Source organism: Phalacrocorax aristotelis, chromosome Z (assembly GCF_949628215.1).
Source record: "Phalacrocorax aristotelis chromosome Z, bGulAri2.1, whole genome shotgun sequence".
NCBI classification, from domain to species: Eukaryota; Metazoa; Chordata; class Aves; order Suliformes; family Phalacrocoracidae; genus Phalacrocorax; species Phalacrocorax aristotelis.
This window is the reverse complement of record NC_134311.1, coordinates 52,358,780-52,502,958: the sequence shown is the minus strand read 5'-3', so window position 1 is coordinate 52,502,958 and position 144,179 is coordinate 52,358,780. Positions and strand designations below refer to the sequence as shown.

Below are 144,179 nucleotides of genomic sequence, written 5' to 3'. Positions count from 1 at the left end.
AAAGATGTAGCAAAGCAGCAAAAGATCAAACAATTAGGCAGTGCATGTAGTTTATGCAGTGTCCTGATAATAATTAGAGTAACTTCTGGCTGTAATACTGTCATAGAAGTAGTGGGGTAAAGGCCTGAATAAAGCAAAATGAAAGTCATTGCCAAAAGTGTATCTTTATTTACAGCTTTGTCTTCTAGACTACTTCCTTTCTTGAGAATTTATCTCATACCCTGTGTTTAAGTCATAGTCTTCTTAGACACAGATTTCTGTTGGAATCTTTTGTTTTGTCAATCAGGTGCACAAAACAGTATTTAGTTTTAGGTTTGAGTTGCTTTTTTTTTCCTTAAATTTAGGGGAAATGTCAGTCCTATGCATTGTAATACAGCTGGATTTTTTAACCTGTTTTTAACTGATCATAAGCTCAGAGGGCACGACTACGTCACTTGCACTGAGTTCTTGCTTGATGCACACCATACAGTTCTGCCCAGCTACTCTGTGGAGTCTTGCAATTTGTGTTTAATGAAAGTATTGCCTTCAGGGGAAAAAAATCCATTCTTGATCACAAAAAAGCAAGAAATAAAGAATCCACCATTTCTTAATGGTTTATTCTGGTAGTTAACTTTTGCATTAATTACAGCAACTTTACTTTTACCGTCACAAAACAAGCAAAAAGGAATCCCATGTCAATAAGCTTGCAAGCAACACCATTCCAGGGTAAATGTGTATGATCTGAAAGTGTTAGGCTGGATTAATTTTTGGAGTACAGCTCTGCTGAACCCCGTGGAGCAATACTGGTAATATAATAGCCTCACAGGCACACACTGCCTCACCTCTTGTCAGAACAATGTATACCCAAGACTTTCATTCACACTAACCCAGTTTAAGTCTGGCACAGCTGTGCCATTTACTCTGTTTCTGCAGCATAACCTTCTTGATTAAAACCCAGGTTTGTGTTAGCACATAACCAATGTAAACTTCTAGTGATTTTGCCTTTAGAAAATTGATCTGCTGATATATCTGTACCTGCTGAAAATTAGGTCTTTCCCTTCTGATGCATGGAGGCAGGGAGAGAAGAATGGGTAACAGCACTAACATCCCTTAGGAAAGTAATTAATGTACACAAAAACAATTGTGGAGAAATAAAGTTAAACAAAACATAGCATTATGACAGGCCTTATGTCTTGTGCATTGCAGATAAATGTTATACCTTTCGCACTAATCAAACAATAGGGAACAATTATTCTGTGCTAACAGCCTGTTCCATTAACATTCTCCCCTGATTATGTCCTCAGGTACTCGTAACAACATGCCAAATAGAGAAAAGACATACAATGTTTTTACTTCGTTTCAGCTGTCCAGTGTTAGACTCACTTTTCAGATTAAGGCAGGTAGATCACTACTGCTCTCATTAAGCTTAGCGACAATTTAAACATTGATTTCAAAGGAAGCAGCACTGGACTTTCATGGAACACGAAATCTAAGATAAAAAATGGTGACGAAGTAAGGTTCTTGTTCTGTCCTGCCAGTCTGTGCAGTGCATGTATGAATAGAAGGTAAGCTATAATATGGTTGTCACTATGGAGAGAAAATTATGCACACCCACTTCCTGGTTTGATTTCACACACATCCTTTATAACATTGTTCGATAATGCATGAAAAGATCCTGGACCACATCCTCTGCTTATGTAATAGGTGTAAAACCAATGATTTCCAAAGAACTGTTCTAGCACAGTATTCTTCACATAAGGATGCAGGCTGTGAGGTATGTTGCACTACAGGTGGGTAAGTATTGTTGCCCATACAAGTAATGAGCCATGAGGCTTTTTTATATAGAATTAATTTTGCTGAAAGTAATACAGCTTTTCACAGAGTCACAGAATGGTTGAGGCTGGAAGGGACCTCTGGAGGTCGTCTGGTCCAACCTCTCTGCTCAAGCAGGGCCACCTGGAGCTGCCTGCTCGGGACCACGTTCAGACAGCTTTGCTCCCTTCAGATATTCATACACAATGATAAGATGATCCCTTTAGGTGCATGTGCTTCACTGAACAGTTTGGTGTGCAGATGATGTGTGGTGCTTTTGTGGTTTTGTATTTCCTGGCAAGCCAGTCCAAACACCTACTGATATGGACCTAATAATTAAATTAGGAAACCATTAAATAAGTGGTGGGTTGCAACTTCGAACATCTCACGTGCAGATGTTTCAACACTGCCATCTGAGTAAAAAGAATGATTTACAGGATATCTTCCACAGACAAATTCTGAAGTGCTTTTGTGAAGAATTCATTCTCGATATTGGCCATCTTATTGTAATCCCAAAATAAGCAAACTGATCCATTCCTTGCTTTTCTTGCAGCAACTCTGTTTAAGAAGCTAAACGCTCATATAAGAGCCAAGCCCTGATTTATGTGCTAACTGCTGTTAAGACAGAAAGAGATGCACTATTTGTAGGTCCTGTCCTACCTTCCAACACATGAATGAAATTTGTGGTTGAAGTCAAGATACTGTGTTTTGGATGCCGCTCTATGAGCAGGCTGAGAGACACCGCCCTTTCCAAGAGTTTCTGCAGAAGGAAAGATGTTGAAAATGACACAGGGACTTTACAGTAGTTTTTCTAAATGCCTAAAGTTGGTCCCCGTAGCTCCATCCTACCCCTCAGGCAGCACCACAAACAGATGCCTTGTACTTGGGTTCTGACAGCAGAGCGAATCAAGGTCAAGTGGTGTAAAGTGTTCCCAGGATTTCTTTCCTGGCCTCTGTCTCTTCTGTCAGTCCCATTAGGCTAAATTGCCTGGAAATGTTAAAGTGATGCGAGCTTGGCAAACCTACACACACACACACCTTGCCAAACAACCTCTCTGGTTGCTGTTAGAGCTCTCAGAGGTCCCCTTTCCAGGCATGACTATTCAGTTAATTAATTGGAGATTAAATACACAGTCTGACTGCATGAAAGGTGAAAGCCCACAGGAGAACCCAGGGGTGGGTACAGCTTGCAAGTGGAGCCTAGGTAATTCAGTTCTTTAGGACAACTGGTGCTGTGGTTTAACCTCTTGCTAGTATGGATGGACTGAGAACTGTTCGGAAAGCTTTAAAGTGCAAACAGCTCATGTAAAGCAAGGCTAAAAATGGCAGATAAATCCTTCTTTCTTAAGCTGAGCAGCTACTCTACTGCTGCTGCACTCGGTCCAGCCTCCTCTCACACTTTCTTCTCCTAGTGGTCTGTCGTTCGCCCACCCTGGAGCCCCCGAGGGCTTTGTGACTCTCAGTCCCAAAGAGGGCACCAGAGAACATCAGATTTGAGTAGCTCCTGGGCCTGCTCATCCTAGCCAACCACGTAACTGGCATTTTAGTGGAAAAGGTAACTGTTATGGGCAGAGGAGTGTTCGAAGTGCAGGCACAGATGCTCGAAAAGAAGAAGAAAACTAAACCCTGAGGTGCTAAATCCTGCAGGTAGCATGCCTTTCTTAAATACCAGACAGCAAGCATGGTAAGGAGCCTTTGAGGGCCAGAGTTTATCCCAAGAAACATGTAATTACCATAAGAAGAAATTAAGCAGGGGTTTTTCCTGAAGAAATAGTGGAACAGGGGTCACATAGGCACATAAGTATGTGTCACCTTTTAGATGACAGTGAAAGCCAGATCCTCGAATCACCACTTCTAACTCATTTTCAGCACTTAACAGTGTTAAGGGCAGTTTTTTGTCCTGTCCCTGGCAGGATCCCATCTGACATTCTCCTTCGGTTATTGTCCAGAAATACGATACATTTCTGCCAACTGCTCTCATGTTTCGTTTCCTGAGGTGGTGATATTTTCTTGTGGGTTGTGATATAAAAATCTATTCTTTACCACAACTCACTCAACACGGTACTATTTTGGTGGCTAACCAGGGCCAGTGAATGATGCAATGTCCTTGGCATAGTAACACTTTTTGCTACCACAGCTGAAAGCTGCTGGAAGTTCTTATTATATTAAAAATTCTGTGGAGTCTACAATAAGCATAGTGTATATTAAAATACAATAGTTTTTCTTCATAAATTACTAGATACAGAGAGATTGAACATAGGAAGTTGATGAGCACCTTAGCTAATGAGTCAATATTGTTTCAATAACTGCTGTTTTGTAAATTATTTTCTATGCCTTTTTATTTATCTATTTCCATTTGTAGTATAAGTTGTATTTGGCTCTAAGCTCTTTACTGATATGGTTGTGATATGCAAGAAAGAAATTACAGCAACCTGTAAAGAATGTTTAAAATGCTGAGGGCCAGCTATTGAAAGCAAAATCTAATTATTTTGGATATGACAACAATTCTTTTACCGCTTTTGTTATTTCTTCAGAATAATTTGCATCAAAGGCTAGAAGAAATCCTATGTGTAGCTATAAAAATCTTGGAATGCCTATGTGGAAAAATGTCCCTTTTTCTTATGAAATATAATCTAAATTCCACTTGTACCATATTCTTGTGCTACTGCTAACTCGCAAGTTTCTCTGCACTTCACTTTAAATCAAATGAAAAATAAATGGTGTGGTCTCTATTGCACACCAAAGATGGAATCAGAGTTGCTTCAGTTAATATTTGATTCAATATAAGAATGGAGCCAATTTCAAGAATGTGTTTATCCTGGGCCTGGTGCTTACACCCAGGGAAGATTTCTCTTTGCTGTCACAGGTACCTGCAAACCTATTCAAAACAAAACCAAATCAGACTAATTTCCCTTGCACTTGTTAGCAAGGTTACTTTGTTACATTATGAAAACAGAGACTAGCGCAACAGGAAGGTGTAGGAGGGTGTTGCCACTTGCTGTCTCTGGTGCAAGGATACTGATGGGACTGTCTGGGACCTGGTGATGTGACTGTAAAAAAAATTGCCTCCGTTAGGTCTCAATATCTCTACAGAAAACCCTCTATCGCCTTCCTCTAGCAGTATGTTTCTTATTGATGCTGAAGAACCGACCCCTGCAAGGCTGAGCGATTGTGATGATTCATGTGTGACTGCAGACTCACAGCCAGCGAGGCAGGGATGCCCTCCCTGTGCGCCTGCTGCTTTCCAGCTGGTGCAGCTCGTCTGCCAGGAGTGCAGGACTGCCCTTTGCCTTCTTTGTGCCAGCAGAAGCAAGTGAAAACCCAGGCCTGACACACCTCTTGCCTCACATACCAGGCCGAATAGTGTTAATTATATTACTCAAAGAAACCTCTTGGAGCAAAAGATGGTGTTTTGACATTGTGGGGATGATGAAGCTACTTAACATTCAGGCTTCCATCCCACAGTCCTTCCCTACCCACAGAAATCCTTGAGTGTGAGCTTCAGTTTGAACACATACTATGTTGCATGGACTTAAATGTTCTGCTGTACAGACAATTAAGTTTATGTTTAAACAGGATGGGTATGTTTGATCTCCCTGCTTACTCACACTAGCCTCTGAAGTTGAAGACCTGCTTATGCAAGCAACCTGCAAGGAGTGGGGGGAGGCTGAGATGCAGGTAGCTCTTATAGCCCATTCAGTTTGTTGGTAATAGGGTAGTTTTTGTACCTCCTCAGATGCACTCTCCTGAAGTCTGATATTGTGATGGCAGGGGTTTCCTGGTGAAAGCTACAGGATGAGAAAGCTTGATCTAGCTGTCTCTGCATCTAGACATAACTGACCTAATTATTCCAGACATCTGTGCATCTTGAAACTCTGCTGGTCGCAAGTGGTTAGTAATGTAGTGTGCAAATGAAACAGTCTCCCTATTCCCTTATTTTTTTTCAGGCAGCTCTTACCATGGCATCTCCGCTCTCTCACCCTCTTCCCCAGCATGCATCTTAGTTGGTGGCTACCACACTCCCTCTCATTATATATTTTGGTGCCTTCTTATTGTATGGGTACTTTTTAAATGCTTAGAAACAGAGTAACTTCCCCACCGTTTTAGTTTCACAGCCTTCTCACTGTCTGCAGCTGTAACTGTTAAAATAACTGTATTGTGAAAGTCATTCTCCTGAGCTATGGGATTTGAGGAAACGGTTTCTTCGCTGAATAATGTACTTCTGCAAATCTCAGTACTGTTTGCATAAAGGGGTCAGACATAGGATGGCGGGCAACAGGCATGTCATCAATGAAACTACTTCTCTTATCAAGGGCTGCACTTGCCTAGGGCGTGTGAGACCGAGGTTCAGCGTCTTGCTCTGATCCAGAGATTGCTACACAAATTCTGTGATAAAATCACTAAGATATTGGTGGAGCTGGGACATGAACCTTCGTGTTCTATGTCTGTGGCTAGTATCCTAACCACTTGCATGCTGCTCTTTGATAAGTAACTAAAGGTGCCACACAAAGAGGAGGACTCCCAGTGGAGGAGAACAGCCTCACTACCCCTGCAAGAGCCCTGCCTCAAAACCAGAAAAGTATGCAAAGCTGCAAGGAGGCAGGGTCAAGGAACAAGCAAGGTACAAGGAGGAAGGAACAAGGTCAGGTGCAAGGAACACGGGTCCCTTGTCCTCAGTGGTTAGAAAGAAGGGAGACCTTGCTTCTCTGCTCTTCTGCTCACCCTTGAGCTTAGTCCTGTTTCCTCTGCTTTTGTTACACAGGCTGCAAAATCAAATGCTTTGGTTTGGCTGGAATGAAGTCTTTTTGGTACAAAAGGGAATTTTTCAGGTTTCCACTTAACTGGTAAGAATAAATGGTCTAGTGAAGAATGAAATGTTGGGGCTGGCTACCAAGTTAAAGATGAGCAATTGCAGTGCTCATTCAGCAGTCTGACTCCTTACACTCCCTCCTCCCCTGATCTCTGCTGAGGAGCTGTTCTCCAGCCTGTGGTGGCCACCTCTCCCCACTCTTCTTCCCTGTTGTTGAGGCCCATGGAAATGTGCTAGCATCAGCTGCCATTTTACAACATCCCTCCTTCCCTCTCCCTGTGCTGGTTCTCTATCTCGGTTTGTCGCGCTATTACCTTCAACTCACTTTCAGATCTCATTTTTCTTCCTAGAAAGGTGCATTGCTGGACCCCTTGCAGGGGAGCTCAGGGAGCAACATGGGAGATACAGGGCAAATCACCCACCCAGTTCACTCTTTCCTATCTCTGTAAGAGACAAGTGTGAAGCAGCTGCGGACCAACACTAGGAATTACTTTTTTCCTTTGTGATTTCTTTTTTTGTGATTGCTTTGTGATCAGTACTCGCTTTGTGATTGGAGTTTTTCCTTTGTTCTTGTTTCCTAATACCAACAGTTGCTTTACCTTTTCTGTGTCTGGCATGTTAAATGTTCTTCTGGAAAAAAACTGGGAGCATCCACAGAAACATTTACCCACCTGCTTCACGGCTTTCACCATTTTCCCCCCCATTTTTTAAAACTGTTTTTATTTTATCATCTAGCTCCTTTGTTTCCCAATAGGCACCACTTATGACCACCTTCCCATGCACCACAGTTGTGAGCTCATCACCACACTATGCCTTCAAGCTTTTGGGTTCTGAAAGTAGCCATACCCAGAGTTGAGCAATCACAGGAGAATTTCAGTGGTTGGTTTGTTTATTTATGCAACTATTAAGTTTTGGGCATACATGCTGAAAGGAAAGCACTGAAGTCCTCACCTGAGCTGAGGTTCAAAACAAAAAAACCCCAACCCTTAAGTTTCAAATAACAGAAAATAGACATCTGTATTTTTTAAAAATCTAGTGAAAAATGTGTTTAGGACCTGACCTGGGTCTAGCAGTATTATATAAAAAAAGCAGGTCCTTTTTTTCTTCCGCAGTTACCATATCACCCCTTTCTTTGTTTAGACATTTTGAACTGAAACTAACAAAAATAATCTGAAGATCTTGAGAAGAAGAAGAATGTAAGCCTCCTAGGATATCATTAGCAAATGTCATGGAGTCACAATACATATCTGAAAAGTTTCTGGATTCATTCTCTCCTTCCTCTTTTCCTCTCTTTTCTTTCCTTCTGTCCCAGAGGCAGATAACTGCAAATCCAGATTTTCAAAGCTGTGCAGAGGATTGATTTAATGGCAGATGCATGGCTAATCCCATGCAATGCTTTCATATCTCAAACCCCACTTCTTAGTAACTGGCTGGGAAAGGCTGCAGTTAATCTGGGAGCTAATGCACATGTCTGCTAAGCATTTCTTTTCAGCACAGATGTCTGGGTATACTTGTGGCCCAGGAGGGCTGGAGTTCTATTAGACACGGGGCTCCTGTGGATCTGGCAGCAGCATCACTGCACTCCTCTGCGAAGCCCTTTGGCTAGGGCTGGGGAAAGCCCCTGGCTCCCGGCTCCCAGGCTTTGGGGCTGGGATGGTATGCACCCTGAGACTTTGTGCATGCATCAGTGCAGTCACACTCCCTGGACAAAACCAGAGTTGCTGTTAGAGGGTCTGTGATGGGCCCCATCAGGGTCCCAAAGCACCTACAGCAATCTGAGTCTCCAAAGAACTCCTTTTTTTTTTTTTTCCCACCATAGAGCTCTGCACAGGGCTGCTTGTTCACCACATGCTGCAGCAAGCCTCCTCAAGCAGCCCGTATTCCCCTTCAGATTGTGGTCCCTCTGCTGCCACAATTTTGGCAGCGGTGCCTTTAATTGGCACATGCAGGTCTCACCATAACCTGTCCATCTCCCAGCCACTGTGTCTGTCAGAGCTCAGAAGCACCCTGTGTTCCAATCCTCTAAAAATAAGCTTTTGCTGCATTTTCCTTGGAGGATGTCTGTGGGCCGCTGGGGAGTGCTGGCTTCAAGAAGAGGGCTCCAAGTCCTTGCTTAGCTGGACACCCTGGCACAGTGATTTAAAGCTGCAAGGGAAAGTCGCTGTTAGTGGCAAAGCAGCAGGAGGGCAGTCTTGTGATGAAATATGAGTTTATGTTGCCTGTTTTCAAGTATGATATTTAATTGTCACTAATAATGCCATGAATCATTATTATGTCTATTGTAGAAAGGTTTGTCTCTGATAAAGGAAAGCAACAAATAGTATTAGCCGTGGGGATATTACAGTGCACATAAATCTTGCCTTTGCAGTCTGGCTGGTGTACAGGTGACAAGGGGTGCAAGGGGAGACTGTGGCTCCAGGGAGGGCACCTGAGCCCTGAGGGAAGAGGCCAGGAGAGACCCGACAGAGGGAAATGGCAGGGGACGCCCTCCCTGATGCTGTTGGGATGATCACCCTGCCTGCTTGCCCCTCCAGTGGTTGCGCCCCTCTCCACTCCCAGGGCAGCCCTTGGAGCAGGGTGCCGTGGGGGCTGCTGAGATGGGACTGCAGGCAGCGTGTGGGCATGCAAACCTCTTCATGGGTTAGCTTTCCCAGGGAGCTCATAGGCTGCAAGGAGAAGTAGGTAGAGGTGAAATGAAATGCTCTTAAGGGCCACTGCCACAGCGGTTAAATCCATGTCCCCAGGGTCTTCTCCTTGCCTCTTGCAGGGCAGAAGACCCTAGACTTGAACTTGTGGGCCTTCCTGTGGGCCAGAGGGGACAACTGCAGGGTCCTCAGGAACAAGTTGGGGTCACCACCTGGTGACCTGCTGGGATGCACAGGGCCATTAGGCAGAGTGCAGGTGGCAAGGGAAGGGGGAGAAATCTGGTGTCTGTTTCCTACCCAGCCCTCAGTGCTCAGCATGCTTGTAAAAGCATCAGTGTCCTTGAGGGTCCTATCTCTTCATTCAGATGTGTTTGAATTCTGTCAGAAGGCTTAAAGTTACTGCAGGAAAGGGATTATTCACAGGCAGAAACAGCTGGATCCCCCTTATGACTTATTTCCTTAGGAACCAGGCTTAAAATACACAATTTTCAGCATCTGCAACTTTTTACAGATTAAAGGAAGTAGTTATAAAGCTGTGATGGGTAAAGCACAGCTGACTGCCTCAGCAACCTGCCTCCCTGTGAAATAACATGACCTTAAAGCAGGTGTGGAGGCTTGCCCATGTCTTTTTGCACATTTTTTTACCGCTAAGGGGCCACAAGTGATGCATGTTGTGGTGCAAGGACAAGCTCAGCCGCTACCACAGCTTTATCGTTTTAGGGGTTTTAGGTTTTGGTGGTTTTCTTTTGTTGTGTTTTTTTTGGGTTTTTTTTTCATGTGTATGGATGTATGAGAGACATTTCCTTCACATGCCCAGATGATGGGAGTTTTTGCATAGAGGGAGCACAAGATACATAAGGTTCTACAGCCAGAATTGCACAGACTGATCATACCAGAAACAGATAATTTGCAAATGGCCTTTACTCCCTTAAAATATGTCTAAGAACAGGGAAATGACTGTGTGAGTGATTCCTACACTGCACAACAAAAGCCTCAGTATAATCTTGGAATGTTTTTTCCTGATAGTTGTCAGATGCTAATTAGGGAGACAAACAAGCATTCACCAAAGATGCCTGTATTTATTTCAGACTTAATTATGCTAACCTAGAAACAGGAATAGACAATCATCCAGTGGCTACTCTTAGGCTTGTTGTTCAGCTGGCAGCAGAAAACCATGCTGCAGTGCATTATTTAGGATATAGGGATTCAGAATAATCAACTCAGGCTTTCTCTTTGGTATTTTTCTTTTCTTCTTTATGGAGAGATTCTATCTAAGAGTTTGGAGGAGGCATGTAAGCACTCACTGCAAGACAAGAAGTTATTTTATAAGAACAAATGCTGGTTGCCATGGTTTCCAAGAGGCAGAAACTCCAAGGTCATGCCCTGAAAATTCTTCACAACTGGAACCAGCAGGAAGGATACTCCCTCACCTCAACAAGTAAACCTCCCTTGCCTACAAATATGGTCCTCCCATCTCCACTAGTATGCAGCTTCCTCTTTAAGCCCTGGTAACATCAATAAGAACATGATGTGAAAAACCTGTAAGGATCTAAAAACAAACAAAGTCAAACCTGGATTTACAAGCCTGTGGGTCTTCCTGGTTGGCTGTTCTCTGGCTCCTCTGTGCATCTGCTGGAAAACCTGACCCACCTGCCATGTTTGCTGACTGGGAGGTTGCAGGGGCCACTGCGAAACTTTCACCTGAAGGAAATACCAGAGTAGCCCTGTACAGAAGGGCTGACACAGGGACAAGCAAATGGAAAAAAAGCACCAAAGATGGGACCATGCATTTGGACTTATGTTGGAAAAAATATCAAAAGCTACATTTCTTGGGTTTCTCCTCTTGGTCTGAAGTACAATGAAAAATATGTTTCTTCCTGTGGCTGAGGTGTATGGTGTCATTACTGCTCCTGAATGCCTCAGTATTGACCTATGTGCTAGTGATGATAAAAAAGACATCCTCAAACACAAGTTCAAAATCCAGCTCTGTGACCCTTCAGCATCCACCAAAAATGCCAGCAACTTTTACACTGCTGCTATACCTGCCAACACAGTGATTAGGTGAAGTCTGCCCTTACATGGAACTGCAAGGGCAAATTAATTAACAGATAATACTATTCAGCCGTTTGTTTAAAACCATGAATCTTCATTCTGGCATGAATTCACAGGGGAAGGCACATGAGCCTTTTGATTACATTTTTACAAATGAACAAAACTGTGTGCATGTTATGGCATAACAAACTATGGTTTACTAAACTTAGCTCATGGGTAAAGAAAATGTATCCCTCTGTGTCCAAAACCCTATTAGTGTAGCAAGCATATTTCTTTGCATGATTGGGCGTGTATATGGAGCCTCAGTCACCAGTGCCATACAATCAATGACCCTTGAGTATTATCTGTTTTCCATTTCTGTCAATTTAAAACCAGAAAAAAAAATATATCAAAGATTAGAAGTGACCTGGGAAACGGTTACATTTAAGTGATAGAAATAAGATTGTGCCATGGATCACTGGATGCACAGTGTGCACAACTACAGCTCCCAACCTGCCAAGCCACCATCTCCTCGACAGAACATCTTGTGCAGAGCAAAAAATTTTTGTTATTAGGGCACTAGAGAGTGTATAGGCTGCCAACGCAAGAAACTCCCTTCTGACGAGATTCGTGGAGCCAGATAGGAAAGAAGTCTGTGAGTGGGACTAGACCTTCTGCTGCTAGCTTGCTATTCAAATGAGAAGAGATTGATGCACAAGTTTATTACAGAGAAAGAGAAGCACAGATGGAGATTCAAGGGCTGAATTTTTACAAAGGATTTAAGGACCCAAGCTCTGTTTAAGTCCTGCTTTCAGCATCTAAATCCTCAACTACCTTCCTAACACTCCAGCACAACTGCCAGCTCCTCTGGAAGCCTGTTACCTTCATGGCACAGCAGTTTTGCCATAAAGCTGCCTAAATGCACAGAGCTCTGTATTTGCATTTGTGCACTCTAGCCTCAGTGTAAACAGCATTTTAATTCACTAACACTTAACTCTGCTTGGGTATTGAGATGCCTGAGCCTGGCTCTGGGTCTTTGGAGGCTTTTATCAGAAGTGCAAATAGAAATTCCACAGTGGTAAATAATTAGAAATTATCATAATCACGCACTGGCAAGGGAGTTCGTGCACCCGATAGCTGCGGCCCTGGCCTGGAAATCTGAAAAACACCACTCTGTGTTGGTCCACCTCTGACTCATTATCTGTCCTTGAAGGAATCATGTTGACCTCTCTGTGTCCTGATTTTCCCAGCTTTGAAATAACAATGATATGTTCCCACACTGAAGCTATGTGGTTGGAAAGTGCTAACAATTCTTTCTCTGTGACCCCTTTGTGAAAGCCAGAGGGACCTAATCTATGGGAGTTCAGATGCTGACCCCTCTTAACTGCCTCACAAAAGTGTCTTTTGATCTGTCTTGTCTTCATTTTCAGGCTCAGGTCAAAATTGTTAAGTTAGTCAGATACATGCGGCTTTACCTGTCATATATCCCAAAATGATTTTTGGTGGGGAAGTCCGCTTTATATAGGTATAGGTACTTTAACTGAATGCATGTGTTCATAACATCTCTACAGGACTTGCAATTAAAGAAAGAAAGGTGAAACAATAAACATGTTCAAAAGATGTTACTGAGATATTTCTGGTTTTAATTATGTTAATTCTGTCTGCAGATGTGAAATACTTTAAAACCTGCGCCTCTGTCTAAAACCAAACAAATCAATATTGAAGACTAGATTATATTGTTCAGCAGTACCATAAGCATTCACATAATTTATAAATCCTAAGAAACAAAGAAGAACAGAGTCTCAGGCTGTCCATGTAACAAACCAACAGATTATTGTAATCTAAGTATACAGAAATTACTATTTCAACATAAACTTTCCTTTCCAAATTTTGAAACAAACAAGTTTGATTCCTTAAGGAGCCTGCAAGGAGTCTGTGTTAGGCATTGTAATTGTACCCACTATGCCAGCAGAGTGGGTAATTTCCCTTCCAATACACGTCCAAGGAGAAGTACCTACAGCTTTCCCTTGCTACATTTAAGATTCATATCAGTTTTCTACTCACTAAATCATAATTTTTCATATGTAAGGCTGCCCTACAGTCTGACACAAGCTGAGGTGAGAAGGGGAGGGGCACATATAGAGGCCACCATCACAATGTAATGTTGCCACTTAATGTTTAAAATACCATTTAGGTTGTATCTGTCTTTCCCTTCCACTTTGTTCCTGTCCAGGTTTTCATTTTCAAAGTCTTTATTTTCCCTTCTGCCATCATGTTTGCCTTCTTTCTTTTTTTTGTTCTTTTATGAAGCTCTCTATTTCACAACTTAATCTTTCCCTTTGGTTCAGCCTTTCTGGTGGCATCTTCTCATGGTAGTAGTCCCCCTTCCCCATATGTGCATGTACACAACTCATGGCACTCCCTGTGCCTTTCTCTCTGCTTATTTTCTCACAGTATCTCCAACTTTTCCCTCCCCTTACCCTCAAGGCGGCTCCACTCTCCCCTGCCTGCCCAGCAGCACCTCTCCTCTCTCCTCAAAACCCCCAACCTCTCTGCTGAGTCTCACCTGCTCACAGGAAGAGGGCTCACGGGAAGATGATGTCGAAGAAAAAAGATGTGCCTACAAGGCTTTCTTGCCTTCTGTGACTCTGGTATAACCCAGCCAGCTTTCTCCCATGTCTGGCCTGAGCTGTAGCACAACAAACTCTTGGACAGTTTTTCATCACCAGTTACTTTTGGTGTAGTCTGAACTGATAAATAGATAATTTTGGTTCATTTAAAATTAAGCATGTAAGTGATTAACTTTATCTAACAACAAACTGATGATACGCCAAGTGCAATACTCATCTGGTATCCTGTTTGAGTATGTAAAAGATTTTTCTCTGTGGAGGATGGGAAGAGAGAAGTGATACAAAGAAGCAAAAAACCAACCAAACAAAATCTTTCCAAAGTGAAAAATAACTCAGTCCAGGTAAGGGTTTGTGTGTGTATATAATACCAAAAATATATGCATGTATACATACAAGTAAGTAAAATTTACAGTGATATATTTGTATATACATAGTTTTAATATTTTCCGTCCTACCTGTGCCCAATCATAATTTGCTTACCATCTATACACACCAATTTTCTTGTACAGATCACAGCTGTTTGCTAAAATTACTCTGCTATCCAGTAAACAACCATTACTATGGCAGTTACATGATTAAAAAGAATGTGTGTCCCACAGTAAAAATTTCACAAAATAACAGACTACATCTCCCAGCACAGGTTATGGGCAGGAAAGAGGACTGCCTCTCTCTAGCCACCCTCTCAGAGTCCACTAGAGAAAAAAAAATGCTTTTTTCTCCATCCCATTAATTTACTCTTGTCCTCTGAGAAGAAATAGAGGAGAATTCTCCAGATGCAAATATCTTGAGCCTAACTTCAGGAGGGTTTTATAATGCTGTCATTTGCATCCTTTAGGCTATGACATTTTAGTAATTTAGATGCTGGTGTAATTTATGCCTTCTCTGACCCTAATTTCCTCCCCTGGTAGTGCCTTTGCAGAAATGTTTGCACGAGCATGTACACAACATGCATGCAGGGAAGATGGTTTTGTGAATTTATCTGGGTTGCATCTGAGAGTAAAATCAAAGGGCGTGAGAGACCAGCTGGGTCCACCAATCGTTTGCCTCTTCTTGTCAAGGAAGGCTGGCAAAATGCCATGAAACAGCCTTGTACTAATAAATATCTTCTGATATTTAATAAATAAGAGAATGTGTTTTCAGTTCCTGCTTCCTACATCAGAAAGACACATCATGTGGACCAAATCAAATTATATATAAATATATATATATAAAAACAAAGGAAGAGGAAAAAGCCAAGTCTATCTGCTTTATGTCTCTTTTCATAACAAAGGAGAAATTCCCCCATTTCTGATCAATAAAAGTTAATTCAGATGAGTATATCATACTAATAAAATAATAAATCCACGTAATTATTAGTTTGATCTTTTAATCTTTGTTTCCCAGCTACAGTTTTGTTCAACCCAACTTCAGCTGGTTTTAGACCCAAAAGACAAAACACTTTTCTGCTTCACACAGAAGCATTTTGGGAGTATCAGTAAGGAAGTTGGTTGTTATCTTGATGTAAAGCTAGAGCAAAAGGGGAAACCATCTGTAGCCATCTCCTGTCACATCTCATGTGAAGCTTAGCCTAGTAAAGAAGGGCTGCTTCTCTGATCCAGGCCCCGAGCATTCCTGTAGAGAGGTATAGAAACATCTTCTCTTGATTTGCCTTGATGACCTCATGTAAGACCCCAAAAGCCTACTTACCATTTAATCCCAGATGGTGAATTTCTGGGATGTTGTCAAGAATCACTCCCTCATTGGTGTTTTAGCCAGGCCCTGTTGCTTCTTCGAGCAGCTGGGCTTTTAAAAATTATCCCTCCTGCCCTGATGGTCGTGAATACATGTGATGCTGGGACCAGGATCCAGGAAGACAGAGGTCATGGGGGAAGGAGCAAATCTAAATCTCTGTTGTACTATTCCAGCTGCCGAGGCAGGTCCAAGGGGATGTGAACCTCTCAATGGGAATTTGGCCATGCCTGCCAGTGTCAAATTAATTACTGCCTGTGAGGTGTAAAGAGCAGCTGTAAAAGGCTGGAGGGTGCAGATGCTGTTGGAGAGTGCTGGCAGGAGCAACAGGAGGAGGCTATAGAGTGATTAGGAGCCTCTGGAAGATGAGCAAGGACAAGGAAAAGACAGTGTTTAAGACCTGGAGGCCTAGCGATATGTGAGACCCTCTGCTGGTTATGCAGGTCTGCAGAGCCCAGGCAGTTCTCATGTTTTCCCAAGTAGGAGGGTGGGACCCCATTGTGGATGGTGGATGCCCTGCCATCAGCAGCGGGAGAAAGGAAGGGGTAGGAGGCAGCATAGGAGATTTTTGGGAGAGATTCAGGTGATGCTAGGGTTTGGATCACAGGCTGATCAGGGCTTTAGTGGTTTACAGTTAGAAGAGGTAGAGGTAGTAACCAGCACTAGTCATGTCCCCAATGTGGGCATTGTGAGCTGTGGTGCAGTCCCTGAGGGTGTCCGGGCTACGAGCTGCTTCTGTGAGCTAGGCAGCTGTGGGCAGCAGGGTGCCTGGAGAAACCAGGTGAAGAGGTCTGCTGTTTGGTTCCCTTTTTTCCAGACATGTCCTTTATACTGAACACGCAAAGAAAGACTGCTAAGAGCAGTGCTACCCTCTGGGTGCCTCCTGGGAATCCCACCCCACTACCACATTTCACTGCCCTGTGGCCTACTGCCTAGGGGTACAAAGCAGAGCTCATGGCCCAGACAATCTCTTCTTGTCTTGCCCTTCTACAGGCAGCTGTTCTCATCTTGGCTTGCAGAGCATTTAAGCTGGCATTTATCCTCCGTAACAAAACAAGAAATGTGTCCACCTTGGCCTCTGTCCAGCATTTTGTCCAGTAGCAGTGAAGGGATCATTGGTGGGTACGGATGGAGGTCAAGCAGTGATGATGGGGAGAAAGGGCATTTTTCAAACATAAATGATACTGTATGCAGCTCCCTCAGTGCCTCTGTCTTTCATGCCTGTATTTCTGAAAGGCCATAACCATCTTATTGTTTCCATCTCTACAGCGATTCAATTCTTTCTCTTGCTCTTTCTTTAGCACTTAACTGATCCACAAGCTAGAAGCTATTTGGCCTGTAGTGCTCCCTTGGAAGTGTTATTTGGTTAATGCTTCATCAGAATTAGAGATACTGTACTCTAATTAGAGATAGAGATTTTATACAGTTTGGGTTTTTTCTCCATCTGACCTGCTTTCTTCCAGAACAAAGCCTCAGCCTGAAATGCCAGAACTGGAAGGACACAAAGACCTGATGCAAACGGAGATAGTATGAGGCTAATGAAGCTGAAACAAAATGAAACTCTGATCATGGTTGTCCTGGTGGCCACCCCTTCTTTCTTGCAAATAACAAATTTGCCTCCTGTAACTTTCCTGCTTCTCCGCTGTCTTTACTCTTGCCAGTTCAAAAGATAGTTGCTTGTCATTGGGGGGAATAATGTTTTGACATAAATGCTGGGTATGCACACCTTGCTGCCACTATATCAAATTTCTTGTCTCAGACAGAAATCAGAGAGTAGGTGTGTATCTGTCTCACATCTTTCTTTTTGCTGTATATACCTCTTCTGATTTCTGTCTGCAGCCTGCCATGCCTGGACAAGGAAATTTAGAGTTCTCCACTAGGCTGGTTTATGCTGAGCTGACTAAATGACTGTTCATTACCTATCTCCCCTCAGACCACTAAGCTTTGAAACTAAAAGAGGTTTCATTAAGATGATGTAGGATTCTGCAAGGCACTCTATCTTAGCTTGAAACCAATAGCAAAGGGAGTTGAATAATTAATGTTGGCCAGTAGAACCATGTGAGGCTAGAGACACAGAGGCTAGACGGTATGGAAAATCACATCATTCTGTATAAACATTTACAGCTTTGTCATATCTGTTGGAACAACTTCACTGAGGTCATGGATTAACCCATAAGGTTTTCCTATTCCGTCATGATTTTTTATTTAACAAGACTATGTGTACACATGTGTGTTTCCAGGCCAAAAAATATGTAATCTCCAGGTTAAGAAATTGGAACTCAGGAAATGAGAGCCTTTGTTCTTGGAGCTTTCTTACGGCATCAAACAGATGATTCTTTCTACTCTAACTTGCCAGAACTACTCGTGCAATCCTGACTCATCTACAGTGCAGCGCTTTGCCTATAAATCTTTGTCTCATGGCTGTCTAGAAAATGAGTCCAATTTTCAGGAAAATTTTCTATAGTATCATGAACATCCTTAGGCAAATGATCCAGAAACTGAGGTTTCCTGGGCAGAGTGACGCTCAGATGCTAAGTTCATCATTGACAAAAGCACATCACTCAATGATTTTAGGGTACTGCTGGTTTGGTGAGTAGTTTGACATGTTTCCAGTTCCAAATGGAGAAGCCCCAACCTCCCTGGCTACTGGTGGAAGCTGAGTTGATACTAGTGAGTGCACATAGCTTTTGTATGAGTCTTGCTAGACCCATGCCTTAGAACAGTTTTATCTGCTTTATGAGTAGAGGAGGAGGGGAAAACACAGCCTGCCAATTTGATGCAGCTATATTGTGTAGGACTCTGATTGGCCTTTGTGCAGATGAATTATACATCCAAGGAGTTTCCAGCTCTTGGCACAGGCTGCTAAAGCATGGATAAGCTCAGCATTTCTTTGCTCCCAGCAAGGATCAAAGGACAACCATCCCATCTTCGGAAGCTGAAAAAATCCGATGTGGAGGGGAGGCCAAAGCCTGCCCATGAGGCTAACTCACAGATTGGAACTGATTCTCCCTGAAAAAGGAGATAAATCCTTTTAACACCAAGCAATTAGCTCTCCCTCAAGAATGGTGCCCATTGCAGTTGACTAGTTTTTAGTCTTTATGCCTTGGGCAGGAGACGTGAAGTCTGCTTCACACTGATTTTCTAGTTCACCTGTGACTTGAACTAACACAAATCCTTTTAAGCACATTCAGTAAACTTGTGTTTTGCTACATATTTGAGAGCAATGGTTAGCTCAGTGAAGAAGCTTAATCAAAATCTATCTGTCAAAGCCTACGTATTTTGGCTGAAGTCAGTGTTTCCCTGAGAATATACTGGCTGTGTGTCCAATAAGCAGTTCAGCCTGCATGTTCAGCGGGTTGTACACTAGAGGGAAAAGGCAGCTCGGCCTTGTTTGTCAGGATGTTCTGCTTAGCCTGTGCCATACTTTGGACAAAGTAAATAAAGCACTATCACCTAAAACCTTAAAGGCTGTTGAAAAAATACCTGTGGACAAATCAAGAATAATTCTGCCAGTCCTGGAATCCTCAATTTGATCTATTATATCTGCTTCATAGGTTTGAGCACTGTACATGACGTTGAAGTATGTGGCAGCTGTGCTAATCCCTAGATTGCCAAAAAAAAAAAATTAAAAATTAATTGCAGTACACTCACAGAGAACAAAACTTCCCTGGTTCATTGATGTCAACAGCAACTTGAATGTTTCTTGTTCTATCTGCAGGGATTGTTTTTAGCTTTTTTCCTCTGTTGGGGGGCTCCATGTTGAATAGCATCTCTGGCTGATGATGCAGATAAAGAAAAGCATCTTGTATCTTAACAGAGCCTGAATTCCCAGGAAGCTATTTAGATCTTGCATGACTAAGATATTTTGTTGAAAATGTCACAGTAACACACTAATGCATGCTAACAATCTAATGAGTTCGTAAAGTTTGAAAAAGCACTAACAAAGGACAGATGATGCAAGGAAGGGAAAAAAAGGAATTGTTTGTGTTTGGTTTTTTTCAATATAATTGATAGATGCTTGGAAATTAGACATGAAATACTTGCTGGAAGTCAAAATCTTCTCTTGCCCTGCTGATCTCTCCTTCTGTCTTCTTTCTCTTCCTTATTATAAATGAAATGTTGGAGAAATTGGTATACTTAATAACTTATTGTGCTGTTACTGTTCTACTGAAGTCTTACAAGAGTTTCAAATTCCCCTTTTTTGCCTGATTAGGATCAGGCCGTGGCATTCATGTGGAATAGGGGACACAAAGGGGGACAGAAAAACATGCACTCACCAACATCACTCAATATGCACAGAGGGGATGTCCAAGACATTCTTTTTCACCCAAGCCTATTGAAGCCTTCACAGGAGCATCTTTACAGAAGGGAAGAAGCTGGACACCAGGGAGGGATTGGTTCTGCACTACATTGTTTTAGTATGTGCCAGGATGAGAATGAATTTAGCCATAGTGCTTGGGACAACTGATTGTCTTATAGATGCCTCCTCCCTCCCACTCTATTTCTCAAAGCTGCAACTGTTTCCCTTTTGGAGGCTAAGTTGGTAGAAAGTCAACGGGTAGAGCTTGCTGAGCAAATTCCCTCCTCTAAGAGAAGGGTTAATTGTGGGAAATTGTGGGTTTGTTTCTTTTTTTTTTCCCTGAGAAATAGGGAAGTGTTCAAATTAAACCAATTCAGCTTGAGAATTTAGTTACCTAGATGGAAGTAATGACTGAGTCAGAAATATTACTCTAAAGCAACTCAGTTATTTTTATTAAAAAAATTTACCTGCTGGCTTCATTATGAAATGGAGAGAATTATCTCCTTGCACCTGAAGAGATGAAACACACATATGCTTAGACTAGTTTAGGGCCTCAGCCAGTTCTGACAGCGTTTCAGAAAAAACAGCATAATTTAAAACTCCTGAGCAACACAAATGTCCTAAGCAGTGTGTCTATGTTGTGTTTTTAAATATTGCTCCATAACTCTATACTGGTAAATAGAAGTTTGCCCTGTTCCGGCCAAAGTCTTTATACTTGATACCTTAGTGCAAAACATCCTAACCAGGCTGTACACTTCAGAGGCAGGACCCACAGGAGTTCATGGCTGCCTGATCTCAGGGCAGCATCATAGGAGGCAGCACTCTGCAGGCAACCTTCCATGGTGTAATCTCTGTAACTACATGCTGGTCTACATTCCCTTCTCTTAGGTAGCTGGCTTACTGGGACCAAACCTCTGTTTATTCCTTGTATTTTTCTCTTCTTCCTGATGATTAAAAACCATACACAGGACACTGAGCAGTGCAGAGTTAAACTAGGCACCCAGCTGAGCTACAGTCTAATCCCATCTGCCCTGCAGGAGACTTCCAGTGCACCTGGGTGAGATCAGGGAAGGGTCTAACAGTCTTGCATCCCAGTCCCACGGCTTCACAATGAAGTCCATTTCTTCTGTCTATACCTCCTTGTTTACCTACTTGGATCTAAGAGCTTGGGATTAAACATGCTAGTTGTTTAGCAAGGGAACACTTGGGAATTGTGTTCTAATGGCTGTCAACTAAACCTTGGCAGCAGACTTTCTCTATGACATAGTATACAAACTAATGAATCACAGTCTTTGAATCCCTTATCCTACCTATAACTCCTCCCCTATGTCCCCTCTTCTCTTTTCCCCCTCTGTAGGATTAACTCCTTGTCATAATTCAGATGGCTATTTGCTGGTGGGTTATAAATCCCCACTGAGTATCCTTGTTTATGCTACATTTTTTTTTTTTTGAACTTCATGAATCTCTTCTCGCTGGAAATACAATGCAATACATTCAGGGCAACAAAAATTGTGGCTCCTGTGCAGACCAAAACCTGGTAAAATCAATTTTTTAGGAACTGCTTTTCTTCTGAAGCTATATTATTCTGCTGATTTATTCATCTACTCACCTCAGGACAGGACTAGATTATTTATTTTAATGATGAACATTAACATGGAAGAAAATTTTGCCTTCTCACAGGAGGAACTCACTGATCAGAGACAGGTTTTTCACTGTTCCTCGCAATTACCAAAAATAATGATAAAATAAGACAGTACTCTGTCTATGATTCTAGTAATTGAGTGATGAAGGACATACACTGTGTATATGACTTACATGGATGCTCGGATCACAGTGTTGTATGGGGAGGGTTAGAGGATATGGCGGAAATGTTTACTGAAGTTACTGAAATTACAGCAGAGTGGCTAAACTTGATCTCTACAGCTGGAAAAAATGGCAATAAGGGAATGGCTCTGCTTTTATCAGAGAGTAACATGCAATGTAAATATCATGCATGCTACCAAGTCAAATATTTAGGGTTCATAAACGAAGAGGACGAGCATATAATATTCTCTTCCTCTGGCAGAAACCATTCAGTCCACACTAAACAACATCTGTGCCAGTGAAATAAGCACTAGCATTTTCATGTAAAGCTATGTCTAAGATCCCACTCTTCTCCATTTAAGTAGGGAGATGGTATTAAAGAGAACAGAGAAGCACAGTTAAAAGCTCAGTACACTGCAGAAGCTGCTCTAGGGTCTGAGACTGTCAAGGTCTGTGCAAACAGCCACAGTGCCTTTGGAGGGGGATCTATCATAAGAAACATCTCTCAAGCTCTTTGGGTGACCCTTCTGGTTTCTGTGGCTTTGCTTCTCAATATCACTTAGAGGAAATATGTTTTAACAGCATATAAAACCACTGTTCTGCTGCTTCTTGGACACGGCGTAGAAATATGTTTTCTACTACCATTAGCTAATATCAAATACCTGAAGTCATATAATCCTCATTTAATTAATCAGGTGTAAGATGTCTATAATTAACAACAGTTTCTGTGCACGTTGTCACCTTTGGCTGATTCCATGGTTTACCACACTGAGCATTTATTCAGATAGTCTGAATGTCTCCTGAAGATACCTATTTTTCAGTAATAAGGCCAAGATCTATGGCAATGTTTATAGGTTATAAATTCTCCCTGGAGAGCTAAAGAAATCTTGAAAATGGGACTCAGACCCATACTAATAGACATGTGTGACTGGTGGTGCTAACCATAAAAACAGTTTTTTAAAGGTAGACTTGCTGCTTGCTTCTGTCTAAGAATTTCACTAGAACATGTTTCTCCCATGCTAGTCTAGTGCTTTGTTCTCAGGATGTTTTTGCAGAGCAGGAAAACTATATACATTTTATTGTGAAGATGAATGCAACTTTAACCAAAATGTCAAGGCTGGACCTTTCTGTGGGACAAAACTGGAAAGATCAAAAGTGTAATTATGGATTAGGATTAAATTAAACTGGGTTTAAGTATCTTTGAAATAATAACTAACTCTGCAAGTTAATATCATATTTCGAAGTAGTTAGAGAGCCCTAGAAAGAAGTCCAGCCTCTGATTTCTACACAAAAAAAACCTGAAAGGAGGTTGCTGGGGTAGTTAATCCTCTTATTACATTGCTAAAATTATTTCATGGATTGTTCTGTGGAAAAATTTGACCTGGATTTACCCATTTGAAAGGTCTTCCATTGCTGTTCAGCTCTATCCAACTGCAGATAGCGAGATACCGAAGATGGAGAAAGTAATATAGCCTTGCATTAATTTGCTACTAAACTGCAATCAGCCACTTATTTTGCAAGCTATTGATAACATAGACTGAACATGTAGTAACTTTGTCACTACCTCCAGAAAGGTTAATGTACAATAAACTCTGTAGGACCATGAGCATTTAATAGGAAAGGAAAATATTCTGGGTTGTGTTAAACAATGAATCATAATCAACCCGGACCTGAAAACTGTTAGAGAAGTTGCAGCACATAGGCTTTGCCAACACACAGACATCTCTAAGACATCTGGGAAACTTTTCTACACTTAGCCATAGCAACCACAAAATATCTATCGAATAAAGAAAAGTGTGTTGTCACTTAAAGTAAGGCTACGGTGAATAGAACATTGGAGACTGTCTCCTACCTTGACTGAATTATCTTTCAAGGGGACACACTACTGCTAAGCAACAAGAATTTGGTCTTAACAACTCTCTGGATAAAGGGTAATTTAGAAATAGTATGTAGCTTGCTCTCCACACTTTATTAATGTATGTTAGTTGCTCTAAAGAAAACCTCCATCTTTTGCTACCCTTGATGATTTTTCTTGTAAAATGAAAGCTGTTCTCTGTATTAAAACGAGTGAATCAAGGCACTATAATCTGATGTACTCTACATTACCTTTGTTTACCTTAGTACTGGTCTGAAAGGCATTCCCCTCCATTTCTTCATATGTTATACAATTACCACAGGTTGCTTCTTTCTCTGTAGTCTCAACCTTTCATTTTTAAAGATTGCCTGAACTTATTTTGAAGAACTTACCTTTTTCTGCACAGGTGGGTCTTTTTTCCCTCTCCCCAGTGCTTCTGCACTTCTGTAGAGTACTGAGCTGCAAACAACCTCCAGTGGTTTACTTTAATCCTTATTTGTCATCTTTTGTTCAATGCAATTCCTGTTACAGTGGTTTACTCAGGTTCTTTGTGAACAGCCTATTAAATTCTTTGTCTATGTCTTCATGATCACAACGTTCCCCATGTTTTGTGGCAGAACATGCTTAAACGCATCTCCAACACACTACAGCCGTGTGCTAGTTCTGCTCAAGGGGACAATTTCAGAGCACAAGGCCAGAGCAGGCAGCCTTTTCATACTCCATGCAATAGAAAACCTAAACAATAAGCACTGCCTGTTCTGAGAAGCAATAACTAACAAACAGAAAATCTCCATCCACAGATGTCGTGTTCTGACACTTTTCCTCTAGGAGCTAGTACATAGAAATATGTCTGGAGGTAGCTCAGTCCAACCTTCTTGTTGAAGCACCCATCAGGTCAGCTGTGGATTTGTCTGGCTGGGTCCTGAAAACATACAAAGGTGGAGGAGGGCAAAGGGATCACTTGTGGAAACTTGGCACAGCCTATTGCACTGGCATCCAAGAGTGATGAGAGAAGTGGCAACTGTCATTGCAAAGGCACTTGCTACCATCTTTAATAAGTTTCTGAGCTCTAAGGTGCTGTTTCTCAAATGGCAAGGTTTAAAGTTGAGCTCGACAGCTTGAAGTGAGCTTGCTAACAAGTCTGACACAAAAATGCAAAATATATTAGATGTGAGATAAGAGTATAGTAAAGCATATTTTAAGGTAATCATCCTGATGGCTTCGTCTGTGATGGTTTTATCAGGTGAACTTTGAGAAAGCTGACCCAGCACACACAGCTGTTGGGGTATGACAGGGGACATCATCTATTAGTAGTAATTGAAAAGGATGGTTTTCCAGCTGCACCAGTACAGATGGTGATAGTCCAGGCTAGGAAACATATCAGCAACCCTCCTGCCTTGATTCTGCCTCTCACAACACAGCTGCCCAGTCTTAGGGTGAGTGGATGTAGCTCAAGAAGTTGAAGGCTCCCACGGGGCAGCTTAAAACTGCCTTCTAAAGTGAAAGCATGAGACTGTGTTCACTCTCACTTTAACATATGTGGGCTGGGGAAAAGGATCATGTGCAAAAGCCAAAAGGAAGGAAGAATATAACCATGAAATATAAAGAGAAACAAACAAGATGTTTCAGACTTTACTAAGTGTTCTGGTTAGTTTAATATTACAGGCATCAGGCATACTAGATACGTAGGCAATATGTCAACATGCTAATACAATGGCCAACAAATGTAACTGTGTGTTGTGATCACTTTTGTGCTAAAGGATGCAGTACTGAGCTTTATGCAACTGGTGGGTATATTACAATATCAGTATGAATAAGCAAGTTGCTTTTTTTAGTAGTGCTGATGTAGTGCTTTTAATAATTACACACTTAGCAAAGCAATCTGAAAATTGAGATGAATGTGTCTAATGGGAGAATTTAAATCCACACCAGAACTCCATCAGTGCAAATGTTGGATTGCCCCATCCTCTCTTCAAGGGGTCACAGCAGAGCAACCTGCTGATAATTTGGCTTTATGTTTGCAGGGTTCAGAATCAATTTCAAGAATAAGAATGTTAAAGTTGATTTCCCAGACAGGTCTCTTTGTTTGGAATTATATTCTCTTTTGTAATTTAAAATGGTTGGCAGGAGATGTGAAGTCCCACCACTTCTGTGGGTCTGTGGTTCTTCAGAATAGAATGACACACAGACACCACCATTTCATTTCATTGTTTAACCCACAGATACATTTCATAATGATAAAGTGTAACTGCTCTGTTACGTCTAATAGTTCAGTTACACCTAAAATAAAACAGTATTTTTATTCTGAAGTTCTTTGAGCCCAGGAGAAAAAGTAGGAAAGGTCAGCACGTCCCAGCTTGGTGTGGACATCCAACCTGAAACATTACAAGGGCTGCTCTACCTGAACTATCTGGAACACAGATAAAGAAGACTAAATCGGACTTTAAACTGTTGAAAATAAGTTGGAGGAATAACGATTGACAAGACAAAGTCTGGATAAGCTTTGTTAAAATCTGGGTAAGTTGTTACAATGTCCTGGAAGCATGAAGCTATACAGTATGTGCTTGTGATCAGACAACTAATGTTACAGAACTATCCTAAGTCTTACCTTGAAAATATTCAATCTGTTTTTTATTACTACATCTGAAAACACTAGTACCAAAAGGATTAAACGATCTCATGCTTCATTGGGAGCACAAATACAAATGTCAAAAAATGCAAGCAGAATTGCTTGCATAAAGAACACCTCAGTACTAGGACTACATACACTATGCCCACAGTTTTTGGTTTTTGTATCTTCTATTGATGGAACCTTTGATGGAAGAAGCCCAAAACATAACTTTGGTCTATCTGTCTCTCTCTCTCTTCTTACAGATGGGATAACTGCGCAGTTCTTCCCTGAAAACCTGACACATTGGAGGTTATAATTAAAGACTACCCAGCAGAAATGCTCCGTCTAAATTGGCTTGCAAAACCCACCCAGGTGACCTTGGCAGAAAGTGCAGTGTTCCTCTGCACTCAGAGAAGATAACACAAGAAGTGCAATGTGGCCAGTCAGTTTGGTCAGAAATTTCTAATCCACAAAGCATCTTCATTTGACTAGATTTCATACAAACCTCTGTAATTTATAGAAGTGCTTTTGTCCAGACAAAGATCATCTGCTTAAGCTGATGTAACTCCAGGTGAAAACCCCTGGCTTTGTAAAAATGGACTGAGCAGTCTCAAACACCTCACACACTATCTGCATTTGAAGTTCAAGCTAACTTTCCATTCCATTTCGGTGTAATCATCTAGTTTGAAATAAATCTGGACAATGCAAAGGCAACTTTCAAATTCTTGTGTGCTGGCTTCCAGCTCCACTCCCTCCAAGAGAAAATTCCATGTTCTAAGGAAACTCTTTTCCAAAGGCTTGCATCAGAAGTCCTCTAGAAAGAAGTATAGAGCTGTTTAAAGTATGGAACAAGGAAAGCAGCTCTGCAAAACCATCTTCACACTGTTTTTCATTTCCTGAATGCAGTCACTCCAGAATGAAATTTTCTTCCCTCAGTTTGAATTTAGAATCATAGGATATCTCAAATTGGAAGGAGCTTATAAGGATCACCAAGTCCAATTTGAGTCCAACCCCATTGAGCCTAACTCCACTTTCCACGAACTAGCATAATCTGGCACCAAATGGACTTTATCTGTTAGGTCTCTATCAGTTCTTAAGGAGTTCTGCCTGCTGTTTAAATTGGATGCTGTGCAAATAAGTACTAAAACCTCTCCAATACTTCTGTTTGATTTTGATAGAGAAATAAGATGCTTCTCCAGGTGCACAATTTTGTACCAAAACTGTATTATGACTCCTTGTTTTTAAAAACTGTCAGCTATTAAACTTCCCTTCTCTCCATAAATATCTTCTGGAAACTGACACACCTGTCTTTATTCATGGAAGGGCTAGTTCTGCACTCCTTGTGTTAGAAATTGCCTGATACCTGTTTTTACTGATGTAAAGATGTTCTCATCTACTTGCTCAACCATGCTCACTCCTTTCCCCAACCTTTAAACTCTTCTTGCAGAAATTAATACAGTACTAAGGTCATATTAATTGTCAATAAACAGGGCTACTTGCACTGAAGTATTTAAGTTATCCATCTCCCAGAGAAAGAGATAAAATGTATTTTATTGAAAACACTGCCAGTCTCCATGACAGTGAGTATCATTGTTATGGAGGAGGTACCAGTTAGGAGAGCTGGAGGACAGAGCTCCTGTCATAGTATGGGGAAATATTTAGGGTAGTGACTGCAGCTACCTGGCTGTTTTCAGCTGCATTCTTGGCTAGAGAATTTAGCATGTCAAAGGAGAAGGCTGAGTCTGGATGGATCTTCAAGGTCTTGAGTATGTGTTAAGAACAGCATGTATGAAATGCACCTTTTCCTCAGCTCTGACACAGCTCATAAACCTGTGGCTCTGGAAACCAAGTCATTAGGGACTTTACTAGCTTTGTCATGGCATAACTCTGTCCTGGAGAGAAAGACAACACAGATTTGATCCTTTCCACAGCCAGCACCAAGCAATATCCATTTCTTGAGTGTATATATTGTAACCGATAGCTAGTTTTAATTTCCAGAACTCCAGAAAAAAGGTTCTATACTTTAATTTCTATGCATTTCCCATCCCTATATAAATTCTGTAATGCATACCATGAGCTGGTTGAAAGCACAATAAATAGGAAGAGAATGGATGTACTTCAGCATGGTGGTGGTTGAATTATACTTCTGTGAGCTCTTATGTGTACAACCAACTTCTGAATCATTTCTTACAGCTGACAGCTTCAGCCTCAACACTGCAGCAGGCAGCTAGTTAGCACAGATAAACAAGCCACTCTTTACTATCCCAGATTTTTCCAGGAACAATGTCATTTTGTTTTATTGGTATTGATACCAGCCTTGAATAGTAAAGACTTAATGCAGAGGTCACCCTTACCTTCCATCCCTACTTTTTGCACTGCCTTCCACTTACTTTCCTCTGCATGAGAACACTACCTCTATTTAAATAAACAAGTGAAGATACTAATTCTAGATTTTTAATTTATTAACCAAACAATTTATTAATGAAATAAAATTTTTTGCTAAAATATCTTAAGTTTTCAAGCTATTACAAAAGTCGAATGGGTGTACCAGTACATACACTTTGCTCCAAGTTTGAATACAATGGACTTAAATGGAGCTGAGAACATGGAAATTGTGACTAGCTTTTGTATGCTAAAGAACTTACTTGCTTGGAAAAAGGTTTAGATTTTGGACTTTTCCATTGCACATGTGTAATAACATAGAAGCACTTCACATTATACAGTTCTTTAAACTTAGCGAGTGTCACCTTCTGTGTCAGAACAGGCACAAAATTGATTGTACTTTATAGCAGAGGCTCACAACATGCCAAAGGAGCAAGAAGACTGGGAAATCTGGTGAAAATGGAGAACAATATACTTCCTGAAGTCTTGCTGGGCAGCAAAAGCTGCATTATCCTCTGCAAACTTCATGATTCAGGGCATTTCAGCCAACAGGATGAAAGATTTTTTTGTAAGAAGACCATACTAGCAAGCACTGTTTCCCAAGCAGCTGTTCCTAGTGTGACACAGCTGGATCTATTTTACAGCATTAAAACCACCCTCTAAGGGTACAGCAAGAGCACTGTAAGTGTTAATTTCCTGATGGCTTGTGGGATGTACTAGAGCATTCCTGTCTTCCCTTTTCTGCATTCATGTTCTTTTTTCCTTTTCTTCCTCCAGCCAGGGCCCTGGAAGAGGTTTAGGGAACCTTTCAGTAAGTCAGGAGAACAGAGCTAATGATGATAAAAGGGCAATGCCCATTCCCACACGGTGGTTCTGCACTCTGAATACTCACTGAAATAGAAGACCTCATCCCCTATCCCAGATAAACTTGCTTATGAAATACAGATTGGCAGATGAAAGTTTCTTAGAATCCCTCTATTTTGGTTTATATAAAAACCAGTTACGTCATCCCCCCAGCCTCTCCCAAAAAGCCTCAAACAAAAACCAAGTAAATGTCTTTGACTGTTAATGTAAGTTAAAAATTAAGTAGGGAGGGGAGCAAGAATTAGTTCCGTTTCAGAGATCATCACAGTATAACATCTTTCATGGATGCATTGTAAGTCTTCCTTACAGCAGACTTACTAGCACAAAAAGCAAATAAACCTAGTGCAACAGCAAATTAAATGTAGTAAAAATATAAGTTTAAGGTCCATGTCATTGGGTACAGTTTCACAAATCTGTGCAGTAAACGTCTTTCAGAAATGCAAAGCTGCATTTACATTTTTCTGTAATTCACTGTCCAGCAGAATACATGTCCTGTTCCTAAAATAGGCAAGCTGCTGACAAACTGAACTGTCATTCCACAGCTTGATGGAGTGGAAGAACTGACATCTGTGCCAATTTCATTTGAGGAATAAGTCACTGTAATCCTCAGCCCTGTATCCAAGCCTATATACTCCTGATTTGTGCAGTAAGCAAAAACTACAGATGTGTGTTTCAGGTTGAGGCCAGGATTGACAAAGTTAGTAAAAACCTACATCTATGAAGCTACAAGCTATTATCTACGAAAGGAAGTGTTCTTTACTTACTTTTTTTTTCAGCAATAGACCTGATACTCAAGACATTTCCAATGCAAGAGTAAACAACAACTTCCTGACACAGGTGATTGAGGAGCCAAGAAAAAAGGTGCTCGGTTGGACCAGACACTTACAAACCAGGAGAAACTAGCTGGAAATATGAGGATCAGTGGCAGAATTGACTGCACTGACCGTGAGATGGTAGAGGTCAGGGTTGTGGGAGGGAGTAGCAGAGCAAATAGCAGGAACACAACCCTGGACTTCCAGAAAGCAGACTGCAACCCCTTCAGAGATCTGCTTGGAAAAATCCCATGGGAGACAGCCCTGGAGAGAAGAGGAGTCCTGGAGAGCTGGTTGATTTTCAAGCACCACCTCCTCCAAGCTCAAGAATGGTCCATGCTTACCAGCAGAAATCAAGCAAAGGGGGCAGGAGGAGTATAGAGATGCTGTCTGACCATGGAAGGATGGGTTCAGGAAAGCCAAAGCTCATCTGGAGTTGAATATGGCAAGAGATCTGAACAGCAACAAGGTAGGTTTCTACAGGAACACCAGCAGAAAAAAAAAAAATAAGGCAGGGCCCTTGGTGAAAAATAATGAGGAGAAGGCTGAGGTACTCAATGCTCTCCTCCCCTTTTCTTTACCAGTACAACACCCTCAGGTATTCCAGGCTAGTAAGACCAGTGGTAAAGTCCAGAGTGATGTAGGCTCACCCTCAGTGGAGGACAATCAGGTTAGGAAACATTTTTAAAAAGTGGACCTACGGTTTGCCCGAGATGTGATGGAGCAAGTAATCCTAGAAACTCTTCACAGACAAAAAGGTGACTGGGAGTACCTAGCATGGAATTATTGAGGGGTAATCATGCCTGACCAACTTAATGGCTTTCTACAGTGAGGTGGTTTGTTTGATGGGCATGGGAAGAGCAGTGGAGAGTGTTATTATGGACTTTGGCAGGATTGCTGCTGCTGTATCCCATAACATCCTCATAGACAACCTGTTGATGTGTGGGTTAGATAAGTGAATGGTGAAGGAGATTGAAAACTGAATGGGCAGACCTAAGGGGTTGTGATCAGTGGCAAAAAGCCCATTTTAGAGTCCAGTCACAAGGGTTGCCCTCCAAGGCAATAATGGGTCCAATCCTGTTTACTGTCTTCATTAATGCCAAGGAAGATGGGGCAGAGTGCATCCTCAGCATGTCTGCAGATGATACAAAAATGTGAGGACTAGGTGATGCGCCAGGTGGATGTGCTGCCAGTCAGAGGGTCCTGGATAGGCTATAGAAATGGGCTGACAGGAACCTCATGAGGTTCAACAAAGAAAAATGGCAAACTGTGCACCTGGCAAAGAATAACCCCATCAACAACTACATGCTGGGGCCAACAGGCCAGAAAGGAGCTCTGCAGAGAGGGACCTGGGCGTTCTGGTGGACGCAATGTACCCTTGTGGCAAACAATGCCAATGGAATTCTCGGTTGTGTTAGAGCATTGCCAACATGTGGAGGGAGGTCCTAGGTGCTCTTTCCTCTCTACTTAGCCCTGTTGCGGCACATGTGGGTTCTGTATGCTAAGTCCTGGTCTCCCCAGTGAAGGAGAGACATGGATATACTGAAGTGAGTGCAGTGAAGGCCACAAAGATGATGAAGGGACTAAAGCATCTGTCATATGAGGAGAGGCTGCAAGTTCTGTGTGTGTTCTGCCTGGAGAGGAAAAGGCTTAGGGGGATCTTAACTATGTGTGTAAATACCTGAGGGAGTGGGGGGCACAGTTGGTGGGGGGACATGGGTATTGGGTAAAGAGGATGGAGCCAGACTCTCCTTGGTAGTATCCAATGAAGGAACAAGAGGCAACAGGCACAAACTGAAATACATGAAACTCCCCTGAAATGTGAGAAAACACTTTTTTTCCTGTGTGTGGTCAAACACTAGAACAGATTGCCCAGAGAGGTTGTGGAGTCTCCATCCTTAGAGATATTCAAACCTTACTTGGCACAACTCTGAGCAACTTGCTGTGGCTGACCTGCTCCGAGCAGTGGCTTGGACTAGGTGATCTCCAGAGATACCTCCCAAAGTCAACAGTTCTGTCTTTCTGTAATCAGGATAACATGTTTATAAACCCGTGATAAGATCTAAACTCAGTGAAGTTTATTCTTTCAGACCTTGCTCCAAGCAATAAAATATATGTGATATCTACTTCCTTGGAAGCTTACTCTTTGTCTCAGAGAAAGATGTCAATAGCAAAATTTTAAGACGCCTAGTGGAGGACAGTGGGTTGGGACAGATGTCCCAAACTCAGAGATTTCTAATTTTCCAGCTCCCAGCAACTTGCACTAAAATTTTCCAAAGACTCATTTGAGCACTTAATGAAAAGCCATGTAAGCAGCTGCTGCTAATCACAGTGGAAAAAGTAAAAATTTGTGTCTTGCAGAGTCAGGGCTATGCAATATTACTTGGGTCTGTGATACAGCTACTTGTCTGCTTGCAAGCTGGAAATGATTTCTGATCTGGCAAAGATAACCTGTACCCCATGGATGAAAGACCCCACAGTGTGCAAAACAATGCTGTGCTCTGGCATGTTTCCTTATTTTTTTTTTCAAAAGTATGAATATAATGTAAACAAAATTTCATACAGGGGTCACTTTCTCTTTTATCCATATGAAAGGTCTTCCATCCTCCTCAGTTATACTATTTCACCTTATTTTTTCTAGCCCTTAGATTAAAAAGGCCTATCTGATATCCCTTTGCAGTCTGTGGCCTAGAGCACAAAGCATTTTTTATCAAGGCACAAAGAATCTTCACTTAATTTTGGCTATCAGCCTGCTGCGTGGCTTTGGGCAAGTTATTTCATTGCCTGAGTTGCTGTTGTAAAATGGGGACAGTGACACTAACATCCTTTTGAGAGGGTTTTCAGATGTACTCCATGTAGGACTCAGTGAGTAAGAACTGAACACGCTGTGCTTTAGGGCCAAAGATGCAGCTTCTCTGTGCCTGGGGAGATCAAAAACTCTCTGACACATGAATCAATTCCAGTAGAGATAAGAACATGTTAATGTCATTATACAAGGCATTGGCAACATTACCCCAGCATGCTGTGCAAGTTTCTTGTCGCCCGTGCTCAGGAAAGGTTAACTAAAACTGAAAAAGGTATAGGACAGGATTGGCAAAATGATTAGGAAGAGGGGACATAAACAATTTCGACTTGCCTAATATAGTAAAACCATTGTTCTCTTAGAGGTTATGACCTTTCTAGGTAAATACACAGGAAAGAATGAGGAGATCTGAACAAAAAAAGAGGGAGAAGAAATCAATTAACCGATGTTGGCATGGGAACAAATGGGCAGTGCCTGCAGAACTAAACCAGAAATGAAAGGTTCCCTTCCAGACAAGTGAGGTTGTGTGTGGTCAGGCTAATAGCATAAGGAGATCACAGGGAAGCGCCTGGTCACTTTATAAACAGCATTGCATGATATGGTTACTGGTGATACCTGGGACAGGTCCCAGTGAAAGAAGAAAGTGTGTTATGGAGCTGTAATTTCTGTTCCCTAGTTCTCCTGCTTGTTGTTCCTTCCCACTCCCCACATCCATGCCAAGCTCCTACCAGTGGCAGTAGTAACACTGACCTGAGCAAAGGTAAAATGGGTGTATCCAGACCCATGCTGTATTAAAGACCACTGTGTGGTAATGTTTTTAATAGCCTGTTCTAAAAATTACTTGGGCAAGGGAGGCACAGAACTACTTGAATGAAGCTTGTAAGAACCATAATGACTTGGAATACATGGTGAAAGATTTTAACTGTAATTAAATCAACTGGAAATGTAATTTTTAAATGTCTCATCCAGAAAGAAAAACATTTATGTGTATGTTTTGTCAGTGCTGGGTTATTTCCACTAATCCTTATAAAACAGTCTTGTGTGATGACTAGGATTTTACTTTCCCAGTTGAAAAAATAAAAAGCAGATGGAATAAATGTAGCTGCCACAGATGTGGCTGCTATTTCTTCATAATCTGCCTGCCTTTGAGCAAACTGTAACATAGATGGTGAGATGCTGGATTCTGTCCAATAATGAAAAACTCTCCTCAAACCTTCAGTATGCTTTCAAGCTGCAAACGTAGTCTGGTCTCTGAAAAACCTGCTTTCACAATCTTGTTTAACTCTGTCATTGCTGGCTTTACAGTACTCAGGTCTGTGATTCATATGGAAAGAAAAATGCATTTCCCCCTGCCTTCACCCCAAACAGCCAGGGCATTTGCTGTCACAGCAGTTATGTGAGTCAGCATCTGAGAAGTCTGCTCATGTAGCCCATGTGCTGTGGGAGACCCAGAAGCTCACAATTCCATCCCTGCCCAAACAGACAAGAAAGTAATCGGAAGATGAGAGTCTGGAGAGTAAGGGGATAGAGCAACAGAAGCATGTTGGCCATATTTGTATAAATTCAACCATAAATTGGGAGGGACAGTGAATGGAAGGGAAGGACATTTTCTTTTCCAACTTCTACAAAAATTAGAAAACCTAGGAAATCTTCTTAAACACTTTCAAATTTGAAAGAAGCTCAACTTATATATTTTTTTCAGATGACACTTAAGGGCTTCCCTATACAATAGTGAGTCTTTAAACTTGGATTAAAATTAACAAAGGTATTTGATATTTCCTGCACTGTATAAATTAGCAGATTAGCATCTCAGCATCCTTTCCCTTCCTATTGGTTCCTATTGGGTGCCAGCACCCAATTGTGGGGTGCTTCAAAGGAAAGTCCAGAAGTCCCAGTAACTGGTAATTAGGGAGCAAGCTGTCCAGTGGGGAAGCTTCTTCTTCACTCCTGTCATTTATTAGTTGGGTTGCACTCCTAAGCACAGGTGGTTATATAAAAAGAGCTTAACATATCTCTGCTTCCACGGGCTATGCCAGAAATTCAGAGAATTTGTTTTCTTAACCTTGCTGAATGCTCTTCATTATCATCTTCTTTACCTGGGAAAGAAGACTCCCAGATGACTCCCTGGCTGCAGTCATGATGGAAATGGTATGGAAGAAACCTAGCTCAGCAGCCCTGCCTGAGAGAAATATGCTCCCTCCAGTTAAGCCAGCTCTGACAGAGCGCTGAGCAGCTGGAGCACTGTTTACTCTGTCTTTACAGGATCACACAATGGTTAAAGATGGAAGGGACCTTATCTAGAGGACATCTAGTCCATCCTCCCTGCTCAAAGCAGGTTCAGCTAAAGGTGGCTGTTGAGACCTCTGTCCAGAAGGATTTTGCATTCCTCCATTGGTGAAGACTCCACAGCCAGCTACATGAGACACCTTCCTCAGCACTCAGTGTGTGCCCTCAGATCCCATGGATTTGTGTAAGTCCAGTTTGTTTAATGCTTCCTAACCTGATCATCTTCCAGCAAGGGCAAGTCTACATCACCCTGTACTTTCCCCTTGGTCTCAGGGACCTGGAAGGCTGAGGCAAAAAGACCCAGATTAATTTGACCTTTTCTGTATTCTTTGCCATCAAATCCCTGCTCCACATAGTCACAGGCCCACATTTTGTCTGGGATGCCCTTTACTCCTGATGATCCACTGGAAATCTTTATTTTTTACCTTCATAGCCCTTGCTAGATTAAACTCCAAGTGAGCTTTGGCTTTCCTGAAGGGTCAGACAGCATCTCTATATTGCTCCTGGGCCACCTGCCCCTGTTTCCACCTCCTGTACACCCCCTTTATATGTCTGACTCAAATCAGGAGCTCCATGCAGGCTTCCTGTCCCCTTTGCTTGATTTCTGTTTGTAAGCATAGACCATTCTTGAGTTTGAAGGAGGTGGTGCTTGAAAATCAACCAGCTCTCCAGGACTCCTCTTCTCTCCAGGGCTGTCTCCCATGGGATTTTTCCAAGCAGATCTCTGAAGGGGTTGCAGTCTGCTTTCTGGAAGTCCAGGGTTGTGTTCCTGCTATTTGCTCTGCTACTGCCTCCCACAATCCTGACCTCTACCATCTCATGGTCATGGTGGCCAAGGCTGCTCCAATCTTCACATCTCCGACCAGTTCCTCCTCGTTTGTAAACATAAGGCACAGTAATGCATCTTTCCTGCTTGGCTCCTCAATCATCTGCGTCAGGAAGTTATTGTCAAGACACTTCAGAAACTTTTTGGACTGCTTGTGCCCTGCTGTGTTGCCCCTGCAGCAGTTATCAGGGTTGTTCAATGTCTCAGGATCTCTGAATGTAAGGCTTCTTCCAGTTGTTTGAAGATGTCCCTTGCCTATTTCTTCGTCCTGAGCAGGTGGTCTCTGTAGCAGATACCCACTGCAATATCACCCACATTGGTCTGCCTTCTAATCCTTAAGCTCTCAGGTGGCTTTTTGCCTGTGCCCAGGCAGAGCTCCACGCATACCCACTGTTCACACAAATAGGCAGAATGCAATACCGTGTAAGGGCTGAAAAACTCAGTTTTAATACAACAATGTTGCTTTCAAACTCTCAGATAAGGACTGTAGGCTATGAAGTGTATGGAGTTTTGATTATGGGTTCTCTTTATTTGGCTAGATGACATCTGTGTTTTGATCTTTCTGGAGGGCAAACATTTCACTCTTCAATACCTAAATCTTAAATGAAATCCTGCTGCCGACATAAATTAAAGCTCATGTCTATGGTTCTATACAAAGAAAATGTGCAGTTATTCTGGATTTTTTTACCACTGCTGGATAGACTTAAAAACGAAACATGAAGTCTAAACAAGGAAAAGAAAAAATAATTCTGACATTATCTGAATATTTTAAAATTGGTTTATGAGGTTAGAGCAGCCATGTAATCCTGGAAGGGGTCTTCCATTTTAATGTCTCCCAGAGAATAGGTGATAAGAAGTAGCAAGATGGCAATTTAGGATTATTTTATGAACTACACAATGAGGGCTTTCAAGTGACTGTGAAACTAAACTGGCTCTTAAACATGCTTCTACACAGCATGAGGCACCAAATGAATGAGTTCTGGCTGCGGAGTACTATCAGGGCCCCTATTACTGTACCCTGCAGGCAAATGAAGCAAAACTCCATTACCTTCGCTCACAGTATTTAGACCGCTGCTTCTTGCCATTGCTTTGCAATGTGACCTTCTCGCCTGCAAATAGCTGCCCCAGAGTTATAACATGTGCACTGAAGGCACCTGCCTCACGTGTGATTCCTCACATCCCTTTGTTGAAGGGAAGGGGACAAACAGTCTTTGCAAGAGTCTTCATGCTCTGGTCCTTGACTATTTTGCTAAACTAGTATGTTTGTTCTCTGAAAGGCTCAGCCCTGTAATAAGAGAATCTGTCTGGCTTCTTGTCAGAAGCTGTGTCATCACATGGCTTTGCAGCTGGTCAGGTGAGATAGGAGAAGATGTATGGCTACAAAAACCATATAATTCATCCCACTGCACTGATTTGTTTCTCCATCCATCTGTAATGTGGATTAACAGCAATAGCAATCAAAATGCTTTGGGAAAATCTCCTGCATAGCAGAAGACTTTAAAAAGTCACTTGAATTTTTGTGCTTTTGGAGGATGAGGGACCATGAAGGAGTTCTTCCTATTACGTCAGCTGCCAACACTGTCCATCCTAATTTCACTGACTTTCAGCAAGTTTTCTTGTCCTCCTTCATATTTGTCTTTGGAGTTAGTGCATATTGGCAGTTAACATGCTGGGTGTAAAAGGGAATTGCTGTTTCCAGTCTCAGCTACGTTTCTGGGTGTCACTATCTACATGTCACTGACTTTGTATGCTTCGTTTGGACTACATCTTGTCAGCCCTGGGCTTTTCCCTTCTCACAGTCAGGATGCACTGATGCTGTGGTACTACTCAGCAGCTAGGAGCTGGTTTAATCCTGACTGCCGCTTTGCACCACCACCAGTGATAAGCTTTCTGGATGGTAGTATTTCAGGTTGTTCTAGAGAAGCGTGTTTGTGTGGCACCAGCACTTATTCACTTCACTGTAGTTCAACAGCAGAGATAACCTGAAGAGAGACTTTTTTATCTCTGGTTTTTTAAAGCTTGATCCCAAAATTCTTTTTCTCCTCTGGAAGTCTCAAAGGCCCTGTAGGTCTACCCAGAAACTAGTTCAGGATAAAAATGGTGGAGCCAAATTCATGAAAACTTTTTTTTCCCCACAGACAGTTGGTACTATTGAGTCAACATTAAAGTCAGAGGCACAGTCACCTTTGCACTCATGCCCAAATGAGGCTACAGAGGTAATCAAAGCACAACAAAACCTTGTAGGACAGATGGATTTCAAGGTCAGATACTGGTGAAAAGAAACTTTTCTGGATAATGGTTGCCACTCAACGCTATCCAGTGGCTTTCGAAAACTAAAATATTGTGGATTCAAAGATTTTAAGAGTCTGCTGTAGGCATAATAATCTCTTTACTAACACTCAGATCTTTAGGAATAAAAGGAAGGAATGACACTTTTGACAGCTTTTTCTTGATAAGGTAGTTACAGCAAAAGGTTGGTGTTTAAAAATACGCTTTTTCAGCAGCCCACCAGCAGAAGCCAGAATACCAGGATGTTTGATTCCCCTGTGTCTTGTAGTCACTGCTCAGTGCAATGTATTTCTGGTCACACATAGGAATCAGTGCTTTTGATTTTCAGGCAGCCTCAGGGGTAATAAATGGGTTCTGCAACAGCCATGTGTGGTTGGCACCGGCCTGCCTTCTCTTGAAACGTCAGAGGCCCACCCCAAGCCCCATCAATGTTTGGAGGAAGTTGTTCCAATGAAAGCAGCCAGAACCACTAACCTGAACCTTTTTTGAATTAAAGTATTTCTCAGTCTGCTGGGGAAGTTAGTACAAGGGACAGCAAGAGCCAGAACTCAAATTAATCACAGACAAGGTTGGTTTAACACGCCAGAGAAGTGATGGAAGCAAGGAGTTTTCTCTCCCTCTCTCACCATGATCCCACAGAGCCATGCAATGCACACTAACACACCATCTGCTGGATTTCTGCTCAGAAACAAAGACAGGGAGATGTTTGTGTTTGTGTAATGGTAAAGCACTTTGTGTACTGAAATAACTGAGATCTTTCTGCTGGCCTAGGGATGGGGAGTGTGGCAGATGTGTTAAATTTCATCTGGTTTTGCTCAGAGCTACTCACAGCACTCCAAGGCAGACCGGGTGAGAAAAGGAGTGTGAGATGGCTTATTACTGCTCATCTCTGTTTGGAGACAGTTTTTCATTAGCATATATTAACATGGCTACACCCTTAAAGCCACATAGAGAAGATATGTAAGGCCAAAATAAAACACTGCTTCTCCTGGACACTTGGGATATATGTAACCTTCTTAATGAAATCATGTATTTTCAAAGTATTTCTACTATAAAAAAGCTGGTTACTTCCCACAAGTTTATGAACCATATCCTTCCATTCATTAAAGAGTTATATCCTCTTCCAGGTTTATGAAAGAAGGATGCTTCTTCACAGTTTTCTGTGTACTTTGAACCTGTTTTGCCTGCTGCATCCTCCTTTACAGCAGACCCAGCTCTGCAGGTACCAAAGTCATTATCAGTTTCTCTGCTGGCTTAACTGGGAACAGTATTAAGCTCTGTGTCCTGGAAAAGCTTCCACAGAGCCACGGGCCCACCTGAGCTGGGAAGATGTATGGGGTTGTAGCCAAGTACAGAGGGCCTCATTAACTTTTCTAAAAAGCAGGGGTGGGCTGCCCTGCTCCATGGTTGTGTGGTTCCCACAGTGTTACCAGTGTGTGTGTAGCATGAGGCTGCCTGAACTTCCCCAGAAGCAGGTGACATCCAGGGGCAACTGAGTGGGACATCTCACCACAGCCACCCATGGGAAGCTGAACACAGAGAAAAACAAAGCCATGGGGAACAACATGTCGGTGGCAAACCCGAAGAGACTAAGGACATATGCCAAAAGCCAGACTGAAGCACATGGCAAACTGCTTCAGATATTTGCAGAATGGAGCCCCAGTAGGGGGGATGCTCTTCACTAGGGTGGTGGTGACCAAGGTGCCCCTTACACCTGGGGCTGCAGGGTGGTGGTGAGCAGAGGGAGGGGGTCCAGCTGCAGCAGGAGCCTGGCTTTCAGCCTGCAATGCATGGGAAGGCTGTGAGCACCAGGGCTTGATATCAGTGAAGCCTGCCAGAAATTATTAGAAAAGAATTTTTGTAGAGGTCTCAGGAGTGGTGTTTCCCTAACCCCTCCCCCAGCTCCTTTATGAAAGAGTAACCACAGCATTCAGATGTGAGCCTTATTGCAGGAGACATTTATTTGCCATAAGCAGCTCCCAGGAACATGCTGACCTCCTCTGGCACAGTGGTGCTTTCTAAGCCTTCACAGTTTAAGAGCGAAATGCAATTGTCCTTTTACTGAACTACCAGGCCATCCCATCCTGAACAAAATTTTGTTCAGGGAAGAATAAATTCAGCATCATGAACAGTGTATGTACAAAGATGTAAATAGCTCACAGAACAGAAAGCAGAGAGCATTCTGAATGTTTGGGAATTACACAGACAATAGATTTTTTAATGAAGATTAAAATATTTTTCTCTAGCCTTTCAGATTTTCCTTTTAAGAATTTTACAACAAGAAGTAAAGCAGATGGACAGCCCTAAAGACGAAAGTAAGAACGTCTGTTGTAAGTATTTCATCTGGACAACCAGCAGTACTTTGTAATTTCTGGTGTTAGCAGTGTTTTTGAGGAGTTTATTTAACAGACTGAAAAAGGTATATATGAACATATCATACATAATGCATTATTATATGAAGATATAATGCATAATACAGACATAATGCATCAACAGAACATAAAGGCATTCAGCTATGCTAGATAATTTAAAATGAGGGAAGCATCTCAGTGTCTGCTTTCTAACAAAAGAAGGGAAACTGTGTACAATTCCTGCCTATGGTTAAAGGAATATGTCTCACTTTTTCCTTCATTCTCCAGTGATATGTTCAGAGGAACCTGCAACAGCTATGAGAAAACTGTAAAAAAGGAAGATAAAAATGAAACCTTCCCTTGCTTGAATGTTTTTAGTATCTTTTCTGCCCACATTTGATACTACAAATTACTACATAACTAATATGTAATGCCTAATACCTGATTTCAGACCTGGGGGTTTGCTTGGCTTGAGGGTAAGTGATGCCCCTCTTTGCCTCTCACTCCCAACAGAAGAATGGTAAGCATTCATAAAAAAATCTAGAAGTCACTGCCTGCAGTTTGAGTTGCAGCATCCTACGTCACTGTGTGCTCTAAATGGAAAGGTGGTGTTAAAGAATGTGGCTAAAATTGCATCAAGTACATAGCTGCCCCACAGCATCATAAAGGGGGAGCCAGGTCTCCATGTATGCCAGGAGAAATATCCTGCTGGGGACATCCTGCTACTGCTTGGAGAAGCAGTAGCACTAACTCATTCTTTTATCAAGCTTGTATGATCTACAGTTTTTTTAAGTATAGTGCCTTGTCTTGAAGACTACTGAAAATTTTACACACTTCTATGCACTAAATATTTATGTATAGCTAACACTTACATACATTTTGTAGTTGTGTAGATGAGCCATCCTGGACACACACTTGAGGACAGACTTAATACCTTCAGCTGTGCCCTGTTTACTGGCTTGTCATGCTACCACGGGGATCACACAGAATCACATCCTTCACAGTGGATGATGTTTTAAAGCTGAAAGTGTGCGTGTGCTGCAATAAATCCACTTTGTTTTCCAGTTTCTCTGGGTGGTGTACTATGAGGACTGACCTTCCAGAACACCTTCTTTCTGACCATAAACAATTTCAGACTATAAGTATCAACAATCAGAATTTCCGCGAGAGGCTGTGGCCACCTGCTTACTATCCATGGGGAGTGATAGCTCTTTCCCTAGACTTCAGAAATGTCTATAAACCTGGGTACAGTAAGTGTCTCTTCTGTGTTGCCTTAACAATGCCAGAATGATCAATGGCAGTGCAGTATAAAAAAAAAACTCTTCTAGCAATGTTTACAATGTGTTGATTTTGGTCTGCTCATTTGTAGTACCACTGATTTCATGGCAGGTAGTAACAAATTCATCTTCAAACTCCTCCCTAAAGTCAGGAGATTATTCCTGTTTTACAGTAGGAAATTGTGGCTGGAGATTGAACAATTTCTTAGAAGTCAGTCAGAAAAGCAATGAAAAAGAAAGAGGCCAGACCTCTAAAATCCTAACCCAGATCATGAATCACAGACTTATCTTTCATTTCCTCTCACAACAAACAATTGGTGTGATCCTCTGGATTATCATTGCATGGCTTTATTGTTTAGAGAAAGCAAATCTCTTAAGAAAGAGGTGGATACAGCAGGGTCCTGACTTTTAAAAAAACTTAGATGCCAACTCTTGTGTCATCTGAAAGTATTTTAAGGACTCAGTAAAGTGACTATTAACAAATTAGGCACCTAGTCTAGCTTCATACTTCCCCTACTGCCACTGGGCACTGCACTTAAAAGCAGCTGATATGCATTTTCTCTATCAGACATAAATTCTCTGCAACTTGTAGGTGTTAAAAGTGACACATTTTCCCATATGCTGCCAATAGCAGGAGTTATACCAGGCAGCCACTCCACTAGACAAAGCTATGCTAGCCATATGTTTAACAGGATACGGAGACAGCTCAATCTACAATGGCTACACTGCGTGTTGTGATCTGCTGGATAAACAGACCACTCAGCACAGCTGACAGTACAAAAGCAGCCTGTCCACAACCACGCAAACTGCAGCTGCACCTTTAACTATAGCATGCATGGGTTTCACTGCTAATTGACTGAAGAGTGCAAATCAAGGTTTGCTGTATCAGCAATCCCTTCCAGCTAGCAAACTTGTTCACTAGAATGATTTATCAAAAAGGTAAACAAAAAGAAAGAAAATACTGTTGACAACCATCCATTTAAAAATGTGAATAAATGTTGCAGAACATTTTGCTGCTGTGTTTACCCTGTGCTGAGCAGAACCGTCAAATTAATGTGAAGATTAAACATTCTGGAAAGCTTTGCCAATCAGGCATAATCCTCGATATAGCTGCAGGGAATAGACCAGTTTCAGTGTTCTCCTGCTCTTCTGAGAAATGCATACTTATGTTTCATGGTCTGTCTAAGCAAATTCTGACAGCAAAACAGCAGCTTCAAGGCTCTGATTCAAAAACTATTGAAAACTAACAGGAATATCTCCATTGACCTCAATGGGTTTTGGATCACAGCCTGAATCGTTTCAATGCAACGCAATCCAGACTGAAGCAGCCAAAGCTGTATGCTTTTCCAGAGATTTCTGTTATTCTAGGAGGATAAAATATAACACTGAAGATCCCAAGATATTTCTTCCTCTAGACTGGTCAGGTTCTCCCTGAAATATTGCTGTAGAGACTGGCACATCATCTAAGCAATTGTTTGATTTCCATCTTTATAAGAACTCTTAGAACTTCCAATTGCCTTCCAGTCACCAGTCAGGTTGAACACATCTCAAAAATAGATCACTGAGGTATATTCCCTAAAGAAGCTGATAAACGGATAATGCAAGGATTTATTTTTTCAAGAGACCTAATTTATGATTATGGTGAGGCGGGCTTTAAACTGAGGGACTTGGGTGGTGAGGGCTGAAGTGGCAACGCTAATGCCTTCACATCTAATGGGGGAATAAGCTAGGCCAACCAGAGCAGTGACAAAGGTGCCTTAGCTGCCTCACGAGATGACAGTCAGGAAACCAACCACCTCAAGGGCATGCATGGCTACCCGCTATAGTGGATCCTCGTGCACCCCTCCAAGGAAACCTGCATACTCAAGTACCGTTCTGAAATGCCTGTACACCAAGGCACACAGTATTCAAGGACCACTTCCTCTGAGCTCAAGATCGGTGCATCGCTAGGAGGAAGAAGTCAGGTAAAGGAGCAAGGAGACCTGCATGAATAACCAAAGAGTTTCAAGAAAAACTCAAATGGAAGAAGAAGGTTCACAGTATATGGAAAAAGGGACTGGCCACTTGGGAGGAAAATAGGAACGTTGTCAGGGTATGCAGAGATGCAGCAAGGAAGGCCAAGGCCCAGTTGGAATTAAATCTGGCAAGGGATGTCAAGGACAACAGGAAGGGCTTCTTCAAATACATCAGAAGTAAAAGGAAGACTGGGAAAACGGTGGGCCTGCTGCTGAACAAGGTGGGTGCCCTGGTGACGCAGGATGCAGAGAAGGCAGTTACTGAATGCCTTCTTTACTTCAGTCTTTACTGCTAAGGCTGTCCCTCAGGTACCCCAGCCCCCAGAGGTGAGAGAGAAAATTCAGAGAAAGGAGGACTTCCTCTTGGTTGAGAAGGATTGGATTAGAGATCATTTAGGCAAACTATACCCTCACAAATCCATGGGCCCCGATGGGGTGCACCCACGAGTGCTGAGGGAGCTGGCGGATGTTCTGGCCGAGCCAGTCTCCATCATCTTTGAAAGGTCATTAAGGACAGAAGAGGTGCCCGAGGACAGGAGGAAAGTAAATGTCACACCAGTCTTCAAAAAGGGCATGAAGGAGGAGCTGGGAAACTATAGGCCAGTCAGCCTCACCTCCATCCCTGGAAAGGTGGTCATCTCCAGGCATATAGAGGACAAGAAGGTTATCAGAAGAGGTCAACATGGATTCACCAAGGGGAGATCATACCTGGCCAACCTGATAGCCTTCTATGATGGCATGACTGGCTGGGTAGATGAAGGGAGAGCAGTGGATGTTGTTTACGTTGACTTCAGTAAGGCATTCGACACTCTCTCCCATAATATCCTCAAGAAGAGTCTAAGGAAGTGTGGGTTAGATGAGAGGACAGTGAGATATATTGAGAATGGGCTGTACAACAGAGCTCAGAAGGCCATGATCAACAGGGCAGTGTCTGGTTGGAGGGCCGTAACTAGCGGTGTTCCCCAGGGGTCTGTGCTGGGTCCAGTCATGTTCAACGTATTCATCAATGACCTAGATGAAGGGACAGAGTGTAACCTCAGCAGGTTCACTGATGTTACCAAGCTGGGAGGAGTGGCTGATACACCAGAAGGCTGTGCTGCCATCCAACAAGACCTGGACAGGCTGGAGAGCTGGGCCGAGGGGAACCTCATGAAATTCAACATGAGCAAGTGTAGGGCCCTGCACCTGGGGAGGAACAACCCCATGCACCAGTACAGGCTGGGGGCTGAACTACTGGAAAGTGGCTCTGCTGCGAAGGACCTGGGAGTGCTGGTGGGCAGCAAGCTGACCCTGAGCCAGCACTGTGCCCTTGTGGCCAAGAAGGCCAACAATATCCTGGGCTCCATTAAAAGGACTGTGGCCAGCAGATCAAGAGAGGTTATCCTCCCCCTCTACTCTGCCCTAGTGAGACCACATTTGGAGTGCTGTGTTCAGTTCTGGGCTCCCCAATTTAAGAAGGATGTGGAACTGCTTGAGCAAGTCCAGCAGAGAGCTACCAAGATGATCAGGGCACTGGAGCATCTCCCTTATGAGGAAAGGCTGAGAGACTTGGGTTTGTTCAGCCTGGAGAAAAGAAGACTGAGGGGGGATTTCATCAATGCCTATAAATATCTGAAGGGTGGGTGTCAGGAGGATGGGGTCAGGCTCTTTTCAGTGGTGCCCAATGACAGGACCAGGGCAATGGGCACAAGTTGGAACACAGGAAGTTCCACTGAAACATGAGAAAAAAACTTCTTTACTGTGCAGGTGACAGAGCAGCGGCACAGGCTGCCCAGGGAGGCTGTGGAGTCTCCTTCCCTGGAGACATTCAAAACCTGCCTGGATGCATTCCTGTGCCCCCTGCTCCGGGTGTCCCTGCTCAAGCAGGGGGGTTGGACAAGATGATCTGCAGAGGTCCCTTCCAACCCCTTCCATTCTGTGATTCTGTGATCCTGTGAGTACTGCTTGCTTTGTCCTCAACCATTGTTAAGGATTTGCTGTCTTGTCAACATTAAGAATCATGATGGCAAATAAACTCACCTATACATCTAAACTTCAAACTCATATGTGTACCCCTCTCTTTCCAAAGATTTCTAGGAAACTTTGTAATTATACTTTTCTCCTCTATAAATTTGACTTTATTTCCCCTTTTCCTAATTGCTTTATTGTAGAATGCTTATGACTGTAAAAAAAGTTAGTCAAAATACCTTTGAAAAAAGATATATAGCTATAAATACCTGAAAACTGCTAGACATTTGACTAGAAAGCAATTACCCTTATCTTAATGTCTCTGAAAGATATTCTCTGAAAGACAGGATTCAGTGCCTCCACAGCACGAATTTCCCTTTATCTCACTACTTCAGTTTTGTTTTCTACTGTGGGAAGATCCATTCACTCTACATGGCTGTAACTAAGCTACCACTTTCTATTCACCTCAGAGCACGTCAAATGCTGTTTGAGGAAGTTATGTTTATTTCAGAACCAAAGTAAATGCTATGTTGTATTACACAGCAAGAGCAAGGAAACAGGCAGATCCAGGAGAACTCAATTGTAAATACCAGATCATGTCCTTTCACTGGATCACCCTGGCTCATCACCCAATTCGCATTCTTTATGCCACCACTTCGTAAAGCAGAAAGTATTAATGCTGTGGTCTGTCTTAAACTCTTAGCAGCTGGGTGTAGTTTTAGAGTAGTTACAATTATTTAAAAAAATATCAAGGGCCTTTAGAATATAAGCTATTGGCACATGACAATGCTTGAAATAAAATTTAATCACGTGGTCTAAACGGTTTCCTCGGAGTCTAAATAGAAATGGCAAACAAATACATAAATGAGAGCACTGGTTGGACTGCGGATCTTTGGATCATACATCCAAAGCAATAGAAAGATCAGGGAGAAGGCAAAAGGGAGAACTCCATGTTGACTGAGGAAAAGCCAAGTGAAGTTTTGAACTCAATGCTGGCTGAAAGCTGTTTATGGCTGGAAGCAAGAAAATGGTCCTCTGCAATTTCATGACTTGTGCTCCAAAATTGTGAATGCCATCCACTTTTCATTTAGGTAAACATCGTATCAGATCAACCTGACCACCGCTCAGCATTGAATCCTCCTCTCCCTCTAGGAAAAGACATGGGGAGTTCTGAACTTTGAACTCACCAAATCAAAAATGGTGTGGAGAAGAAGAAACTTGTGTCGTCCTGGAGTTCTACAAAAATAGACCCCTTGTCTTCCCATTTTCCAGACCTGTGTTTAGCACTGGTGTACTTCAGAGACTGGAAGTCTCATTCAAACAATATATGGACCATCTTCAAACTGATTTCAATAGTTCATAAAGCTCGGTGGGCTTTGTTTTATAGTATTTAATACACCCACAAGAATACTTTCTGTGTACTATTTTGTAAATCCTCAGAAGTACATACATATTAAGACAAGTGAGATTCTAGTGTGCTCTATTTTTAAAAAGATCAACATTTTAGCTGCATGGTGGAGCTATTTTTCAAGTAAGAAACAAGGAAAATGAAGTCATTAAATATTCAAGGCTAGGAAAAAAAGGTAACATACATTTTGACAGCATCCTTTTAAGTAATTTTTATGGTTTTCCTTGAAGTAGTTCATCAGTTATTTATAAGCCATATCACAAAAATCATAAACCATATGAAGGAGCAATTTACAAGTAATGAAACCTGTATTAACATCTGAAAAAGTGTGTTTTCTAAAATATCAAGACAAAAAAATGTGCAGTGCATTCTTTTCAGATTTCCTCCCTCCCCACTGCCCTCCTTGAAATAAGGGAAGAAATACTCACAGAAAATCTTCACTGCAAGCCCTGTTCTTCAAAGTGTTGATTTTCAGATTGACTTTCTATATGATGTCACTTACTACACAAAACAGCAGATGTCCCTATGCATAGGGATTTAGGAAATGGTTTCCTGTGCTTTTGCCAATGTGTACTTCTCAGCTTTAAGGGACAAAGTCCTTGGGACTTCAGTGCCCGCAATCTCTTGCACCTGCTGGAGTCAATGCAGCCCCACAGCACGACATGATTCCGTCTGCAGGATCATATAGAAATCCATCTGCATTTAAAGAGACATGTGACAACAGCTATGAATCCTCCACCAGATTGATCAGTGATAGCATGAAGTGATTGCCTTTTGAGCTTGGAGAATGCTTTGTGGTCCATAACTACTCATTTACTAGTATCCTTGTTGTTACCGGCAGAAGAGATAATACTGGGTTTCAACCTGCATGGCCACCTCACTCAAACAACGATGCTAATTATTGCTGCATTTTTCTTATATCAATGAACCAAAGTATTCACTGTTAATTTCTATAGTCCTTCAACCTTAATACGGAAGTCTTCTGAGAAATATTTTACTGAGACGACACTGGTCATAGAGCAGAGTAGTTCTATACTAAAGTGAAATTTGCTAACTTTGTCTTTCTTTTCTATTGTTAGGAAAAAAAAAAAAAAAAGGAGAGGAAGACACTAGTTATTTGGCTTTCAGTAAGACTGGCACCTCCAAAACCCCCTATCTTGTTTGTGCCACTTGGACAGAATTATATGCCAGAAGACTGGTATATAGCTCTGTTGTAAGCCTGTAAATCTTAGGGTCAAGCACAAAGCTGACAACAAGAGTCAGAGGATAAAACCTACTGCATGGTTGGCTGAAGAAAACATTTGAAGCAGAGCAGTGCTTGGCAGGCAGTAAGACACGTAGCAACTACTGTTCCCTGCCACACAGCTAGCAGAGTAAAAAAAGCTGTAGGGAAAAGTTCTCTGGTTTAGAAATACAAATTATTCCACATTGTGCTCTCTGCTGAGCTGCTGCTAATACCAAGCTTGCAGACAATATTGGTTTATGCATGAAGAAATTCACTGAGGGGGTCCCCCACCCTCATATTTTAAGAGAACAAAATACTTATACGAATTCCCACATGCAGAGAGCATTGATTGTATTGCAGGATTTGGCTATCTAGTTTGAAGACATGAAATAGAAATGGCCTTCACCCTTCTGGATTGCAGTGAGTAATATTTTTCCATTAGACGCTGAAGGATTGCTGTCACCTGCATAATTATCTAAGGCATAATTCAACCTGACAAAATGAAGAATTATTTTTCTGGACCTTTTCTCCTTAATTGTGACAGGGTTGTTGTGTGATGAGGAACAGCTTCTATGCTGAGAGTCATTACTCCAACTCTGACCACCAGTACCAACACTGTGGCACAGAGGAGAAGGAAAGCACCCTGTCTACCTCACCCTCCAAGAATACTGGTATTTATTTAAGGGTGCAAGTAAACCTTTAAAATACTATATTATATCACAGTGAATTGCTTTGGTTCTGTGCATCAGATTAGAATGATTGTTTTGGTTTATTAATATTTCACTAAACAATACACAGAATTCACTTGCATCCCTTAAAATAGGAAAGACAATGCTAAAACAAGGGAAAACTGGTGTGAAATTAATACTAGGCTCTTAGGAAAGTCAAAAGGCAAAGTTAGATCAACACTGGAAGAACATTTTTCCTGTGTCCATTAACTTTACATTGGTTGATCTGTGAGATGTGCCATGTTGAACAATCCATAGAGTATATAAAATATATTGCAATTAAGTGTCTTCCTGACTGGTGCGGAAACAACATCTGACATCATAATCTAAAGCATCAGCCTTGAGGCTATGATGTTACAAAACTTGATATTTGCAACCAGTAAAATTATTTCACTAGCTTGTTATATTCTGAACAGTCAGATGTATTTAAAGACGAATTTTCCACTTGGCTGAATATGGCAATATTCTCTCAAAACTCTTTCACTACATCTCAAATCTAATGTGTATGGAAGCACAGCTGTAATGCTGCAATTCTTCCTGTGGAACTATTCACGGACTTCTTGAATTCATGTAGATTTAATATGATGGCTTACTTGCCATTAGGCAAAAAATTGGGATAGGAGAGGAGTGGCAGCTTCATCCTTCACAGACACCTTGGGGGTGAGCAGTTGAGCACTATAGAAGCATTTCCAGTTCAAAGATCTGACAGACTAGTTCTTGACAGCTTAAAATGTTTGGGGGAATATCTGTTCTCCAGGATTAGAATTGGTCTGACCTCATTTTACTCTGTCACTCTAATGAATGCTGGGAAAGGGAGGATGATCCTACAAAAATTTGTGCCTAATTTGGTCTAACCCACACCTGATGTGAAGTCCTGTAACACAAGGCCAGAACAGTAGTATTTGCAAGGCACACATGTTATGTCCACACTAACAAGAGCAAGTTCTTCTACCAGGCCACAGCTATACCTTGCCCTTTTCATACTACTTTCACTTTTCTGTTTGTCTCAGATTCAGAAATTGTGCTTCAAAGTATGTCAGGAGTACATACCAGCTTCCATAAGCACCTTCCTCTTCCCATGGCACTGTAGGTTAGAACCACTTCTCTCCTTTCCTCTTGCACAGCAACTCTCAGGAACAAGTCAGGTGTGTTAGCTGCAAGTTTAACAGTAAGCTTCAGTGCATGTTTGGGGTACTGAAACTAAACTTAACTGATGTGAGTATCACAGAAAAATAAAAACCACTGATATTTCAAGCAGTTGTTTAACAAGAAAGAGGGAAAAGCTTATGAACTCATCTTTGAACTTGCCTTCAAACGAACTTGTTTTCCTACATTGTTTGGTCTCATGTACAAGACAGTGTTGTAAGGGAACAAGCCACTTGGGAATGATGTAGCAAACCCATCCATGATTACTACAGTTCAGGAGGGAGTCAGCCGGACAGTTTCTATTAGCAGCCATTAGATAGCTTAAAGGAAAAGCAATAGTCCTCCCCCCCTGCCCCGAATCCTCCAGAGAACCCAGGCTCATTTAGGGGCTGCAAGCATATAGGAAGAAAGTATGTGAAGCCAATATTTTAAATCACCAATGTTCTGTGAAATATCTTCTTCTCTAGTAGCAACAGATCTTCCTGTCAAAATACACTGTCCGATTGTAAAATTGAACATTGGTCCTCCATGCAGGACTCACCAGGAGTACTAGCAGGTTGCTGCTGGCCTATGTCAACAGAAAGTGGTGCCATTTTTGTATCATCTTGGTCAGACTGGTAACTCTCTGATAGCGGAGATTATAAAACCAGTACTCCAAATGTCAGAGTTGATGCATAGGCAGAAATTCTCCTGTGATTAGTGGAGAAACCAAAGTGCCTCAACTGGCTGTAAAATAAGCATTTGGTTGTAGGCTTTTACTTAGGATGATTTAACACCAAACCCCATCTTTCATTCATGGACTTCAAGGAATTTAACTGAAGGAAGGGGAACAACCATTCACCACCATCTGTTCATTCCAAGTGTCAGTTAGGATCTACCAACCAGCAAGACCAAAAGCCCTTCCAGCATGCCATACCCCAGAGAAGAAAAAGAAAAGCCTCCTGAAGTCATGCTGTTATAAGGTACTGTGCCGTACTTCCATTTAGGCTGATAGCAGGACTTCCACTCTGTTGTGAAAAGGTTTAGATACCACCTGGGAAACTTCCCTGACTAGTGGGAGTCACCAGTGGGTGCCTGAGCAGCTCCTTTTCCCTCTGCACTGCACACCATTTCATAAACTGAGAGTTGATAAGAATTCAGTGGTTTACACAGTTTCCAAATATAGAGCTGATTTAAGATCTGGCTTGTACATCTGCCAAAAGATCAATTCACTAATTCAAATACCATGCTCCCTTTCAGAGTACTAGCAGTGTCAGGTAGTGGTGTAGTAAAAATCACTGGGAAAAACAGAAGGCTTATGCCAAATGCATGACTCTTGTGTGACTCATGGCATCTTTGGATGCTCAGCCAAGAGCATCCAGAAGGAGAATTTCTGTACCAAAGCCACCTCACATGGATTCCTAACTTCTGTCACAGGTTGTACTTTAACACAATCTCAAATCAGGAGTGCTGGCACATGGCTTTTCTGTAGGCACTATTGTATGATACCAGACATTGGTCCATCTTGCATCTTTGTCCACGGTTGTCTGGTCCCAGCAAAATATGTATAGACAGACATCGATATTGACGGACAGGGGACTTTATCTCCAAGCACTCAAGTCAGATTTATATGCCAGAGTCTTTCAGCCTAATTTCACTTTTCAGTGTGAAGTCTGTTTCTCTTTAAGGTTTAAATATAAGGAAGTTCTAGAGTACCTTTCCTCTCTTTAATAGGCATTAGTGAGAAGCATGGCATGTTACGGGGAGTCTGTCCATATGATACAACCAATTTGCCTCGTTCTGTCATGAGCATGCTGACCTTTACACAAAAAAGTCCTTGGCTCACTGTGCAACAGTACGCATGCCATAAAGGAGGTTTTACTGAGACAGTGTATTGATGGTGTATCCAGTCCTGTGGCTCTGTAATTCAGGGATTCAATCCAGAAACCTTATTGCTAGGCGTAAGTTTCACTATCATAACAGACGTTCCCAGGCAGTTCAAAGTTTCAGCTCTTATCCGCTAGTTCCTAGTACGAGTTCACTCCATCTCAGTAACAAACCTGTTATTCTTCATATATAATCTAGGAGAAAAGTGTTCGAACTTCCTAGCTTTTAGCACCTTCTTTTGAAAGAGCATGCTCAGCTATTTAAACACTGTTAGTAAATGTAGTTTGATTGTTAGAAAACCACTTATTGCATTAAAATGCTAAACAACGTCCACAGGCTGCTTTTATTGTCTAATTGGCAATTTCTATTATTTAATGTCTGTGTTAGCACACCCGCCAGCCACTGATCTTATCCACTGTCAAAAACAGAGAGATGCTTAGCTTGTTCTTGGATGAGTGATTCTCCAGGAGAACAAAAAAATACAGGACTTCGTACGACAGCAATCTCTCAGGAGATGGCATTGTATTATGAAAGGCTATTCTATTATTAAATGTAGTAAAGCTATGGCTACTGAATCACTTGACATGAGAAAATATGAAAGGGTTCAGTTTATGAACAAGATACCACATGGATAATTAAATACGTGCTTAGAAAATGCACAACCACCTATATGAGCAAGAACTGATTAAGGCCCATAGAATGAAAACTGATATGGTCTTAATAGGTGGAGATCTAATATTTAAGGAAGAAATACTCAAGGTTTGAGCAATGCAATAATATTCTTTCCCAGGAGGTTAGCGGCACATGCACAGAAGGCGGAAACATTCTGCTGACTGGAGTTTCTTCTGCCTCATTATCACCCTCTTATTTCAGGTTGCCTGAACTATGGTTTACCTGAGCCAATCTTCATCAGAGACTGAGACATTCAAGAGAAAACCTCTTAACCAGGTCAGAAACTTAACAGCAAAAACCCTGCTGCTTCTCTTGTGCTGTTTTCAGGTGTCACAACCTTAGAACCAATCATTACTTGCTCTAGCTGGCTCTAACGCCCAGCCATTGGTGTATGCCACAGTAAAATGAAGGTCAGATGGGGAGGAAATGTAGATTCATTTATGTCAGTGGTTTATATTTTGTATATTAGAAAGGATTAGTCTTTTAATATGGGAATTCACACCTTATGGGGAATAATACAAGTCCTGGTAATCAAGTTTTTATAAGGAAGAGTCACATTGTTTAGGTATGATCAGGATTATTATTAACATTTCTGAACATATTTAAAGTTCAAAGTTCCTCATTAAATTAAGTCCTAATATCTCCTGCTTTCTTCACTGATTCAGGCCTTCTTACCTCTTTCCCTTCAAACAGCTCTCTTCAAAGCAGTTGCTTATCTAGGTATGAATCGTGCTTTTTATTGCATTTGCAGGGTGTATCCTTCTGGGCTTAATACCCTAAGAAAATTATTTCTGTGTAATGCTAGGTTTTCTTCTGTAAGCATATGACAAGAAGCTGTATGCAGGAGTCAGGCCACCATTTCTTTTGCTACAGCACGGTCCTTAGCAAGCAGGCTAATGCAAAAGTGGAGGGAGTAACAAGTAGGTCCTGCTTTCTGTGTCCAAGGCAGGGACACAGTAGTCTGTCAAAACTCACAATCAGACAGTGCTAAAGCACACTCAAGTGGTCCCAGCCTAGTAAATAGCCACAAAACTCCTTCTTCCCATGAAAGGAAGAGTCACTAGGAAAACACCTTCCTTTGGATCAGGGCGTGTACAAGCGCAGTCTTCTTGGAAACATGATCTGTGCATTTACAGGCTGTGTGCTTCAAAGGCAATCCAACTAAAACAAGAAAATTAGAACGGCAATTTGCCCACCTGACTTGAAATACCTATTTTGTTCACTGCTTTCATTTAAACTCTTACAGCCTTCTTGTCAGTAACCACCTCCACAGCTATTATTTAGACAGCAGTGAACGTGACATTGCTCATCTGCCCAGTGCTTTTGCAGAGAAGGTCATTCTGCAACTCAGAGCACTGTGCAAGGACAGGCTAACAGTACGCTCATCCTCCTCCCTCCCTCTCTGTATGAAAGTTTATCACAGCTGGAGACATAGACCAGTCATCTAAGATAAGTTGTTTGCAGTATGGCAGACAAAACAAAAGCAGTCTTTCTGATTCAGTCTTAACTTGATCTGATTCCCAATTGCAAATAACTGCATGAGAATGACATTTCAAAACTGTTGATTAAATCAAAGGCAGACTCTTGCCACATCCCCTACTTTGTTAATTCAAGACTTCGCAGTATGCCTGCTCCTCAGCCTGGCACCCTGAAAGTCATCTCTGCTCTGGGTATAAAAGGTACAGCATGCTAAACCTTGACACCAGCAATCATCTGCAAGTTTAGAGTTACATGAGCTATGAAGCAGCACAAATGAGTTTAGTTCCTGGAGGACTTAGCCCTGATACAATTATTTTTGTGGCAGTAGAATGGTGGGTTAAGTATTTAAGGAGAAAGAAATAAGCCACTGAAATTTTCAGCATGTCCCTCCTCAGAGGAACTCTAAGGCTATGGGCTGCTGACATATATAATGGGTAGAAACACATACAACACAAGATTAACTGTGTTGTTCACAACTGGCTGCACAACAGTGCTCAGAAGGTCGTGATCAACAGGGCAGTGTCTGGTTGGAGGGCCGTAACTAGCAGTGTTCCCCAGGGGTCTGTGCTGGGTCCAGTCATGTTCAACGTATTCATCAATGACCTAGATGAAGGGACAGAGTGTAACCTCAGCAGGTTCACTGATGTTACCAAGCTGGGAGGAGTGGCTGATACACCAGAAGGCTGTGCTGCCATCCAACAAGACCTGGACAGGCTGGAGAGCTGTGCCGAGGGGAACCTCATGAAATTCAACATGAGCAAGTGTAGGGCCCTGCACCTGGGGAGGAACAACCCCATGCACCAGTACAGGCTGGGGGCTGAACTACTGGAAAGTGGCTCTGCTGCGAAGGACCTGGGAGTGCTGGTGGGCAGCAAGCTGACCCTGAGCCAGCACTGTGCCCTTGTGGCCAAGAAGGCCAACAATATCCTGGGCTCCATTAAAAGGACTGTGGCCAGCAGATCAAGAGAGGTTATCCTCCCCCTCTACTCTGCCCTAGTGAGACCACATTTGGAGTGCTGTGTTCAGTTCTGGGCTCCCCAATTTAAGAAGGATGTGGAACTGCTTGAGCAAGTCCAGCAGAGAGCTACCAAGATGATCAGGGCACTGGAGCATCTCCCTTATGAGGAAAGGCTGAGAGACTTGGGTTTGTTCAGCCTGGAGAAAAGAAGACTGAGGGGGGATTTCATCAATGCCTATAAATATCTGAAGGGTGGGTGTCAGGAGGATGGGGTCAGGCTCTTTTCAGTGGTGCCCAATGACAGGACCAGGGGCAGGGGGCACAAGTTTGAACACAGGAAGTTCCACCTGAATATGAGAAAAAAACTTCTTTACTGTGCAGGTGACAGAGCAGCGGCACAGGCTGCCCAGGGAGGCTGTGGAGTCTCCTTCCCTGGAGACATTCAAAACCCACCTGGATGCATTCCTGTGCCCCCTGCTCCGGGTGTCCCTGCTCAAGCAGGGGGGGTTGGACAAGATGATCTGCAGAGGTCCCTTCCAACCCCTTCCATTCTGTGATTCTGTGATCCTGTGATTCTGTTATGAACTCAGATATTTGTATAAACACTAAGGTCTGCTCTGCTGGCAGATAACATGTACACCTGCCATGATTCTGAACATGTTCAGAAAACCACATTTTTCTAGACCATGATAGTTCCCTGTAAAAGACCCTGAGCAGCTAGATATGGGTATACTAGATATCACTGGACATTTTTCTTCATTTCAGAGGAATACAACTGGTTTTTTTGGCTGACTCTACTTCCTTAAAAGATTAGCAATTTTTGCAGAGTTTTTGGACATGTCACCTTCTAGTTTTCCCTCCCCGTTACCTTTCTCCTTCCAGGACTTTACACTATTGTATGTATTGTTATACAGCTGACAAAATATCTGTCAAGGAGAATGCAGGACCTTATAAGATCTCTATGACTGCAGCAGAGTTGGGGAGGGAAGGTTTTAAGCTTACCACCTTTCACTACATTTATGTTGAGTCCAATCCAAAAGAAGAGAGCCTTTATAACTTCTGCAGACTTTTGCTTGTATTTCACTTTTTGCTGTCAAACTCATGACTGTGAACTGTCCTTTGACTCTTGTCCTAGGAGGCTGGCTAGAGGACAGCTCTGTAAGAGCAATCCTTGGTTTTGCCTACAGTAGAGGGTTTCAGAGTTTAGACCTGAGATGCTATTTTAAAAGCAAGGGAAGTGCTGCAAGACAAACAAGGCATTTGTATATGGCATTGTATCTCCCTTTTATCTTAAAAAAAACTATAAAACTCTTGCATGCTTTGCAGCAAAGCATGCAAGCTTCTCTCTTACTGTGGTCATGTATAATCCTGCAGACATATCTGAAAAACTTTGCCTAAACTGATTTAATATGACAAGCTATAATAAGAAGAGGGGGGAAGGCCCATAGCAACCAATTCCAGTGAATTTTAGTGTGGATTCTAAGTCAGGGGAATACACTAACAATACTGGCTGTTTCTGAAAGACAGTGTTTGATACCTCTACAAATAAAGCCTGTTTGGACTACAGGGCTTTATTTTGGGTACCAGAAGAAACTACTAAAGACTATCTTCTACAAAAACCCAAGAATTACCTCACCTACAACAACCTATAAAGCAGTGTGTGCACAATGACATCCTAGAAATTACCCCTGAGCACAGCATTGTCCTGATGGTTATAAAGACAGGTGAGAGAGGGCATCTGCTTTTCTCCTGGCAGCAGTCTTTCCAGGCCAGGACCATATTTGCACCACAGTTTTTCATAACAAGGTTAGACAAATTGCACCTTGACAGAAGTGCACACTGTGGACAGGAGGGTAAGGACACATATCCTTCCAATACCACCAGTTTTCATCTCTGCACAGAGGCTTTCAAAGGGCCAGATTAAGCAGAAAAGCCTTGTGCACTGTGCATAGTTTCAATGGAGGCAGAGGCAACACCTGTTTTCAGAAGCAGAAGACATCACCAAAAGATTAAATAACCAAAGGGAAGAGGGTGTATCAAGGACAGGATCTAATGATAAATCAGTATTCTAAGTGAAAGGCCTAGATCATGGTCTCCCTTTACAGACTGATTTCTGAACCAGGAAGGCCAGTCCACATTTGGCTTTTCAATTGGGGTGCCTGCATTTGGATCAGGCAACCATGCAGGACAGACCTTACAGCAGCTCAGGCAGTATTTCCTGCAGTTGCAAAGTGATCTGAAGACCTCCCTCCCACTCCAAAAAGGAAATATATAAATTGGTGATGGAGAACAAAATCAGCCACGGGCTTTCAAAGCTGGAGCTGAAGCTACATTCTTTCAAACAGGATCATGTCTGAACATGGGAAAAGCATGTGGGTACCTGCTTTTCCACAGACTTTCTGTTTTCCTGCATAAATGACACAGGTCAGTGAACCTACAGGTCAGCTTAGCATGATCATACAACTCCTTGCCCACCCAAGGACCTTTGTCAGAGCTGAAATAACAAGGCTGAACATAAAAAGATGCAATAAAAATGCAAAGTATGTGTGTGGGGTGTGGGTGGTAAAGATGAGAACAAAAGACACTTACCTATTAATCCTTTTACAGACAAGATGCTGTTTCTTGGAATGACTATTTTCTACTATAGTTTACTGTCATGGTTTTAGCTGGGATAGAGTTAATTTTCTTCACTGCAGCTGGCCTAGTGCTGTGCTTTGGACTTAGTATGAAAATAATGTTGATAACACACCGATGTTTTAGTTGCTGCTGGGTAGAGCTTGTACTAGTCAAGGACTTTTCTAGCTTCCCATGTTCTGCTGGGTGCACAAGAGGCCGGGAGGGGAGAGGGCTGTGCTTTGGACTTCGTATGAAAATAATGTTGATAACACACAGATATTTTAGTTGTTGCTGGGTAGTGCTTATACTAGTCAAGGACTTTTCCAGCTTCCCATGTTCTGCTGGGTGCACAAGAAGCCGGGAGGGGAGGGCGCACAGCTAAGAGAGACGATTCAAACTGGCCAAAGGGATATTCCATATCATGTAACGTCATGCCCAGTATGTTAACTGGGAGGAGCTGGGTGGGGGAGGCAGGCAGCAATCGCGGCTCGGGGACTGGCAGCTTCGGTCTGCGGGTGGTGAGCAGTTGTATCGTTTGTTTATTATTATTTTCTTTTTCCGTATTCCTTTTTATTATATTATCATTATTATTACTATTACCATAATCATTATCATTATCATTTTATTTTAATTATTAAACTGTTCTTATCTCAACCCACAAGTGTTTTTTTTAGCTTTTGCTCTTCCAACTCTCTCCCCCATCCTACAGGGGTGGGGGGAGTGAGCAAGCGGCTGTGTGGTGTTCAGTTGCCAGCCGGGGCTGAACCACAACAGTCCTTTTTGGCACCAAACGACGGACACGAAGGGTTTGAGATAATAACAGTGCTGGTCACAGCACAGACTCTGTTCTCAATATTAGTTTATCCGATCTGCACTGTAATGTCATCAAACTATACAGAGGCAGAACCCACCAGCATTGCTGGAGCGACAGGGGGATCCCAAGAGCTAACTGTATTGGAGGCTGAAGTGAGCCTAACTGGGAATGAGTGGCAAAAGCACCCCATTGCGACTGGCCCAGAGGCTCCGTGCATCCTTGGCATAGACTACCTCAGGAGAGGGTATTTCAAGGACCCAAAAGGGTACAAGTGGTCTTTTGGTGTAGCTGAGGAGATTAAACAGCTGTCTACCTTGCCTGGCCTCTCGAAGGACCCTTCTGTTATAGGGTTGCTGAGGGTCAAGGAACAACAGGTGCCAATTGCCACCACAACAGTGCACCGGCAGCAATATTCCATCAACCGAGGCTCCCTGATTCCCATCCATGAGCTCATTCGCCAACTGGAGAGCCAAGGAGTGATCAGTAAGACCCACTCACCCTTTAACAGTCCCATATGGCCAGTGTGGAAGTCTAATGGAGAGTGGAGGCTAACAGTAGACTATCGTGGCCTGAATGAAGTCACTCCACCATTGAGCGCTGCCATGCCGGACATGCTAGAACTTCAATACGAACTGGACTCAAAGGCAGCCAAGTGGTATGCCACAATTGATATTGCTCATGCATTCTTCTCAATCCCTCTGGCAGCAGAGTGCAGGCCACAGTTTGCTTTCACATGGAGGGGTGTCCAGTACACCTGGAATCGACTGCCCATGGGGTGGAAACACAGTCCTACCATTTGCCATGGACTGATTCAGACTGTACTGGAACAGGGAGAAGCTCCAGAACACCTACAATATATTGATGACATCATTGTGTGGGGCAACACAGCAGAAGAAGTTTTTGAGAAAGGGAAGAAAATAGTCCAAATCCTTCTGAAAGCTGGTTTTGCCATAAACCAAAGTAAAGTTAAGGGACCCGCACAAGAGATCCAGTTCTTAGGAATCAAATGGCAAGATGGCCATTGTCAGATTCCAATGGATGTGATCAACAAAATAACAACCATGTCTCCACCAACTAGCAAAAAGGAAACACAAGCTTTTTTGGGCGTTTTGGGTTTTTGGAGAATGCATATTCCAGATTATAATCTGATCGTAAACCCTCTCTATCAAGTGACCCAGAAGAATAATGATTTCAAATGGGGCCCTGAGCAACAACAGGCCTTTGAACAAATTAAACAGGAAATAGTTCATGTACTAGTTCTTGGGCCAGTCCAGGCAAGACAAGATGTAAAGAATGTGCTCTACACTGCAGCCGGGGAGAATGGCCCGACCTGGAGCCTCTGGCAGAGAGCACCAGGGGAGACCCGAGGTCAACCTCTAGGGTTTTGGAGTCGGGGATACAGAGGGTCCGAAGCCCGCTATACTCCAACTGAAAAAGAGATATTGGCAGCATATGAAGGGGTTCGAGCTGCTTCAGAAGTGGTAGGTACTGAGGCACAGTTGCTCCTGGCACCCCGACTGCCAGTGCTGGGCTGGATGTTCAAAGGAAACATCCCCTCTACACACCATGCAACTGATGCTACGTGGAGTAAGTGGGTTGCACTGATCACCCAGCGGGCTCGAGTAGGAAACCCCAGTCGCCCAGGAATCTTGGAAGTGATTATGGATTGGCCAGAAGGCAAAGACTTTGGAATATCACCAGAGGAGGGGGTGACACGTGCTGAAGAAGCCCCACTCTATAACAAACTACCAGAAAATGAGAAGCAGTATGCCCTGTTCACAGATGAGTCCTGCTGTCTTGTGGGAACACACTGGAGATGGAAGGCTGCTGTATGGAGTCCTACACGACAAGTAGCAGAAACTGCTGAAGGAGAAGGTCAATCAAACCAGTTTGCAGAGGTAAAGGCTGTCCAGCTGGCCTTAGACATCGCTGAACGGGAAAAGTGGCCAGTGCTCTATCTCTATACTGACTCACGGATGGTGGCAAATGCCCTGTGGGGGTGGTTACAGCAGTGGAAGCAGAGCAACTGGCAGCGCAGAGGCAAACCCATCTGGGCTGCTACACTGTGGCAAGATATTGCTGCCCGGGTAGAGAACCTGGTTGTGAAAGTACGTCATGTGGATGCTCACGTCCCCGAGAGTCGGGCCACTGATGAACATCGGAACAACCAGCAGGCAGATCAGGCTGCTAAGACTGAAGCGGCTCGGGTGGGTCTGGACTGGCAGCATAAGAGTGAATTATTTCTAGCTCGGTGGGCCCATGACACCTCAGGCCATCAAGGGAGAGATGCAACATACAGGTGGGCTTGTGATCGAGGGGTGGACTTGACAATGGATGCTATTGCACAGGCTATCCATGAATGTGAAACGTGTGCTGCAATCAAGGAATCCAAGTGGTTAAAGCCTCTGTGGTATGGGGGACGATGGCTGAAACATAAATATGGGCAGGTCTGGCAAATTGACTATATCACACTCCCACAAACCCGCCAAGGCAAGTGCCATGTGCTTACAATGGTAGAAGCAACCACTGGCTGGCTGGAAACATATCCTGTCCCCCACACCACTGCCCGGAACACTATCCTGGGTCTTGAGAAACAAGTCCTGTGGCGACACGGCACCCCAGACAGAATTGAGTCAGACAATGGGACTCATTTCCAAAACAACCTCATAGACACCTGGGCCAAAGAGCACGGCATTGAGTGGGTGTATCACTTCCCCTGTCACGCACCAGCCTCTGGGAAAATTGAAAAATACAATGGACTGTTAAAGACTACGCTGAGAGCAATGGGGGGTGGGACATTTAAACACTGGGATATGCGTCTAGCAAAAGCCACCTGGTTAGTCAACACTCAGGGATCTGCCAATCGAGCTGGCCCTGCCCAGTCAGAACCCTTATGTACTGTGGAAGGGGATAAAAGCCCTGTAGTGCATGTAAACAACTTGCTGGGCAAAACAGTCTGGGTTCTTCCTGCCTCAGGCAAAGGCAAATCCATTCGTGGGATTGCTTTTGCTCGAGCACCTGGGTGCACTTGGTGGGTGATGCAGGAGGATGGAGGGGTCCAGTGTGTGCCTCAAGGGGATTTGATTTTGGGTGAAAAAAGCCAATGACCTGAATGGTATGCTGTTAATTGCTATATAATGTTGTATGTCATCACTACTATGGTTGCTACATGCTGTATCGATGGTATCATGGTAGGAATCTCCCAAATTAATAACAAAATGAACTTTCATTGAACCAAGCAAAGTGCAGCGGTGATAAAACAAGGACTAACAGTGCAGCAGTGATGGAACAAGGACTGACTTCAGCATGCAACGATCCAACACCACACACCATCTCTCCAGCCCTGAAAGACTCATACAATAGATGGAGCCCAAAGCCATGGACTAAATGAGCTAAATAGACATTTCACAGACATTTTACAGGGGTGGTCCATAGACTAGGGGAATGATAAATGAAATCTGTAAATCTATTAAAGGATGAGAGGGCAGGTAGGGGTTATTGAAGTTGTATTGGTTAGTACGGGAGCTGAGCATGACGTAAATGGTATAGAATAAGAGGTAGATACTGTAATGGTTTTAGCTGGGATAGAGTTAATTTTCTTCACTGCAGCTGGCCTAGTGCTGTGCTTTGGACTTCGTATGAAAATAATGTTGATAACACACAGATATTTTAGTTGTTGCTGGGTAGTGCTTATACTAGTCAAGGACTTTTCCAGCTTCCCATGTTCTGCTGGGTGCACAAGAAGCCGGGAGGGGAGGGCGCACAGCTAAGAGAGACGATTCAAACTGGCCAAAGGGATATTCCATATCATGTAACGTCATGCCCAGTATGTTACCTGGGAGGAGGTGGCTGGGGGAGGGAGGCAGCAATTGTGGCTCGGGGACTGGCAGCTTCGGTCTGCGGGTGGTGAGCAGTTGTATCGTCTGTGGTTTTTTTTAATTTTCTTTTTCCCTATGCCTTTTTATTATATTATCATTATTATCATAATCATAATCATAATCATAATCATTATTATTTTAATTATTAAACTGATCTTATCTCAACCCACAAGTGTTTTTTTTTTAGCTTTTGCTCTTCCGATTCTCTCCCCCATCCCACAGGGGTGGGGGGAGTGAGCGAGTGGCTGCCTGGTGTTTAGTTGCCAACTGGTGCTGAACCATGACATTCACCTAGAACAGCAGATTCCGAAGAACAACCCTGGAGTAATGTCTGTAGACATAATGTTCTATACACTATTATTATTACCTTGGCAAAGGTTATTACAGAAAAGATTGCTCCTGGCCCAACTGCAGAGAAATGTTATTCTTTCCCCTGCAAAGAGTGCATTGTTTGCTTTGTCTGTAGGACAAGGCAACAAGAGCACTTTCACCCCCTAGAAGCACAGTTCTGGCTTTGGAGAGCTGACCAGTTCTTACAACATAGTATTTCCCCCCACAAAATTAAAAGAAGCCGTCCTGAAAAAGCATCTGCCTTGAAACTAGGGAGCAAAATATCCTGATAAGAAGTTGTTTTGTCTTTAAAGTACTACCCAAGGAGATGAAGAGAGGAATTAATTCCAGCCCTTTAGACAATGAAACTTTTCAAATTAATAGTCAATTGCTTTGGAATAAACATGCCAGACCAGACAAGGTGCTTTTCTAGCAAAGATCACCCCCCAGATTTGCCTCCAAGAATTCCAGGGATGACAGGATTTCAAATGCTTCACACTCAGAAACAACATGTGGCTTTCTAGGATTTCTGGAGAACATAAGGACCCAACTTTTGCAGTAATTTAACTGGTCCATAGCCAGGGAGACTGGTTTTCACTGCTGACCTCTGGCAAAACCAGATTCTTTGCAAGGTTACATGCAGACATACACACTGAACAGGCAAAATCAAGGACTTGCATGCTAGAAATGGTGTTGCAATACTTCAGCAGCCAAGAGGCAAATCTCAATGTGAAATCTTAAAGTGGGGTAAGGGTGAGGGGTTTTTTTTAAATAAAACTGAAGCAAAAGTGATTTTACTTTATTATATCCAGTTACTTATGATCAGCAAGACAATTGTAGTAGAGGGGCCTGCCCAGAAGTCAGGCAATGAAGTGCTTGTATCCCAGTGTCTGCCAAGAACTCCTTAAAATTACATGGAAGATGAGGGATGCTAGCTACTGAGTCCTCATCCTGTGCCCTGGATTCCTCTGAGTTTGGAAACCATGTGCTAGCCCTTGGTCTGTTCTTTTGTACTCATTGCAAGCTGATAGTCTGTCTCTCCAACCTGTTCCACCTCTGTGGATCATTAGCATTTGCTCACCATCCTTCATATTTATCTGGTTGTCTTATGGTGCCTACTCTGTTTTCAGCCTTTTGCCATGATCTTTGGATGGCTTGAGTCTTTATTCCAGCCTAGAAGTAGGGTCTTCCTTCTTTTAGACTGTCCTTGCAAATGCTCTGTGCCCTGAGAAGCTGCACATACTGGTGCTGGGGTCCCAATGACATGTTAATCTAGAAACGACCAGCCAATATATGCCATTGGTACAGCCCTTCTCCTGCTGTTTGTTCCTGCTGCTGCTTCCACAACTGCACATGCCCATTCATGTCAGTCTTAACATTTCTATCACAATACTCACACAGATTTGTTTCAGTAGTGCTACCAACCTTAAAGTGGTTGTATGGGTGTCTAGGAAGGAAAAAAACATTTTTTACTTGCTTAATGACTTTGAGAGCCTGGTTTTGGCACTCTCCCAGATTTTTTAAGCCTGACGGAAATCTGTGCCTTAACTCCTTGCTGTGTAAATAAAGATGATGATCAATTTATCTTCTATCTTTATTCACTGTAAATGCTTGGGAACACAGATTGTCTTGGTAGTGTGTGATAGGGTGCTGGGCATGAGGTGGCACCAAATTTAGCAGGTATGTCAGTGTTACAGACATACTGAGCTCTTGCAGGTAGGCAGGGACACTTTTGGGGATACAAAAACCATACAGACCCAACAATTCTCTTTCAATGGACTATTTCTACCATAAATGTTCAGGTATGTAAATATTGGCAAACCGTGACTATGTTTCCTATGCAAACACAGCTGCTATCCTAGTATTTTTTCTTAAGGACAGAAGCAGCAATTACCAGCTTATGTGGTTCCTGTCTTTTTTATGCTATTTCTCACTGTATGTGGAAGCTAGGATATTTGAAGGGGGGTGGTGGGGTGATGGGGTGGTGGGATCCCTCCTCTTTTAATGGAATGTAGTGTCTGAAAGGAGTCTTCTATATTCTCGTCACTGCACATTTCATTCCTGACCTAAATGAGCAGCCTTCAAAGCATTGATGCAGTGCTTGTGCTCTCCACTCTCAAGCCCTGAAGTCTGCTTTGTGGCTTAATCATTATGGTGGTTGTTTTACTCACAAGCCATTTAGTCACAAGGAATAGGCTAACAGTACTTGATTATTTCTCTCTGGCTACTGAAAAGCCATCATCACTGTCCATAGAGGCTGGAGATGAACAACTGGATGTTGACATTATGCCAGGTTCAAACCCTTTAGTCACTAGGTCCTATTAAAAACAAGTTAGAGGCACCAGAACTCTTCTCACCAGAGATGGATGACCATCTGCACCTTGCTGGTTTTCACCCATAGTTCAAGTGCAGAGGGAAGGGAGGAAGCAAAGAAAGGTGCAGCAAACAAAAGTAGCCAAGTACTGAAAAAGCTGGGGTTTTTTTGTAGGATGCATAAGATATTAAAACTTCCAATACTTCTTTGTATTTCTTAATTTTTACTACATTTGAGCAGTTTTTCAGGATTATTGCCCATTCCCTCTGCAATGCTCAGCTTTAATTTTAAATTCTAGGTATATGAAGTGACATAATTTTAACTATGTGTAGAGACAGTAGGTGTGAACCATTCCAACACATTAGTGCAAGGGCCTGCAAAAGCCATTCTGAGTGCCTAACCTGCAACATTGACTCAGATAATTACTCCTGGTTAAGTATCTAATGTGCTCAGCCAAAGCACCCAGAGAAGCTCTCAATACACAAAGTCGATATTGTAAAATTATATTGGTTTATGCTGTCAAAATATCACCATAGAAAAATTTAGAAGTGTCAGAATTATAGTGCTTAAGGTGCAGAGGACAACTAGGCACTTGAATGGGGAATTGATACTCGCTGACTCATCATGTTGTTGAATGTGAACCTTAATTTGCATTATATTTATAGCTCCTTGTTAGGCATTTACTACAATGCACAAACACAAGAACATTGCTTTTATGCAGGCATGAGTAGATGCTGAGAATCTTACTCTTGTTTTGTTCTACTTAGAATTGTTCACAAAAGCTCAGACTTCGATTAGCATTTGCATGCAGGAGACTCTCTGTAGCTGTATTGAAGTTCTGCAGCTCAGCACACTCTTACTATATCTTCCAGGAAGGGAGTCTAGCTTGTATCTGCATTAGCAAATAGATACAAAAAACAAATGCTAAGAAACAGTGATGAATATTGCACAAAAGCATTGACACAGATTGCTCATACTTTTTTCAATATCTGGAAGCATATCCAACTTGAAGCTATGACAATTAATTATTGGAAGATCTGAAAGGAAGTTATCTGAGTGCCCTTATGCATATATAGCATATTCAAAGTGTCAGTATAAGGTATGGAGATTCTGTGTAGCTTATTTATAGTTATTTTAAATTACAGAATTTTCTTCACAGACTTGTAAAGGTGCATGCATCCTTCTTAACATGAGAATTAGATTTGTTTGCAAAGTTATCATGCAAAGGTAGTTTCACATGCAAATCTGACTTCACATATAACCTCATGTACAGAGGTATCCAAAATCCTCTTTAATTGTAAGCATTATGTTGATGTGTTGACAATATTTGCATAAACGAATGTGCAAAAATCACAGTTTATGAAGAAAACTCAGTCATGCTGTCGTATATTCAGAGCAGTTTCCACACTGTTATTGCCATAATACTTTGTTTAATTTTGTCTGTATTTCATTAAATCCACATTATCTTAGGGAAAATTCAGCTGGTTCAGTTAAGATTTTCTCATTTTAACTTGCAAGAACTATTCCTTTTTTCAGCTTAAACTGTTGTGTAGAGCCATCATTGGTCTGTTTATTTAAGATGTATAAAAGCAATATGTAATATAATTGTTTTTAAGAAAAACAACTTTGTGTTTTCTCAGGTATTGCAGGATCGATTGCCTGTGAATACTAAGGTGCCCTTACAGTGCTTGGAACAATTCAAGAATCCCACAAAGACACTGGGAATTAGGTCTAGGTATATTTTGGTTTTCAAGCCTTACCTGTACAGAATTATGGGTTGCCAGTTTAGTATATTTGAGTGTTTCTTTCTCTGATGAAGTGATCCAGCAATGCAGCTGAAACAGAGCAGGTTCTTCCGTGAATTTGCTAACATTGACAAGCCTATTGAAAAGAAAACAAATAATAACTTGCTTTTGAGTGATATTTTTCATCAGTATCTGCTCTCCAGTGTCTTTGGATACCTATGACCAGGGAGAACTAGATTCATCCTGTTTTGCAGCAATCATCTACAGAATCTGCAGGGCACCTGCACAGTGGGAGCTGCTGGTGATGCATTCTTCAGTACTTGTTCCATTCGATGGAATTAATCTCAACCTTTCTTTACAGGAATCAATGCAGTATTTGACTTAATTGATCTTTCTCAATAAATACGCGTACAAGGAGTACAGTGCGCTTTTGGTAGCACCAGTTCAACTTTCTAAATTGTGTCAGAAATGCATCTATCTCCTGTAACACCATTTTTACAGAGCAGAGCACAGAAATTGACTGATAAACACCTGAATCAGCCACCCTTTTCTGCCAAGTTGCTCACAGGTAACATGGCTTTAATAGCAAAAAGTCTCCCAGCATGGTTTCAAATTACAAAAATCACATCCTATGCTGTTCAGCACTAGGCTATCTCAACATCCACTACCTACACATTCAAGTTCAGTAATTTCACTGTGTTTTGATGAGGCCCTGTACTTACACCTGCCCTCAGGTGTAAACAGGAAAGCAACATCACACAATGAAAGCACAACACATGAATTGTTCCTATTCCATTTTTAGCTCAAGTTTTTACCCTGGGCCATTTTCAGGGTCTTGTTTTTCTCTCTCCAGTGCTTTTGTTACTGTTAATGTGGCCAGCTTTTTTAAAAGGAGCGTTATAGAAAGAGCTGTCTCGATATATTTTATAGTCAAGAATTTGCTTATCAGATACAGTCTTCTGTTTCATGGGAAATCTCCTTTGGAATGCCTTAGAGCATCTTTAAGCAGAGACAGTAAAGGGCTCCTGATATAAAATCTAATGCCATCTTATTATCCAATATTTTTGGCACTGATTTGTATAATGTACTTTATAGCTATTTTAGAGTAAGTATAAAAAAGAAACTGAGTCTCCTCATTACACTTTGGCTTCCTGAAGATGATTTAACAAGCCTACCCTTTCTATTAATTTACAGGAACATATGTAGCATTAAAGGATGAGAGACTTGGGTTTGTCCAGCCTAGAGAAAAGAAGACTGAGGGGAGAATCTTATCAATACCTATAAATATCTGAAGGGTGGGTGTCAGGAGGATGGGGTCAGGCTCTTTTCAGTGGTGCCCAATGACAGGACAAGGGACAAGGGGTACAAGTTGGAACACAGGAAGTTCCACTGAAACATGAGAAAAAAACTTCTTTACCGTGCGGGTGACAGAGCAGCGGCACAGGCTGCCCAGGGAGGCTGTGGAGTCTCCTTCCCTGGAGACATTCAAAACCCACCTGGATGCATTCCTGTGACCCCTGCTCTAGGTGTGCCTGCTCAAGCAGGGGGGTTGGACAAGATGATCTCCAGAGTTCCCTTCCAACCCCTTCCATTCTGCGATTCCGTGATCCTGTGATCCTGTGATTCATTGGCTCAATACTTAACCTGTATCAATGTAAAATTTGGTGGTTGTATTAATTCCCTGAGAAGTGAAGCATCCCTGTCTTGCTACAGAAATTTTCTTATTAGTAAGCAGGTATCTCCAGTTAAATCTGTATCAATGTATATATGAGAAACTGTGTGCAATAGAGTTGTAGGTGTGCTAGCTGCCATTAGAACAAGAAAAGAAATAATCCCACTAAACCTATAGTTTCAAATTTCTTTTGGTTGGTATTCCTTTACTTCCAAAGCCAACAAATCATGCTTGAGATCACTGTCCTACTCAAACACCAGCTCATAAATGCACCAGTGTAACCAATAGAACTTAAACATTTATTTGTACTTCAGAAGAGTTTGCTGACTCTCAATCACTGGTTATAATTTTCTCTTCTGTAGGAAGCAACAGTTTACTTTTGCAGGTCTCCCCAGAATGCAGATGTAGACATTTCCGAGATGCCAAAGTCTGATATATAAAATCAGCAAATGGTCTATTCACTCCTTTGATATGGATTTCAATGCCTTAACAGTTTCTGCAGAGTCAGCCTGCAATGTCAGGTGTGAAAGTGTTAGTCTACAGAAACACCTAGTGCCATTAAAATCAACTATCTGCCACCCTGCATGTTGCCTGACTTCTAGGACAGACTTCCATCTGCCATGACGGATCTCATTTAGAGAGATTCTTATTGTGTCAGAAATTACAAAGTGCTCTACACAGACAAAGGTTTGGAAGTGTGTACTGTCAAATGGGTTGCAAATAGAAAAAACAAATGCATACCCAAGATAATTACCTGTGTAAGTGGATTTGTCTCATGAGGACCTATAGAGACATATGTAGCAGGACGCATGTGAGACCCAGCACCTAGAGTAACATTTGCCTTATAGGCTGGAAAAGAACTGAAAGGACATGCACAACTGATACTAGTATTCATCACATCTATCAATTAGGTGAGAGGGAAGGAAATAGAGAATGACAAAAGACAAGACAGAAGCTAAAGCAGAAAGTACAATGAGATCTTGTCTGAAAAAATACATGTTAAGGAACACATGTTGAATAGGAATTAGCTCAAAATCTTTCAGAGTAACTCCCTGAGGTTGACCATGGTGGCTTAGGCATGGGTTTGCTGCCAGAGAGAATGGAAAAAAGATACTGTGCAACTTGGAGACTCATTGCTTCCTACCACATTTACATAGGGCTAAACGCACAGCTCTTCTCAATACCAGTTCACAGCCACATCTTCCAGCTGCCATCAAAGACCACCAGCAGGTTTGGTCTAATGTGAGTGAGGGAGAAGATACCCTCACCATTTCATGTTGTAACTAACTGTGTCAGTATGTTATGAGAAAAGGTTATGATATTGGGAAAAGATCCTAGGAAAAATGCATTGGTCCCTCATTTGCTGTGCAGGCTGTTAGGCCATTGTGTAAAGCTGGGTCCAACAGAGAAGGACAGGATTTCAAATACACACACCCCCTCACAACATGTCCTATTTGCTGTCTCTGTGCAGCTCCAAGCCAAGTATGCACCACTACTCATCAACATCCCATGCAGGGAGAGGGAGCACAGGCACCTTGCTCCTTGTCCCAGACTGTAGCACCTCAGACCAGTTCCAAGGTCCCTGTGACCCCAGTAGAGGAGTTTTGATCTGTTTGCCTCAGTGACACAAATATTCAAAGGGGGAGTGAAATTTAGAGAGCAACAAAACGTGTTCAGAGCCTAGCTGACCTCCACTATGGGGTTGAGATGAAAAACCTCTGGTTTTGTCTCCTTTAAGTATAAGCCAGAAAAAAAACCTAACAATAAAAAGACATCAGAGGAAACAATCTTGCATAATGCTGGCTAATTTAACGGAAAGTGGTATCCATTTTTAATCTGTTAGGTAGCATGTCATTCCAGACCTTTTCTATCTGAGCAGGATTCCTCCACAGCAGGAGACATGGTCCTTTGGAACTGACTGAAAAGTAAGATTTTTTTTTTGTTTGGAAAAGCCCACTTAGATTCCTCTAAGCCTTCCTTGAGCACCTCAAGAGCCCTCAAGATCACTCCGACTGGTGAAACGAAAGGAACATTCAAGGTTTACAATAATCCTTTTCCTCAAGAGCTGAGGAAAGCTTCAGATGTGGCTGCAGTTTTCAATCCATTATTAATATAAACCACTTGGCAGCATTCGTTTCTGTGAGATAAATTTGATCTGTAAAAACAAAAGAAAAAGAAGGAAGACATCTGGTCAGACTGGTCACAGGAATACCTGCTGTGCTCAATCAAAAGCCAATATTTTTCCACAGGGACCCATGAAATGTGGACATAAAACAAAGCAAAGTGTAAAGTGTAGTAAATACTTGAAGAAAATTTATTCAGTTACCAATCTCAAAGAACAATTGTAATGCAAACTACAGCAGCAGTTCAGCAACAATGCAGACTAATTGAAGATATTAAACCCTGTAAACAAACCTCTTATCAAACAAAGCAGGCACTAAAGGAGATCCTGAGGCATTTACTGTGCCACTGGATTTTCTGCAGGGGTTTTCAATCTGTGAATGCCTAAATGCTTCCCAGGGAAGATGGACACCTTGCACAGCAAGACTGATCCTCCTGCCAGCAGGCTCTCTTTACTTAGCTACCTTATGTGGATGATGTGAATGGAAGATCTAGACTTACAGGACTGGGCTACACAGACACACACACAAAAAAAAAGGATAGAAAACCTCTGGTTTGGTGGCTCACAACACCAAAATAGAGAATAATCACTTGTGCAAAAAGGGTGCAGTTGAAGACCTGCAATCTGCACACTGCTTGCTGTACCTCCAGTAATCTGCTGGGGGCTGGGCTCAAGTGAATGGGGAATCTGTGACATGACATGTAACAGCAGCAAGGCAGAAGAGTAAAATGAAGCAGATCAGAAGGTCACACAAAGCCCTCGGATTTAAATGCATGTTTTCATGTCAAAAAGGGTCCCTGTGCTAGCTCAGGACTGACTTACTCCTGCAAAATGATTTGATGTGGGGACAGGGACTAAAGGTGAAAACTCAGAGGCAACCTAGTGCCTGGAGCAGGCATCCACATTAAGCAGGTGACACAGGGGTTCTTGTTTACGTTTTAAAAATGCATCACTACCAAAAGTAATAATCAAAAAACTCGACCAGAGCTCTTTGTGGCATTTAGTGTGGGTTTGCCACACAAGGACTGTAGAAGTACATCAGTTTAGAGTATAAATTAAGATCATTAAGCCTTCAACTTTCGTGAGGACTCCCATTCACTCCTCTACGGTTATTCTTTGACCACTGTAAATTACCTTTCCCCTGAGTAGGAGAAAGCTGCTGCAGTCTAACAATGTTACACCTGAATGGGAGCTTCCACAGCAGTATAACATGATCTATTTCAACACTTCTTCACACCATGGTTGATTTGCCTTAGCTTTCTTGAAAATAAATTATTTTAGGGAGGGAATTGGTCAGTGCAGTAGCCTGCTTTACCAGATAAAATAGGTGATGCCTCTATCTGTGGAGGGAAGAAAGATGGTGGCTAGGAAAATAAGTGGATCACAGAGCCTGGAAGTAGGCGTGCTGCTTTCCTCTAGCCTCATGGAGAGGCCCCATGAAAAGATATGAATGACTCAGGCTCTGCTATCTCATGGCAGCACACCCTGTCCATCCCCATGCAGGCCAAGGAGCAGCACTGCTGATGCAGTGATAGGGGATTCTGTTTGGCTCACTAGGTCAGGGCGAACTGCACGAGGGCAGCCAGAGTATCTTCAAAGCCTGAGGAGATCTGTGGCACTTTGCAGTGTGCTTTTTCAAAAAGCAGCTCCATGACTTCACAGGGAAGCAGAGGGGTAGAAATTACCCTAAAATTCAGTACACTAGGTCTCAGTCTGTATTTTCCTTTCCCTTACAGAAAGGGGTAAATCCAGGTCAGTCTACTCTATGCTGAGCATCTTTTTTGGTAGCTGTAACTAAACTTACATCACTTAGCTTATAACCTTGGTCAGTCATTCAACTGTTCTTCGAGAGTAGTAATTTATTTTATGCATCTGACATCCTCCTTTGCTTTCCCCCTTCCCTCACCCCAGATTTCTGTGAGAAATACTCCCAGAAATACTACCCTACTGATACTACTTCTGTAAGCAGCATTTACATAATCACCAAATGACCTATTCATCCCTGATAGACCTAAGTCTTTCTTTAATCAAGTCTATAGTTCCTCCATCATGTCTTCCTTGTTAAGCAGGCCAGACTTATCTCAGAGTGTCAAGAGCCACTCTGACTAATTAATTATTCTACCTTAACAGTCTTTTAAGAATTACTTAAAAAAAATCACTGAAGGTTCCATTTTGAAACCAGACTGCCAAACAAGAAAGAAGAAAATTAGCACGTAAAAGAATTGAAATAAGAAAACTTCTTATTCAGTGCAGAAAGTTCACTCAGCCCAAAAGTGGTGCCCAGTATTATATCATCAGCTTCACATACTTTACACGGTTTTTCTCCCAAATCATCTTGCTTTTTTATTTGTGGTTTGCCAGGTCCTACCATGCCAAGCATAAATACACACTTACATAAACAGTCTGAAGAGACAACAACCATATCAATAACAACTGGCAGAGCTTCTTCCTCCCTGAAAACAGTCATCCTTTTCTACATCTTTCCAAATCCTTGCCAGACCCATATGCTTTTTTTCCCAGCTCCCCCTTTTTTGTTTGGGAAGCACGCCATGTGCTTTGATCATCAGTCCAAAATACTTTTTATAATCTTAGTGTTATTAAAAGCAATCAGACTCTGAATGGATAAAAATAACCAATGTATTTGTACACTTCTTTCTCTTCAAACTGTAGTAATACACTAACATATTAGCTACTTGCAAAAGCTGTGTTTGCTCAGCCATACTAAACAGAGACAACCCATTCCTTGAGTTGTAATGCTGAAAATGCCCATTTATGCCTGCCTCTGTCTCAAGGATTATGCAAATGCAAAGACTGTCATCAATTAGGGTTTTACCTATGCTTACTAATGTTTATCAAAGACTTCCAAGCAGGGAGTATCTTACAAAAGAATCAGTCGAAGAAAACAAACTGTTCCTTAACTGATTTCCACAGGAGTCCAGCCAGACCATGTTGTGGTTGACACATATCTCCTACTGAACATACTCAGAGCCATTCGAGATGCTTAAAATAAATGCCACAGCCTTTAACAGATGTTAGAGTATTTGCATTAACTTTTCTGACTGTAACATCAAAGCAAAAACAGTTTGTGTAATTTCATCCTCTTCTCCTCCCATCACTTTTAAGGTGAGGATTGACCCTTGTTATTTTCCCATATTTGTGAAATGTAAAGCCTGTTTTTGGAACCTGAGAGATTTTCTTGCTGGAAGATCACACTGCACACTTAGGATGTTTCTGCTGCTTGCTATAGGAAGCATCTGTGTGCAGAACAAAACAATGCCCCTTTTCCAAGAATACTGGAACTGCACAAATCAATACATTGTGTTAAAATTGTCAGACTTGTTTCTTATCTCTAATTCACTGTTTGCAGCTAGAAGAAGATGAAAAAATGCCATGCTCTCCGCAAGTATATACAGTGCTTCTTCAAAAGACACTGATTGGTTTGTTAAATGTTTTTGAATGGATTTGATATATTTAATTGAAAAGGCATTCTCCTCACTATACTGGTTTGCTGCATAAGATCATGAGATTTTTTTTGTGCAGGCTGACCAAGGAAAGCAGCTACCAGGGATCTGAAAGATGAACAGTGATTGACAAGCACTTGTGAAAGAAGATGGTTTAGAGGAGTTGGGAGAGAGTTTGCACACCCTTGGCAGCATGGAAAATTATCTTACAGCCTGTAATACTGGATTTACTAGTGATTTTCCACAAGTTGTGTCAGGGTAGGACTGGAGTTGTTCAGCCCCTGGAGCAGCCACAACAAGAGTAAGTCAGGCATTAATAGCTTTAGTTCTCCTCCTTTCCTCGGGGGAACATCAATTTGCTGCTGGCTGTGACTTATCTTCTCAGCTCTGTGCAGATGACCAACAGCTTGCCTGGGAACATAACCCAGATTTTGAGCAGTGCAACTGTCATATAGACAGATACTGTCCTTGTGTGCAAAGACCAAAATACTGGTCCCAGAGGGACCACAGCCAGGATTGCTTCAGGCCTTTCAATAATGGAGCTCAACAGGACCCATGACTACTGCCAGCAAACCCTAAAAGTCTGTTCACCACCAATGATGTCCCTCAGGGCATCAGCATGCCTCTGAGGCAGATCTCAAGAGAAGCCAGTATGGCTGAGTTAGCGCTGATTAGGGAGTAGAAATCCTTTGAAGAACTATGGAATGACTAGCCTTATCCTCCATACAGCATCTCTCAAAGTGCATCAAGTTAAGCCCTTGGGATAATTATACTTAGCCTGGAAGAAGGCCTTTTATCACCTCCAGCTGAGCAGGAGTCATCCCTTCTCCCCAGATAAACAATGGTCACAATGACCCAGGCATGATCACTTCTGAGCTGGATTACTCTAATTCACTCTATCGAAGGCTGGATGCAGGCTGTGCCAAACTTCTCTGTTTCTCAGGCTGTGATGAGTCAATGAAGGCCCTGCTCAGTTTTATCCACTGAACCCCAGTCATTTTCAGTAGATAGTTTACAGCTTTGCTCCTTGCACTCCACACAGCTAATGTGTGGACCAAACAATTCGTAAACAGCCAATATGCTTAAGAAAACAGTTTTTAGCCCACTGCCTGCCTAGAGACTTCCTTAGGGCAGTGCAGGTCCATGCAGGCACATGACACTCAAAACCAAGAGATGTTCAAATGAGAGTACCCAGGTCCAGCACAAGACACTATAAAAATACAGTTAATGCAGGGTCTCACAGTTTCAAGGAAATTTTTAGAAATTTAAAAAAAGCTTCTCTGCTCTGGTGGTTCTGGGAGTATTTTGTATAAACGAACAGCACCTTATCCTCACAGATTTCATAGCCTTTTCCAAAGCTTGTATAGATTTGCCCACACAATGGCAGACACCAGTATTACTTTGCACCAGTGAAACATGAAGGATTTTTTAAAGAAAGGAAACCTTGCTTTTTGAAACTCAGGGCAGGTTTTCACAGGTTAGAAGCAGTCTGAAGTGGTGCCACAGCTCTTCTCCCACATAACTCAGTGCCAGTCAATGGGTGCTATGATCTGCAAGGCAAGGGCACTCAGCATCTGACAGGACCTGCCTATGACTAGCCCTGAGCTGTTAGTCCCATGCAATAGATTTGCTGGTTTCTCTGGAACGAGCTCTAGGATCTCCACCAGCTGTGCAGTTTATAATGGAGTCAGAGGTTTATCCATAAAAATCATCTCCCTTGGCTACTGTGCCTGGAGGACATCTTGTTTGCAAGTATCAAACTTTGCATTACAAGGATGTGAGGCACAGTAATACATGAGCTGAGAACCTTGTCTTTAAAGGTGCTGTGGATGGTTTCCAAGCAGATAACAAGTCTATCTCCAAGTTCAGGTTTGGTTTTAAACCTCACCTTTTGTCTGAGATGAAATTAAGAAGTTGCAAAAGCATCTATTACTGTGTTAAGCTCTCATTCTTGCAAAAGGTATCACTTACATAGCAAGAATTTGGGGTAGCACTTCCAACAGTACAGTGCTTGCTACCTGAATATATTACCTTCCATTAATTTTTTTTTTTTAATTTACCTGAGTACTTCCGCCTGTTGCCTTTAAAATTCACATTTATGTAAGTAACCTATACCCTTTTCAGGTCTTCCTCTTCTTCCTCTCTCCCCATTTCAACTGTTTTAGACATCTGTCCTGTGAATGTTCTTTGCACATTTCAGAAGCATGGTAAAAACCATGCAGCAAGTAAACCACAGGTACCACTAAAGGGAGGTACTTGTTCCACACCATAACAATATGTCACAAGTAGGCAGCAAAGCTTTTTTCCTGTACCTGGGCTCATATTTGGTCTATGTGGGGGACCTCAGTGGAGGGGCTTGAACTAAGGCGTGCAATGTCCTGTGATTGTGAGGACTGGAGTTGTGCTGATTTTGGGGAAAGCGAGGGATCAGAGAAGATTGTGGTTATGAGATGTTTAAGTCAGAGGGTATTATAAGAAGGTAATTGTGGTGTTGTGCTGAAGAAGAAAGCAAAATGTGAAATGCACTGAAGATACTACTTCCTCCACCACATGCTCTGGAGTTTAGTATCCATAATTAATACAAATAATTTTAATCCTTCAGTTTAATTAAAGAGGAAGTGGACTTTCAGGTACATCTCTTCCTGTACAGTCACAAATACCGACAATCAGTAGCTAATTTTGACAAATTGTCTGCCTAACAAATGAATTTAGCTAAACTAGAAGCAAAGCAGATCCTGCTAGATATAGCTGAGTTGTAGTCCCTCCATAAGGACATTCAAACCTCTGATATGTTGTTATCCTATTCCCAAAGGAAATTAAGAACATTTACAACTAACCAGTGCTATTACTTACGCAGTTAGCAAGCAACCTAAGGGGCTATAGCTTGAAGAGAATGAACAGCCCAGTGCCCTAAACAGCTTATGTTCAAGGTAGTGGCATGCACAAGAGTGCGTGCCACTGGGTGGGCCTTGCTTTTTTAATCTATGCTGTCTCAAATGGTCTGGCACAGATAAAACAGCACAACACTCTAACAGCACCTTCATTCAGCTGCAGGGAGACACTCTTCAGTAAGTGGTAAGCACCACATCTCTTCCTTTCCGGAAGTAAAAACCATAATAATAACAAAGGCCATTCCTAAATTTCTGCTGATTTTGACACTATCTCTGTCTATATTACTTTCTGTTACTGAAATCAGAAAGGATCTTTCCTATGGAGAATCAAAACTCTCTACACAGGCTACAATTTTTCTTAACAAAGTAGTTGTTACTACTATTGTCACTACTGTTAAGAAAAGTTTGTGGGTAAGAATCAGGCCAACAAGGCAGAATCATAGTGGAAGTCAGGTACAGACCACCCTACCAGGATAAAGAGGCATAGGAAATATTCTACAAGCAGCTGGGAGAAGTGTCACAATCATTAGTCCTTGTTCTCATGGGGGACTTCAACTTACCAGACATCTGCTGGAAATACAATACAGCAGAGAGGAAACAGCCTAGGAGGTTCCTGGAGTGTGTGGAAGATAATCTCCTGACGCAGCTGGTGAGTAGAGACAACTAGGGAGACTGCCCTGCTGGACCTGTTGTTCACGAACAGAGAAGGACTTTTGGGGGATGTGATGGTTGGAGACCATTTTGGGCACAGGAATTGTGAAAGACAGAGTTTTTGATTCTCAGAAAAGTAAGGAAGGGCGTCAGCAGAACAGCCACCTTGGACTTCCAGAGGGCAGACTTTGGCCTGTTTAGGAGGCTGATGGACAGAGTCCCCTGGGTGGCAGCCCCAAAGGGCAAAGGAGTCCAGGAAAGCTGGACATTCTTCAAGCAGGAAGCCTTAAAGGCACAAGACCAGGCTGGCCCCATGTGCCAAAAGACAAGCCAGCGGAGAAGAAGGCTGGCCTGGCTGAACAGAGTGCTTTGGCTGGAGCTCAGGGAAAGAAAGAGAGTTTATGAACTTTGGAAGAAAGGGCAGGCAACTCAGGAGGACTACAAGAATGTCATGAGGTTAAGCAGGGAGAAAATTAGAATGGCCAAAGCCCAACTAGAGCTTAATCTGTCTACTGCTGTAAAAGACAATAAAAAAATGTTTCTATAAATACATTAGTAACAAAAGTAGGGCTAAGGAGAATCTCCATTCTTTATTGGATGCAGAGAGAAACAAAATCATGAGGGATGAAGAAAAGGCTGAGGTACTTAATGCCTTCTTTGCCTCAGTCGTTAACAGTAAGACCAATTGTCCTCTGGGTACCCAGCCCCCTGAGCTGGAAGACAGAGACAGGGAGCAGAATGGAGCCCCAGTATTCCAAGGGGAAATGGTTAGTGACCTGCCACACCAATTAGACACACAGAAGTCTATGGGGCCAGGTGAGATCCACCCAAGGGTAGTGAGGGAGCTGGCAGAAGTGGTCATCAATCCACTTTCAATCCTTTATCAGCAGTCCTGGCTAACTGAGGAGGTCCCAGTTGACTGGCAGTTATGTGTGTGACACACATCTATAAGAAGGGCTGGAAGAAGGCCCTGGGGAACTACAGGCCTGTCAGCCTGACCTCGTTGCCGGTCAAGGAAGCAGATCATCATGAGTGCCATCATGCCACACGTACAGGGCAACCAGGTGATCAGCCCAGTCAGCATGGGTTTAGGAAAGGCAGGTCCTGCTTGACTAACCTGATCTCCTTCTGTGACAAGGTCACCCACTTAGTGGATGAGGAAGAGGCTGTGGACATGTTTACCTGGATTTTAGTAAAGCCTTTGACACCATTTCCTATAGCATTCTCCTGGAAAAAACTGGCTGCTCATGGCTTAGACAGGTATACTCTTCGCTGGGTAAAAAACTGGCTGGATGGCTGGGCCCAAAGAGTTGTGGTGAACAGAGTTAAATCCAGTCGGCAGCCGGTCACAAGCCAGGTTCCCCAGGGCTCAGTGTTGGGGCCAGTTCTGTTTGATATCTTTACCAATGATCTGGATGAGGGGATCAAGTATACCCTCATTAAGTTTGCAGATGACACCAAGTTGGGCAGAAATGTTGATCTGCTTGAGGCTAGGAAGGCTGTGCAGAGGGATCTGGACAGGATGGATCAACGAGCCGAGGCCAATTGTATGAGGTTCTACAAGGCTCAGTGTCACATCCTGCACTTGGGTCACAACAACAACACACAATGCTACAGGCTTAAGGAAGAGTGGCTGGAGAGCTGCCTAGCAGAAAAGGACCTGGCCGTATTGGTAGATAGCCAGCTGAACATGAGCCAGCAGTGTGCCCAGGTGGCCAAGAAGGCCAACAGCATCCTGGCTTGTATCAGGAACCGTGTGGCCAGCAGGAGTAGGGAAGTGATCGTGCCCCTGTACTCAGCATTGGTGGGGCCGCACCTTGAATATTGTGTTCAGTTTTGGGCCTGTCACTACAAGAAAGACACTGAGGTGCTGGAGCATGTCCAGAGAAGGGCAATGAGGCTGGTCTAGAGCACAAGACTTAGGAGGATCAGCTGAGGGAACTGGGGTTGTTTAGCGTGGAGAAAAGCAGGCTGAGAACCTTACCATTCTCTACCACAACGTGAAAGGAGGTTGTAGTGAAGTGGGTGCTGGTCTCCACTCCAAACTAACAAGTGGTAGAACAAGAGGAAATGGCCTCAGCTTGTGCCAGGGGAGGTTTAGATTGGATATTAGGAAATATGTCTTCACTGAAACAATTGTCAATGTTTGGAACAGGCTGCCCAAGGAAGGGTTGCATGACCATCCCTGGAGTTATTTAAAGGACATGCATATGTGGTGCTTAAGGACATGGTTTAGTGGTGGACTTGGCAGTGCAAGGTTAACAGTTGGACTTGATGATCTTAAGGGTCTTTTCCAAACTAAACAATTCTATGATTCTATGCCTCACTAGTCAGCTGCACTTTAAATCTTTGGGCTGAAGAGGTCTCAAGTGGCTGGTGGCCTCACAGTATAAACTAGCGGGGAGAGGATCATGGCTGCTTAAAGTGCTATAAATACAACTTCCCATTGTAGCATTAGGGGAAATAAAATCAAATCTAAAGATAAAAATATTAATTGAGTAGCATCTCCTATCAGTATGGGCCTCAAAGCCTCTCTAAGTCAGATCCACCAGAACTGCTGTCTCCAAAATTCCTTCAATTCCTCAGGTCTGTAGGTAAAGAATTGAACAGAAAGTCCCTAAAAATACAAGGAGCCAGTAATCAATCATTCTCAACAGCATTCTCAGCTGCTTTTTGGGTATCCACTGAAGATACCTAACAGGAAAAGCTGTATAGTGTAGGCACTGAGCCATGCTCTGGTTGATTAGAAGTGCCAGTATATGAGACAAATGCAGATACTATGACTTGATCAGCACTAATTTGGACCATATATTTTGGGAATACCCATAGGTCCATTTGTTTTGGACAGGTACTTAATTACTGAATTAATTTTTCCTATCAGTTAGAATTATTTTACAAGCTATCTATGTAACCTAAACCTTACAAAATGGAAACTGAATGACTAAATTTTGGCTCACACTAGCACTAATTATTGTCTGCGACTGCTTTAACAGGCTGGCCGTCAAAAAATAGATTGTATATCACAGTGAAAAAAAGCCCAAGATAAAGACTTGAAGATACAGGGTGTCTTTTCAAAGTATTTGAATAAACTTATTTGCTGTCTGATTCTCCTCTCAAGTACACTAATATGTTGCTCTGTAGCTCAGGTGTTGGTACTCTTAAACAGAAAAAACCCAGATGCAGATGTGGTTTCCTTGGTGTACTGAGGATAGCAGAGAAGCAGGATAAATTCCATCTTCTGTTTTACTACTTCTCCATCCAGACTGCTGGTGGAGTTGTCCTTAGCTCTTGGCAAAGGCAAGAGAAGTCCTAAGGCTTTTTGAGTTTCAGTGGCATCATCTGCCAGCTCTGTACCATCCCGGTACACTCTTGTTCAAGGGTCTTCTGTCCAGATAATGCTATTTATTTTGAAATAGCTGGATCACAAAAGAAAGCACAAAAAAGAAGCCAGTTTGGAGAAATTGACCCAAAAAGGTCTGTTTGATAAACAGTGGGGTAAAAGACACCTAAGAAAAAAAACTCTGCACAGGTCTCATGGCCTCTGGCAAGTGGCCTGTTTAAGCTTTGTCTCAGCATTGCCCTTTTCCACCGTATATTTTAAATAATTTTTTCAGAAGTTAATTATTTATAGCTCCTAATGCGGAAGGCTTGTAGTGCCTCATCTGAGAAGATGAAAATTTTATAGCCAACTGAGGAGGACAAAGGTATTTTCATAATCGGTTCCTGGTCAATTCCCTACAACCATGGCTAATACTAGAACTGAGGAATCTGTGGTGGGTTTCATTAATTTAGTATAGTGCAATAGAGAGACTCCATAATCTATATTTCAAAAATCTGGTGACAGTTTTAATAAAGCCTAAATTGTTAGTTTTACACTGGTTTTAGACTCTGTTGTTAGCCCTCTGCTGTTCGACGGCTATTTGCATAGAGGGTCCTCAGAGCTCATCAGCGGCTGTTAAGTATGAAAGCAATGATTGCTCTCCTGACTATGGAGTCTTCTCTCACCTCAGGTCAAGGAAGTCCCGGATCTGGTCTGAGAAGCTAGGGGTGAACAGTCTAGAGTTGCATGATGACACTGTTATTTTATAGCTTACCACACTCAGAAACACACAGGCTATATTTTGTATCACCTAATGCATAAGTCACATTTTCCTGTAGTTCTAAAAGTGATGTGTGCCATTAACATAGGTGCCTTATAGGCCTACATTTGACTACTGCTTGGCAGAGGGTCCCCGGTGCCAGTCCAGCTACCTCTCCCATAAAACACAGAGGTAGCCTTTGATTTTTGCTCTGCTACCGTTGGCATCCCTAGTAAATGGTCCTCAAAAAAACAATCTCTGACAAAGCAATTTAAGATAAATGAAGTCTGCAGCACACTGCACATAATATCTGTCTCAAAATCCTCAAGAAAATAGCTACAAATAGCACATGTACATGATGGATTTTTGTTTACAAGTGATGATGATGATGGTGGCAGTAATGAAAATAACAACAACAGTTGCTGTGAGCCAAGGCAAAGAGACTTTCCCAAAGTTCTGCCCTGGAAAGAAAGGTTGTGCAGTCGACTCATCTCCTATTTTAGCTGAGATGGGCAATATTAGATACAGTATTAGACATTTATTGTAATAATGGATGTCTTGAGACTATGGGTTAAAAAGCATTTTTTAAATCTTGGCTTCTGCTTCCCTTTGAAATGTTAGGGGCTATTAAAGTACATTACAATCACTTGCCAAATCTTCTATTCTGTCATGAACAGGTTTCTGGAATTGCATGAGACAATACCCACAGCAGTGGATGGATGGAGAGTGTGCTCACTGGTGTCCTCTGTTTTGGACAAGAGCTCTTCCACAAAAAACCTGCAGAAAACTCCTTCAAGAAGTATGCACATAGTTGGCTAATAGTCCAGTCTGGTGGCTCCAAGATGTCTTCTTCTCTATGGGTTGTCTATAAGGGAAATCAGGATTTGAACTATCTGAGATCAGAACCTGACCCCCAGGATCCTAACGAAAAAGAAGAATGGAGGCAGCTTGTAATTTGGGCTGCTTCACTGCAAACAATATAATTTTTAAACATCTAATAGTATATTTGGCAATTTTAGCCAAAAGTCACCTTTTTAATCTCAACAAAAGAATGGGACTGTAGTTATAAAGTTTGTCAAAACACCTTGCAGGGAAGGGGATTCAGACCCCGCAATCACTCAGACTATTGTCCCACGAAGGACCCGCATGAAAGGTGTCCTCACCCAGGTTTGTTCCCAGGCAGCAAAAGACTCCTTTCCTCAGCAGAGCAGTTAGAATTCCATGCCTCACCCCTGCCTCCAGGATCTCCAGTTCACTCGCCCCAAAAAGGAACATCCTTGTGGCATCACTTGATTCAGTCTTTGTGCCTAAGGACCCATCTTTTCCTGCTCCGTTGCTCCCTGAAGCTGTTCCTTAGCTCCTAAGCTGGCTCCAGACTTCCTTGCTGAGCTGAAATTCTAACTCCAATACAGACTTTTAATGTGCATGGAGGGAGTGGCATGTCTTGCCATGAGACATCTGGGGACAGGAATACCCCCTTGCAGAAAGGGGCAATAGATCATCTTGAATCAGTAGTTTGAGCCAAAGGATGACAGAATCACTCACCATCTGAGACGACGAGCTCTGCAGCAGCACACGTAAAAAACTACCACGTGTACACAAATTAGCATTCTGCATGTAGTGAACCATTTGGTGTGCACCGGTGGGAGGGGTCTTTGATATCTCAGTCCATGGGTATTTGATACAGAACATACCCCACTTGGCATGCCCAGGGCATTTGTTTCTGTAAAAAATAATTATTACAGGCATTTCACAATTCCTTCAAAACAGGACAGTGGGCATGCCTTTGAGCTTATATAAAACAGAACAAACAGGTTTATTTTGAGAGACATCAGGTTTTCTAGCTCTTAATCTTTTCTATATAAGAAAGAGGAGCATAATAAAACTAAAAATTACCCCAATATTAAATAAATATTCCAAGGTACCTAGAAATAATATCCAGAAGCTTATTACTACAATTACAGCGAAGGATATAATCTCTCTTCCTACTTTTTACTACCACCATGCAGTCTAGTCACCCATCTGCAAAACCCAATGTCAAAGATTTTGAAGTTCAGTATTTCACAGTACCAGAAACTCTTTACCGGGACATGATGACTGATAAAAGCAAATGGTGGAGTTCCTTCATCCTTGAAAGGGCTGCTGTGCAATCCTATTTTATGGAGTAGGATCAGCTAGAAATGGAAACTATAGACAGAGTAGGAATTTAAGGAGCTCAATATTAAGAAAAAGAAGGAAGAAATAGCCATTAAACAGAGAATAAACACAGAGAAGATGGGATGCTTGAGAAGTGCTAGCAGGAAACACACATATCACTGGCAATTCAATCAAGTGAGAAAGTGTTGGAAATGGAGAAGGAGGAGAGAGCAACAGCATGCCCTGATAACCTAGGCAATTCATGTACCTTTCTGACTGATTTCCTTTAGTCCTCTTTTCCTATGCAGAACAGAATAAGTATGGACTTAACTGTACTCATAAACACTTCTTTTTCTTACCCTCCCAATTAATTGTGGGTTGTAAAAGCCAAAGCAATGTGAAATGCTCACTAAGGTTGCAGAACATTTATCCCACAAAAAAAAAAAAAAGCTTCGTTTTCACAACACAGCCTTGTAGCTGCTAATGCCAACACAAAAGAGGCAGCAGGAATGTATGGTCTGGGAGTTAAGGCTATTGTGAACTTGCACACTGCTTATGGACAGGACCATTGTACTGTCACTCCAGGAATACTGTTTAAACAGATAAATGCATGACTGGCTTTTGAGAAGCCATGATTTATCGTTTGCCAAACGCTTCTTTGTTCTAATGTAACCTTCCTCCTTGCTCCCCCAAGAACACATGAAAGTGGCGTAAATCATAAGAAAAGGAGATGGGGTTCATTTCTGTATAAATCATTTTTGGTTACATAAATCTCTTCACTGGTAGGACAGGACTTGCAGGGAATTCTTATTACAGCTTTTAAGCATTTTGCAAGTAAGATGCCCTGCTCTGTTCTTTTCATCTGATTGAGTAAGAGAAGTACAAGTGTTTGAACAACACTTATGTCAGAAGTACAAAAGCTACCTATAAAAACATTTTATTTAGTGGATAATCTATCAAAAAGCTGATTTTTATGCTCCTGCTAGGTCAGTGTTAGAGGTTATTAAATGCATCTTATTGTCAGTACGGAGGCATGCACAAAACTAAGTTTATGACCTTTTAAATGCTGTGGCAAAGGTGATGAATTTTGCTCAATATAAAAATAGACTATTTCAGGTGCTGTTTATCCTATTTTTACTAGGAGGTTCCAAAAGTATCAGAAACCTTTGACAAACAAGTTTTAGGATGGAGAAGTTATGAGCCTCACCTATTTCAGCATTTTGGTTAACTGCAGATTTTCTTATGTGGAAATCATAAGCAAAGGCTGCAATGGAAGTTGTCTTACAAGTTAGTTAAAATACAGAGATGTATATATATATTTATTTTTATATGTGTGTATAGGTACACTTACACTTATACACACATATGTGCCTGTACACATGTACATATATAGAGAAAATTTAATCCAGTGCTCAAATCTGTGGCGATTACTGTAAAGATATTCTCTTAGGCAAAGACCAGAAATGAGACAGGAAGACTAAGGATTTGAGTTAGGTCGTGTTGCTAAAATATCTTTGATGAAGATGACAGCTGCTGCTGAAGGCATCATGTGCCACCTGGCCGTACCATATAACATAGCTGAGGTATAAGATCGTACATTTCCCTAAGTTTTGTCACCTCTATGTGACAAAATGTCCTTGGATCACCATAGCTGAAGCAACACCATAACTAAATAACTTTAGAGATCTGTCTCAGCATTCCTAATGGAGGATAAGCAGAAAATAAGCACAGTTTCTTGGGCAGCTCTGCTGTCTGAAAGTCATGTAGGAAGGCACATCCATTCACGAGCTGTACTTATGCAACTGCCTAACCCTAGACATAGTCATGAATAGCTCCATTTGTGGATGAGCTCTTAAATTGGAGGCCTTTGCTTTGGAGGTCTGGCTTAGGGTGCAGGCTGTGTGCCACACCTAAATATTCGAAAAACCGGTCTCCTTGACTCTTAACATACCAAGGCAGTGAGATAGTTACACCTGGATTTGGAGATGGTTACAGGCTGTGGCAGAAAGCATCTGTTAGGCCATGCTTTTAGTCAGAGCTTTCTGTCCTTTTGCATTTACAGCCTCAGGGGTAAAAACTGCTAGCAACTGTTCTCAGTACTGTGTGAACTTCCAGTGCAAATAAAAATTGGGGAAAAAGAAAAGAAAGCTTTTGAAACTGCATCTCAGACTTCAGTTTTCCATTAAAAAAAAAAACTCCACACCAATATAAACTCAGAAATATTTTAACCAGATCCAGAACCTAATCGCTTTTTCTCAGTCTTTGTCAGGAAATGTCTCACTGACTAAAAACCTCTTGATCTGACTTCATAAAAAGTATCTTTGGTAGTTTTAATTTGGATTATTATTTTGGATATTTTTTAAAGTCATTTAAAGCTGTTGTGTTGTTTGCACAGTAGTTACTAAATCATTGTGAAAGATAGCTCACAAGAAGAAGAAAGCCTTGCTAGACAGAAACAAACCAGCTGTTTCCTTCTTCTCTTCTCTGTTAAGGCTTTTTTAGAATTATTTTTGGCAACAGAAGTAATCCTATCACTGAAAGAAAAATTACTTTTGTAATAAAAACAACTCCTCACTCATTCCACCTACAAAATTTTTCATTCGTACAACGAATTCTTCTCAGGGAGCTAATTAGAAATACAAAGTTCTTTAATTGATGAACATCTGACCATTAGGGCATTTTCAATTTCTCACAGCATCCCAGATGACAATGTTACAGAAAGGCATAACTGAAAAGAAAGAGAGACTAATTGGAACAATTAATTGAAACAACATACAGTTAATTTCAATTATAGGAATCCTGACTGCTCCCTCATCCCTTGTTGTGTGGCCTACTGCACTGCAGTGATGTTTCTACACACTCCTCAGCAAAGCTGCGTGAAGATCCCATCTGCTGCTGATTATTCCTGTATTTACTATTTGTATTATCATAACACACATTAGCTCTACTACTGCACACAGTTCCCAGGATAAGGTGCTGTATAAAAGCAGAATAGGAATATTTGTGACTGTAGACACAAGCATGGCTTTGCATGCTTGAATTACCCATTCAGGGAGAAAAAAAAAAAAGTTAAGTCACTTGCTTGAATGCATTGGTTTTCAAATGTCCCTAACAGAAATTACCTCAAGAAATGTCAAAGAACACTTCTAAGCAAGAAGTCTGTTTCCAGCTGAATATCCAGCTCATACACCTACCAGACTCTGGGAAAAAGCTCCAAAATATCCTTTTTACAGGCAAAGTTTTCATGCTCCAATTTGGAGACTCGCAAACACTGAGCTACAAAATTTTACCACCTGTTCATTGTAAAGCAGGAGGTTGCTTGCTGTCATTTTTACAAGAAGCAACTGCACATCACTGTTTGTGGCATCCTGCAAAAGTTCATTGGGTGTTTACTTACACCCGGCAGGTTGATCTCAAAGTCATTGCACTCCTTTGCTCCACGAGCTTCTGCTAGCCATAGTGATTAATAAACATGATCCTATCAATCTCATGGAAAGGCTTCCACTCATTTCTGTGAGGCTAGGATTTCATGCTGCATCTTTTGGTCAATGCAGTAGCTTTTGTACTGGGTATACTGATGCCATATTCACCTGCAGAAATTATCTGAGTTCTAGCTTGAAATATGTATGACTCTTGCACATGCAAACAGCTGATTTTGGCATCAAGATTTTAGCCATGCTACAGCTTCTTATGGGAGAAACTCTTTGATTTTTTTATACTAGATTCATTTTCTATGCGATGACGCCTAAGTCTGCTACAGGGATCTTATATAAACAGCCTATTCAGCAAGTCTGTACTGAGTTTGGGACATGACTAATTGTAATTTCATATGGTTGAGTGAACCAGGACTGTACTGTTTAAGAAAGGGCTTTCTGGAGAGTTGCATTTATTCATAACATCCACCAATATTTTACCCTGCTTTCTCATGCATTTTCTCCCTGCAACAAATGAGAGAAACTGTTCTTGCTCACCTCAAATTAATTTTCCCCCTTGTACGGTTCCCCATACCATTCTCATGTGGCCTTTCACAGTTCCCTACTTCTAATCCTTTGCAGGAAATACAATCTGAAGCTGAGTTTCATATTGACATAATCTCATCTGCTGGTAGCGGAGTGAGCAACCCTCCTGATTATTGACTGTGCTAATAGCTCCTGGGCCTTCAGTCATGGTGAAGACATGATCTGTGGAAGAGAAAAATGGAGAGCCTGCATAATGTCAAATGTATAAATAAATGTATGTCAAATCTTTAATCTTTTATTTTGCAAACCATAGATCACCATCAATTGAAAAAGCATCATTTCTTTGTAAATGCGTTCTATGCAGATGGGCTTCACATTGACATAATCCTAGTCCTGTACTGATATCTGAGTGAACAAAAGCTACCCTAATGCCCGAGTATGTACACAATGAGCATGATCTGAACTTTGTAGAACTAACTGTGCCAAATATGCTTACTGAGATTTGTCAGGTTGGTCCCATCTTAAAATACAGTCCTATGTAACACAATTGCAATGGGTTGACCTTGGCTGGCTGCCAGACGCCCACCCAAATGCTCTTGCACTACACCTCCTTAACAGAGAGGGAAAAAGTAAGATGGAAAAGCTCCTGAGTTGACATAAAGGCAGTTTAATAAGAAAAGCAAAAGCTGCACATGCAAGCAAAGCAAGAAAAGGAATTTACTCACTACTTCTCATTAGCAGGCAGATGTCCAGCCACTTCCTGGAAAGCAGGGCCTCAGCACCTGCAATGATTGCTTGGGAAGACAAATGCCATAACAAGGAATGTCCCTGCATCCTCTTCTTTTCCCTCAGCTTTTATTGCTAAGCATGATGCCATACAGTACGGAAAGTCACTTTGGTCTGTTTGGGTCAGCTCTCCTGACTGGGTCCCCTGCCAACCTCTTGCCCACCCCCAACCTACTGGCCTTGGGGCTGGAGAGGTGGTTTGGAGAGAAAGCCTTGACACTGTGCAAGCACTGCTCAGCAATAGCCAAAACGCTGGTGTATTATCAACCCTGCCCAGCCACAAAAGCAAAGCACAGCACTATATGGGAAGCCAGGAGCTCCATCCTGGCCAGACCTGGTACAAAAGTACACCAAGTTATCAGCTACTGAAGTGACAATACACATGGATAATGTTGCTAGATCAATATAAATTACATGACTGCCATAAGAATATATCCTAGATCCTACAGTACAACAGAGAAGTCCCTCCCTTAATGACAAATGGGATCCTGGGAAGCTTCTTTGTGACTTTTGATGGCAACCTGAACCTGGAGGGTAAACTTTTCCCTCTTCTGAAACACATCGGGGTTTTGGAGATTGTAATCATTTTGCATCTAGCAGAGGAGTCATACCAGTCCTGGACTCTGTGAGAGCAGGCAGAAGGTTCTTTACTGACACAGTGCACAGCGAGAGAACCACAAACTCTGTGGGCAAAGGGACAACCTACTTTGCAGGAAACTGCAAAATTCTGCCTGTCAGAACTTAGCAAAATTAAAAATCACAGAGAATTGAAATACAAGATACAGGAGATGGAAGCATTTCTTTTCCACATTTTTTTCCTAGTCTACTACATTTCTGTGGTTAGAAAAACCAGCTGGAATGTCCTGTACAACTGGCCCATAGGTGAACTTTGCTAAAACACCCACAGATTCTGAGCCATTAAAAATCACTAGGAAATTGACTTCAGCAAAGGAAACATATAAGAACTGTGAACACAAAAATCAAAATGAGAAAATATTTTATATTCTTACATTCATGACTGCTTATAAGGGTTGGGGAGAGGGTCAGTGCTCTGTTAATCTCTTGGCTCCTCTGTTCAATACAGCCTAATGCTCAGGAGCTGGGTGGGAGATATCACATATCGATGAAAAGTCTTCCAGTAGCATTAGATATAAGCAAAATAGGTGCCACACATTTGTCAGGAAGTGTTTCTATTCATATCTAGATATTAAATGACAGCAGTTAAGACAGGTTCATTTACATTTAACTTCTTTTTCTCCTACCAATGTGTTTCAGTCAGCATGTCTCTGTTATTCAGAAGAGATAAAAGAAAACTGAAAACTTCAAATTGTTCACACAAGAAGCAAGATAAGGATAATAAAATCTTATTTATTGGCATAAATGGATCAACCACTCATGGAAGGAATTTGCTCTGTAATGTATCCCTGTTGCACAACTGGTTAGATTTTTAAAACTAAAATATTGATTATAACTGCTAATGATAACTGGAATCAATAATCTGATATGGAATGCCGAGCCATATGGTATGATATTTCTAAGGCAACGCTACCTTTTAACACCGCTCACACCTTTATGTTGACAATATTATATCCTAGGTACTAACTCAGAAATAATTATTTTTCTGTGAGGCCTTTCGGTAATCTAAAATTTTAGGTATGTATTACTTTAATTACAAATAGCCTTTTCTACCAAGCTACCACAGCAGTCACACCTGTATGTGATCACTGGAATTGTGTAAATTTAAAAAATTCTATAGAAACTAGAATATTTTCAGACATCATAATAAGCTTTCATGACTTCCAATAGTCTTAACCAAAATGAACATTTATTGATCCAGATGTAATGCTAAAAAGTCACCTAAGTGAGCAGCAATACTAGACTCTCTGCAGAACTGGGCTTTGAGTTTTGCCTTATAAAAGATGCCTCTTCCAGAGCGTAGCACATGGAAAATCCTGGAAGCCTGGCTCGCTGTTGGATAGACATTGCCTGGATTTGATGTGTTAGCCTAACATCTGGCTGTTTGTTTATTCAATATCTTAGTTTCCATGTTCAGCTGCTAACCCTGTTCCTCCTCCACTGATGCAGGTGTAGGCGAGGCCTCCATCTCTCCATAGCCCTTCTACAATGCACTAGCAACAAAAAGGACCTTAATAATGTAAAAGCTGTAAATGTAATTTGACAGGATTTTAATATATTTTTTGCCACCTTTACTATGCTGCAATGATATAAGGTAACCTTGTCAGTGAGGGTTGGTTACTACGCAACTTCTATGCTTGTGGGTAAGACATAAATAATAAGAGCTGAAAAAAGTTGCCCACAGAGACAAGCCAATATCCAGAACACAAGGCTAATCATGCCTTTTTGTTGAAATGTATTACAAATACGAACAATATTAGATCAAGAGTCACTGCAGGAACTCAAATCTATGTGGAAAAAGAACAGTACAAAACCTGATGGAGAATCTGGGGCATTGTGCTGGCACTGCCATGCATAAAATTTCATTATTTTATGAGTTTCTATGCAGACCTATGACCCACTTCTGTTCCCACTGAAATCCATGGCAGATTTAGTAGGTGCTCCATTTTTTCATTTTAATAGGCACTCTATTTATAGAAAAATGTGTAACTTAAAACTATGCAAATTCTAGTTGTGCTTCACCTTCTACTCCTCAAGGGATACCTCTTACTGAAGAACTAAATGCTATTCCACAGTAATAACTGTGAAAGTAACCACACATTGTGCCTAAAATGCCTGTCAAAGCATGTTTTGCAAGCAGATTATCCTACATTGAAGGACAGACTTTTTTTTCCTAGCTACTAAGATACTATAATAGCAGTTTGTCATTAAGGCTGTGCCGGGTTTTGACAGACCATCCCTCAAAACAATATCAAATTATTTTACACTTCCTCATCTTTGACTTCCACCAATCAGTATTTGTCAAAGTTTAAGGCTATCAGAAAAGGCACAGGTGATGTATGAAAGCTGGAAAATGTGGAGCTGCTTCCTATTAGTCAGTCTCCCATCCTTTCCTGCAATGTTGATTGTTAAAAGTCGATTCTTTGATACACTCCACTTTTTCACTTTTTTTAATGTGATCTGAGAAAAAAACTTTCCTGCTAACACATCTGGGAAACATCAAGATCATTTCCATTCAGAAGATTTCACTCTCTGAATCCACATAACTCAATGTCCAGTTTCTATGATGGGCCTAATACAGCTTTCAGGACTTCAGCACAGGAAAAGAAACATGAGGCCAAAAAATTACGCGTGGTTCATAAAATTAAGTATATATATTTTAAAAAAAGTAACACACAGATATTGTCAAGATAAATTGTGGTGGTACTTAAGCTTAGATTTCAATCACTCCTATTCATTGCAAATCAATGCCTGGATCCAGTGTGAGCCGAGCCAGACTGGAACTCAGAATCAGCGCCCACACCACCTGAGCAATGATGTGCCTCAGTAGGGGCTTAGTAATTTGATATTGTGCCATACAGGCATACTCGAAGGGTGGTAGGCAGTGTGCGGGGATGGTTGTAGAAGAAGCACAGTGAAAATCAGTGCTGCACTGAAAGGAGCGGTCTCACTCCCTTCCCCCTGCCCACAGCCACTTTCCTTATCGAGCCAGGGCCGTCACTCATGTGGCTACGCTGTGGGCTGGATCCCAGAAGCTGCTCAGCTGAAAGCTAGCAACAGTGAAATGGCTGGGTTTTAGCCAGGTTGGTCCACCAGCCGAGTTCTCCTGTGGCTGTACAAAACTCATACTTGCAATGGGAAGCCACAGGGATGAACGGCCAAGCACAGTGGCAGGCACAGTGCCATCCGTTTTGGAGCAGTCTGGACTGCAGCTGCCTAAGCAGTCAGAGAGATGCAAGTGGGTAAAACTGTCCGGCAGTTCAGGCATGCCTGCAGGCCCTACAATGCACAAGGCTGGCATAGCAGTACCTTAAGTATGTGTAGCCTGCTTTTAAGTAAAAGCCTTAAACCTTCCTTTTCATGGTCTTTAAAACTACTTGAATGACCCAGTCCACAAGTAATTTATAAACTTGCTTAATTAAAGGAATTTTGTTTAAAAGAACTCCAGAGCATGCTCTTCCCTTTTCTGAACCTTAGTCTTACAATGGATGCTTATCCAGTCCTGGAGCCTGGTAAGCTCTTAAGGGATGCACATAAACGAGCACAACAAGCAGATACAAGCTCCCTTTGCCTTCACACCAATCTAATGGGCCTCCAGCCAGATCCAAACTGAAAACCCTTGTGACCTTGTAAGGGTGACACTGTGCCTGAGCTAATACACTGCACTCAGAGGCAGAGTGATCTGGGCTGGGCTTCACAAACATGCTTTTGAACTGGGGCTGGCTTATGTCCAGGCAGCTGAATGCACATGCAGAGCAAATTTGTGCATGAGCGCAACCAACCATGTAGATTGAAGGCTACAGCTTCTCTCCAGTAGATCTGAATATCTTCAAAGTCTCTATTCTACATTTCAACGTATATACACTGTATTTCACTTAATCTTCCCTTCTGCTGCAATGGTTGCAAGCTACCTGGGTACCTTGAACATTGTGTTCAGTTTCGGGGCCCTCACTACAAGAGGGACATTGATATGCTGGAGCGTGTCGAGAGAAGGGCAATGAAGCTGGTGAAGGGTCTGGAGAGCAGGTCTTATGAGGAGAGGTTGAGGGAACGGGGGTTGTTTAGCCTGGAGGAAAGGAGGCTGAGGGGAGGCGTTATCGCTCTCTACAACTACCTGAAAGGAGGTTGTAGTGAGGTGGGTGTTGGTCTCTTCTCCCAGGTCACTAGTGATAGAATGAGAGGAAATGGCCTCAAGCTGCATCAGGGGAGGTTTAGGTTGGATATTAGGAAAAACCTCTTTATTGAAAGACTGGTCAGGCATTGGAACAGGCTGCCCACAGAGGTGATGGAGTCACCATCCCTGGAGGTGTTAAAAAAATGTGCAGACACCACACTTCAGGACATGGTTTAGGAGACATGGTGGTGTTGGGTTGATGGTTGGACTTGATGATCCTAGAGGTCTTTTCCAACCTTAATGATTCTATGATTCTATATTCTGGCATTATTTATTCCTAATAAACTCTATGATCAATTTGGCCGTCCCTTGTTGCAGAAGCCACCCATTTCCATATGGTTTGAGGAATATTCCTGTAATTACTTTGGTTTTGCAAGGCATATGAGACACCATTATGTGTCTTCCAGTTTTGTAACTGCCATGTCTCACAAAGCTAAGTTTGGCCATGGTTCTTGTTCAAGAAATGTATGCACTGTAGAACTCCTGTTCAGTTAAGTTTGTCTTTTTAAGATATCAATAAACCTTTAAATATTTTGACCACGTAACATAGTTAACAGTGGTTTAGTTCACATTACCTCAATCACAGTTCAGGACAAGTAAAGGCTAATATATTTTCTAACTTGGCCATTATTCGTTTTACCCAGTTCTTACTGGGTATTTCAGCTGGTCTCTTGCAATTATTTACCACACCACCACTGACACAAAGGCAAGTATTTTTATTACTTGCATTGTTTTATGTATACAATTGGAACTTAACTCTGCTCTTTCTCTCCCCCTCTTATTCTCTCCCCTCTGAGACTATTGACAAAACTGGATGCCCTAAATGCTCCATATATCTGAAAACTCGTAAGGTTATGCAAACAGAAAACAAAATAAGTGTAGAAAAACAAATCTAAAATCCAGACCATGCTCTGTCTCTACAGGAGAATAATAGACTATACAAAGTGCAGAGCAGAAAATGACAACTGTTATTAGATGTTAGAGAGCACTTAGAGCAGGAAAGAGAAATCTAAAAATCAGCACAGGAGGGGAAAAGGGAATTAGGCCCACTGTTGTGTAATTCAGGCAGAAATCAAAATACGGTATTTCAAGTGGGGTATAGGCACACCATGTATGTTAGGCAGGTATTCTGACAACTTAGGTGTGCCTGGCAAATATCTGCATGCTAGAGATGAATGTTGATTTTTCCTTTCAGAAGTGAACATGTACAACTAACATATGTAATACATTAAAAAGAAATTCAAAGACTTTTCTCAGTTATTAAATAATTCTGTGCCTTTACTGTGTAAAATCTACGCAATGTTAAGAGAGTCCATCTTTAATATACGATGCTAGGACCTATATAATTTCATATATACTTGGTCATGAGCAGTGGCTTCTATCTTTTTGAAATTTCCTATATTATTTGTCATTACAAGTCTTGCAGTCTTCTCAGTATTCATAATAGCTTGTTTAAATCTGTATTAGGAAGTGTAATTCATAAGCTGGACACTGTGAAAGCAAAACTCTATTAAAAGGTACCAGTATTGATGTGTCTTTAAAAAGCTGGAAAAACTCTACTGGTACAAAAAATGCATTTAAGCATATCAACTGGCACAATGAAATTAGAAAATTTCAAATTAATTAAGCAACTGAAGTTAATGGCTGAATGCAGTTTGCCTGCAGAAAATTAAACAGCTCAGTTACCCAAAATCAAATGGCAAAAAGAAACAATCAATATTTTTCCCCTCTGGGAATGGAAGCAAGTACCAGGTGCCACGCTGTATATATAACTGAGACCTGTCTCAAGGACCAGTATTCAGATTTTAATTAGAATGAGCAAGGAGTGTTTTTAAACTGCCTATGTGACTCAGGAACAAAAGTGCTTGTAGTGAGAGTTAAACATGCAACCTAAACTTCATCCTTTAAACAACCCCTGTATAACTTTACCCTAACTCACTTAAATATGTCAACAGGAGATGTCTTCAACAGGAAGAGTGAAATCTGATAACAATGAAGAGCCCACTATATAAATGGAGGGATTCCCACCATCTCCAAGGAGGGAAAGAGCTGGGCCTAAATGTACACATATGACACCTTTATTGTTCTTGCAAGAGTTGCAGTTTTGCTGCATTTGATGGTAAGAAATTCATGCTAATGTAACTTTGGTTGTGCCAGTGTGGCATACCGCATTAGCAAAAAATAGCTTGTGGCCATGTTTTTAATATGCAGTACAGCTAACCTGGTCCATATGGGAATGCGCAGCAGCTCTTTTTAAAGGGTTCTAGCTGTATCACTTGGAGACAAAGGATCTTAACTGCTGCTACCCAAACTCTTTGCTTTGTCACAGAGGTCCTGCCATGACATTGGGAAGGTTGTTTAATCTCTTGTGCTTTGAGATCCCTCAGCCTGTCAAGCGGAGGTAACAGAACATCCCACCTCCCAGCGCTGTCCTGATGGGAGATACGTTAGAGACTGTGAGCTGCTCAGTTGGTGATGTAGGCCGTGACTGATCACTGCAGTTACACCATTATCCTTAATCTAGACCATTATGAGTAAATTAAGGCTTTTCTGTGTCTTCAGCATTTCAAGAAACAAGAGTGGGGCACTATTCCTTAATTAACAAGCTAATTTCAACATCGTATGCCATTCAAACTTTTCAACATTTAAATTACAACCAAAAAAAAAAAATCAAAAAGAAACACAAAGATTGCCTAAGCAGTACTGGTGAGAAACATTAATTCAACTGAAATGGTGTACTGGTTAGAAATAGCAATCCAAATAATACTGAAACACGAATTCCTTTAAAAACTGTCACAGATTGCTGTTTCTCTACTATAAAAATGCATTCAGCTATCCTACTGCTCGAGATGTTAGTATGTAGGTCTTTTTTTAAACTCAAATTAGATTACAATGTTAGTAGGTCATAATGGAGCTATTGTTCTCCTACTGTGTACCGTCCTGTGCAATTCTGCTGCTGATAACAATTCAAATCAGGGAATTTGGGTGGAAGGAGAATGCTATGCTTTTATGTCAAGCCATCTAACCAATGTGAGTATACAGAAACGATCCATTTAAAACAGCAAGCGCTCAGATAAGTATTTCCTTCTTGCATTAACACTGAAGACAACAATCTCAGGCATCTTTCTGGAGAGGCAAACTATATGAAAACCTGCCCAGCCTGGCCTTGCAAATCGGAGGTGTGAGGCTCACCACTGGAAAAGAGAACGGGACACTTTTATGCAGAAGTGGATTCAGCTGTGAATGCAGTATTACCACATTGCCTCTGCACACACAATTTGGGATGCTCACATTTCAGTGAGAGAAATCTTGCTGTTCTTCCACATGCACTTGCTGGAGCCACTACATGGAAAAGGTGAGACTGAGAAGGAAGAGAGGTGTTTGTATACTGTGCCAGTTCTCTGCCCTGTGATCCGATGCAGTGGGGAATTGCAGTACAGGACTGTACTATACCATACTGTGCCCACACAGGGCACAGGCAGGAGCCTGGAAAGGGTCCAGCTCATTCCCCTGCAGCAGGGTTGGAGACTAGAGTGGGGCAAGCATGGAGATGGGCCTCGCTGCCTGAGCACACAGGAAAGGGAGTGAGCTGCTGGCTGCCATCCTGCTCTCTGCCTTCTGCCCTCTGGTTAGCAGAAGGTAGATTTCATCACTTCCATGAACTATGACTTTTACATGCAAGGACCCCAGTCTGCAGTGTGAACACTGGGCATTTTATTCACAGGACTCAGATCCTTTGACTTCTGGTGTGATGCTTTTTTGGATCAATTCATAAGGTGGATTTGCACACAGTCCTAGGACTATTTCTGCCTCACAGAACAGCTGTAACTGAAGTTTCCACCTCTGCTAAGTGTCCTTGAAAATTTCTTCACACATTAGATATGCATGCCATAATCATCTGGCTTGTTTAACCAAGAATAAAACTATGCCATTTGAATTTGCGAAGATCCACCCACAGCCTCTTGTTCTTGTCCAGATCATAAGATAAATGTAGCATCCTTAGCATACTGTTAACTTCCTCCCAATAAAGCTGAATGCATCTTAAATATCAGGAGGAAAACTGTAGATAACAAACTGAAGGGTCAACAATGTCTTGCTGTTGCAGAAAAAGGCCTGGAGTCTCCATTGTTGGAACGTTTTTAAAAACACATTAGACAAACATTGTCAAGAGTGACATAGGAATATCTGAGCCTTTCCTAGAGGCAGGAGCTGTGTGAGTCAACTCTGGAGAGGCCCTTCTAGACCAACTTTTCCAGAGGTCTGCCTTAGACTACTTACCTCCAGCTGCACTTAGCCAGATGCCAACTTACAATGGCAAATGCTAATGTCAGTCTTTGCTAACCCCCAAGTCTGAGAAGAGTTTCACTGGAAACCCTAAAAAAATTAGATGAATACTTCATGATTTTATTTACTACTATCATCAGTATGAATGATTAATAATAATTAATAATGATGAAAACAGCTTAAAATAATAACAAATAATAAGAGTTAACTCTGCCATAGTGGTAAGACAATACTCTGCCCATTTACTTCATTATACTTTAGTTTTCTAAGGAACAGCTACACTGTACCTTTACAAATATTTCTTTTTTGAAGCTTTCTTTTCACTTGGGATGATCTGTCTCCAGATTATACAACACACACGAGAGTGTTATATACTTCCCATACACAGGCAGATAGTTACTTACTAATATACATTCACAACGCCAACAGAATGTTTCAATTCATAGATATTATAAATGAATTTTGTTAAAGTAATGGACTGAAATATTAGAGAAGTCTTCAAAAATAATAGTGAAACTAATTAGCAAAGTGACCGTGTAAGTACTTCCCCAGCTGCTAACACAAAGCTAAAAATACAATATCCTTGGACAAAACTGAAGCCTCGGAAGAAAGTTTGTTGCTTCATTTATATCTGTACTAAAAGCAGAACCACATCAGCTAGCTATACCCAGGCAGCTGCCAGGCATGCCCTTGGCAAGATACTACTTAAAAATTGTTACTGCTCACAGTTACATAGGGTGGAAAGTAAAAACCAGACACATTTACTGAACCAGAGGCCTGCAGTTAGACACATAAAACTCCTTAACTTTCAGAGTGAGCAACAAGATGCTTCTATTTAAGGTCCAAATACAGAATCTGGACCCTGATGTTAAGCACAGATGTACAAAAATATTGACTTTGTTGAAGAATTTGGATTCAGATTGAAGAATTTGGGTTCACATTGAACTAATGGGAAAAAGCACACCAGAAACCATATCCAAAATACTCGTATCGACATTTCCTTGAGAAGAATAAAACTCAGATCCAGGCAAAGCTTTGATAGGAGCTGAGTTAGAAAGTGTCATTCCAACTGGCACAGGAAAATTCACCACTCTTCCCTCCATTGCCCAGGGCAGGGGGTTGGTTCCTGAAACACAGATTTATAGAAACCCAGAATCACAGAATCATTAAGGTTGGAAAAGATCTCTAGGATCATCAAGTCCAACCATCAACCCAACACCACCATGTCTCCTAAACCATGTCCCGAAGTGTGGTGTCTGCACATTTTTTTAACACCTCCAGGGATGGTGACTCCATCACCTCTGTGGGCAGCCTGTTCCAATGCCTGACCAGTCTTTCAATAAAGAGGTTTTTCCTAATATCCAACCTAAACCTCCCCTGATGCAGCTTGAGGCCATTTCCTCTCGTTCTATCACTAGTGACCTGGGAGAAGAGACCAACACCCACCTCACTACAACCTCCTTTCAGGTAGTTGTAGAGAGCGATAACGTCTCCCCTCAGCCTCCTCTCCTCCGGGCTAACAACCCCAGCTCCCTCAGTTGCTCTTACAAGCCTCAGGTTGTCTGGAAAGATTTGGGTGCTTAAGCTAAAGCCTATTTCTTTTTTAGCCCCAAGGCTTTCTCCCTCAGATGCACAGCTCCTGGGGATCATTCGTCCAGAACCACCTTCTGAGACAATAACCGCTTTCAGAAGTGGAAACAAATAAAACAGCACTAGGGACTCCAGGGCGCAGTGAGGCAGCAAGAAGTGGGTAAACAACCTGGACAGCTTAACATGGCAATTGCCTTCCTGCTAAACCAGTCCTGTGGCTGTCCCTCAGGCTCATCTGCACAGAGTTCTTTCACAGCTTAAATTATTGATATTGATACCTGTGGATCACAGCATGTCAGTAGGTACCAAAGAACTGCAAAATAAATAAGAAACAGAGCAGGACCCACGGCCACTAACAGCCTGCTGACAAAGGCTTGATTCTTAACCCTGCAGATGGGCCTTCCAGCTCCAGCTGTAGAGCAGCATGCAGCACCAAATCTGGTCACATTCCCGTTTTGTAGTTAAACAGTCATATTCCCAGGTTGTAGTTTTTCACTGTGGCTGCTTATTTGGAGCCTTACACCATCTCTGAGCTAACTTTCACGTTAAAAGCAAGAAGTCTCACTGCTTGCTACTCATTCATAGCAGTGCAACAATCATGAAGAACGAGGGCAAACTATCAACTACCAGTCTCTTGGTGACACTCACGGACAGCATGGAGACCAGTGCATGACACACGAGACCCTGGGAACTCACACGTGTTGAACCATGCATTTCCTGGCTTTTTCCCATAGCAGGAATTACTACCTAGCAAAACCACCAAAGACAAAATAAGGGTGGTTGTTCTTGGTTATTTACACTAATGAGGAACTATAAAAGCTGTTATACTTTTCTAATTCCTAACATGCAAAGACAAAGGATGCAGGAATTTTCCCATTTTTTTATTTGTTTGTTTGTTTTTCCCTGGTATGTTATAACTCCACAAGGTCTTCTGCCATATCTAAGCAAAATGCAAGTAGGACATGAGCCTCATTGGTTTTTTTCTCCAAATAACCCAAGTAAAGCCTAGATAACCCCCATAAACACCTGGATTTTAGTCAGAAAAAGGTGGTGTCACTAACACAGCAACAGAGTGACACAGATAGGGAGAGGAAACAGGATGGGATCATACTGGACCTTTTTCGCATGCTGGCTTCAACCACTGCCTGTAGCTGAAATACCAGAACAAGACATACCTTTTACTTCATCCCTTTCTTAACTGAAGGGGGTCCTTTGTCAACTTGCCACCAGCACCAGTGATGCTTACACATAAGATAACCAGCGCATTTGAACACAACAATAAAGACGATAATGAGAACCTACTCACAAAGCGCTGAGTAAACAGCAGTCAGAGGGAGATGGGACATGCTGGGAAAACCAGAGCAGGAAACACACTTAATTTCAATAGAAAATGCAATGAGATTGACCCTCATCTCACTGAAGCCACTGGGGCTCACGGTCCTGGCTGCAAAGTTGAATTTCAGTATGATATCCCATTGGAAGAATGTGACTGGCAGCTGTAGAAGTATGTAGGATTTTATGAAGATGATGTAGAGAAACAGACTGACTTTTGTAGGCTCTTGAAATGACTATCACCTGGAAAAGCTCTACGTCACCTAATCTGTCCAGCTCCACTTTGCAGGAATGTCCACAGCCTCAGTAGCCCACCTGCAGTGACGATTCACTGCCCTCTCGTTCACCGCCCCATTACTCCCGGTCTAAGAAACACTTTCTTAATGACTTGAGATTTTCCTGTTTCAGCTTCAGGCCATTGCACCTTGTCTTTCCTTCTTCTGAGAATGTGGATAATTCCCTTATTTCATTTATACTATTATCTCTGCAATTATTTATAGGTAACACTAAATCTCCTGAGTCCTCCATTTAATACAGTTCTTTCCATGTCTTTTTCTGCAGTATGTCTTACGTTCTTATCATCATCCATTACTGGCTTTGTATCTTCTCTGTTTTTAAAATATTTTTTTACATTATGGGGAGTCGATTGCATTCACCATTCCAAATGTAGCAAAATCACAGCTATATGAACCAGAGTATCATTATTTTAATACTCTCATCTGGGAAAAGGCGGGTGTGTTTCATGTGACAGTTGAAAGATGGATTCAAAAGGCACAGGCAACCTCATTTTCAAATGGTAAATCACATATCCTAAACTTGGAAGTGTAGAAATAAAGCTCTGAGTATTCTCAGCATGTCCAAAATATTGCAGTTTTCTTCAAACATGTGCTAAGAAACAGAAGAGCAAGCAATCCTTGTTAAATTAATAAACAACAATGAGAACATCAGTCTGAAAGCAGGATCTCATAATAGAAACTATTAACAAAACCTTCATTCTAAGTGACAGTGATTCTCTTTTACATAAATCAATAGAAACTTAAAATTTAAATACTGGAGCATATTTCCCTGAAAAACAGCCAAAAGCTCCAATAATAATAAGTATTAGAGAAGGCATGGATAGAGTTTATTGTACAAAATTGTTGGCATATTTTAAAATTTTCCTAAATTTTGATTTTTAAAAAAATCTGGCAATCTATTAACTGCTGTTCTGAAGATCGAATCATCTGGTAACTTGAGGATGTACTGCATGCCATAGACTGTCTCTATTTCCACAGTATTTACCACTAAATTACTTGAGCACTTGCCAATCATTAGGAAGTACACCCCCTGGAAATGACTTCTAACACAGGGAAACATTTTTATTTCCATTTCACCGGGCAAAGAGGCATAGAAAAACCGAGCCGCACAGAACATTTGAAAAAATTTCAACAAAGCCGAACCATAAATTGAACCTCGATTTCCTGAGCTGCTGTTCACTATCTTTACAGCAATATTCTTAAGAAAAAAACAGACAAGGTAGCTGCAGGTGAAAAGCCTATGGAATCACTCATTATATGCAAATAAGATTTATCTTCTTGTATCAGGAGATGCTATGCTGTATTGTCACTGAAATGACTAATGCTAACTACAGAGATCATGATAAAATGCATCTCCAAGGAACAACAGAGATATAATAGAATAGCAATCATGACAAAAACACAGCTTTGAAAGGGTACTTGCCTATGTTTTAAAGCATTCATGTAAAATGAAATAATGGTTACAACAGTGTAGTGGTTTTGCATATTAATATTGTGATAGAATTCAGGAAAAACAGACATCAAAATCAGTCTGGAAAAGAAGGGCTCTAACGGGATAGAGCTGGGACTTGCCATAGGCCACGCGATATGCTGACAGACAGGCACAGCTCTACAGTGTTACATGGGAGAAAGATGTGTCAGGACAGTGTATTAGAGAAGACCTGAACTTCCCATACACAGAGTACAAATACTACTGGTAGCTGTCAGTTCTGACTACTTCCAAACACAAGGGAAGATTGGCTACCGAGTAGTTAATGAACCCATACTGCTGGGATTAAATTTTAAGTTTGTTCACCATTAAGGTTTCCACATCAGATCTGGTAAGATCTGATCTGAATGATCATGGACCAACCCACTTTAAATCAAGTTAAATGATACACAGAATTATTTTCCCTACCGTAAAAGATCAATCTTTAAAAAATTCAGAGAACTAGAGAGTTTAAGAGTTCAGAATTCCTTGCTCATAAAACATATTTAAAAGGAAAAAAAGAAAGTGCATTGCATATGTATTGCATATGATACTAAAAGTAAAGGTCCTCTAAGTATAACTCTATAACTAATTCTTGATTCACTTTTCAACAGAAACAATGACTATACAGTCAAGTAGGATGGTTAAAGACAAAAAGTATGCAGAACAAGAATTATCAAAATTAATTAGAGGTGAAACTCCAAAGATCTTGCAGTGGAGCTGACAGCCGCTATCCTAGGACACATACTATAGGAGAACAGACTGAATGTTGTTTGTATTTAAGGAAGAAAAGGGGAGAAGTTTCTCAAACTGTTCAGCGAGTCAGACCGCTCATCTGACCTCGCTAATAGCCAAAGTTTTACAACAAATATGGAAGACACCATAAACTAACTTGCCCAGCTAACTTGAGTCCTTCTTTCCATAAGTCATCTGAATTTTTCGACAAACTATCTAAACTGAGCCCACATGGGACTCAGTAAAGCATCTGACTGAGTCCAGCACAGGAAACTATTAGTTAATTAACAAATGCTGGCAATTTGTACAAGAGTTGCCAGATGGGTAACACATACTTTAAAGGGAACATGAGGAATAATGCTGAAAAGAAAGCATTAGGATAAAGGAGGTTGTTACCTAGAGAGTTCCTCTGTGATCAGCCATGGGACCAATCTTACTTAATATCATCACCAATCTTATTTAATATCATCACCAACAATCTAGCGACAGAAACTAGGAAGAGGTTAACAAAACTAAGAACATGAAGTTGGACAGCACACTTAATAGAAAACTGACATATTGAACTGAATAATAGAAATTTTCTAAATGTCTGTGAATGGTAATGCAGAAATGCCCATCTCTCCCGTTTGATTATACAGGTAATCTTGCACCTCAAGGTAAATACTTAGGGTAGGCGGATACTTACAACAGAGACCACAGCACCATCTGATGCAGCTGGGAAAGGGGAACACAGGGTGTCAGTCAAGGTATTTCTAGCAAGGAAAGTATTAATATCAGCTTAATGTCAGCATAGGAGGCTGGGATAAGACCTCCTGTGGAGCTCTTTGCACCCTGGAGCACCACCTACCTTTCTGTTCAGTCAAGCCCAGCAAAAGTGGATCCAGGCTGGGAGAGGGGCTGATGATCCCAAGCACGACGGTTAGAGAGATGGTCTCTCTCCAGTAAAGTGGCCAAAAGAGTTTGGCCAGTTTAGCGTAGAAAAACAGGGGCTGAGAGAGGATAGGGAAGAATGGCAGGCACAGTCACTGAAAGTGAATGTCAGTCTCAGAAGAAATAGATACAAAATAAACAGAAATATATTCTGTATGGAAATGAGACTATAACCTGGTATCCCAGGAACAAGACATTAGGGTACTCTTGATAAGGTTTACAGCTGATGTCACAGCAAAAAGAAATAGGAAAAAAAAATCAGGAAACCCTCCACAAACAAACAACCCTTTAAAGGGTTGCAACATGATGCATAATCAACTTATGGTTTACTTACGACTTAGCTTTCCACAGCACGAGACTAGACTAGACTTAGCCTTCCCTTCCAGTCTTCTGTTCATTATTGTAAAAAGTACTTTCGTTTCTGAAAACAGCTGTAACAAGGAAACAATTGACCTTGCAATAATAAAACATATTTATATCTATCCTATCCAGGTATAACCTAAGAGAGTCCAGGCCTAAGAAACTTGATTTTCAATCAGCAGAATGAAAGTGAGAGTCTATGTATTGCTATAGACAGGCACCTTTATATTATATTCTTGAAACAGATTCAGAAACTGTATTTCACAGCATCATTTCATTTCACAGAAGCAATTTCCTTGTACGCAAAATGTTAACATTCAGCATGCAGAACAATATTATCTTGCACGTAAATGCAAAGACATCAGTACCTTGCATGTAAATCAAAGACATCAGTACTGATCAATTTCAATGTAATTTAAATTTAAAGGAAGTGCTGTTATACTGCATTTCCTCAGTTTGTAAATCTGTCTAATCTGTCTACCACTTCTTGCAAAACATCACCTGCACCAGAGAAGAGCTTGACCATTTGCCGGTCGAATATTCCACCTCCTCCCAAATGATAGTATCCAAAAAAAGACTGTGAAACTCAAACGTGGGGAAGAGGAAGGGCTAGTTAATGGAAATGGCAAGAGCTTATATACAACACCCTTAGGGATAAAAAATGAAATTTGCATTTAAAATATGAGTAGGCAATCGTTTTTGCAGCAACTATGGGACATGGAAAACACAACCTACTGTTACTCCAAATAACTGATGAGCCTGGGACAGCTCTCTTGCCAAGTCCTTAGTTTACTCTTTTTTCAACCACCAAGCACCACAGCCTCTCTGCCCAGAACAGGAAGAGCTCCCCAGCATGGTTCTCTGCTGCTCACCCTTCTATACAGGTACACTTTTCTGTCGTATTTGTTACCACTTTTGCACATCAAGAACATATTCAGAAATTTCTATATTCAGGCTAATACACTGTATTCTGTTTCCATATTATCTTCCAAATTGGAACATTCCGAAAATGATCCAGATCATCTGCTCACGTGTTCTTGTGAAGGGAAAGCAACATTTCTTTTCACATACCTGCAGTGACACCTTCATCATTTCAGTATCTGATTAAAAACGTCTCTGCTAGCATGCAAGAACTTTATGGCCCACTCCAAGCTTTCCAGTAATGCTTCTTTTTGTTCCCCATCCTGTCTCCTATGCTCTACAGGCACAACATCACAATCTGAAGTTTTAACCTGTTTAGTTTAATCATATTCCTTATTTTATCACAAACCACCATTTTTCATCCTTTGCACAAAAGAACACAAATATGGATATCCTGCTCCACTTAGTACACAGAGTTTTTGGAACACAAATGTCAGATTTCCCAAAATGCTTGTGTACTTCCACAAACATATACACTGTTAACCATGGGTGTACATTAAAAAAAAAAAAAAAGCAAACAAACTTCAAATTCCTCTTTTTTCCACAGGAAAACTTGAAAAACATGTACTTCTGGAGGAGTATATGGTTAATAAACAGCTAATATGGTTGTATTAACCGATTTAAGTCTCACAGGAAAAGCTCATCCAGCCTATGTATACTGCAAATAAATCTTGCTGTATCAGCAAGATCAATTTATATTTGGTTTATTACTAAGTTAGAGAATTGGTGTCACGCGAGGGTATGATATTCTGAAGAGTATCTCATTTATAAAGATAAACATAAAGCAGTGGAAGTAGCCAGAGAGTTGCAAAATGGGCAAGGCTCTATTCTGAAGCCACATTCTGTCCCACATCTGACAGAAATGGAAGCTCTTTTTCCACCACAACTAAAGTTTTATCATGTATTACTGAAAATAAAAGCATAGTGGAAGTTTTGATTCTAATCCATGACTTACAACTCTCTCATTTGCATATTTATGCACTGTGTGCACAGCACAGTTCCACCAACGAAGCATGGATTTGGGTTTTGAAAACAAATTACATACTCCCAGCTTCTGATCCTAACATGACTTTAACTATTGTAATATCTTCCAATACTGTAACACTACATAAAATGTATTCCTGCTCATATCACACATGCTAGGTCCTCACAAACAGGGGAAACCCATTAGTAAGTGACTATACAAAGACAATTGACTAATTTGTAGCACAGAGGAGGAAATCCTGTCCTCACAGAAAAGAGCAGCAAATTCCCATTGATGCTGGCAGGTCAAGAATTGTGTCCAATGTTTTTTCCATTGTGAAGAATACATCCAAAAGACATGAGTATTCTCTAACCTCCTTCAGAGATGCACTATCCATTTTCTTGTAACACTAATGATTAAAAAAAAAATTGCAAAAACTTTATATTAACTTCACCAGCAAGACATCAGTTCTCTCTGCCTCATTTTTTTACAACTCAGATGATGATGATGGGAAGGGCAAGGGAGGGACTTTTTTGTGAGTCTTAATTTACTGTTTGTTAGGTATCCTGAGAACAACACAGGAAAGGTACTTTATTAGTGCAGAGTTGTTTGTTTCTCCTTTTTTTCCCCTAAAGCTGCAGACAAAACACAGAACATGGATGTGAGTAGCACTTTTAACAACAGTATGTACCTTCACATAGTTTGCGGATAAGCGTTGAAAAAAACCAACAACACCCAAAACAAAACAAAAAACCAAGGGCCAACGTGTCCCTTCAATACAGCCACGCAATCACATGGATCAGAAGGATTCATGCACATACCTATTTCAAATTATTCCCAAAGGATGCATTCTGTCTCTCTCATGCTCTGTACATTTCCTCTGACGCCAGTAACACAGATCCTGGCTCTGCACTTCCAAAATGCAGCCTTGAATACAACTCCTTCGATTACCGTCAGTTCAGGCATGCAACGGTCTTACAGCAGTTATTGTCTTTGATGGCAGCACACAATGAAGAAAGTATTTTTGTAACTGATCCTAAGGCAGGATGCTATCCCATGATATGTAGCTGCTGCTTTTTCTACCCATGAGGCTTTCCTTTTCTTTATTGGATTAGGTTGCATATGGCAGACATATCCTCACTTCTTGTCCTTCACCAGAGGAGCTGCAGGCAAAAGTGCCATTGATTTAAGAGCTGAGGATGAATTAGTAATCCCAGTGCTTCAGGAACTCATTTAGAAATGGAGACTATAGGGTCTTTAAGGTGAAAAGAGAGAGGAACAAAAAAACACACTGAATTCATATTACGTGCACTCCAGAGGTCCCTTATGTTCTTCATTTTCTCTTGTACGTTGACTTTACATTCTATAACCAACAGGATAAATAAATTATCCCAAAGGATCCAAACCTATTTTAAGTCCAAATGCATTATCAGGTGAATTGATATGGAAAGTCTCTGGGCCCCCAATATCCACAATTCCCGAAAGGAAAGGTAATACGATGCCATTTCTTGTTACTTGGGTAATTTTTTTAAAGGCAAAGACAATGCCTACCTGGTTCACTTAGCTTCTTGGCAATCTTTTCCAGCTTTTTCAACGGAGTATCACTAGACATTCAAGAATATTCACCGGTTATGGGTCAGAAAACAGGATGAAGACTGCTCTAAAAAGAATTAGGAGTCGTAAAACTATTATGCATAATATTTAATACCATATACCACTTGACATTTTACAGTTCTTTGCACACACACAGATTGTTCTGTAGAATATCCCCACTAAGATGGCATGTCCTATTATCACAAATGAGGAATCTGCAACAAACCTTCATATCCGGTGAAACTCCACTGAATCCAATTCTATTGTACTGTCTGCTCGGTACAACAGAAGAAGCCGCTGTTAGAAACATGGCTCAAGAATGCTTTTCTCAGGTGTCTCAGCCAGTCTGGTTAGCCAGAAACTACTCCTGCGTAATGCTTAAGTGGTTGTGGTTTTGGATATGTTAGCCCTGTAGTCAGCACACTATATATATTTGCAGTGCATATTTAATAACATTACTACAAATATATTTTAATGCAAATAATAACAGAAGATGGACCTGGGCTGGTTCTGAGAGCAGTACAGGAGCTGAGCACCCTTTGAGATTGTTCTTTACTACAGGAACTTGCTTAACTGAGGTGGCAATGCCAGCTTTCCCTTCACACTCCCTCTCTGCGCTCCCTAAGGTTGCCCACTTGCTCACCCACCTTCTTTCTGCAGCTTCCTGACTTCCTGACAGCTGAAGAAGTTCAACTCAAACAGACATGGCAAAAAAACAAAGGAGACTGAGGGTCACCCATGGAAACAAAGCAAATGTTAATGCATTTCCCAGGCTGATGATGAAAGAACTTAGTGTTACAAAAGCCAGCTCACATTCCCTGCAAAATTCAGCACCCTTCCTAAACCTTAGATCCTCCTGGGTGCTTTGCTCCTACATTATCACTAGCACAGCAAGGCTGCTGATCTCCTAAGTGTGCATACTTCCAACAGAAGCCTGCAATTTTATTCCAGTTCTGTATAGATCTGTTCTGGCTTGTATCCTGGGTGTATGAACAAAGTGACACTACAGTTCATTACACACACCGCAGATCCCCCCAGACAACTTCCCATTTGCACATGAAGGAAGCCTTTGCAAGACTCTGGCTGCCGCAATGGCACGAAACCTCAGTGCAGATGGCTCCCGACTCACATGGACCTCACAGATCTCCTTGTAGGGGGTGGCAGGCTACTTGCACTTTTCTTAAACAGAGTTCCTTTAAGGATGGTGCTAAGGAAGGAAAAGACCTTTTCTGCCTGGCATCCTTTTCTGGAGATTCCATCAGAGCCTGTGGACGATCAGACTCGTGCCCCTTCTTACTCATGCATTTTAACTTAGTTGAAATGCCAAAAATTATTTTACAGCAAGTTCTGCTTTGGAGTGCAAACCCTCAGGTGTGCAAAGAGCTAGGTACATCCAAGAGAGAAAGTTGCTTTCCCATCAGAAAGCCAGGTGCAGGTGCTCACAGAACAGATAATAGGGCGGGGGGTAGACTACTTTTCCTCCCTCCTGTAAATCTGTATCTCCCATAGATAAACAAGGAAGATGACCAGCTACCGGCATACACTAAGTTACGTCCAGCCCCGTATTTCTGCATGACTGGTGTCTTCTTGTGTATTGCTGTACTCATTGTATGTCATTTAAAATATTTATGTAATGATAACAGGATGTTTCTGAAAATGCTGTTCAGGCTGAAGCATGGCAGACCATGCAACAGGGAGCACCTGACAGAAGGCAACATGTCATGCTGAAGATCTGCAAGGAGAACAATGTTTTCAGCATACCACTTACACTAAGCCACCTTCCTGAGGACCCCAGTGAACCCCCTTGTACACAATAGGTTTTTCTTGCTTGAAGCAGCATATGTTTGCAAGAACAATGCTGTAGCATCTAATGCCACATACCAGGCAGGCTGGGAAAGAGAAGTCTTTCTCCTGCTGCCCCTGAGGCCATGAAGTAGAGGGGCTGTAGGGAGGCGAACACTAGGAACTGCTCTCTTCATATTTACACCATGTATCGGAAATATAATTCCCAGGTGTATTTCAGTTACATGACACGAAATCTTGACTTCTTTAACAAGTCTCTGATATGTCAACTATTTGCCCATTTGGGTGGCCTGGACACTTGTTTGTTACATGGACTGCAAGAGATAATCCACCCTGAAGTTAGTGCAGTGGTATGGTTTGTCTTTATCGGAGTCATGACACAGCAGGATGCGATTCAAAAAGGGCTTCACTCTGCAAATAACATATAAAGAAATATGTTATGACATTTAGGAAATACAGAGTCTCAAAGATACTTGCTCCATGGGAGGAATCAGCCACACTACTGAAAAATACTTAAAATATTACACTAATAATTCAAGACTTCATTTCCAATGAAACAACAACCAGCTTCTTCATCATTTTTGGATGGAGCAGCTTGCTGAGGTTTATGTCTCCACACACAATGGCACAGCACACATTAAGTCTATGAAAATAAATGAAAAATAGCAGAGGATCACTAAACCTCGACTGTGAATTCTAAGAGCGCCATGAACAAAACCAAATTTGCATTTTACCAACCCTTCCCTTCCTTCCTTATTTCACCCAAGACATAATGGGATGTTCGAAACGCTACAGATGCGAAATAAAACTACTAATTCTCCTCCTTAAAATGTAAGGTTAAGCTACTAATTACACTACTTTGGCATATCATTTTGTGCAATTACTAATTAACTACGATCCGTGATCGGATAATGCAGAAGTAGGGATTTTCCTCCTCAAGAGCTGCGCCTGCTTCGTTTTAAGTCAAGTTCTGCTGCGGAGGGAGGAGAAAACCCACAGGCACGCAAGCACGGGCGGCGGAGGCGGGGGGTCGCCAGATGGAAGAAACGCTTCTTTGGAGAAAACCGTCCCGCAAGGCGGATTTCGGCACGCCTCGCTGTGCCGCCCAGGACGGCGGCCCCCGCAACGCGAACAGCGCGGACGGCGTTTTGGGGAAGCAGGAGAAAACAAAGCCGCCGCCGCCCACCCCGCGCCCGCCGCCAAAACTCCCCCCCTCCGGGGCTGCCCCACGCCGCCGCCCGGGGTGCCGGGGCTGGCGGCGGGGTCGCACCGCCCCCCGCCCCGCGGCAGGAAGGCCGGGGGAGGGGGTGTGCGCCGGGCTCTGCCCGCCGCGCCGCGCCGCGCCTCCCCGCCACAGCGCCACTCACCGCGCCGAGCCGCGCCGAGCCGCGCCGGTGTGCGGGCGCGCCGCGGCGGCCGCAGGTGCCCGGGAGGAGGAAACGGGGGCGGGCGGCGCTGGCGAGCCAACCGGGGCCCGGCGCCGCGCCGTGAGTCACCAGCGGCCGCGCGGGGCGGCCGGGCGGCTGGTATAAGAGCGCCGCGGGGACACCCTCCCCCCGTGCATGTCTCCGTCTCCCTCCTCTCCTCCTCTCGTCTCCGACCCGGCGCGCCGGCCCGCCCGCCCTGCCTCCCTCTCTTCCCCCCTCTCCCGCCCCCCAACCTCCCTCTCTCACTCAATCTCTCTTCCCCCCTCCTATCCCCGGCGCGGCGATGCGGTCGGACTGGCAGCGCGGAGACTCGAGCGCGGCGGCAGCGGCTGGCGGCGGCCCCGGCCCCGGGCGCGGTGCGGGGCGGCGGGCGGTCCCGTGCTGCTGGGTGCTGTGCCTGCTGCTCGCTCTCAGCTGCCTGCGCGCTGCCGCCGACGGTGAGTGCGGGGCCCGGGGGGGCTGGGGCGCGCGCCGCCGGGACTGCTCCCGCCGCCCACCCCGCCATAATTTCTTTTTCCCACCACCCTTTTTTTTTTTTTTTTTTTTTTTGGTCTTCTTTCTCCCCTCCCCATCGCCAGTCTCTCATCCCGCTCGCCGGGGGGGGGTCTCCGCGGAGGGGGTGGGTGGGTTGGGGGGATGGGCGCGCTGCCGCCGGGGTCTGCCCCGCCGCCCCCCTTCTCGAGGGAGGTGCCGCCTTCCCGGCCGGGCCCCGGACGGCACGCAGGGTCGGTGAGGGTGGGTCTGAGCCCCTGCCCCGCCAGCCTTTCCCCGGCCCCCGGCAGCACCCACCCGCGTGCCGCGGGAGGGTTTGATTTCCTGGGCCGTGCCTGGTGTCGAGGGAAGGGTCTGCGTGCCGGGGGCTTTCGGGGTCGGGGGTGGGGGGTCGGGAGGATTGCGGCTGTGTCGGGGAGGAAGGAAGAGGAGCCCTCGGAAAGCCTAGGGCGTTGAAGGTGCTGTCAAACTACTGTGCAACTTTGGCTTTGTGGCATCCAGCAGCATTGGCGTGGCTCTAGTTCAGAGTCAATGGTAACCACCATACGGGATCTCCACCTGGTGGCAAGGCTGAGTCTTGCCAGCGCTGGATCCCTCTTTGTGGGCTGGGCTCTCACCCGTAGCGCTACTCGTGGCGGGCTCCAGGGTTGCCTCCTAGCATGGAAGCTGTTACCCCTATGGCCGAGGGACCTGCACGTTAAGCCAACTGGATGATGAATCAAAAATCTTTTCCTCTTGAGTGGAGACAGTAATCAATTGGCTGACTCCTTCAGGAACCGAGGTCCAGGCTACTCTTCTAGGTGGGAAATTGATGTCTGCATTGTTGTACGGCTCCTAATCTCCAGACTAGTGCCTTAAAGTAGGCATAAGTGTCCAATTGCGGCTGTGTTGGCGGAATATGCTTGACGGGTAGTTGGACCTTGTAGTTCTAACTCTGTGCAGTAGTTCAGACTCTGGGTCTGACAGGTAGAGCCCAGCCGGGGGATTGTTGCACCTAGTCCTCATGAAATGAGAAAGAGGGGAGGTGTCTGCCTAGTCACTCCTCAATTCCCAGTCATGTAGATTGCTCCCATGTCTGGTCTACAATGGACGTAATTAAGCAGCTGTAGTATGATGGATCAAGCTGGCTGGCACTGAAACTGCTAGGGCACTGTAGTCAGAAATCATAACGAGATGTACAGTGGAGGGCAACTCTAGTCCACCAAATTAGTCTAGTTCTTCCTTCAGTTTGAGTTAGTGGCCCCACCAGCTCTCTCCATCTAGTAGTTAGAATTGCCAGGGTCTGGGGGGAGTCTAACCTAGTTCCTGTATGAGCTTTCACAAGGTTTCCCAATCACTGTTGCAAGCTTTTCTGGGACTTGGTGTCAGATGACAGCACACAAGTGTCACATGCTTGAGGCTGCCCGGACAAGTAATCTGACAACTTGCTTTAGGGGCTGAGGCAAACAGTGACAGCAGAGGTATGAAGAAAGCTAGTTTAACTTGGGTAGTTATTTTAACTGTGTTCCTTCACCCTGCAGACGTTGCTGCTTCTGAGCCAACTTCTAGTAAGTAGTTACCTGGGGGACAGTAAAATAATGCCTTAACAGTCACAGGCTGAGAAGTTACTGTTTCTCTACATCTTTTACCTAAGCCTTATCCCAAGGAGGAGAAAAGGTCTGAAGGTGCTTCTGGTATATGAGTAGCACATGAAGAGAAGCTTTGAGTTAGTGGCTAATTGATGCTGATCTAAAAATCATTAAGTGTCTAATGAATGAAGCTGCAATGGAGGTATGACTCTGTTGCTTCAAATGGCAGTGGATTAGGCTGGTAGTGTCATGACTAAATGGTTACCTGGCATTGCAGAACTGTGCTTGGTGTAAGACAGGGCACCACAGTTAGTTACTGGCTGGAACTAACCTTTGTCTTAACTGGAGCTCACTCTAAGTGGCCTTTAGGGTTTGACAGACATCTCCAGGAGTAGCAACAGATGATGACCTTTACCTTTCTGCACCTGTGTGGGTGTTAGGTGCTGTCAGTTCTTTACTTGTTTGTGGGCTAACAAAAGTAGTTGCTCTGATACTTCACTTCGTATCAGCTGCAGAAGTGATGATACCTCCTTGGAATGGCTTGTTGTTAGGGTTGTAATTGTAAAGTTACAGCTGTTCCTCCAAGCTCATTTACTGTTTCATTTAGCCTTGTGTGTAGCTTCCGTCTCACATTTGGTCAAAGTGATGTTGTTTGCAAGTCACTGTGTACTAGGCAGTCTTAGCAAGCCTTTTCTGGTTATTCTAACTTGAAAGAGTAACTTAAGGACTGTGGAGTTATTTTGGGATCTCCTGAGCGGCAGGCTTAGCCTAATATCTCTAGTATGCTATTTTGGGAAAGGTTGACTATTCTCACTCTGAAAGCCTGGATGAGAATGTGTCAAAACTAGCAGGAGTCAGTCACTGCATATTTTAGGTGGTAGTATAGTAATAATTGGAATAACATGTGACCAGGGCTTGCAAGCAGAAGGCTACTTCTGCTAGAGGTTACTGGTCAACAAGGTGATGTCAGGCCTAGAGGGATCTCATAGTTGTGCACCCTCACTAAGCTGGCTGGGGTGTGCCTTCTAGCACAAGGCAAGCTACTTGTTTGACAGCTCTTGACCAAATAATAATAGCTTTACAAAACCATGCTATTAGAAAGTGCATGCTGGTGTAACTCCCATCCTGAACAGGAAAGGAGGAATGGAAATACAGAGTGCAAGAGCTGATGTTCAGGTTTTTGGCACTCTGATCACAGTTCCCATGAAACAAGTTGTTATGGCTTTACTCTGACGAATGAGTTAGTGTTTCACTCAACCAGTATGACTGCTGAAACATTAGCAGAGCTCAATAAGCTGCTGTTTCAGATCCTTTACTTCTAGCATGAATTCACATGAGACACTGAGCAGGTAAAACTGCCTGTGTTGTCCTTGCTTATACTCTGTCCAGGGTTTGATGTTGTCTAGTGCCTGATGGCTGGCCAACATAATGTGAAATGGCTGAATAGCTTCCTTCTACTTGGAAACTGTCTTGCATTTTGCATGTCATACACAGAAGATATTTTATATCTTGTGATACTTGTGTTCTACTAAAATTTGATGCCCTTTGTGAGCCCTGGAATACAAAACACCTCCACTAAGTGGTGAAATAAACCAGGGAGGAGCAGGAACCTTGCATCATATGGGAGACATGTGCAGCCAATACTAATGTGTGAGCTTATACACTTGCTGGCATGCATTACCTGGAGCAGCTCTGTCTTAGCTGCTGAGGAAGCAGGCTGCTGCTTTTAGTGAGTTATAACACAGCTTCAAGACAAAGTAGGTTCCCTTGAGGGATGGAGTCATACAGCTTTAGAGGTTAAGATAACCCAGAAAATGCACTCTAAGCACCATGTAGAAAGCAGTACCTTACTCAAGCATACTAGCCAATCTAGACTGTTATCAATTGGGAGACAACAGACTTGATTCCAGAAGGAAGTGATAAATTGTTTTGCTTTTAGCATCATACTTAATCTAGATTTAATAAGCAAGATCCAGATAAGTAATCACACTTCTCTTTGTGTATACTAAGGAATGTCTCTGGGTGCCCTTGTTAGAGGAGTAACTTGAACAACAAACTTCCATGATTTAACTACAGAGCAGATATCTAAGCTACCTCAGGGATTCTGCTGTAATGTGTTAGCAGCAGAGTACTGAAATGCTAATCCAGCTTGGCATTAGTCAAGTTTAAACCCAGTTTGCTTAAAGTTCGAAGAGTTTTGAGAAGGCAATGCTGGGTGTTAGACAGCAGAAGTCATTGTGTGCATGTGTCCTGCTGCCTTGTAAACTTGACTCTGCCTTGAAAAGGAAAACTCAGTAAGAAGAACATTGAGGCTGGTTTACTCTTGTCCAGCAGGTGGACTGTCATAGTGCTTAAGTTCTGCACTTGTACTATGAAGGAAAATTTCTGGCTCTACTTTCATGATTAAGGTGACTGCAAATACTTGGAGCTCAGATCTGGTTTTATGTTGTGCTGTTTAAGCTGGGTAACGTTGTGATCAGCAGTGGGGAAAAGCAAAACAGGATTGCTCAAGAGTATCAGGGCTTAGATTCCGTTATTTCATTGAAGGTGCGAGAACAAGATGTGAGGAATCCCAATTCCCATGTAGTAATGGGCGCTGCATTCCTTTACTCTGGAAGTGTGATGGTGATGAAGACTGTTTAGATGGCAGTGATGAGAGTGCTTGTGGTAAGTAATCAAATAATACCTCTGTACTTGCTAGTTGGCAGTGGGGGGCTTAACAGTGGATAGCTGAAGAGATGCTTATCCTGTCCAGCACTTCATCAGTCAGAATACAGAGTAGATGAAAAATTCCCTAGATCATCTCAGGGACTATCTTGATGCCTTGTATCCATCTCAGGAAGTTGAATTTTCCTGAGTGCTATGAAAGTCTCCTGGAATTGGTGACTGAGAGAAAAGCTCATGACTAAAATTCTATTTGCGAGGGTGGTGGCTGCCAAGAACAGAATCGAAGCCTTTTCTCAGCTGCTGCTTGAAGACATAGTAGAAACTGTTGTCTATTAGCACGTAGCTGTTGGCTATTCCATGGTTAAATACCCTGGTTTCTGTGTGAAAGAGATTCTGCTGAGTCTCCTATAATCACTAGGTCTAGCTTTGGCTGCCAGCTCTTGCTTTAAACAGCCATAGGGGCCAAGATGGATGACTAGATGTACTTAGAGATGAGGCAAAATGGACTCAATATCAAACACTGGTGTGGCTGAACTGTCAATCTGCTCAAGCAGACCTAAACTGTTACCTTAGGCTTACCATGCTTCTGTAATGACAAATGAAATGCCTTGATAATAAACTCAGAGTTCAAAATTTGAATATTAATGTCAATAGACCTTATTTCAAGTGTGTTCAAAGCAGCAGCTATTCTAGTAGCATAGCCTTCATTGACAATAGCAGTCCTTCAGTGCCTGCTTAACAGAAGACAAATGTTTCTCTGTGCACAGCATAACTCTCCAGGAAGTGTTAAACAGTGCTGTCATTGGACTGGTGGAGGATGATGACACCAGACATCCAAGAACTAAGGATATTGCATCCCTTTCCTAGGGCAAGGCAGCTTATCTCTAGCTGCAGCAAACAAGCTAAGCTCTGGTCTCTAAACAAGTGGCCGTCCTTCTCCCTTGCAGTGAAGAAGACGTGTGCTGAATCTGATTTTGTGTGCATCAGTGGTCAGTGTGTCCCTAACAGATGGCAGTGTGATGGGGATCCGGACTGCGAGGATGGGTCTGACGAGAGTGCTGAACTGTGCCGTAAGTGAGCCTGGCTTTTTGGTACAAGCAAGCCTGCGGGGTGTAGCATTTTGACTTCTTGCCTGCTTGCAGCCTAGCTCTCCTCCTAATGGAAGGATGAACTTGTTTTGCAGAGCACCTTCCTAAGTGCTAGCTTGGCTTTGGCCACATTGGGGATTTGACAAGACATTTTACTACTTAAAAAGACACAAAACTGAGTGGGGACTCTGCACTTGTGCCTGGTAACAGATGGCAAGTACGAGGGTTTACTGACAGTCAGGAGCAGGAGGCACAACATGGCAGGCTTGACCATTACTGTGGCTTGTTCACCAAGTGATTGCTGTCCTCAAAGACAGCTACTTTGCAAGATAACCAGACCTAGTGTAGGAACAGAGTGACTGACTACATGTTGCGGGGTGGGAAGCAGAAGTGCAGAGGCTTGACAGAGGTCTTGCAGTTAGCAATCCCAGTCTTAAATGTGGTAACTAATCAAGGAATATAGATCCATGAAGCTTCATTTCTCTGTATCAATAGGATCCACACTGAGGAATACTTCAGCCCCAAGTCCTACTGCACTTTGGCTTTACTACTCCCTACTGCTACATGTTATAGCTCAAGCTTCTACTGTGTAACTGGGGTGCAAGCACAAAACTACTGCTACAAAGATATTCTTAAAACACTAATCTATTGAAAACTGGAAACATGTTTTACTGAACACCACAAACTAGTGTAACCTCTTCTATGACGGAGCCATCAACTTAGATGGATGCTGGCATCTAATTAACTGCAGCTTTGCCCAGAGCTGAAGCCTTTCAGTCTCAACTGCTAAAACCCACAATCAGTAGCTCTTAAATTGAACTTAAACTTTTTTTAATAGATATGAGAACATGCCGGGTAAATGAAATCAGCTGTGGTCCTCAGTCAACCCAGTGTATCCCAGTGTCCTGGAAATGTGATGGTGAAAAAGACTGTGACAGTGGAGAAGATGAAGAGAATTGTGGTAAGGGAAGAAACAGTGGCTGCATAACTCTATTTGAAATTGACTTGTCTGGAAGGTAGCTAGCTGGGCAGTATACCTGGGAAGATAAATTTCTTCTATCAATATCTCCTTAAACCCGCATTCATCTGAATTGCAGCCTGCTTAACAAAGCAGGCTTGTTCTAACATTCCTCTATCCTGCTAAGTTAAGAGCTACAGCAATATAAGCTATTCAACATCTGTCTTTGGCTATTGCCAAAATTAGCCAGAGACTATAGGCTTAGTCACGTCTTAGGCAAACCATCAGAACTTGTCTGCAGAGTTCCTCAACAGGTAACTCTAGTTGCTGCTTACATTAACAAATGGTCTTCTAAATATGTAGTAGTGACTTGTAGCCAAGGGGACAGCTGATCTGCTTTATAGCCCTATCCTGGAGTATTCTGTGTGTTTGTCTGAAAGTGCAGACTAGGGAAGCTAGACTTCAGGTGTTGGGGGCAACTTTAGGCCGGTATGCAAGTGAAGTTGCCACTGCCAGCATTAGAGTGCAGCATTCCTGGCTTGTTCTAATGAACATGAATACATATTAGTTGTCTGAGGTGTCCTGAGACAAATGCGCTGTAACCAAAGCCACAGGGCTGGCTTCCATCAGAGCCACCTTACCTGGATGGGCTAATGAGACACACATCTCCAGACTTCTGCTGTGTCTGTGGAGTTGCTGCCTTACTCAGCAAGCAAATGCCTTAATCTGACAAGTAAATCTACAGACAGCTTTTCTAATGAAGCTGATAAAACTATCAGCCTAGGCATACTGAGCTGCTAGCTACATTGCTATTAAACCAGCATAACTTATACTGGTGTAAGTTGTGTGGGTGTGCTTAATACCACAGGATCAACTGGTGCAAGCTCTTGATCTGTAACTCCACAGTGGTCCGGGCAAATGGCCCACTGCTGTGCTGGGGACCAGCACAAAACACTTCAATTTCAAACTATAGTGCATGCTGACCATCTGGCTACTTTAATCGTAGTCTGTACTCTAGAGTTAGCAATTCTCTTACCTTCTGTCTCTGGTTCACAGAGTTTGAGCCTGTTTTCAAAAAGGCTTGCACTCTGAAGCAGAACAGCCTAGCTGCTTCAGAAGTCCCTTATTTTCACTTAGTAGCTCAAAACTGATGCCTCTTACTCATAACATCCAAAGGCAAGGAGGACAGTCTGTGTGGGGCCCAAGAGTCCTCTATGTGGTCAGTTAGGTTCTCTCAGAGCTTTATACAGGATGCTGATCTTCTGTCAGTGAACAGCTGATGAAGAACCTGGAAAGCACAACACCTTCACACAAAAGTCTGCCTTCTTGCAATAACCTGCTAATCTCTCTTACTCCTGTTACTCCAGGCAATGTGACTTGTAGTCCAGCAGAATTCACATGCAGCAGTGGGCAGTGTATTTCTAAGAGCTTTGTCTGCAATGGTCAAGATGACTGCAGCGATGGCAGTGATGAGCTGGAGTGTGCACCTCCTACTTGTGGAGTTCATGAGTTCCAGTGTAAGACCTCCACCTGCATCCCCATCATCTGGGTGTGTGATGATGCTGCTGACTGCTCTGACAACTCAGATGAATCTCCAGAGCAATGTGGCCACGAGCCTGCACCTCCTCTAAAGTGCTCTGCCAGTGAGGTGCAATGTGGCTCAGGTGAATGTATCCACAAAAAGTGGCGCTGTGATGGAGATCCTGACTGCAAGGATGGAAGTGATGAAATCAACTGCCGTAAGTTAACTTGGTACTTGTCTAGGAGGTGCGGGTTGGCTTCTGTTTTATTTTCTTTCCTTCAGAAGACCTTGAGAGTTTAAGTCTATAATGGCTGTGTCCTCAGCTTCTCGGACCTGCAGACCAGACCAGTTCAGATGTGAAGATGGGAACTGCATCCATGGGAGTAGGCAGTGCAATGGTGTGAGAGACTGTCTGGATGGCACTGATGAAGCAAGTTGTAACAATGGTAAGTGTAGAACTAAGCAAGAAGAAAATTTTTGCAGAATATCTGTTGAAGCTGGTAGTTGCCCTCACAATCTTCATTATATCAGTTATTCAGTGCTCTGGACCTGGAAAATTCAAGTGCAGAAGTGGAGAATGCATAGATGTCAGTAAAGTGTGTAACCAGCAGAGAGACTGCAAGGACTGGAGTGATGAGCCGCTCAAGGAGTGCAGTAAGTGAACAAACTCATTACACAATGCTGACCACTAGTCATTCTTGGATACAGCCTCCGAGCTGTCAGATGTCAGCCTGGTGGAATGCCCATCTGCACTTATTTGGTGGCAAGCAAATAATCTAGTCAAATAGGCTAGTTTTATCCTTTCTGGCCATGGAGAGATCATCCCAGCAACCAGTCAGCTAGAACTTGAAGGCATTCCTGCTGCTGACTTGTAACACAAGTAACATAGCTGACAGCTAAGCAAATACTCTCCTTGAATTTGTATCTTGCATGTGACTTCAGGTGCCAGAGTGGTTTATCAGATGTGGCAGGCACCGTTAGAAAATGGATGGGTATCTGGTATAGCAGTCCATGACTAAGACTAAATATGTGTGCTGTCTCAGAAGTGGCCTATTCTTCTCTTCTAGACATAAATGAATGTCTGGTGAACAATGGTGGATGCTCTCATATCTGCAGAGATCTTGTTATTGGCTATGAATGTGACTGTCCAGCTGGGTTTGAGCTTATAGACAGGAGAACCTGTGGAGGCAAGTATCAAATAGGTTAACATGGACCCTACTGATGGTATTGGAGATGAGAACAAACTACATTGTTGTCTTTACAGATATTGATGAATGCCAGAATCCTGGGATCTGTAGCCAAATCTGTATCAACCTGAAAGGGGGCTACAAATGTGAATGTAGCCGTGGCTATCAGATGGATCTTGCTACTGGGGTGTGCAAGGCAGTGGGTGAGTACTGGCACAAAAACTTCTATATCCCCACTTCAAAATGAGGTAGCAAGTAATGTGCTGTTTATACTATTGTGGTTTTGACAGGAGGTGTTGTGCTGTTATCAACATAACTTGTTCAGACCTGAACACTCCTAACACTTTGAATGATGCCATGATGCAGTACTTAAAAGCTGCCTCCTCCCTGGGCAGGAGGACCCTCCACATAAAGTTGCGGAGGGAGAAGAGGGTGAGGTTTATTACAGCCAAGACCTCTGTCAGCATCCACTAGAAAGAGTGGACTGGCAAATACTAATATGATGACTCTTAAAACTTGTCATAAGAACAGTATGTGACTGCATGTCTAGAAGTACAGATAACACACTCTTTTTCACAGGGAAAGAACCATGTCTAATTTTCACCAACCGCCGGGATATCAGGAAGATTGGCCTTGAGAGGAAAGAATACATTCAGTTAGTAGAGCAGCTAAGAAACACTGTGGCTCTAGATGCCGATATTGCTGAGCAAAAGCTTTACTGGGCTGACTTCAGCCAAAAAGCAATCTTCAGGTAAATGGACTAACCTTCTGAACTCTAGTGTGCTCCCCTAAACCATCCCACATTTTATCCAAGATAATTTTCTAGGCTCTGGTGATGAGAACTAGATTCCTCATGCCCTACAAAGTACAGTAGATGCAAGTTCCCACAACTAGCAATGTGTATGCCTGTTGCACTTCCTAATAACTACTGCTACAGTTGTACAAAAGACACTCTGGAATATCACAAGTGCATCTTTTACATTGGCTGCTTGAGATCTTTGTGCAGTATTTGCTGAGGCATGCCCAGTGGTAGTATCTGTGGATGAAGGAGTTGAAAGAAATTCTTGTCTTCCAGTGCCTCTGTTGATACCCGTGATAAAGTTGGAAGGCATGTCAGAATCCTGGACAACATACACAGCCCTGCAGGAATTGCTGTTGACTGGGTTTATAAGAACATCTACTGGTCTGACTCAACTGCCAAGACAATTTCAGTGGCTAGCCTAGAAGGCACAAAAAGAAAGGTTTTGTTTCTCTCTGAGCTGAAAGAGCCAGCTTCTATTGCTGTAGATCCTCTCTCTGGGTGAGTATGTGTCCTGGCTCTCTTAAAAGAGCAGACCTACCAGCTACTCGATGTCCTGATAACTGACTTAAGTAGCCTTTGTTAGTTATTGGTCATAAGAGTGATACTACACAGTACTATAGTGCATCATACAACATAAATTCTGTTTCACAGCTTTATGTACTGGTCAGACTGGGGTGAGCCAGCAAAAATTGAAAAAGCAGGAATGAATGGATTTGACAGACAGCAGCTTGTGACAACAGAAATCCAATGGCCTAATGGAATTGCTCTAGGTATGTTGAATTTGTCTCTGTGCCAGAGGTATTCTGGCAGTTTAGCAGTTTGTTTGCTACAAAAGCCAAGGTCATTCTTCAGTGAACTATTTTCAGCTTCTGAGAATGGGAAGTTACTGAATGTCTGGAGACATTGCCACAGGCATAGATAGCACTTCTCAGAATCCGAAATGGTAACTTTTCTTGCACTGCTCTCAACTATAGTTGAGGCACAGGCCGCTTAGGCAGCATTGCAGCAGCCTTCTGCATCCTGGTATGGTAAGAAACTAGAGCAACACTGCAACTATTCTTGAATCTGTGGTTGTTTTGACTTTTGCAGGAGCCTTTGGAGGTTTTCTCCATGTAGATAGTAAATCTTTGGGTTTTTTTTCCTCCTAGATCTTGTAAAAAGCCGTCTGTACTGGCTTGATTCTAAACTACATATGCTGTCAAGCGTGGACTTGAATGGCCAGGACCGTAGAATTGTGCTGAAGTCTCATATGTTCCTTCCTCATCCTCTTGCTCTAACAATATTTGAAGTAAGAATGACTTCCTGTAGTAACTGTCAAAAATCATCGTCTTGTTAGTACATGGCTAGCAATTATGGTGCTATAGCAGCACAGAGGTAACGAGATGCAATTACTTTGTTCTAGGATCGTGTGTACTGGATTGATGGAGAGAATGAGGCAGTCTACGGTGCCAACAAATTCACTGGGTCTGAATTGATTACCCTTGTGAACAACCTCAATGATGCACAGGACATCATTGTGTATCATGAACTTGTTCAGCCTTCAGGTAACTCTAATACAGTTTATAGTTATGTCAGTGTATGCTTGTAGGAAGCCTGCCGTGCTTGGGTGGTGGCAAATGGTAACCCACCCCCTGTACAGCGGTTTACTTCACTTCTATTTAGAGTGCTTGGAGCTTCTAACATAGGTACCCCTGAGGGGTTGAGAGAATGTCTAGTTGCAATTGCTCACTCTTCGGCAGAGCAGGTACGAATCCGTAACCTGCAGAGACAAGTAACTCTAGTAGAACAATTATTGAGCAAATAATTATGATACACACCTGGAGTACAAAGGCTCACTCCTGTCAATTGCTGTACCAACAGGCAGGAACTGGTGTGAAGAGAACGTGGCAAATGGAGGCTGTAGCTACCTGTGCCTGCCTGCTCCTCAGATAAATGAACACTCTCCAAAGTACACCTGTGCATGTCCTGTTGGGTACTTCTTGCAGGAGGATGGTCTGAGGTGTGCAGGTATGGTAACACAACTGAAATCTTTTCCTGATAGATGGGGAAGGAGTAGGGGTATTGAACCTGTTTGAGGCAAATATGGCAGTATAGGCTGACAGCTTTGTGTGAGCTAATCTGATGTAGTTGATCTTGGAGAGGGTGGTCTTCTACTTTGCATTAAGTTGGCCCTCATGGTCTGCAGGTGCTGCTCAAAGTCCATGCTCGGCTTCTGCATCATCGTCATTTGCAGCAAGACCTTTTAGCTCCATGGCTTTCTCCAGAAGAGCAAGCACATGCACAAAACATACCAAGCCTCTTTCTTATAAAACAAGGGGTATAAACTGACAATGGCTCTATGGTGTATAAATACATAGTGCTGAAAAGCTGATAGGGTAATCTCATTGGCCAAGAAAAAATTTTTGGCCCTCCTTTCATGGTCCAAATAACTGTGCTGCTGCTGCTACCCTGAGCACAGACTATATGGAAGGCTTGTTTGTCCAGTGGAGTGAAACTAGGAACTTGAAGGTGCCACTTACTGTATTGCATCTTCATTCCAACTGCCACAATTAGAGCACTGAATGCAAGGATGCTGTCCTCAGTTGGCTGCTCTAAAGGGTTCTATAGGTATCAAAGACTCTACCTAACCAGTAAACTGGTGGAACTAAAATCTGACTCGGAAAATCTGAAGTGAGGGATGGGGTGGATTACTATTATCATGACTCCAAACACCTGTAATTCATGTCAGATTAACTGTCTAGCCTTGTTCTCAGAATTACTTTTAATCAAAAAAACCCCAGCTCCAGGGTGTGCTAGTAAAATAACTAATGTCAGTTTTTCCAATAAAGCTAACAAGCTCCATGATCATTCTGCCATCTGCTAAACATTCACTACCATGGCTGTCATAGCTAAGCCATTGCAGAACTTCAGGATTAACTGGGTTCTTGATGTATAATTAGTTTCAGGTACTGGAACAACTGTGGCTTACACTGAGGCTAAAGATACCAGCACAACAGAAAAATCTCCAACAGTTGGACTAGTTCCTGGAGGTACTGGTCCCAATAACTTGGACTGCTAAACATTAGAGAAAACAAATACAAACTGACCTCTAGCCTACTTGAAGTTTTATCCTTTGCATGCAAGTAGAGAACACAGGCCAGGTCATGTGTGTAGTACAATTACAACAGCTGGAGCATGTGATAAACAGAACTAGTTCACTTATGACAGAGTGGAACCTATAGGTTCCATGAAATCCCAGCAGTGCTCAGAGAAGGCAAGCAATAAAAAAAGCTTTCTACTAATATAGGATGAAGCCTTATAGGCTGTTCTTCCGGTGTGTTACTAAGGAGTTAATATATCATAACAGCTTCTGGGCTTGGGAAGTGCTTGCATCTGACAAAGTCTGCCAGCCTGTCAGTAAGCAAGCTCACTACTTCAAATCCCCATGCAGGATTCAACATCAGTGGTACAACATCTGAAGTAGCTGCAGCTGGAGGAACATCAGCAGTTTGGACTGCTCTTCCTGTCTGTGAGTACAGCATTTACTAGCCTTTGAGACCCCTTGTGGTGGGACAAGCCACCCTTGTCAGGAGCTTGACTTGACCCTACTCCATACTTGCAATCTGTTTCTCTCCCTGAAGTATTGCTGGTGATTGCTGCAGCAGCTGGCTACTTCATGTGGCGTAACTGGCAGCACAAGAACATGAAGAGCATGAATTTTGATAATCCAGTCTACCTGAAAACTACGGAAGAGGACCTTACAATTGATATTGGAAGACATAGTGGTTCAGTAGGACACACTTACCCTGCAGTAAGTAAACCTATTGGTATGTTTGAGGCTCCAGGTTAAATCTCAGAGTAGACCTCAAGACTGCCAAATGTTATGTGACTTCAGTTTAAGGGAAGTCTGTGCTTGTGAAAGCTGCTGGCTGCAGCCAAACTACTGGGCTATATCAGGTGATAACTTGTCCTTTTAATCAAGGTTAAAGTTGTAGTAGGCAAATACTGTCCTAGGCGTGGGATTGAGTAATCTGTGCTGGACGTGGTGACTAGCCTGTAGAGCTAGCCTGTTTCAATCTGCCATGTAGTGATGATACTCATCGTTTTGTATCTTCTATTAGTACGCTTGTAGCTAACTTATACTTATTTTGTACAGATATCTGTTGTAAGCACAGAGGAGGATATGGCGTGAGCACTGGATCAGCAATCAATTCCGGTTTACTTGTGTTTTACACTCTTTGGGGATAGTAACCAGGTTTGTGGCTGAAAGACTTCCTCCATTCTTGGAAGAAAGAAGATACTTTCTGTATGTATGGAGCACTTATGTAAATAGCTATTTTATACAGCTTAACAACAAACTCTGTAAATACCTGTCCACAACAATTCAGCTTTTAGTGGTTACTGTTTTATCAGTAACACTTGGATTGGTCAGTTAGTAACACCACTGACCAAATATAAAGCACTTTCCATAGAAAGCCATATTCCAGCCACAACTTGTAACACCTGTACATATGTGTATAGGCCACTTGTAAATATTATTCTTGGAAAATCACTATCAAGCACTTTTAAATACTTCAAATATAAATTATTGTACACTGTCTTTTTCAATGATTGGGGCAATGGCAATAGGAAAAAACGGGTTACTATGATTGCCAAAAATTTGTAAACATAAGTAATTTTGTATGTATGATTTAAACAATCTTTTCTGTTACCTCTTAGAGGCATACAGGCATGGATGCTTTTAAAGAAACAACTGTAAATCTGAAATGCAGAGGAGGGGAAAATAAAAAAAAAAAAGCAGTTAAAGTATTGGTCTCCATTATTACGTTAGCACTGAAGTAAAACAGAGTATCTCCTAAATTGAAGCTTTAGTGGGCTACGCTACTACTGTCAGTCAGAACATGAAGGTATTCCTAAGTTACATGAGCAGTACCCTAGACTGCTAAGACAGTACTGACCTACCAGGTTACTGAGGTTTGTACTAGTGGCTAATACTCTGCAGGATACTGGACTGAATGTGTCTCCATTCACAGGAGTTCAGCTGGACTCCTAAGTTAGGATTGGTAGTGGCTAAAAATACTCAACTGCTATTGCAAGCTCTTAAGAGGTAGCATTGACAGAGATGCTGTGTGGAGACAGGTCAAAGCATTGCCTGCCAGGTAAGTGTAAGGTTCCTGCAAAGGATGTTATGCACAAGTTCACAGTGGTGTCAAAGTGTTAGCAGTTATTCTTCATGGCAATGCCAGTCCAAGTTGGACCTTGGTAGCTGCTACACCTGTGCAAAGCAATAGCAGAGCTGTGACCTGGCAGCCAATCATGGCAGCCTGCTCCTGAAGTCTTGGTGTTCAAAAGCCCCTGTTGCTATATCTATAATGATAGAAGTCCCCTGCAATAAGCATCAATGAGCTAGTGTCCCCTTCCCTGTGGGAGCTCAGTTCATTGTAATGGCTCTAAGATAGTGATCAATTGAAGTGCTGGAGCCTTTCTCTTGGGTGACCGTAGGAGAGAAAAATAAATGGTACAGCTGTTCTGGGTCTGGGAAGGTGATACTCATATCGATGATAACTTGAGTGCTAATTTTAGTAGCACTGAGTATGTTCCTTATCCACTGTACATGATGTTCATTCATGCAATAGAGAAGGATGAAGACTGAATTGACTTGCAGGCTCTGTAGTCTTGAGGCATTTAACTCTGTGATCAAGTTTGGAGTAAAAAGAGAGGAAGCCTTTGATCTTTGTGGCATATCTACTTGGTAGTCTCCAACTGAGTAAAAGGTAGCTTCCGTAGCTGTTAGTAGGTTATTCCAGAAAAATGAGTTGTCACTAAGGAAAGTTGTGGTTTCTTCCCTGACACTACAGGACCTTGGCCTTGAATTGCCACCCCATAACTACTGTAGCAGGAGGTGCTACTTCACTGTTGGTAATCCTTCCCCCTTCGAGGTGAAGAAGAAATTACTTCTGATTGGATGCATGTTCAAGACATAGTTTGGAAGAAACTAAAATCTCCTGGCTATGCTTCAGTGATGATTTGTTAAATCATTCTCAATCAATCATGTCTCTAAAATAGTAACAATAAAAATCATCAAGTCAGACCTTGGATCAGTTCCCTGGATTGGTTCTAATACCTGTTCTTATTGCAGTTACAGCTGGGGTCTGCTCTGTGATAGTCTTCTGTGTATCATGGACTCCTTTCTTGACAGATGAGGACAGCTGCCAACTTCTGCAGATTTAAAATAAGTTGTTTCTAGCAGGGTCACTACTCTTTGGGGAGTTGAAGCTTCTAGCCAGCTATCCCTGGCAACTCTTGTCTGTTTGTAGACATTTTCAGTATCTGAAATGCATGTGGACTAAAATGCCTTGCAAAGATTAGAATGTAAGGACACCTCTGAAGTTTCTGGCCAAGAATACTATGTCTATTTTCCTGAGCACTTTCTGGGATAAAGTGCCATTCATATCAGCCTAATATCTAAGGATAATTAGTTATTGGATAGAATTTAACTTTTTCAGTTAGGTGTCTAACTCAGCGTGCTACTAAGTATTTGTGTTGAAATGTGACAAAATGTAAAACATAATTCTCAGTCAGCTCTTCTCAGTCAGCTCGTTGGTTATAAATTTTGTATGGCAGCTAAATACAGGCAAAATGCTCTGCCTTTTTAGTCTGCGTACGGAAGATGGACAGCTCTACTTTCTGTTAAAGGTCATTGCTGTCACCGGCATACCAAATGGCGTATGGAGTAGACCAATAAAGACACTTTTCCTGAAGTTAACTTTCAGTTGAGGTAACAACTTAAATCTATTTTGGGAACCTAAGCTAGTTATTGCAGAAACTGTGGGCTCTGTGAACATGTCTTCTGACTTTAGTCCAATGTGCTGAACAAAGTTGTCAGAATAGTACCTTGGCCCACAAAAGTAGTTTCTGTGGTCTATAGGAGACTTAACACTTTACCAGATAAAACTTCTATGCCTTCAAATAGCAGGAGGGAAGAGTGGGGAATATCAGGCAGTAGCAGGAGATGGTATCAGATGGCCTTTACTTAGCTGCAAATATTGTTTGGCTCTTAATCTCACTAGGCTTATTCTGCCCTGCCCCTCTTCATTTTTGTATTATGAAATCATTGTTTATTTCCACAGCAGGCTTGGAGAGTAGTCAGGGATTCTTTCTGTAAAAACAGATCCAACTTACACAGACAAATGGGGTACTATCTTTGAACAATTTTTTTTCCTCCTGCCATCCGCAAGTGTTTGACTCTGTTTTATTGCTCTGTCATGTGAATCTTTTGGCATCTAATGAAGGTGGTATAGCTGTACTGAGCACTCCAGCAGCAGCAGCCTGTGGCTGTGCTGGTGGCGACTAAATGAATTCTCGGAGATCATCCTTGTCTCAGCTTCTCTGCTGCAGTCTCATGGGCTCTGAGAGCAATGGGACATTAACCTTTTTGATCAGATTTCACTGTTAAGTTGGCTTTGTATTCCTCTTGAAGGTCTTGCTGCTGAAAAATACGTAAATAGGGCTTCAGTTGGTTATCAAAGCACTGTTCAAGGTAATGGCGTAACTTGTTTCCTTGATGAATGTAAAGCCCTCTGGCTCTCAGCACTGCCTGTTTCTGTTCAGTGTCTGCTAGCTAGTGTGAGTGCAAAGCTAGTTTTGAAACTGGCTTTTTCTCTCCCTTACGAATATTCAAATTTCTATTAATACTCTCCCTCTGCTCCCACATTCTTTTCTGCCTCCTATTTGATCTGCCTTTGAGCAATAATGTAAAATATCTATAATGCCAGCAAAAAAAGAGGGAAAGGAATATGAAGGGAGTTGAAGTTGCTCATGTGATCTACTTCTTCCCCTTCTGCACCTCATTTCTCTACAGGCAGCTGCAGTGTGCCTTTTCCTAAACCAACTTGTATTTTCTTACATTTTTAATGGACACTTTTTTCCCCCCTCCATCAGATCTTTGCTGGAACAGTGACAATCCATTTACCTACTTTTATGTAAGTGCTGAACCTTGCTAGATTAGGGAAAAGGGACAAGAGGCAAGGACTCAAGCTGGAAGAAATAGGATGGGAGACCTTAGAAAAAGGGAAAAAGCATATAGCTACAGCAGGACTCTTCAATAATCTTGGATGCGTGTGAAGGCCTGCCAGTACTTTCTGTAGGTATGCCACAGCATGTCTGTGAAAAAACATGCTCCTATTCCTCCTCTGAGCTGGCTCACACCAATGGTTGGTATTGTCACTTACTGAAAGAAGGTGCTTGAAGAGAAGTACAGAAGCCAATTTACTACATTCCTGGTTTACTGGTTTTCACTTTTTTCCTCCTGAAAAAAGCTTCCTAATTTGCCCATAGCAAATGAAAATATCTTCAGGGGAGGGACAGAGTCAGTGAAATCAGTTATGCTGCTGAATATCTAAGCTCCTGAACATCCAAAGTAAAGACTGTGGAAAGGATGATGGTCTTAATTCTCCCTTCCACAGCCCTGGTCAGGACAGTTACACCTCTGTTAGGCAAAGGAAAATGCTTCATATCACACATGGAGGGGGGAAAAAGCACCAACCTGAACAGACTATTGAAGACTAAATTAACTAAGATTTTTTGGTCTATAATGAATCACTTGAATGTAGGAAACATAAAGCACTAAATCAAGCAAATGGCCAGTAGAAATACTTAGTAGAAATATTTTTCTTTGCTGTGAAGATGTACTTTGCAGAAAAACTAAGCAGTTTTCAGGTTCTTTTTTCCCCACCTGCTCTAGACATGCTTTCTTGGAGTCACACTTCAAAATACATGGAACTGGAAATGTTTTATTCCACTGTCAGTGCATAGATTTAAAGCCCAAATAGTTGGATAGCAACTTGAAAGGATTAACTTAACATTCAGAACAGTTGTTTCCCTCCGGTGGAAAATATTTATTGTTGAAAGGTCTCTTGCAAAGGCTGATTATTGAATACAGCAAACACCATAACAATCCAGAAGCAGTGCTGTCTGCTATAAGGTCCCTTTTGTGGATGTGTGCAAGTGACAAATGGTGGTTTTGTTTGGACAACTTATTGCTTGTTCCTTTTTTTTTTGGCTCTTAAATACATAAAAACTCACCTGTCCATTTAAATTAAGGCTTAGACTATCTAATTCAAGAATTTAGCCTGTGATTTGGTAGTTGCACAATGTATTGTGGTTGCAGTTTTTAGCTTGTGAAATAATATAGTAATGTAGTGCATGCTTTAAGAGGTGGTTCATTCCTCATAGGCCTGGATTGTAAAGGTGCTTAGAAAGCCGTGCTTCATGGAGACTTAGAAATGTAAGTAACTTTAGTGAGGGGCAGTTAAAGAAGAGTTTTGGTGTTCTTTATTTGGGGTTTAGCTATTCCTCCCCCCATGCAGAGGTACTGATATCACTGTGGTAAAATTTGACGGATGTATCCAATCATATTGAGCAATTCTACACACACTGATGGACACATAAGAAACGGTCTGCATAGGGTCACCAAGGGTTCAAGGGTTGATCATGCCCTACCAGCCTGCTTGCTTTTAGGATTTCAACACTTTCATGGTATTCTTCTCTTCAAACTGGGACATTATAGGCTGCATGGGAGGACAACTAGATGGGTAAAAACTGATTGGATACATGGCCTCTGAGGGTTGTGCTCTATCTGAAGGTGGTTAACAAGTGGGGTACCATAGGTACTATCCTGGGGAGAGTTCTGTTCAACATTGTTATCAGAAACCCTGAGAAGCACATGGAGGACACAGTCACCAAGTTTGTAGAGGATACCAAACAGGCTGCAGGGGCAAAACTACTGAACACACTCAAAGGCAGAGCTGCTGTCATTGGGGAACTTGCACAGGTGGGAGGAAGGGGCTGACAGGTACCAAATGAAATTCAGCGAGGGCAGAGGCCTGCAGGGAAGCAGGATGGGGCCAGGCAGCAACAAGGGACAACAGTGCCTGTGATGGTATTTGAGCAGGGCATGCCCCTGAAAGCCAGTGGAGGGCAGGGACTGTCCCCTTTGCTCAGTGCTCATCAGACTACATCTGGACACTGCCTGTGGTTTTGGGCCTCCAACAGAGGGTGTTGATAAACATGGTCAAGTTCAGCAAATAGCCAGCAAAATGGTCCTGGGCTAGAGCCCTTGGCCTGCGAGGAGAGGCTGTGGGACCAGGGCTGGTTCAGCTGGGAGAAGAGACAGCTTTGGGGGCACCCAGCAGCATTCCGGGTACCAGTAGGAGGGGATGGAGGAGACTCAGCTGGACTTTTCACAGCAGTGTGTGGTGGGAGGGTCAGAGGCAGCAGCACAAAGTGAAACATGAGAGGCTCAGTATAGAAATAAGAAGCTTCTTCCCTGAGAGGACAGCCCAGCAGTGGGGAAAAGGCCCAGGGAGTTTGGGCCTTCTCCACCCTGGCAGGTTCTGTGCCCCAAATGGATGAAGCCCTGAGCAGCCCAGTCCTTGCCCACAGCTGAGCCTACTCTGGGCAGTGGCTGTGACTGGAGACCTCCCCAGGTCCCCACCAGTCTGAACAGATCCTGTGATTCTGTGATTGGTTTGAATATTGGGGAAACAAAGGAATAGATCAACCTTGCAAAATGTTGCGCTTCTGACAATAAATATTTTTTTTTCTTAAAATGGAGGTAAATTATCCCTGTAGATGAGAGTTTCTGTGGTGGATAAAATGGAGGGCAGGCAGTAGCAAACATTTATACTACCTCTGGAGAGAATGGTCTAGGCTCAGTCATTTCAGCACTCCAATTATTGGCAGCAAGTTTAAGTTCATGCCTATCACATGATGCAGTTTTCCACCTCTTGATTATCTATGTTGGTTGGCGCTAGTCCACTTGTGCCCACAGTGGGATTTCCCTTGTGATCCTTCAACCCAATTTTTGCAGCTCTAACTGGCCAAGTAAAGAAAACTTCACAAATGTAGGAGCATGGCTTCTCGTTGGCTAGAAGACCTGGTGCTTGAGGAACTTGATTTGTCATCTTAAGGTGATAATGGTGTTGCCTGGTGTAGTGTCACTGGCAAATATAATATCTTCAGAGGATTAGAAGAATCAGATGAATAACAGAACATTTTTCTCCAATTCCAGCTGAAATGAACAGCTCAAGAACTTTACAGTTCAGTATGTATTTCTACTTCAGGCTCTTGCAGTCTGCAAGTTAAATGAAGTTTGAAACTTGTTTACTTCCTGGTGAAAGCATTCCCACTGTGTAAGTGACAAATACTGTGAGTTTTTAATCTTCAGCTTGTGCCTCTAGTGGTAAAAGAAGTTCACCCCATGAGCCTTTTTCAGATAATGACACTTAACAAAGCCTCAGTACAAAAATTCCAGTTACATGTACAATTATTGATGCACAAGCAACTTGGTCATTCTGGTTTTCCAAGCATAAACATTGGTTATTCTTTAATTAAACAACATCCAACCCATTCCTTCCTGACTTTTTGTGGTTGAAGAATAGGACAAAGTAACTGGGGAGGGTAGGAGGGTGTCCACAGAATTTAAATTGTTGTCTGTGATCCCCACACATTATGAAGTTCCTGCTACCAGATACACCCTGGCAATTTCATAATTGTAATACACCTATGATCTTGCCTCAGAAACAGAGTTTGAACAATTGCTTGGATGGAAGTAGATAGCTGACAGTCTATAAAATGACCTACACACAGAGAAATAGCTAGCTTGTCCTAGCCCTTTTTCTTCTTTGGCAGCCTCCACTGCTGGTCTAATTTATGTAAGTGAATGCAGAGGGGAAAAAAAAAAAAGCTCTAAAACTACTTATTTACAGAGAGCATAATTCAAATGGTGTCATGAGAACTGTATTTCAATATCTGATACAGTGCATCCACTTGAGAGAAAAAAAAAACATTCAAAAAAGCTGCTTTTCACCATCTTAGGTACCAGATCCACAGAGCCACCAACTGCTGAAGATGGACGTTTTGTTAGCTGTCCTCATATTTCAAAGGTCACATGCAAGCAACAGGCATTCCCATTTACGTGACACCACCTGAAGGTCCTTTGCTGACCAGCAAGGCTCTTTAGCAGGAGATTGTTTAGTGCTCCAAGTCACTTTATTCTGACATGACTTCTACTAGGTGCTACCCCAACACTTTCATCTAGCATTCAACTCTTAAGAGTATGGCCTCTGCAAGCAGCTGTGAAATAAATCAGCATTAATAATTAGACCTGACATTTATTTTATTCTCCTCCTAGTTGTTTGACACTTCAATAGCAGTTAGTTGATTTAACAAACACTATGTGACACGTTTTTACATGATACTGTAGGAACAACTGGGAAAAAGAATCTGCCTTTAAAGTGTTTCAGAATGGGAGGAAGTCAAGCAGCCAGCCTGGTCATTTAGATCTTAACAATCACATTAGTGGATCAGTGAAGAATCGAAATAACCACAACTTGTGTAAGTCAATTAGTTCTTTTCAGTGAGCCTGTTCTGTTCCCCCTCACTACAAGTGAGGAAGTAAAGCTTTGCACTTTGCTCAGGATACAGGGCTGAGCCATGTATCTGCAATAGGGAAGCTAATCATCAGTAGAGAATACTCCAGTGCCTTTGGTGCACCTAGACATGTGGCACCTTCCCCTTTGCCTGCATTTACCCTTTCAGTTTTTTTGGAAGACTCCTGATGCCCTGAAATAAGGTCTGTAGGACAAAGGAGTTCAAGGTGGGTAACCAAAGAGGGATGAGCAACCCTGAGTTCTCCGTGTTGAAGAGCCTGTTGTGGGCACTAACTGGAGAGTGGAGAATGTACTGTGGTCTGGACTATCATCTCCTTTGGTTTGTTTTTGTCATCCCACACCCTTAGATAAATTTTCAATTTATTTTGTGTTGACCATAGATCACAAGAAGGAACCTGACCCAAATCCATAGCGATCAGAAGCAATTCTATGGCCAAATCCAAGATCACAAGCAAGACATGCAAAAATCTCACTGTTCATGTTGCAAAAGGTAGGGCAACAAAAAAAAGCACAAAAAGCCTGGGAGGCCTCCATAAGGCCTGCAGCAATATCCTAAGGTGCTCTCTGAAGGATGAGTCCCTGCCAGAGAGTCTGGGACTTATGGAAAGGCTCCAGCCCTCTTCTGAGGGAAGTGCATGATGCCTCATCCATCTGTTGAAACAAAGGAACAAGGAGTAATAAGCAGGCAGAAAGACATCCTGTATTATTTAAGATTTTCAGGAATGAATATTAAAAATGGAGCAGCACATTAAAGACTACAGCATAAAATCAGTTTAAGGCAAAGGTGAAGCTGCCACATTGATTTGTCTTGCAGGGGATCCTTCTCAGTATAGGCTGTTACTTTATGAGCTGCATTAAGTACATAGAGGAGAGGGAAGAAGGATTGCCATTCTCTAGCTTGACTATGCATGGAAGGCCAGAAGACCAGCTAGCACAGCTCAGCTACTAAAATATGAGGATTAAGAAGGTCATAACCAGCCAGTAGCAGGGAATATACATTACCAATGCTTCAATTAATTTTGGTGCTTTTTATTTGGTACAAGTAGGAAGGAAACCAAATCAATGTCTGTTTTCAGCTTGACAAATTTATAGCTTGACCTGCTTGGAACTTGCAGTTTGCTTTTAAAAGAAGTACACAGACAAGTGTACCATCAAACAGTCCAATTTGCTCTGTACAATGTTCTTAAGAGAGGAAACAAATGTGCAAAAGCCACAGAAACCTCAGCCTGCACAGAAGAAAATGCCTCACTCAGCAATTTATCTTCTTAAGCACACAAGCTGACACAGTTAGCTACAAAGAGGTATTGTCACAGGATCTCCTGGCACTCCAGAGTTTCTGTGCTTCAGTCCATCATGTTTGGTAGTTTAAGATTCATGGACCTTAGAGGTATGACTAGACAATACAGTCCAGTGCTTTGTAAGGAGTCACAGCTGCCTTCAGATGAGGTACATATGAAAAGCAATTAAATAGCTCTTGTGGTAAGTGGAAAGCGTATTCCACTCATTCTGCTATTTGTCTCCTGTTTCATTTAGGGCATACCTCTTTTCTATGCCTCAGTTTTGCCACTTGTAAAAAGTCACAATGCCATTGTGAATAGTAACTAGAGGTCTTAAAGTTCTAGGGGAGCATGGGTGCATGCACATCTATGCACTTATATGCACAAGCACACATGTAATAAGCAGATTTCTCTTAAAGATGCCCAATGCCGTAATTTAACCAAAATTGAGCAAAGACTTAAGGTGCGTTCTAGTGTTCTACTGCTGTGGTTTTTGCAGTAGGCAGTGTGGGTGTTGTGCACCATAAGGACATTTACTTCACTGTTAGTTGTAAGATTTTGCATTAAGCATGCTGTGCTTAAAGAGACCGAAAACAGGCATTACATATATATGAATTATATATATAATCCAACCGCATAAATTGTGTGTATACATTCTTTCCACAAGATGTATTACACTAGTCTGAGATGCAAGCAGTGAGCTTGAAACTAACAAGAAAAGTAAGCAGAAAATACTGTGTCATTAACTGGATTTCCAATAGAGAACCACAGAAAAATCCTAGAAGGTCATTTAGTACAGCCTCCTGCTTAGAGCAGGGCTTGTTTCAAAGCTAAATCAGGTTGCTTAGGGCCTTGTCTGCTCAAGTTTGAAGATCCAGGAGGTGGAGTTGCCATGACCTGGGGGCAGTCTGCAGCAGGGCTGCATCACTCCCACCCTCAAGAATTTTGAAGATTTTTTCTTCTTAGTATCTCACAGTTTGTAGCTTAGCTCATACTTCATTACTCAGTTCTTGATCAACATATCATTAAGATGTTCATTTCTTTTAGGAATGAGTCAGTAAGTCTCTCTGGTACAGGGCCACAAAACAAAGCATTGTTTTTTGAAAATGGTAATGGACCCAATGTCAGCCATCAAAGTGAGTAAGAGTTATTCTTTGGCACAACTAAAATAATGCTTTTAATGAAAGTAAATGTACTTCAGGACCTGGCTCAGTGAGGCTTCTGAGTATTTGTTTACATGCTTAATACTTAAGTTTTCTGTTATCTCACAGCCCCAGTCAGTAGCTTCCAGACTGATCTGTTCATCTGTTGAGATATGGATTTGCTTTATGTTGTTTGGAAGTCTCATATACATGCCTACTGCATTTGTCATGCATTAACATACTCAGCATAAGTACATTTTCAAAAGCTGCAAGTTAATGAGTAAAGGCCTTAAGGACATAGCATTGCTGACCTTCAGATGTTTCTATTCAGTTTTATGAGACTATGTCACTAAGAACATTTTTAAAAATCAAGATCTCTCTTAAATTTTAAAAAAGCATCATACATTGCTGTGATTGTGACCTTCACATTATTATAGTGATGAATGATCTTTGTCCCAAAGAAGTGGAGATTTTATCAAAAGTGTAAGCTGAAGGAGAAAAAAAGAAAGTGTCTTGGGTTGATCAACTTATTCATCCCAAAGACAAAATGTAAAAATCAAATTAATGCAACTTGTATCACTGTACCATTTTGTCTCAAGGACAAAGGACAGCTGCAAAGAAGCTGGATGTACTGTACCAGGCTGTCCATCTGTTGCTGGACAACTGAATAAAACCTGCTATTAGAAAACGGCTTGATGGTATTTAAAAAATTCTTTTTCGCTCTTTGCTAAAGCTATACTAGTGAGCATGTGAATGACTCCCTGACTTGGAAGATAATTATTTTAATTCTGCCTATCTTAATTCAAATCCTGCACTGCCTGCTCCCTGAGAGTAGGCACATTTCCACCACAATTGGTCATTCTGAAAAGTCACAATGAAGTGTTTTCCTTCTGTGTTAATATTGTCCTCATGATGCTTTCATTTTTAATTTCTCCAGTGCTACTCTGCCTTCTCAACAGGCATCTTAGGTCATTAGCAAACATGAGCAGTCTGGGATAATTGGTAATGTAGGAAGCAAAAGACAGCCTTCTGCTGGAGGCTAGGTCACCCCTGTATTGTTGACGATAGCAAAGCAGTCAAAGCGTTTTTTTCACTTTGGAAAACAGTGCTGAGCATTCAAGTTGTTGTGGTGAAGAAATAAGACTCACTGGAAAGCTGGGAGTTCATTCCTCACATAACCTCTACCCCTTTGCCCTGCTGCAGTAATGCAAAAGGACCACAGATCTGCCTACCGGAGAACTGAAAAAATTTGCAGCGTGGTGTGGCAGGAGACAGCACTTAACCAGAACACTGCTACAGCCTGGCAAATCCTGTTCTGAGTGGTATTTCTGTGGGACTGATCCAGTTTGTGCTGGGGGATTAGGCCAGCCCTGAGGAAGCAGAGGAGCACAAAGGTTGTACAGTTGCTCAGTTCCTTCCCTCACAGCTGGGACCTGTGCCAAGAAGAGGCGAGTCCCAAGGATGTGTGCTGTCTCTTTCCCTCCTCCCTGCAGCAGCTGTGCACTCCAGCACCCAAATAAATCTTAATCACTCCATGGTGGCTCTTTTGTTCAACTGTTTTTAAACTTGGAGACCTATTTATGCAGCCAAGTTAACACAGGACTTGGGCCTTGAATCTGCATTGTTGTCTGCTTTGTGCAGTAATTTAATGGGCATGCCAAATGGTAGTCAGACAGCGCTAAACCCTGACCAACCTTTTCTTTCTTTTGTGTACAGACAAGTGATTGTACATGAGGCAAAGCAGAATGGCTTGCCTGAAGTAAGACAAGCTGAATATTTTGCCATATTGTTGTCATTTCCATCCTAGCTACAATTAATTAAAATTCACTTCATGCAACTAAAAAAGGAGAGGCACATACTAAGGTATATGTGAGATTATACCCAGGCATAACAATCAACATCCTGTGTACCATTGTGCACTCTTTAGGTGGAACAAAAATTTGTTTTCTGAATATTCATGAAAGTTTGCCTGTTTGCAACAAAATCAAAGCAAGGTTATTTGCTCTGGATAAAGGGGAAAATGGAATGTCACAGATCACAACAAGAAATATCATGTATTAGGAATATTTTTTTGGTGTATCCTACTTCAGAGTTAGATGTCTTTTCCATCATATTGATGCAACAGCATAAGTATATAATCTTCTGCGTTTGAGACCCTACAACTGTGATATGTTTGCCCAGAGTCTGGGGCACAGCTATTCCTCAAACATCCACAGAAAACCTGGAACCCTGGAGCTGGAACCTGGCTTTCTCAAAGTAGCAGCTTTACAGCCACAGTAATAGCCTGAAAATAACAGTCAAATAAATTCAGCAGGACACATTTTACAGGACCAGTATAACCCAAATGGTAATGATAATGAAGAGATTATTAAGATGAACTGGTTAAATTTCACAGTAAAAGCTTTCCATCTTACTTAATTGCCATGTTGCTTGTTGGCTAGTCTGTGCAGAATACAACACAGCGTTTGCACAAGTGGGAAATGTCTATGATGCTGTAAAGGTCTGGAGTGTATATTTATTGCACAACAATTTAATCTTGATGTCATGGGCTTTGTCACAATTATATCAGCTTAAGAAACCAGTGAAGATTTGAGGTCACGCCTTGAGTTAGAATATCCTTCAGCTTCAAGGGAAATTTCCATCTGCCTTTAAGAAACAAAAAGAAGTTTTCCTCTGCTTTTCAGGCTGAGCAATCCATTGTTAGCACATGGTGTCGGACGCCAGAAGGGATTCTCTTACTTGAAATTATACAAAGAAAACACATACAACGTATTCTAAAATTCAGCCTGCCTTGAGTGAAAGAGGACATGTTTGTAGTTTTAAATATTTGGGTAGAACTATCCATGTTACTTTAAAAAAATCAAAAATCATTGAAAGCAACATTTTACCTTCTGCTGATTTCAGACACACTGCTGTCCATCCAGTATTGTTGTGAGACATGAGCTGATTTTGAGGATATGTCGGCCAGATAAGCAGAAAGAACCATGTTAGTTCAGAGTTTCCAGAATAAACCTATACCTGAATATAGAGACCCATGAAACAGAAGAGCATATGATCGGTTTAAACAAAGGATATGATTTAATTTTTGTAATGTAACAGAGTATAAACAGTTAATGGAAGAAAAATAATAAATATAAGAATGTAAGCTACCTGTAGGAGAAAGGAAATTTGCACATAAAAATGCCTGGTTTACAGCTTTCATTTTCTGTGCTATACATCCACCAGAGGCTAAAACTATAGCAACAGAGATGCTTTGCTTATGAAACATTGTGTCCACTACAGAGGGCAATATGATAAAGCTCAATCAGGCAGATTGTCACCCAGCTTGCAGTCAGTGAAATATAATGTTGTCAGAGGGCAAGCCGATAAAGGAATAAAGACTGATAGGCATTGTTTTTCTGGCCTATGACCACCATTTTAGTTATGTTAATCAAACTAATTAAATGCAAGAAAATCTACTTTAAGGCAATGTTATGTTCCAGCTGCCAAAATAATCAAGAAATTGCAGTTTGATCCTGCTTCCAAAAGCATCTGTTCATGTACACGCGCATGTGCGCACACACAGAATGGTTATATCACCCTCAAAATAATGCTGAGTTTTCCATTTCAGGGGAGCCAAGTATAAAAGTGAGTGGATGAGTGGTGTTAGACCAGCTGGAATTAGGTTTTTCTCAGTCTGGTCCTTTTTAATTTGTTCTTTTATATTGCATTAATGTCCTCTTTTCCTCCTTAACAAAGAGGGGAAAGAAAATCAGGAGATAATAAGTTCCCAGTTTAGCATTTCCATTGTCTTTCATGTTAATGACTTTTCCTAGGCTCATGGCTGCACCTCATGCTACTGGGTAGCCTATAATAATTCCTCTGAACAATTAGCTGTTACGCTTGAGTATTAAGCTGTAGGCTTAATTCTGCATCAGATGATAGATCCATATTAGACTCTTTTCCTTTTCCACTATAGACCATGCATTCAAAATATATTGTCTATATAGAAATTAATATAAAGGGTTTCTTTCCCCTGATTGAAATAAACATCTGTTTCTATGTTTCTATGGCACAGGAATACCCAACAGCTAATTGCAATAAGGAGGCAATCTTATTTCACTTTCTACTATTTCAGTTATAGAATATGTTTTAAAGGCACTAAATGATTGTTTTATCTAATTAGAATAGGACTATTCTTCCTATATTTGTAGATTTTTATCTAAGTGCTTATTCTGTTCCAGCACAATTCTCTTGTGATTACATGTCTTTCTTAGACAAGCTGAAAGGGGATCATGTCACTAAACTGAGATTTTACTTAACAGAAAGTTTTTGCATCCTGAAACTGGTAATGACTGAGGCCAAGCATGGTGCCACAAAGCTGAATAACAACCAGCCTCTCCAGGCAGTTTCCTGCTCAAATAATTCAAAGATGACAAATAGGACATTGAAGCAGGAAGTCTATGAGCTGTTTTACTACTGCAAAGCTGAACCCCTCAGGTACGCTGTGGTTGTGCTCTCCTCACAGAGCAGGGTGGGTGTCTCCTGAAAGGTGGGGAAGTGTGTGTGATGGGTTTCCACATAGAAAAACATGCTAGCTCAGCTAAACTGGTGTAAAACTATTTGTGGTCTCTGGTGTTGCTATTTATTTTGGTTGTGTTTAAACCTGCCCCAAACTGGCTGAACTAATAAATATATTCAACCAAAATAAGCCTGACCAAAACCTGAAATACATATGTCCAGACTGATTTGTCCACCTAATTACACTATAGACAGAAAGAACGAAATAAACCCATCACAAGGGAAAGGTTAGAGAGAAGATGTAGATCTTTGGCTTACCACAGTATGGCTACACACGGACTCAGCTTTGGGGCTTCAGTGGCCCTCAGCCCTTCAGCAGCAGCTTGGGAAATGTCTGAACCAGTGATTGCAACTATTGTCCACCTCCTGAGCCATAAATCTTCCAACATTATTATTTTTTAGTTACCAAGATACGTGGTAAAAAAGACCTACTCTTGAACAACTAGCCAACATGCCTTCAAAGACACAAACGTTATGGCAGCATTGGTTGTGTTAGCATCACACTCAATGACTGGCACTCAACAGGGTAAGAAACATAGATTCCCATGACTGACTCCACACAACAAATGTAATTTCAGGTGACTTCATCAGATTCCTTTAAAACGACCCTGGGAAGTTGCAGAGGTGTAGCAAAGGGCTTGGAGCTTGGCACACCACTAGACAGAGGCAGGAGTTTCCAGTACCTAGGTGACTCCCCTGCAGGCTCACATGGGGCTTAGGGCTCTCCATGCAGGCAGGGGACTTCAGAGAGGCACTTCTGTTTCCCACGGCTGCTCAGAGAAAACCAGCAGTCCCCAGGGGTTACATGAGAAATCACAGTGCAAGTGGCGAGATTTAAAACCTCTGCCATGGCTCTTTCAATTAGACCCGAAGAGTATTACACTTAGTGGGCAGGGAAGTAATAAACCTGCCCTTGGTGGCTGTTTGGTCTTCTGTCTTTCTGTCTGGCAGGTAGTTGACTGGGGAAAGTTACACCAAATCTGACATGGCTGTCCACTCAGGACATCTTTTAAGGTGTTTCTGTCTTAATAAATTGAACTTCCTCAGGTTACTAAAAATGATGAGCCTCTGACTTTTTCAGCCTATTGCTAAACCATAGCTTGTCCATGTAAGTCCAGGACTTTCAGAAACCTTTACACCATTAATTAATCCTACTCTCCCCTAGCCTTTCAGCCTTACTTTCCATATTCTCTCATTTCCAGTCTGACCATCACAATAGTTGCTTTCAGGAAGTGTACTCTTTAATTAGTCAATTTACTAGCAGATGTTTTCTGAAGGCTATAATTTCTTGTCTAAAAAGATGTTTTCCTTAGAAGAGAATTTAAGGCTGGTAAAAGAAAAATCTAGTAGTAGCCGTAAGAACTAATCACTAGCTTTGTTACAAACTTCATCTTATTGCTCCAATGATGTGATTTGGCAGCCAGACCTTTGGGGTCTCTGCTGTGAGTGCCCATTAGTGCGCCTTCTGATGAACACTGGATTGTTGAAGCACTTTCACAAATAAAAGAAATAAGACTGCTACCTTATTTTTTACAGTGATAGACAAACCACAATTGTAGCAATAATAATATTTTTTGCTGCACTGTTGACCATAGTGAAAACTGGAGCAGAAAAAAGGAACAGAGATTTCCAAAGCTTGTAACGAGTCCTCTAAACTGTTCGTCCTCCTCTGCAGATGATAATTTTACAGCCATTTGCACACAGAGTTGAAATATATTGATATATCCCTAGTTAAAGATTTATTAATATTAAGAAAGCACAGTGAGCCCCTATTCCTTAGCTGAATTTCTTCTAGGTGTTATCATGGTATAACAGCTGATGAATAACAGCTCTTCTGGTCTTGAAACATAGTTTTATGGATGAATCACCTGCAAGACCGTCTAGGGTCCCAATGAATGTTATGGTTGACTCTCAGTATAAGGTCACAACCTGTGGCTGCCAAAGAAAGCGAAGAAATACTATACAGCATTTGTACAGATCTATTTTTAATGTTACTGAGCAGTTTTGTTTAACCACAGATTTATATAGCCAATAAACTTCATATCTATCTTCTTGCCAAAATCAATAAATCAATTCAAATTATGTATATATCTATTGGACTTTTTGTGTAGCATTGCAAGTTCAGCCTTTCACTGCTGTGTGAAAGTAATGATAAATAACAATTGGAAGTCTGTGCCACACCTCCAGCACATGTAGACTTGGAGAGTCAAGACCCAGGGTCTTCACAAACTGATGGCTGTCTGCAAGGGCAGTAGAGCTGGGCACCAGGAGTGGCGACTGAACTGCTGTGGTTCGAACTGGTGGGAACAGCAATGAGAATCTGAGCGCTAGTGGCTACATGAAATATTAGGTGCTAACATCATGAATCTGGGCTGGATCTGTTTTAGTAATACAACCTAAAAAAGAACTTGTGGTCTGTAAAATCTGTCTGCCTGGGGTACTGGCTAGTCACTGAGCAGCTGGTGGCCTTTTCCATTCCCACTAGAAGCTAATACAGAACTGGAAAACACAGGATGTACTTTTTCCTGTCTTTCATTTCTCTTTCTTGCCAGTCCTTTTATGCTTTGATTAGGTTCGATAATGTGTCCAAACAGACCCAGAATGGGAGATCTCACATGAGTAATCCACATTTGAGAAAGGCACACAGACGGCAAGCCAGCAGGGAACTCCTGCCCCAGTGACCAGGGTCAGAGTTCAACTTTTACACCCACAGCAAGTAGAGGAAATTTCAGTCTGAGCTAAGAAATCACACTGGAATCCCTGTTAATAGAAAATTAAGTTATATCTTTGGGCACTTCGCAGCATGGCAGAGATGCTTTTCCTATCCAATTTGGCAAAAATCATTACAGTTCTCCCTGATAAAAAATGATCGGTATTTAATTGGCTATAGTAATTTCCTGTCACTTTAATGTTGCTGTGTGGCCTGTGCGGCCACTGTATGATTTTATTTGGCACACGTCTGAAGTCTATAAATTTGAAG

The 144,179-nt window shown here is 42.2% G+C and overlaps 1 protein-coding gene and 1 long non-coding RNA gene across 11 annotated transcripts; one reads left to right on the top strand and one right to left on the bottom strand.

The window, feature by feature from the left end:
- Positions 1–65,793: 65,793 nt before the first annotated feature.
- On the bottom strand, positions 65,794–111,659 carry LOC142050088 (uncharacterized). Of its 8 annotated transcripts, none has more exons than XR_012657914.1 (5): positions 111,446–111,659; positions 107,504–110,489; positions 68,732–71,062; positions 67,251–67,371; positions 65,794–66,382 (listed from the first exon to the last, which is right to left on the bottom strand). It is a non-coding gene; the product is annotated as an uncharacterized LOC142050088 (long non-coding RNA). The 8 variants fall into 8 exon arrangements; XR_012657915.1 differs by having other exon boundaries at positions 65,804–66,382; positions 70,770–71,062; XR_012657918.1 differs by lacking the exons at positions 65,794–66,382; positions 67,251–67,371; positions 68,732–71,062 and adding exons at positions 83,147–83,834; positions 88,219–88,428.
- Positions 111,649–127,859, top strand: VLDLR (very low density lipoprotein receptor). 3 transcript variants are annotated; one of them, XM_075078419.1, is made up of 19 exons: positions 111,649–111,942; positions 116,113–116,232; positions 117,180–117,302; positions 118,159–118,281; positions 119,646–120,017; positions 120,124–120,246; positions 120,332–120,454; positions 120,868–120,987; positions 121,065–121,190; positions 121,567–121,738; positions 122,063–122,287; positions 122,441–122,559; positions 122,938–123,077; positions 123,192–123,333; positions 123,650–123,796; positions 124,729–124,818; positions 125,220–125,297; positions 125,410–125,579; positions 125,925–127,859. In XM_075078419.1, the coding sequence occupies exons 1-19, from the start codon at positions 111,789–111,791 to the stop codon at positions 125,958–125,960; spliced, it is 2,703 nt and encodes a 900-aa protein (XP_074934520.1). In that variant the 5' UTR covers positions 111,649–111,788; the 3' UTR covers positions 125,961–127,859. The 3 variants fall into 3 exon arrangements, with proteins under 3 accessions (XP_074934520.1, XP_074934522.1, XP_074934521.1); XM_075078420.1 differs by lacking the exon at positions 111,649–111,942 and adding an exon at positions 113,445–113,544; XM_075078421.1 differs by lacking the exon at positions 124,729–124,818.
- The last annotated feature ends 16,320 nt before the right edge of the window (positions 127,860–144,179 follow it).

Excerpts from the sequence above, each read along its gene's own strand:
- VLDLR (XM_075078419.1), top strand. The coding sequence starts at position 111,789 with ATGCGGTCGGACTGGCAGCGCGGAGACTCGAGCGCGGCGGCAGCGGCT. Across the intron at positions 111,943-116,112 it reads CCTGCGCGCTGCCGCCGACG|GTGCGAGAACAAGATGTGAG; the intron begins GTGAGTGCGGGG and ends ATTTCATTGAAG. Across the intron at positions 117,303-118,158 it reads CGAGAGTGCTGAACTGTGCC|ATATGAGAACATGCCGGGTA; the intron begins GTAAGTGAGCCT and ends TTTTTTTAATAG.